This window comes from Meriones unguiculatus, chromosome 7 (genome assembly GCF_030254825.1).
Source record: "Meriones unguiculatus strain TT.TT164.6M chromosome 7, Bangor_MerUng_6.1, whole genome shotgun sequence".
Classification (NCBI taxonomy): Eukaryota; Metazoa; Chordata; class Mammalia; order Rodentia; family Muridae; genus Meriones; species Meriones unguiculatus.
The window spans coordinates 98,340,916-98,485,094 of NC_083355.1; the positions used below are offsets into that span (position 1 = coordinate 98,340,916).

The 144,179-nt window shown below is 38.3% G+C and overlaps 1 pseudogene; it reads right to left on the bottom strand.

Moving 5' to 3' along the window:
- Nucleotides 1-121,508: 121,508 nt before the first annotated feature.
- Nucleotides 121,509-121,593, bottom strand: LOC132655675 (small nucleolar RNA SNORA17; annotated as a pseudogene).
- Nucleotides 121,594-144,179: the final 22,586 nt, after the last annotated feature.

The window sequence follows — 144,179 nt, forward strand, 5'->3', positions numbered from 1 at the left end:
GACAATGTCAAAATGTTGTTTCGTTCAAACCTATAATTATATTGCTACATGAAGAAGAGAGCTGATCATAGCTGCATTAATGAAGCAAGTCAGATCACTTCAAATAGTTTATTTTGGTATTCAATTGCAACCAATGTAATGTCAAATCTTCTTAACAGGTAAAATTGGTGAGGAGGTTGCCAGAGTGTTCTGAAAAGGAAAAGAAAGGAAAGATTTGATCAGCTAAGGCTGGCTTTAAAGTAGAAAGAAATCCAAGTCAAGGAATGAGGTTGGTATAGCAGCTGGACATGGCAGGATAACATATATTTCCTGGAATTTGCAGAAAAACAAAAACAAAAACACCGGCTTTGCCAGCACCTGCATTTTTAATTACATTTTTATTTTTTTAAATATTAGTTACAGTTTATTAACTTTGCATCCCAGCTGTAGCCCACTCACTCAGCTCATTCCCTCCCAATCCCACCCTCACACCCTCATCTCCTCCCTGCCCTTTTCCAAGTCTACTGATAGGGAGGTCGACCTCCCCTTCCATCTGACCTAGCTTATCAGGTCTCATCAGGACTGGCTGAGATTTCCTCCTCTGTGGCCTAGCAAGGCTGCTCCTCCTTTGCGGGGGGTGGGGGAAGTCAAAGAGCCAACCATTAACTTCATGTCAGAGACAGTCCCTGTTCCCCTTACTAGAGTACCCACTTGGATGCTGAGCTACCATGGGCTACATCCAAGCAGGAGTTCTAGGTTGTATCCATACAAGGTCCTTGGTTGGATAAACAGTCTCATAAAGGACCCCAGATATATTTGGTCCTCGTGGAACTCCTGTCCTCTTCAGGTCATACTATCTCCCCTTCTTTCATATGATTACCTGTACTCTGCCCAAGGTTTGGTTATGAGTCTCAGCATCTACTTTGATACAGTGCTAGATAGAATCTTTCAGAGGCCCTCTGTGGTAGGCTCCTGTCCTATTACTTGTTTTCTCCTACTTCCAATATCCATCCTGCTGTCTTTCTAAGTGGAGATTGATCATCTTACCCAGGGACCTCTTTCTTGATTATCTTCTTTAGGTATACAGATTTTAGTATGGCTATCCTATCCTATAGGTCTAGTACCCACTTATAAGTGAGTATATACCGTGTGTGTCTTTCTGCTTCTGGGACAGCTCACTCAAGATGATCTTTTGTAGATACCACCATTTGCCTGCAAATTTCATGATTTTTTTTTTTGTTTTTAATTACTGTGTAGTATTCCATTGTGTAAAGGTAACACAATTAATGTATCCATTCCTCTGTTGGTGAACATCTGCGTTGTTTCCAGGTTCTGGTTATTATGAATAAAGCTGCTACAAGCATGGTTGAGCAAATGTCCTTGTTGTGTACTTGAGCATCTTTTGGATATATACCTAGGAGTGGTATAGCTGGATCTTGTGGAAGCACTAGTCCTAATTGTCTGTGAAAGCACCAGATTGATTTCCAAAGTGGTTGTACAAGTTTACATTCCCACCCGCAATGGAGGAGGGTTCCCCTTTCTCCACAACCTCTCCAGCATGAGTTGTCACTTGAGTTTTTGATCTTAGCCATTCTGATGATGTAATGTGAAATCTCAGGGTCGTTTTGATTTGCATCTCCCTGATGACTAAAGACGTTGAGCATCTCTTTATGTGTGTCTCTGCCATTTTATATTCCTCTACAGAGGACTCTGTTTAACTCTGTGCCCCATTTTTAAATTGGATTGCTTGATTTATTGCTTTTTAACTTCTTTAGTTCTTTATGTATTCTGGATGTCAACCCTCTGTCAGATATAGGGTTTGTGAAGAAATTTTCCCAGTCTGTAGACTATCATTTTGTTCTTATGATAGTGTCCTTTGCTTTACAGAAGCTTTTCAGTTTCATGAGGTCCCATGTATTGATTGTTGCTCTTAGTTGATTGTTGATTTTGGTGTTCTGTTCAGGAAGTCTTCTCTTGTGCCAATGACTTCTAGGCTCTTCCCCACTTTTTCTTCTAACCGATTTAGTGTGTCTGGTTTTATGTTGAGGTTTTTGATCCACTTGACTGTAGTTTTGTGGCACCTGTATTTTTGCTCATGAGATTTGTACACACATATATGCTAAACTATGATATGGGGGATTATATGGTATGATATGATTGCTTATATTTTCATTATGACCATAAGTCTATTTTTCTTTTGGAATGTTATTTATCAAAAGCAAGGCTTGGCATATTCAAGGCAAATGTTCTAGCACTGAGATATACTTCTATTCCTATAAATTATCATAAAAGTATTTTTAGTAATGTTTATTTTCTTTTCTTTTTATAGAGAAGTGGCTGATTCCCAAAGCCTGCCATGGTGAACCTGCCACAGAAATATCCTACACATATTCTTTGTGCTTCCAAGAGAGAGTTGTCCTTAGTCATGGAATGGAATAATTGGAGTGTATTAAATGCTCACTCTCCATTCAAACAGATTTTGACAAATTGCTATGTAAAGTAATGAGTTCAATATATACTTCTTTCAGTTTCTTCATATCTGTTCATAATCTAGATGGCATATACTTTTCTAAGTCAATATTTTAGGGTTCGTATCATGAATCATTACATGATATGTTGATGATATAACTTTAACTTACTTCTGGCATGCAGTAATTGTTCTAAATATTTCACTTACAACTCATAAGTAACCTCATTGGTGTGTCAGATCCTAAAATGGCACAGATAGATGACTTTTTTAAGTCTCATCTCTCTGTATACTCTGCCCATTTGTAGTGCAGTTGTTCTGACTTGTGTTTCTGTGCATATAAATTATCTGTCATTTATCCATCACTTTTCACCTGTTTTATTTGGAGCTCTAAGGCTTATTTTGGAACCATACCTTCTTTTCCAATAAAAGCCATGTAAGACCAATGCATAAAAATATCAACCACTCAACCAACCAATTAATCAATCACCTAACCAACCATACAATCAACCAATCAGCCAACTAGACAGTAAACCAGCAAACCAGTCAACCAACCAACCAACCCTCCAACCAGCCAACTAATCAACCAATCAACCAACCAACCAACCAACCAACCAACCAACCCTCTAACCAACTAACCAGCCAACCTGTCAGCCAGCTCGCCAACCAATCAAGATTTCAATCAACAAACCAACCAATCATCCAATCAACAGACCAACCAACCAGACAGCCAGATAGACTGCCAGACAACCAATCAATATTCCAATCAACAAACACACCAACCATCTAATCAAACAACCAACCCACCCATCCACACACCAACCAACCAAACACCCATCTACCCAGCTACCCAAAATAAATAATGATTATTTTATTCTAATCAATAAAATAACTAACCAATCACCAACCAATCAATCATCCAGCCATCTAGCCAGCCAGCCAGCCAGCCAGCCAGCCAATCAACCATCTAATCAACAAACCAAACAACCAAAGAAACCAGTCAACAAAACAACATCTAACTAACTAACAACCAACCTAACATCTAACTAAACAACCACCCACCCACCCACCCACCCACCCACCAAACAAACAAAAAACATTTAAAAGGAACAGCAGAGCTATCAACACTAACAGAAAGATCCTTTTCTCTTTATTTTGGGGTCTGCTCAATGTTTAGATTGTACTCACAATGCAGCATTATGTTAAAACACTTTCCAAAAAAGTCCAGAATGCACATACATGGCTCAGTAGCTAGTTTAAAAGGAAAATTGTAAGTTCAATTCCTATCCCCTTCTCCCATCAGCTTAGTTTAATTTCTTTACAACAGTAATGTTTAAAAGGTTCCTAAACCTTCAAAAAATCTATGTGCATGTCCATACTTTGGACATGTGTACGCATGTACACATCAATCTTCTCACCACTCATTCATTTCTCAAGGTTGGATTGGAATGTCTCTCAGCAAATGAGACCTCTGGAAAAATCTAAGAGGCTGGTTATGGGAATGTCTGAGGGAAAGGAAAGGAAAAGAAACATTGAGTTTAGAGAACTCAAGGCAGTACAATCACGTCTAAAGTGATACAGAACAGGAAGAAGACTATGGTAGAGTGCAGAAAATAAATTAATAATAGATGATATCAATATGTAAAATGGTCCCAATTTTTATAGTCTGTGTTGCAAAGCATTGTGTTTTATTCTATAATCCAATTGTTCATTTTAGAATAAAATGACATGTACAATCATTTGTGTTCCATGAAAATATTTATTGCATTTATAGGCTTATATGCGTATGTTGTTCTCTGTATTTGATTTTCCTCACTTTTTGTGTGACATTCCGATATTGAGAGGGGATTCATCCTCTTACAACAAATACATTTATAAAAACCGGTCTTTTTCTTTTTAAGGAGTATATCTCTGCTCGGTATTAGATAATACAGTTAACATATTTCCACTTCATGTTTCCTCTCCTCTACTGTTCAATTTCAGTCTTTTAAATTATTACCGCTGCATGGTTACCTGCTCTTACACTGGTTTTATTTGACGTGTCAGTTTAAAGTAATAGACTTTGGTTCTCAGCTATCAGCCATTCAATGCTGTTGCTATGGTTTCTGCAGTCATGTTAAGACTTGGGGCTTTGTCCTCCAGTAATTTTCTCAGAAGGATTGATGAGAAAAACTTTTACTTAGATCTCACACATTCAATACTGTTGTTCTGTAATGTTTGCACTATAAGAATGATCTGATGTCTATAATTTCCTTGGCTTATTTTTCTTTAAATAAAAGTTAGATGTTAGATATTTGAGATTATCCTCGTTTTAACTCTCTTACCTCCTAATATCCATCTTCTTTCAGCTTACTTACTATATATACTGACATCCATGTATATGATTTTCATATGAAGGGTAACATTTTATACTTGTTTTTGTTTTGTTTTTTTTTTTTTTTTTTAGAATCTAATTTATGTCACTGAACACAGTAATCTCCAGACTCACATATTTTTCTGAATATAACATAACTTATTTGTTTTTATTGATGAATAAAGTCATTTGTATGAGAGTTAGAGGGATGGCTAAGTGGTTATGAGCACTGACTGCTCTTCCAGAGGACACTGGTTCAGTCCCTAGCACCCATGTTGCAGCTCTCAACTGTTTGCTACTCCAGTTCCAGGTGATCTGACACCCTCACACAGACATACATACAGGCAAAACACTTATGCACACAAAATAAAAATAATAAATCATTTAAAACAAAAACATCTTTTTGTATATGTATATATAACAAAGCTTCTTTATTTCTATGCTATGTAGTTGGCCCTTTATAAGGCTACTTTGAATATTGCCATAACAAATATAAATTGCACATATGATATAAGACACCGCTTTCATTATTTAATTTTACCTTCCAGATTGATAGGCAATCCATATCTAAAATGAGGATATTTATCAGTAGATTATATGGAATAAGTCTACAGGCATAATTATATGATAATCCAAAGATACTAACTTGGGCATTCGTGTATCCACAATCTCATGTTCAATTACGTTTAATTGTTTCATATATTATCAAGCCCTTTAAATGATTTTAAAATTCACCACAGGCACTTTACATCCTTCAATAACAGTTCATCCTTATTTATAGTTCAGTTAGGTCTTTTAGTAGAAAAACCCCTTATGTATAGTTGGTTATAACTATAATTGGCTATAGAATTGGTTTTATTAGTCACAAGGAAAATTATGTCCTTTACACTGGCTTTTTTTATGTATAAAAAAATTACTCTCCCTTATTCATTCTTCTCAACAATAATTTTTATTCACTAGGTCCTTTCCATTTTCTTTAGTCATACAAACCACTTTATATGAAATAACATGCTGAATCATTGTTGTAATACATATGTAACAGAACATATGGTTCCTGCTTATATGTAGGAAAATCGAGAAGATGAAATATTTTTCATCACTCAGTCTCACTGATAGCATTTGATTGATAGAGTCTCCTGCTAGATTTCCACAGGAAACTATGGTTCCATATGTAGGCTTAGAGTTTTCCTCAATCCTAATTTATTTAGGGTTCCTAAACACTTTTACCCCTTCCTCTTACTGACTAGAGTTAGGAAAGAAAGAAGCTCGGTAAGTAAAGAGGGTTGCAGACCTTTTAAAAAGTAGTTCTTTAGGATGAGTCTGCTCTTCATTGTCCAGATACTAGCACTCCAGTCCAAAGGCCAACACCAAGCATCAACACAAATCAGCAAAATTCCAAAGGGACAAGTCAGAAGAATCAAGACTCAGTTGTATTGCCCCCAGAAGATCCTAGAAGGTTTCTCTCTACAAAGCCAGGTGTCAAAGAACAATGATCAGTGCAGTGATGTTGATCCAAAAATCTATCTCTCACTGTCCATGGGCTCCTTTTTTTTTTTTTTCATTGATGCTCAATTTCTTTTTTTTTTCTTTTTTTAAATTCTTTATTAACTACACTTTATTCACTTTGTATCTCCCTTACTGTTCCCTCTCTCCTCCTGTCCCAATCCCTCTGCACGCATGCCCCTCCCCAAGTCCACTGATAAGGGAGGTCTTCTTTTCCTTCCTTCTGATCCTAATCTATTAGGTCTCATAAGGACTGACTGCATTGTCTTCTTCTGTGGCCTGGTAAGGCTGTTCCCCCTTCAAGGGGAGGTAATTAAAGAGCAGACCAATCAGTTCATGTCAGAGACAGTCCCTGTTGCTATTACTTTGGGACTTAGTTGGACACTGAACTGCCATGGGCTACATCTGTGCAGGCGTCCTAGGTTATCTCCATTCATGGTCCTTGTTTGGAGTATCAGTTTCAGGAAAGACACTTGTGCTCAGATTTTTTTGGTTCTATTGCTGTCCTTGTGGAGTTCCTGTCCTCTCCAGATCTTTCTGTTTCCCACTTCTTTCATAAGATTCCTTGCACTCTGCCCAAGGATTGGCAGTAAGTCTCAGCATCTGCTTTGATAATTTGCAGGGCAGAGCCTTTCAAAGGTCCTCTGTGTCAGGCTCCTGACTTGTTCCCTCTTTTCTCCTTCTTCTGATGTCCAGCCTCTTTGCCTTTCTGGATATGGATTGAGCATTTTAGCAAGAGTCCTCCCTCTTGATTAGTTTCTTTAGATGTACAGATTTTATGTATCCTATATTATATGTCTATATGAGTGAGTATATACCGAGTGTGTCTTTCAGCTTCAGGGATAGCTCACTCAGGATGATCTTTTCCAGTTCACACCATTTACCTGCAAATTTCATAACATCCTTGTTTTTTATTGCTGAGTAATATTCCATTGTGCAGAGGTACCATAATATCTGTATCCATTCCTCTGTTGAGGGATACCTGGGTTGTTTCTAGCTTCTGGATTTTACAAATAAAGCTGCTACAAATGTGGTTGAGCAAATGTCCTTATTGTGTACTTGAGCCTCTTTTGGGTATATGCTTAGGAGTGGTATAGCTGGATTTTGAGGAAGCACTATTCCTAGTTGTCTGAGAAAGTGCCAGATTGATTTCCAGAGTGGTTTCTATATATCTCTTCTCCTCAAAGTCCACCCATGAATGTTCTCACCTGGTCAAAATCATGACTCTTGTATGAGAGAACTCATGGTAAAACATCATATGCCTCATAAGCCAGCTTCCAGTAAAGCATCACATGCCCTCTTACAAGTCATCTTCTAGCAAAATATCATACAACTCAACAGAATCTTCAAAGAAACCTGAAACTTCCACTTCATTTCCCCCTTTTTGTGGTGTTTTTTAAACTGGTCTTTTCTTTAACATGAACAATCTACACACAATGAGAATAATTTTAAGGACCATATAACTGGAACTTTCCATATTTTTAAATGAGTTGCTTATGTACAATATATCAAACAATAGTCAAAACAAAATGACCTTAAATTTCCATCAATATATAGTAGTTACACAATTAACCTTAAATTTTTACAAAAACATGCATAAATTGTGAAGAAAAAGTTAAATTAAATTAAAAAGACAGAAAATTAAATAAAATTAATTAAATTTCTATTGATATGCAATACAAAAGAACTTAAATGTCTATCAATATATAATAATTACATAAAATAAACTTACATTTCTATCAATACATAATACAAAATAACTTAAATTTATGCTAAATAAACTTAAATTTCAATCAATATAAAATACAAAATAAATTAAATTTCTATCAATATACAATAGTTACGCAAAATAACATTAAATTTCTATCAATATACATGAATCCATATCAAAGTAAAATAATACATCAAACAACAGAAAACTTCCTTCCCACCTTTTGGGAATGGGGAAGTCATATAGGCAAAGATATCTTTTGGGTGCCCTATGAAAATTTGGCATATTGGCCAACTCCCGGCAAAGCTAGCTGTATCTTGTACTGTCCATTATCTGTGTTGTTTTTCCAGTCTCTGTGTTTTCTGCCCTTTGGGCTAGGCCCTTTGAAGATGATTTGCATGCAAATTTTGGAAAAATCAGTAATTAAGGCAGTCTGTGTGAGCGAATTACCTGAGCTATTTGCTTTGTGAAGGCATTCATGTCTCAGGTGATAAGAGGTTTTACCTCATCAGATCTAGTTTTTTTTTCTCCCAAATTTGTATTTTTTATATTAATTACAGTTTATTCACTTTGTATCTCAGCTGTAGCCTCCTCCCTCAATCCTTCCCAATCCCCACCCACCCTCCCTCATCTCCTCCCTGCCCTTCTCTAAGTCAACTGATAGGGGAGGTCCTCTTCCCCTTCCATCTGACCCTAGTTTATTAGGTCTGATCAGGTCTGGCTTCACTGTCTTCCTCTGTGGCCTGGCAAGGCTGCTCCTCACTCTGGGGGTGGGGGAGGTCAAAGATACCACCACTGAGTTCATGTCAGAGACAGTCCCTGTTCCCCTTACTAGGGTAACCCACTTGGATACTGAGCTGGCATGGGCTACGTCTGAGCAGGGGTTCTAGGTTATATCCATGCATGCTCCTTGGTTTAAAGGAGATCAAGCAGATCTATTTTTTTTTAACGTTTTGTTGGGAACCGTATTTTGTCATTTCTTGTAGATACAGAGTTATAGACATGACCCCATCTCAAAACTGTTGCAGGTTTCCATTTTAACATCTTAACATCAACATATCTTTATAGAATATTGGTTGAGTTAGTTCTTCAGTTTTTTTTTTTTAACAACCCAGTCTTTCAGCTGCTGTTATTTCTTTTCACCAACATTAAGAAAATACAGAGTTAACAAAGTATTATTTAGTCTGTCTCTGGTGGTTTTTAACTCTTCTTTTTTGTTTAGTAAGCATCAATTTAAAGGTAAAATGGGCTTTTTTCTATAACTGTTTGTCCTGTAGGATTGTGTGGAATACCCATAATGTGCTTTATATTCTAATATGCAAAGAATTGTTTCATCTTGTTGGATACATATGTGGGAGCACCGTCAGTTTTAATTTGTGTGGGTATCCCTATAAATAACATTCTTTCTAGTAAGTGTGTAATTATGCAATCAGCCTTTTCAGAACTTAAAGCAGCTGCACATTGAAACACTGAGTATATGTCAATGTATGCTGTACATACCTTTGTTTTCTAAATTCTTCAAAATGAAAAACATCCATCTGCCAGTGTTTATTTTGTTTGGTGCCCTTAGAGTTACTACCAGCAGGTAACAGAATTTGGTTGTATAGAAAACATGTAAGACATTTTTAAAAAATAATTTTTTGGCTTATTGCCAAGTGATAGAAAAATTTTTCTTTAAACCTTTCCCATTTTCTTGTTTATCTTCTTTAGAAAGAAAAATGGGATGTGCATTGGACGCAGGAGAAAACAAGGAACAGAACATGAAGCTATTTCAGAGAACCTCTGACAGACTTTACCTAGCAGTGTATCAAAGCAGATACTGAGACTCATAACCAAACCTTTGGCAGAGTGTAGGGAATCATGTGAAAGAAGGGGAGTTAGTATGACTTGGAAAGGATAGGAGCTCCACAAGGACCAAATATATCTGGGCACAGGGGTCTTTTGTGAGACTGACATTCAACCAAGGACCATGTATGGATATAACATAGAACCTCTGCTTGGATGTAGCCCATGGTAGCTCAGTAACCAATTGGTTTCCCATAGTAAGGGGAACAAGGACTATTTCTGACAGGAACTCAATGGCAGGCTGTTTGACCTGCCCCCTCCCACCGAGGGAAGAGTAACCTTACTAGGTCACAGAAGAGGACTTTGCACCCAGTCCTGAAGACACCTGATAAACCAGGGTCAGATGAAAGGGGAGGAGGTCCTCCCTAATCAGTGGACTTGGAAAGGGGTGGGGAGGAGATGAGGAATGGAGGGTGGGATTGGGAAGGGATGAGGAAGTGGGATACAGCTGTGATATAGAGTTAATAAAATGTAACTAAAAATAAAAATAAAAATAAAAAAACCTTTCCCATTAACATGATGTTTCTCATGAAATTTAGAGGCTTTTAACATATTCCCTATTAATAATTGGTCAATTTCTCAATTTCCTTGTGCCAATGCACCTGGCAAACCTGTATGAGACTAAATATGAGAAATATATAATGGATAGTTTCTACTTTTGATGCCTTGTTGTAATCACATAAGTAATAAGTTTAATTATGAATTATCAGGAACAATTTCAGCAGTCTATATATGCAAAACACTTTCTGCATATAGAGAATCAGTAATTATATTAAGAGATTTAGGAAAATGTAATAATGGCATACAGATTGCATACAGTTCCAATTTTTGAATTGTGGTATATGGACTTTTGATCACTCTGCTTATTTTATCTGACTTATAACCTGCTAGCTCGATCTTTTTTGCATCAGTATAGAATGTTGGTGACTCCTGCACAAAACTAAAGTCAAAGTGGATCAAGGACCTCAACATAAAACCAGATACCCTAAATCAATTGGAAAAAAAGTGGGGAACAGCCTAGAACTCATTGGCACAGGAGACAACTTCCTGAACAGAACACCAACAGCACAGGCTCTAAGAGCAACAATCAATAAATGGGACCTCATGAAACTGAAAAGTTTCTGTAAAGCAAAGGATACCGTCATCAAAACAAAACGACTGCCTACAGATTGGGAAAGAATCTTCACTAACCCTTTATCTGACAGAGGACTAATATCCAGTATATACAAAGAACTAAAGAAGCTGAAAAGCAGCAATCCAAGTAATCCAATTAAAAAATGGGGAACAGAGCTAAAGAGAGAATTCTCGACAGAGGAATATCGAATGGCAGAAAAACACTTAAAGAAATGCTCATCCTCATTAGCCATCAGGGAAATGCAAATCAAAACGACCCTGAGATATCACCTTACACCCATCAGAATGGCCAAGATGAAAAACTCAAGCGATAACACATGCTGGAGAGGTTGTGGAGAAAGGGGAACCCTGCTCCACTGCTGGTGGGAATGTAAACTGGTACAACCACTCTGGAAAGCTATCTGGCGCTTTCTAAGACAAATAGGAATAGTGCTTCCTCCAGACCCAGCTATACCACTGCTAGGTATATACCCAAAGTTTGTTCAAGTACACAAAAAGGACACTTGCTCAACCATGTTTATAGCAGCTCTATTTGTAATAGCCAGAACCTGGAAACAACCCAGATGTCCATCAACGGTGGAATGGGTACAGAAATTGTGGTATTTTTATACAATGGAATACTACTCAGCAATCAAAAAGGAGGAAATCATGAAATTTGCAGGCAAATGGTGGGATCTAGAAAAGATCATTCTGAGTGAAATATCCCAGAAGGAGAAAGACAAACATGGGATATACTCACTTATATAGACCTATAAGATATGATAAACATAATGAAATCTATACACCTAAAAAAGATAATCAATTGAGCAGACATGGGGTAAGATGATCAATCCTCATTTAGAAAGACAGATGGGATGTGCATTGAACGTATGACAGGAGTCTACTGAGAGCATCTGAAAGACTCTAACTAGCAGTGTTTTCAAAGCAAAGACTCATGACCAAACCTTTGGCAGAGTACAGGGAATCATAAGAAAGAAGGGGAGTTAGTCTGATGGGGAAAGGATAGGAGCTCCACAAGGACCAAATATATCTGGGCACAGGGTCTTTTCTGAGACTGACATTCAACCAAGGACCATGTATGGATATAACCTAGAACCTCCACTCAGATGTAGCCCGTGGTAGCTCAGTAATCAATTGGTTTCCCAAAGTGAGGGGAACAGGGACTATTTCTAACAGGAACTCGATGACTGGCTCTTTGGTCTCCCCACCCCCGAAGGGAGGAGCAGTCCTGTTAGGCCACAGAGGAGGGCTTTGCAGCCAGTCCTGAAGATACCTGATAAAACAGGATCAGATGAATGGGGAGGAGGTCCCCCCCATCAGTGGACTTGGAAAGGGGCACGGTGGAGATGAGGGAGGGAGGGAGGGAGGGACTGGGAGGGAATGAGGGATCGGGACACGGCTGGGATACAGAGTTAATAAAATGTAACTGATAAAAAAAAATAAAATTAAAAAAAAAAAAACTCAAGTGACAACACATGCTGGAAAGGTTGTGGAGAAAGGGGAACCCTTCTCCACTGCTGGTGGGAATGTAAACTTGTTCAACCACTCTGGAAATCAACCTGGCACTTTCTCAGACAATTAGGAATAGTGCTTCTCCAAGATCCAGCCATACCACTCCTAGGCATATATCCAAAAGAGGCTCAAGCACACAAAAAGGACATTTGCTCAACCATGTTTGTAGCAGCTTTATTTGTAATAGCCAGAAGCTGGAAACAACCCAGATGCCCCTCAACTGAAGAATGGATGCAGAAATTGTGGTACATCTACACAATGGAATATTACTCAGCAATGAAAAATAAGGAACTCATGTAATTTGCAGGTAAATGGTGGGACCTGGAAAGGATCATCCTGAGTGAGTTGTCCCAGAAGCAAAAAGACACACATGGTATATACTCACTCATATAGACATACAACATAGGACAAAGCCACTAAAATCTGTGCATCTAAAGAAACTAAGCAAGAGAGAGGACCCTAACTAAAATGTCCAATCCCCATCCGGAAAGGCAAAGAGGATGGACATCAGAAGAAGAAGAAATCAGGAAACAACCTAGGAACCTGCTACAGAGGGCTTCTGAAAGCCAGAAGTAGAAAACAGGAAACAAACTAGGAACCTACCAGAGAGGGCCTCTGAAAGCCTCTGCCCTGTAGACTATCAAAGCAGATGCTGAGCCTGATGGCCAACTGTTGGGCAGAGTGAATGGAATTTTATGTACAAAGTGGGAAATAATAAGAGCTGGAGAGGACAAGGTCTCCACAAGGAGAGCAACATAACAAGAAAATTTGAACACAGGGAACTTCCCAGAGACTCATGTTCCAACCAAGTACCAGGCATGGAGATAACCTAGAACCCCTGCACAGATGTAGCCCAGGGCAGTTCAGTGTCCAAGTGGGTTACATAGTAATGGGAAGAGGGACTGCCTCTGACATAATCTTATTGGCCTGCTCTTTGACCACCTCCCCCTGAGGGGGGAGCAGCCTTACCAGGCCACAGTAGAGGACAATTCAGCCACTTTTGATGAGAACTGATAGACTAATATCAGAAAGGAGAGGAGAACCTCTCCTATCAGTGGACTTGGGGAGGGGCATGCATGCAGAAAGGGGAGGAAGGTTGGGATTGGGAGGGTAGGAGGGAGGGGCTTATGGGGGATACAAAATGAATAAAGTGTAATTAATTAATAAATAAAAACAACACAAAAAAAAAAGAATGTTGGTGACTCTGGAATTGGCGTTCTGTTTATAATACATGGAGAATGCAATTAATTCTTTTTATAAACTGATCATTTGCTTTTAGAATATTTATTATTAATTTCTCCCAAGTAGTTACTATAAACTCTTTGGCAATCCTGCTTGATCATCCAAAATGATACAATCTTAGTATTAGTAAGCAGTACCACAATTTTGGCTGGGTTTCTCCTTGACAACTGACATAGCCTTATTCTATCCGCTACAATAAAAGATCTTCTGGAGGTATCTCTATCCCTGATCTTAAGTTGTACTATAGAGCAACACTTTTAAAAACTGCATGGTACTGGCATAGAAACAGAATGGTGGATCAATGGAACCGAACAGAGGACCCAAAAATAAACCCACACACTTATGGACACCTGATCTTTGACAAAGATACCAAAACCATACAATGGAGAAAAGACAGCATTTTCAACAAATGGTGCTGGTCCAACTGGATGTCTACATGTAGAAAAATGAAAATAGATCCATACTTATCACCCTGCACAAAACTTAAGTCCAAGTGAATCAAAGACCTCAACATAAAACCAGACACATTAAATCGGCTAGAAAAAAAAGTGGGGAATACCCTAGAACTCATTGGAACAGGAGAAAACTTCCTGAACAGAACACCAACAGCACAGGCTCTAAGAGCAACAATCAATAAATGGGAACTCATGAAACTGAAAAGCTTCTGCAAAGCAAAGGACACCGTCATCAAAACAAAACGACTGCCTACAGATTGGGAAAGAATCTTCACCAACCCTTTATCTGACAGAGGACTCATATCCAGTATATATAAAGAAATAAACGAGCTGAAAAGCAGCAAACCAAGTAATCCACTTAAAAAATGGGGAACAGAGCTAAACAGAGAATTCTCAACAGAGCAATATCGAATGGCAGAGAAGCACTTAAAGAAATGCTCAACCTCACTAGCCCTTAGGGAAATGAAAATCAAAACAACCCTGAGATTTCACCTTACACCCATGAGAATGGCCAAGATCAAAAACTCAAGTGATAACACATGCTGGAGAGGTTGTGGAGAAAGGGGAACCCTTCTCCACTGCTGGTGGGAATGTAAACTTGTACAACCACTCTGGAAATCAATCTGGTGCTTTCTCAGACAACTAGGAATAGAGCTTCCTCAAGATCCAGCCATACCACTCCTAGGCATATATCCAAAAGAGGCTCAAGTACACAAAAAGGACATTTGTTCAACCATGTTTGTAGCAGCTATATTTGTAATAGCCAGAAGCTGGAAACAACCCAGATGCCCCTCAACTGAAGAATGAATGCAGAAATTGTGGTATATCTATACAATGGAATACTACTCAGCAATGAAAAACAAGGAAATCATGAAATTTGCAGGTAAATGGTGAGACCTGGAAAGGATCATTCTGAGTGAGTTGTCCCAGAAGCAAAAAGACACACACGGTATATACTCACTCATATAGACATACAACGTAGGACAAACTCACTAAAATCTATGCATCTAAAGAAACCAAGCAAGAGAGAGGACCCTAACTAAAATGTTCAATCCCCACCTGAAAGGCAAAGAGGATGGACATCAGAAGAAGAAGAAAATAGGAAATAACCTAGAAACCTGCTACAGAGGGCCTCTGAAAGCCAGAAAAAGAAATCAGGAAACAAACTAGGAACATACTAGAGAGGACCTCTGAAAGCCTCTGCCCTGCAGACTATCAAAGCAGATGCTGAGCCTGATGACCAACTCTCGGGCAAAGTGAATGGAATTTTATGTAACAAGTGGGAAATAGTAAGAGCTGGAGAGGACAGGGTCTCCACAAGGAGAGCAACAGAACAAGAAAATTTGAACACAGGGAACTTCCCAGAGAGTCATACTCCAACCAAGGACTATTCATAGAGATAACCTAGAACCCCTGCACAGATGTAGCCCATGGCAGGTCAGTGTCCAAGTGGGTTACATAGTAATGGGAAGAGGGACTGCTTCTGACATAATCTGATTGGCCTGCTCTTTGATCACCTCCCCCTGAGGAGAGAGCAGCCCTACCTGGCCACAGAAGAGGACAATGCAGCCACTTTTGAGGAGAACTGATAGACTAAGATCAGAAAGGAGAGGAGAACCTCCCCTATCAGTGGACTTAGGGAGGGGCATGCATGTAGAAATGGGAGGGAGGGTGGAATCAGGAGGGGAGGAGGGAGAGGCTTATGGGGGGATACAAAATTAATTAAGTGTAATTAATAATAATAAAAAGAAAAAGAAAAAAAAAGAACTAAAGACTCTGAAAAGCAGCAAACCAAGTAATCCACTTAAAAAATGGGGAACAGAGCTAAACAGAGAATATCGAATGGCAGAGAAGCACTTAAAGAAATGCTCAATCCTGAGATTTCACCTTACACCCATCAGAATGGCCAAGATCAAAAACTCAAGTGACAACGCATGCTGGAGAGGTTGTCGAGAAAGGGGAACCCTTCTCCACTGCTGGTGGGAATGTAAACTTGTACAACCACTCTGGAAATCAATCTGGTGCTTTCTCAGACAACTAGGAATAGCGCTTCCTCGAGATCCAGCCATACCACTCCTAGGTATATATACAAAAGAGTCTCAAGTACACAAAAAGGACATTTGTTCAACCATGTTTGTAGCAGCTTTATTTGTAATAGCCAGAAGCTGGAAACAGCCCAGATGCCCCTCAACTGAAGCATGGATGCAGAAATTTTGGCACATCTATACAATGGAGTGTTACTCAGCAATGAAAAATAAGGAAATCATGAAATTTGCAGGTAAATGGTGGGACATGGAAAGGATCATCCTGAGTGAGTTGTCCCAGAAGCAAAAAGACACACACGGTATATACTCACTCATATACACATACAACATTGGATAAACCCACTAAAATCGGTACATCTAAACAAACTAAGCAAAAAAGAGAACCCTAACTAAAATGTGCAATCCCCACCCTGAAAGGCAAAGAGGATGGACATCAGAAGATGAAGAAAACAGGAAACAACCTAGGAACCTGCTACAGAGGGCCTCTGAAAGCCAGAAGAAGAAAACAGGAAAAGACCTAGGAACCTGCCACAGCAGGCCTCTGAAAGCCTCTGCTGTGCAGACTGTCAAAGCAGATGCTGAGCCTGATGGCCAACTCTCGGGCAGAGTGAATGGAATTTTATGTAACAAGTGGGAAATAGTAAGAGCTGGACAGGACAGGAACTCCACAAGGAGAGCACCAGAACAAGAAAATTTGAACACAGAGAACTTCCCAGAGACTCATACTCCAACCAAGGACTATTCATGGAGATAACCTAGAACCCTGACAATGCAGCCACTTCTGATGAGAACTGATAGACTAAGATCAGAAAGAAGGAGAGGAGGACCTCCCTTATCAGTGGACTTGGGGAGGGGCATGCATGCAGAAAGGGGGGGTTGGGACCAGGAGGGGAGAAGGGAGGGGCTTATTAGGGGATAAAAAATGAATAAAGTGTAATTAATAAAAGTTAAATAAAAAATTAAAAAAAGAATGAAAAGGAAAAAAAAGAATAAAAAATCTTTTCTTTATATGTGTTCAATTTTTTCCTTTTCATATGTGCTAATAAAATTCATTCTATAATACTATCTTCCCTTTGCATAATGAGCCCAGTCAGAGAATGAATTGAAGGCAAAAATGACCAAAATACAGTCAAGTTTAGGATCAATTAATCCACATATGCATCTTGCATTCTTTTTTCTACAAGAGTTAACTCTTTTTCAGCTTCAGCTTTGAGACATCTTGTACTGTTTAAGTTTGAATTTGTTGTAATGTTTGAAACAAATTACTTAACTCATAAATATTCAATCCAATTGCAGGCCTCAGCCAGTTAAAATCTACTATTTATTTTTGAAAATCATTAAGAGTTTGCAATTGGTCCCTGTAGATCTGTACCTTTTGTGATCAGGTTTTCTGTTAGCTGATTTTATAACCCAAATAACTAAGTGAATATCCTCTTTGTATTTTTTTAGAGCAATATGTAACCCCCAGCATGGCATAATTCTTTGTGTTTCCTTAAACATTTTCTCTAACGTACCTGTGTCTGAGTCAGCCAAACAAAATATCATCCATGTAATGATATATGATAGACTGAGGAAAATTGCCTATGAATTATTTCTAACAGTTGTTGCACAAAATATTGACATAAAGTTGGACTCCTTAACATTCTGTGTAGAAGTGCCTTCCAATTGAATCTTTTTACTGGGCCACTATTGTTCATTTTAGGTACTGAGAAAGAAAGCCTTTCCCTATCCTGTTCATGCAAGGGTTTTGTGGGAAATAGTGATCTTTCAAGTCAATTATTATTATAGGTCATAATCTAGGTAACGAAGAAGGTAAAGGATGTTCAGGTTGTATAGGAACCATTGGCTGGATTAGTCTATTCACTACTCTTAAATTTGTTACCATCCTCCATTTTCCTGATTTCTTTTTTACAACAAACCCAAGGGAATTCCATGGGCTGGTATGCTTTTTTATGTGTTGAGCCTCCAGCTGCTCTCGGACCAGTTGTTCAAGAGCCATCTATTTTTCTTTTGTTTTGGGCCACTTCTCTTGCCACACAGGTGCGTTTAATATCCATTGCAGGGGAAAGGCTTTTGGTATTTTACCAGTTGTCCTTATTATACATTTAGAAACTCAATTCCTGTGATACCCTGTGTTTTGACAATGGGCCCAACCGTGCTTGTTCTTTATCACCCATATCAATACCTTCTCCAAGAACATCTACCATAACTCCCCTAATATCTTCATTTCCTTTCCCTGGGGTTGTAGGAATATTAATTTGAATACCTCAGTGTTGTAAAAGATCCCTTCTCCATAAATCTATGGCTATGTCAGCTACATACGGCCCCATCTCCCCTGTTTGCCCTTCTGGTTCTATAAATTTAATTCAGTGGACATGGCTTATTTGTGATAATTTAACAGTTCTTATAAACTGTGTATAAAACTTCTAAAGTGGCCAATCTGGATTCCAAGACTTTTACAAAGTATACTCACATCAGCTCCTGTACCCACCATATCTTCTGTTTCAACACTGTTCATTTTTACCATTAATTTGGGTCTCTGTTTGTTAACTGCTGATTGCCTGAATACATGTTTTCCGTTTTCCAGTACTCCAAAAAAACCTCCTGTTCTTACTACTAGAATAGCCTTCCCCTTGGTGTAAGGTAGAGCTGAACAAATCTATCTCCTCTATTAATTTGCATCTCCTTTCTCACATATTTTATTTTCTTCCTTGCAATCTTCATCTATGATACCTTGAGAATAAATCCTTGAGAAGTTAATCTACTTCTTCCCAGGATTATTCCTACTGACCAGGAAGGTAAATGATCATAAACAACAGGGCTTATCTTGTAACATTCAACATTTGGGGATAGTGTAATGGTGTATCTGTGGCCAGATCCAAAGTTCCTCTGCCTTCAGCAGCATGCATTATATCATCAATACTTAGTTTTGATTTTTCTGCCTGCCTGCTACCTCCTGGCAGACTGAAAAAAGATGGCTTGAAATGTTTCCTGATGGCTTTGACCTGACAGACTTCTTTATTCATTTACAAGAGGTTACCTGGTACATCCCTTTTGGACTTACAATCCCTAGACCAATGCTTTTCCTTGCCACAATATCTACAAAACTCTGGGAGCTTTTGCATTCCATTGCAGCCAGAAACTGCTGGTTTTCTTCAATGAATACTGTCTTCTCAGAGTCAACACACCTATTACTTTGCTCTCTGAAGCTTCTAGTCTTACAGTTTATTTGGAAATGGCCAAATTTACCTCAATTATAGAACTGAACATTTTGATTTCTGATATTTCTAGCTATAGTTTGTCCAATGATATTGGCATTACGCACCTGAGAGCCATTATCTGTTGTCACTCTTATCCATTCATCTATTGGGCCTTCTCATGCTTTTAATCGTCTAATTGCTCTCTTACATTCAATATTTGAATAATCAAATGCCAAGATCTCTGTCAACAACTTTCTTGTTTCAGGATCTGGTATGTCTCTATTGTGAGGGGAAATCAATCTCTGAAAGAATTCAATGAAGGCTTCTCAGGGCCTTGTATTACTTTAGTAAAGGAGGTGTCCCCATTCAACCCATCTCCTCAACCCTGTCTCATACTCTTAAAGCTGCAGCATGACATTGTTCAAGTATGACATTATAAGAGCAGATTTTTCTCTTGTAAATTAGCATAATGTCCTTCACCAAGCAGTTGGTCTTTAACAACATTTATCCTCCTTGCTCTGTTACATTGTTCCATTTTCATGGCTTCATTCTGCCACTATGATAACCATTGTAATTGTTGACCAGCTTCTAGAGCAGCTGACACCAAACTTTTCTAATCTTGGGGAGTAACTCTATTTTGCATAGCTCAGTAATTTAATGATTATTTAATGAATGAGCATTAAGGCATTCCATACCTTAAAATATAATCTTTAAAATGTTTTAAATCTAGCATGTCTATTGGATGCCACATCATCTCATAATAAGCCTCACCACCATCATTAGCAGGCATATGCTTCACAAATACTGGGAAGGCTGATGATACCTGTACAGCTCTAGTCAACTCTTCTGGTAGTGCACTTGGCTGGACAGTAACCACTTACCCCGTAGAGCCTCCTACTCTTTCAAGCTGGCCCCTTGCCTAATGGAGATGCTCTGGGCAGCTGATAGCAAAAGTGTGTGGAGCATGGTGGGCAGCAGCCTGTCTTCCAGCCAAGCTGGCATGGTGCAGGAAATTTCCTGTGTCAGACATCAAGCCTGAACCCTGTTGTTCTCCCAGTTGCTCCTTTTGCTTTCCAACATCCTCAACTTTATTTCCCAACTCTCTATGTGCATAGCCAACTCGTCAATTCTTTCTAACACCAGAGAATCGACAGAACCTTCTGAGGTTTCAGCTTTCCTCCCAATCTTTTTTCAAAACGGACTATATGATGACTACAAAACAAAACCAGAAAATCCCTTCAGGGAGCAAGACAGGAGACCACCCTCTGGCAACAGCCACTCTTTTGTCAAACTCCTTAAACAGTATTGCCAACCTATCAAAACCTGATGATTCTTACATTAGAAGTGAAGTTACCCTTTGTGCCAAAGCCAGGGTGGTGTGCCACCTGTAGACTTAGATTTTTCACCCAACCTACTTTATTTAGGGTTCCTAAACACTTTTATCTCCCATGCACTAACCAGAGGTACTGGAGATTAGAATAGATTATCACTCCCACTTCCCTTACACTTTTAATAATTTAGGATTCTGGAAAGGATTTCTACTTACTTTTTCTTCTGTCTTCTGAAATAAACTGTTGTTTTTTGTTTTGTTTATTTGTTTGTTTTGTTTTGTTTTTTTTAAGCTTGGAATTGACTTTCAATAAAATTATAGGAATGATGCCACATTTTTTCATTTCTCAAGGGACTATCTGAACTTCCTGTTGATGCCATACTAGGTAAGGATCCAATTTTTGATGAATAGACTCCTCCTGCCCCATCTAAACAAGTTTTCATCTCAAGTGAATTGAAATTTCAAACATATTCTCCAGTACTTATGCCCTTGGGACAGCCTCATGGGAGAGGGAACTTATCTTGGTGAAGAATTTGCTATCCTTCTAATCAATTTTCTTTCAATTCTCCATCTTTTTCTGTGCTAATTTAAGGGGTAAGTCCACACAGCTAATATCAGGTTCAACACCATTTGTAATCTAAGCCAGTCTTCCTTAAAACAAATGGCCCGAGTCATAAATAATAGACAGTCTTAAATTAATCCTATTGGGGCTGGTTCTCTGCTGCAAATTTCTATGCCTCTAGCCTCCTTAACAGTGGCAGGTCTTACTAGCAATGCAGATAACTCCTTGGTGTGTCATTGTCAGATCTGCTTCAAATCAAACATGCAAAGTAGTTGGTCTCATTTAACCCAGCTATTTTCCCCAAAGAGCAACTCAGAAAGTTTTTTTTTTTTTTCCTGTGGAGGAAAAGGTTTTGATTCATCTCTCTGTACTTTGTGATAGCTACAATTCATGGAAATTTACAAGAAGGTAAGGTAATCTTTAAAACAAAATTCAGCTTATTTTTAAGCCTATTAAATTCTTAGACCATCCCCTCTAGCCCACACTTTCTGCCTCTTTTCTTTATGCCATTTTTATATCTGTCAGTTTCTTTAGGGGAATGAATAGTACAGTAACGCTTATAGATAAGATGCTGTGTTCTAGGAGACCTGGCAGATTCTCTGTTGGTATATCACCCAGGAGGGCTCTCCTCTTTAGATAGCCTAAGGCACAAAGAGGATCACATCCCTCAACTTTCTTCTTTGCTGCCAAAGCTTCTTAGCTTTATCTTAAATCTTACAAGAAAAGACAAACACAGATAAGCAGTTCTGGCTATAAAACAATAATAAATATTTAAACACTGGAAACTAAAAGTAGGGAGAAAGATTTTTTAAATATCATGATATACAAAACAAGCCATTGTCAGGGCATATCAGCAGCAGCTTATCAGATATTATATGAGCGTAATTTGTCCACATTTGTAACCTAAAGTTTCTGCTCCTTTGGTTTAGGTATATTCCTCACTTTTGTTACCAAAAACATAATTTAGTGTCTTATTTTCAGAGTCAAATGAGAAATGTTCCTATCCCAGAATCTCTTCCAAGTATCATTCTAGCCAAAATCAAAAGAGCATAGGACAGAGGAGATATCTATTCTTATTGGTAAGTTTTCTATTTTAAAACCATACTCACTCCATTTGGCCCCCATATTTCATATCAGTTTCCAAGGTCTACACAGGACACTTCCAGGTCCTTCAAAGCTATATTAAGTCACCCATTCTCTCCTTCTTGCCTAAGGTGCTATTACACAGATCATTTCAGGATCTCACCATAAACACCTAAGCCTGGTCAAACAGAGCCTTGAGATAGCTCAGTCTATGTCACCATGCTGCAGCGGACACTTTTATAGTATTAAAGAACAGGAAATCTAAAGCCAACTTGCCCATATGCATGATGTTTTATTTGCATGTCAAAGTGTAGAACATGATTTAGTTACCAGCTAGTTAGCTTGATTTATAAACTGTACTTATGCAATACATGGGGCCCCGTTCATACTCTTGCCTTGAGTCTCACAAACATTAGGGCCAAGAATAGCTTTCAATGCTGTTTGTGCCATGAACGTCCTTTTAGTTTTGTAGTGCCAGCATAGGAGAAAGGTCCAAAGGTATGCTCTTTACAACCCCACTCACAGTCTAGCAGAGTTAGGCCTCCTTGAAAGAAATGATCAAGCTCTCCTTTTGCGCACTGCCTTGAATTAAAGCCATTTCAAATGGAATTGACCTAGTCTTACAGAATTGTGAGCTATAAGACTTCTAGTGCTATAAACATCTCTCTGAATCCCACTGCCGCTGTTTATGTTGCTCTGAAACATAACACTCCTGTATGTTGGCTCGTGCCTGGTACCATGACTGTAAGTACTTCATTCCAGCTGGAGTAGGCACACATAAATAACAGAGTTTAAGCTTTGGCATGAAAACAGTTTCACTTTAGATTTCAGTAAAGGTAGTGTCAACAATTGCTCAGTCCAATAGAAAGCATTGCTAGATTTACTCAGCTATGTTATAAAGCTCTCACTTAATGCTCTACAAGAAGAAAAAAAAACGCTCTGGAGAAACAGGGTAGCAGAATTAGGTGAAGGGAAATAATTATTACCCCCAACACTGTGAGGATTTATAAGTGACCTGCACAGGGATTAAGTATGCAAGTGAAAGCACCCCAGTGTCACGGATAATGCTTGAGTCTATCCACTTAGTACAAAGAATGGCTTCATAAGAAGCAGCCTTGAGGACAGGAACCCCACAAGGAGAGCAACAGAACCAGAAAATTTGAACACAGGGGTCTTCCCAGAGACTCATACTCTAAGGAAGTACCAGACATAAAGATAACCTAGAACCCCTGCACAGATATAGCCCATGGAAGTTTAGTGTCCAAGTGGGTTACATAGTAATGGGAAGAGGGACTGCCTCTGACATAATCTGATTGGCCTGCTCTTTGATCACCTCCCCCTGAGGGGGGAGCAGCTTTACCAGGGCACAGAAGATGACAATGCAACCACTCCTGATGTGATCTGATAGACTAAGATCAGAAGGAAAGAGAGGAGGACCTCCCCTATCAGTGGACTTGGGGAGGGGCATGCCTGAAGAAGGGGAGGGAGGGTGAGACTGGGAAGGGAATAGGAAAGGGCTTATGGGGGGATAAAAGGTGAGTAAAGCGTAATTTAAAAAAAAAGAAGAAGAAGCCTTGCCAGGCCACAGAGGAAGACAACACAGCCAGTCCTGATGAGACCTGATACACTAAGGTCAGAGGGAAGGGGAGGAGGACCTCCCCTATCAGTAGACTAGGAAAGGGTGATGGGAGGGAGAATGGGATTGGGAGGGGATGAAGGAGGGGGCTACAGCTGGGATGCAAACTGAATAAACACTAATAAATTAATAAAAGGAAAAAAAAAACTAAAAAAAGAACTGTCTCTGTCTAAACAGGGCAATATTTTAAGGTAGTTTACCTTAAATTAGAAAGGGTCTGGTACATCATAAAAGACTAAACATTGCTGTGTGATTAGCTATGAATGTATTATAAAATATTAATAATTATTATCTATTGTGGTAATATATTTTACTGAAATTATCTCTTGGCATCCAAGACACTGAGCTTTGGTCAGATCTTGAGACCAAGTTACTAATAATATGTCTTGAGATCATTTCTGATCTGATATCTTACTGTGTACTCAATCTGGGTAAGTTTGATATGGCTTTAAGTAAACAGTGTAATCAATTTTCCTATGCCTGTGTCTTAGTTACACTTCTGATGCTGTGAAGAGACACCACAAACAAGGCAACTCTTATAAAAGCCAGTTTTCCCCACCATTTACCTGCAAATTTCATGATTTCCTTGTTTTGTATTGCTGAGTAATATTTCATGTAGATGTACCACAATTTCTGCATCCACTCTTCAGTTGAGGAGCATCGGAGCTGTTTCCAGCTTCTGGCTATTACAAATAAGGCTGCTACAAACATGGTTGAGCAAATGTCCTTATTGTGTATTTGAGACGGGGATGCACATGGTATATACTCACTCATATAGACATATAATATAGGATACACCTACTAAAATCTGTACACCTAAATAAACTAATCAAGAGGGAGGACTCTTGCTAAAATGCTCGATTCCTATCCAGAAAGGCAAAGAGGATGGACATCAGAAGGCAAAAAGAGGGAACAAGTCAGGAGCCTGACACAGAGGATCTCTGAAAGGCTCTGCCCTGCAGACTATCAATGCAGATGCTGAGACTTATGGTCAACCTTTGGGCAGAGGGCAGGGAATCTTAGGAAAGAAGTGTGAAAAAGTAAGATCTGGAGAGACAGGAATTCCACAAGGAGAACAACAGAACCAAAATTTCTGAGCAGAGGAGTCTTTCCTGAGACTGATACTCCAACCAAGGACTATGCATGGAGATAACCTAAGACCCCTGCACAGATGTAGCCCATGGCAGTTCAGTATCCAAGTGGGTTCCATTGTAATAGGAACAGGGACTGTCTCTGACATGAACTGATTGGCCTGTTCTTTAATTACTTCCCCCACACACACTGAGGGGGAGTGAAGCATTACCAGGCCACAGAAGAAGACAATGCAGCCACTCCTGATGAGACCTAATTGACTAGGTTCAGAAGAAAGGAAAAGAAGACCTCCCCTATCAGTGGACTTGGGGAGGGGCATGCATGCAGAGGGTGGAGGAAGGGAGGGATTGGGACTGGAGGAGGGAGGGAACCACAGGGGGGATACAAAGTGAATAAAGTGTAATTAATAAAGAATTTAAAAAAGTAAATAAAAGCCAGTTTTTAATTGCTGGTTTGATTACAGTTTCAGAGGTTTAGTCTAAAATAATCATAATGGAAACAGACAGACATCATATCAAAGTAGTAGCTTCAAACTTTATATCCTGATCCATAGGCAACAGGTAGAGAGAGACTGAGCCTGATGTGGGCTTTAAAAAAGAGAGAGAGAGAAATATATATATATATATATATATATCAACATGTGCATGAACTGAAAGGAGGTAAAGCTTTCCCAATGGAAATCTGCGAGAAGACTAATTGTTAAACACTGTAATTTGAAAACAACAACAACAAACCCAAACACAAAAAACTCAAAGGCCACTACCAAAGACATTTGTACTTCCCAAATAGTTTCAGCAACTTAAGACGAAGGATTTAAATACAGGAGCCTATGGGATGGAAAATTCTCAGTTAAACCACCATACTTTAGATTTCTTATGATATTGTCTCTTCCAACCTAAGCTGAATGCATAGTTCTTATATTAAACCAGTTATCCTTCCACATCCCTGACTCAGAGTAGGGCACAGTGAGTATATGTGTGCATAGGTGTATTCATGCACACATATATCTGTATATGTGAGAGAGAGTTGTGGTAATCATTTGCTGAAATCAGTCAATAAATTAAAAGCCAACCTTAAAAAATTCTAAAAATGGTAGAAGCAAGAATGTAGGTTGATAGGTCCTGTAGACAGTTTTGGTTCCTATTCTGGATCTGTTTGGGTCAGTAAATTATTTTCTCATAAAATTGTGTTAAATATTTCTGTTAGAAAGTATTTCTCATTCCTTTGATATACGATGGTGTTTTTCTGTTTGGTTTTTTTTTTTTTTATACTATTTGATAAACACAGAGCATAGACATTTGTTAGAAACAGGCAACACGGAAACCAGGAGAGACATACACAGTCAACAGGCAACACACAAGTAACCGAAAGCTACAGAGCCTGAAGGCATAGTGAGAGAAGTGCAGAATTCAAATCCGGGCATGCTTTTGCTCTAACTTACTCCAAGGGGTAGTTTCTTTCTCCAGTTCCCATTCTTTAATGGACCATCAAGAGAATTGGACCATTATGAAGGACGTTGTTAAATAAGGTACAATGGACAGTTCTCTAGGCCATCGGTATCTTTAAACAAAGAAGCAGAAGACCAATGTCACTTGTAGAAATCTTCATGGTGTGAAAAACACTACCACAGATATGCATGCCAGTTACAGAAAAGGGAGGCAGGAAGGATGAAGCTCACTATCAAGTCTGCCCTTGATTTGGTATGTCCACTGATGCACGCACTATGTGTTTTCTCTTTGGGACTATCCACTGAATTGTATAGAAGGAACAGATTATGTAACACACCTTTTTTTTTTTTTTTAAACACACATAGAAGTAACCAATTATAGCTTATTTGTTTTCTTGTATAAATCAATCTGGCATTTCCTTCTTAAGGGCAAAAGAACCAATTTGTACTTCTGTTTCTTCCTCTTTATTTTTTGACAGGTAATTTTAACTATGAGTGGATAGTTTTCTAGCCTAAGGAGTCATCCCCTAACATTATAAACCCAATTATGAATTCTATTAACCTTCATAATTATATTTTCTAATTCCAGAATGAGACAGACAGAATTGCAGACAATGAGATAGCTTGTGAATTGCTACATTAACATAGGTAAGATTTTTTTTTTTTGATCAGAGAATGAGCTTTAAAGTAAATTACCAGAAATGTAAAGTGACACATGGAAAATTGTGTATTTTTTTTCTCTGAACATCAGCTTCCTAAAGTTTCTACAGTAAACTGGCGAGAAAGCAGTTTATTAAGAAATGATATGGTGACTGTCATTTGTAAGCTTTTTACATCGATCAGGTAAAATGATTAAACCTGCATCTATCATCAGCATAATTAATCAGAAGTTACAGCAGCTCATGCTTGGATGCTGATTAATCTGTTCCTCAGGTGCACTCATCTCAGGCTTTAAGTCCTTATGACACATGGATCCATCAGTGTTACCATGGATGTAAGTATGCCTTACTATAGAGTAGGTAGGTGTTTTTTTTTATTATTTTTTTTAGAACAGTGTTAAACAGCATTAGAGGTGACTAAGTTGCAAACAAAAATCTAATAAATAAAAACAAGATTCTTATATATTACAGTTTTGTTTATAAAAAATACTTTTGATGTTAAATGACTTAGATTTTCTTAGTCTTTTTAACAAGTACTCACTGAGTACTTAACTTGCTTTTACTGACATAGTGATGATTCTAAAAGGGCTTTGTTCCCAATAATTATACAACTCATGCTGAGAAAAGAGACACATTCAATCTTGAACCATATTGCAAAAGGGCAATAATTTTATAGGAAGACAGATGTCTTTGTCAAGTTGATTACCACATTTTCTTGAGGGTTTAGAAACTTGAAACAACCTTAAATGTTCCTGCATTTAAAATATTTAATTTCCCTTATATAAAACTCAAATGCTCTGATGACTTCCCTGTTCTGGAGCATGACTCAAAACCAATCAGAGTAGCTGGTTACCATCATTACATCCACATCTGGATTATAGCAGTGAGCACCTCTTGTCTGATATGTTGGTATTATAGTTGGTAGGGTTCATACTTAGATAATGCCATTGATGCATTTTCTTGCCAAGAATCATCAGGGGAAACGTTTCCTGCTTACTTCAGCTTGATTTCTCCAAGGTGATTGGAGAACCAAGGTGCTTGATTGGAACCAAGGTGCTTATTGTCTTTAACAATAGTGAATAAGGTAATTAAGATAAATGGCATGAGCCTGTCTTTTTGTGGAGCCTCTATGACCAAAACCTACCAGTTGGGGGCTTAGTAAACCTTGACTTTTTCTTTCTTTCTTTTTAATTGTTTTTCTTCTTTAAGTTTACATCCTTTTTGTAGCCCCATTCCTCCTCCCCTTCCAGTCCCACCTTCCATGCCCCTTCCCCTTTTCCTCAGAAAAGGAAAGCTCCCTTTCCCATCCATCCCAGCTCATCAAGTTGCATCAGGATTGAGCATGTCCTCTTTCTCTGTGGCCTGGCAATGCAATCCCTGCAGAGAAAAGTGATCAAAAAGCTGAGCCCTTCTCAGATGCAGTCCCCACTCCCCTTTCTTGAGGACCCTCACGAAGCCTAAGCTGCCCATCTGCTACATCTTTGTAGGGAGCCAATATCCAGTTCATACATGGATCTTAGTTGCTTCAGTCTCAGCAAACCCCTCTGGGCCCTGCTTAGTTGGCTTTGTTGGTCTTCTTGTGGAGCTCCTGTCACCTACAGGTCTTTTTCTCTTTTCTTCCACTTTTCCACAAGACTCTGTACACATTGCCCCAGGTTAGGCTGTGAGTCTCAGCATCTGTTTTGAGGTGCTGCTGGATAGAGCCTCTCAGAGGACAACTCTGATAGGCTCTTGTCTGCAAGCTTAGCAGAGCATTCTTCATAGTGTCAGGGGTTGGAATTTTCAGATAGGGTATGTCTTTGGTTGGGCCAGACATTGGTTGGGCATTCCATCAGTCTCTGCTTTATCTGCTCTATCTTTATTTCTGCATATCTTGTAGACAGGGTAAATTTAGTGCTGAAGTTTATGAGGGTGGGTTGCTATTCCCCTTCCTTTGATCTGGCTGTTTCTCAGAAATTTGGGAATAGCTCTACCTCAAGAATCAGTTATATCACTCCTGGGTATATACCCAAAATATACTCCACCATACAACAAAGACACTTGCTCAACTGTGTTGACATCATCTTTATTAGTAATAGCAAGAACCTGGAAACAACCTAGTTGTCCCTCAATGGATGAATGGATAAAGGAGCTGTGATACATTTACACAATGGAATACTACTCAGGTATTAAAAATGAAGAAACCACGAAATTTGCAAGCAAATGGATGGAAGTAGAAAATATCATCCTGAGTGAGGTAAACCAGACCCAGAAAGACACACATAGTATGTACTCACTTACAACTGGATTTTAGCAATCTAGTACAGGATTGGCATACCAGGAGTTACAGACCCAAAGAAGATAAGTAACATGGAGGATTCAAGGAAGGATGGAGAGTCTCAGTCAGAAGGGGAAAAAGCATTGACAGAGGTAATGGTTGAGTAGAGGAAACAAGGTAGGAGAGGGGTCACAGAGAGTTAAGAGGGTGAAGATCAGACTTGGGGAGAGTGAGGGTGATAGGATAGAAAGCCTGTACAGAAAGAGAAACTGAGGGTGGAGTTATCTCTGTGGCAAGCTGGAGATCTAAGTCAGGGCAGACAGTTGGGAGAACAGGAGGGGAATTCAAGCAGAGGCTCCCTAGTAGTAAAGGCCATAGAGACTGAAAACGACACCTTCTCACTAAAACAGTCTCCTAGTAAACCATGACTTTTAACAGTAGCATCATTCAGTCATGCAGATACATTTTTCAGAAAAGCTCATCTATTTTTGTTATGTTTTTAAAGTGGCTTACAAAATATTAAGATTCCACATGGTTTCCCATAGACTTTTTGTTTTGTCTAACCCTCTCTTCCTTTTATGTTACCCATTACCCCACTCCTTCATACCATCCCTGCTTAAAATTTGCACCCACCAAATTTCCCACCTCTGTCCTTCTACCACCTAAGTTCTGCAGTCATCCCTTCACTGAGACATCACCAACCCTGAGGTCTCTCTTCAAGGTCCTTGAAATCTGCAGCTACTCCAAATTAGACACAAACCTAAAGGTCTGAAGCTGTAATTCACAGATGGGAGAGAACATGGAATGATTACCTTTCTGAGCCTACCTTTCTTACCTTGCTCACTTTACTTTTCCCATTTTATTCATTTATCTGAAATTTTCATTTTTCTTTATCACTGAATAAAATCCCACAGGGCTTGTGTATCACAGTTTCTTCACCTATTGATAGACTTCTATCCTGATTCTATTTTTTTTTCTTCTGTGACTCTAGCAAATAACCAAGCACATGCTTGAGCTCACTCTGGTCTGTCCATCTCCTGGAAGGGACAGGTAATAGTTTTTCAGAACTTTATTTCTCAGTCCAAACTGTTCTCATCTGTTCATTAACTGCTTTACTTTCTTGTGTTATTGTACTGGTCATAATCACTCACAATGCCGAAGAAAAGCAGAGTAAAGAGAAAATTTTTAACTTACTCTACATCTTCATCCAAATGGGTTTATGTTCAAATATAGTTTTAGTAATGATATTTATAAAGATCATTGCCTCCTGTTTCTAGTGTGCTAAGTGGATTTTGATACCTATTTTTATTTACCTGTGTGTGAGTGAATGTCTGTGCATCTGTGAGTGCTCACTGAGGCCACAGATAGTGTGGATCCTCTGATTCTTGAGGTACAGGTGGTTGTGAGCCACCCAAAGAGAATGCTCGGAACCAATTTTTGGTCCTATGTTAGAGGAGTTCATATTCTCAACCACTCAGCGAAAGGTGCCATTATAAATGAAAAGGCTAAATAGATTTCATGGGTATGAGTCACTTTCACCAACATCTGATTGAATAATATATACTACATGTGCGAAATCTATTCATTGAGTTTTTATGTTCAAAGTTGTAGGTTTTTATAGCTGAGGTAAATTAGAAGCTGAAAATATATCAATGTATTGCACACACTTCAGCTTTGCCATTTGATTTAAAAAAGTGATTTATTTTGTCCCAGGGCACAGAAATATACTTTTTCCTAAGGATATTTTTGTTAAGAAACAAACAAACAAACAAACAAACAAACAACTAACATGTGTAGATGAACAAATTTAAGCCATCCATTCAGTTACATATATCTTTGTATTAGTTTTTACTATCTTCTCTAAATAATTACAAAGCTAAAACATTATAATCCTCATTTCTTTTTTTCATATTCCCAGAATCTAGGAAGATATGACTCACACGAAGAGACATGCATGTATTGGTTTTGTTTTCTGACCTCAACAATAATTATTCTCAAAGGCCAATCAGAGAAAACATAATTGGAAAAGATGAGTAAATAAGAATGTTTTTCACTGTCTGAGAGGAGCCACTTTAATGTATTATCATAGAACAGTTATTAAATTACTGACATATATCTAAAATTTCATGAGGCTGAAAGGAGTGAAAAACATCTATTAGTCTTGAAATAGATGGGAATTATTAGAGGTGAAAAAAATTTTAGAGGGCTGCTTCAATGCTAAGCTGAAAGAATGATCATAGTAATAAATGATTTTACCACAGAGAAATGTACAGGATTGAGGATGTCTCTGGCTGAAAGTGTTCAGCAGAAAGCAATGGGGATCTTAGAAGAAAAATTTTAAGTTCATGCTCATACAATTACCAGGATGCATGCTTTAAGAGAATGAAGTAACTTTGTTTCGTATTTTTGCCCCATTATTATATTCTACATAGTGATTGTGGATGTCTAATGCAATGTTCAGCATTAGACTTGAAATCTGGCTCTAGTTCATTGCTTTTGACCTGCGTAAGTCATGATAAAGCTCTTAAGTAAGCACAAATTGTAGTCCTGAGCAAGCAATTTTCCAAATCAAACTTGTCTCTTAGTGTAAGAACACATTGTTTAGGGAACATTGATTGTTTTTTTTTGTCTTGTTTGTTTATTTTTTGTTATTAATTTTTATTAGGTTATTGTTAGTTATTATGCAAGCCTATTTCAGATTTCTTTCTTTTTTTTTTTTCAATGCAGTTTATTCAGGAACATTGAACAATCCTCGGACCCCGGGGAAAGCCAGCCCACAGCTTAAATAGCCTCTGGGTAGCCAACCCAGGCGTGCCACGGGGGCAATGCAGATAGGTCCACATACATGGAAGCAAGCCAGATCCTCGGCCTTAGCCAAATGTGGAGTTGTTCGTGACAGAGAGCACTCACCATCGGGAAGGTGGAAGGCGGAAACCAGCTCCATCTTTAAGGCATAGCATTCCGCAGCTCTCTACAGTTCCCCCTTTTTGTTTTAGACGCATCAGGCAAGAGTAGAGGTCTGATCTCTTTATAGTTCAATTGCATAACACTTCAGACTGAGAAAAGAATTTTAAAAAGTTGAATGCCATCTTCTTTCTATTGTATGGTTTTGGCTTCTTTGTCAAAAATTAAGTTTCCATAGGTGTGTGGGTTTATTTCTGGGCTTCAATTCAATTCCATTGATTATCAGTCTGTTTCTATGCCAGTACCATGAAGTTTTTATTACTGTTGCTCTATAGTTCAGCTTGGGATCAGGGATGGAGATACCTCCAGAAGATCTTTTATTGTTTTAGCTATCCTGGTTGTTTGTTTGTTTTCCCAAATTGAAATTGAAATTGTACTTTCAATGTCTGTAAAAACTTGAGTTGGTATTTTGATGGTAATTGCATTGAATCTGTAGATTGCTTTTGGTAGGATGGCCATTTTCACTGTTAATCCTCCCAATCCATGAGCATGGGAGATCTTTCCATCTTCTGATAGCTTCTTCAATTTCTTTCTTCAGAGACTTGAAGGTTTGTTTTTTTTTTAACTGGTCTTTCCCTTGCTTGGTTGGAGTCACATCCCCAGAAGGAGGGGCCTACAGCTGAGATACAAAGTGAATAAACTATAATTAATATAAAAAATAAAAATTAAAAATGGGGCAGACATTGAAGAAATGGCAAACCAATGACTGGCCCAGTTTGAGACCCACCCAAGGAGAAAGAGTCAATCTCTGATACTATTAATGATACTCTGCTTTGCTTACAGACAGAAGCCTAGCATTACTGTCTTCTGAGAGGCTTCATCCAGCAGCTCATGGAAGAGATGTGAGACCCACAGCCAAACAATAAGTCGAGCTCAGGGAGTTTTGTGGAAGAGTGGGTAAAAGGACTGAGGAAGCCAGAGGGCTCAAGGACACCACAAGAAGACATACAGAGTAAGTTAACCTGGGCTCATTGGGTCTTACAGAGACTGGACCACCAACCAAAGAGCATTCATTCGCCAGACCTAGATCCCCTACACATATGTAGTAGATGTGTAGCTTGGTCATCATGTTGGTCCCCTAGCAGTGGGAGTAGGAGTTGTCTAAGACTCTGTGGCTTACCTCTGGATCCCTTTTCCCTAGCTGGCCTGCGTGACTCCCGTCAGTGTGAGATGACGCGTTTACTCCTGCTGCAGCTTGAGGTGCCATGGTGGGTTAGTACCCTTCATAGGCCCTCTCCTTCTGAGAAGACAAGGGAAGAAGAAGGAGGGAGGCAGGAGGATAGGACTGGGAGGAGTGGAAGGAGGGGCCTGGGAAGCAAACAATAAACAAATAAACACTGGTTCAACACCTTTGTTCATGTTTGACAGGTTCTGTTGGTGCTGTTGCTATTTTACCTGAGGTTAGGCAGTATAACTCAGTAGCAGTGAGCAGCAGACCACTGTTCAGCTGTTCACCTCGCAGCTAAGGTAAAAGAAAGTAGTCAAGGTCTTGCTCTTCTCTTTGAGGTTGCCGCCACCAGCCTCACCTTTTAGAGATTCTATCATATCCTCTGTGCCAGCCTGGCAACCAAGTCTGCAACATATGGAGATTAGTGGACATTTCAGATTCAACTACAGCAATAAGCAAAAGGTATTTTACTGCCTGTATTAGCTATAAACATTTTGAAAATAGAAATTTGAAACAATGTATTTTGTAATTTTCATCAAATATAATAAGCTACAGAGGATCTCTGAAAGGCTCTACCCCGAAGGGTATCAGAGCAGATGCTGAGACTCATAGCCAAACTTTGGGAGGAGTTCAGGGAATCTTAGGAAAGAAGGGGGAGATAGTAAGAACTGGAGAGGACAGGAGCTACACAAGGAGAGCAACAGAACCAAAACATCTGGTCACAGGGGTCTTCTCTGAGACTGATACTCCAACCAAGAACCATTCATGGAGATAACCTAGAACCTCTGCACAGATGTAGCCCATGACAGCTCAGTGTCCAAGCGGGTCCCATAGAAATGGGAACAGGAACTGTCTCTGACAGGAACTCTCAGGGGCTGGCTCTTTGATTACTTCCCCTTGAGGAGGGAGCAGCCTTACCAGGCCATGGAGGAAGACAATGCAGCCACTCCTGATGAGACCTGATAGACTAGGATCAGAAGGAGGGGGAGGAGGACCTCCTCCATCAGTGAACTTGGGGAGGGACATAGGTGGAGAAGGGGGAGGAGGATGAGATTGGGAGGGGAAGAGGGAGGGAGCTACAGGGGGGATATAAAGTGAATAAACTGTAATTAATAAAAATAATAAAAAAAGAATTTCAAAAAATAGGTTATATGATTAAATCAAACAAAAGTATAAGGCTTTTATTCTAAAAAATAAAATTGTCATTGGAGGCCTTTGAAGTTCATGTCATCGCTGGATTCTCACTCAAACAGGAAGTGCCTCTCATTCCAGCAATTTAGAGAAAACAACTCCATCCCCTAGACTAGCTGGATAGCTAGACTATCTTAGATTAAGGAGCTAGAAGTTCACCAAGAGGCCCTGCGTTAATTAAAAACTAAAATCAAAAATCAGTGGAGAGGGATTGACATGCTATGTCAACCACTGGATTCCACACCCATCCATGTGTTAACATACATATGTGTTTCCATGCCATGTACATACATGCATTCACATTCCATTCTAATATATTAAAATACAACAGCTACTTGAATGGTTCTCAGTCTCTTCATCCCAACCCCTTTTGGGGTCAAATGACACTTCCACAGGGATAACATATCAGCCATCCTGCATATCAGATATTGCATTATAATTCATAGCTATCGAGATTACAGTTATGAAGTAGCAATGAAATGATGGGTGGGGTCACCACAACATGAGGAATGGTATTAAAGTGCTGCAGCATCAGGAGGCTTGAGAACCACTGATCTTTGTGGTGGCATTTTATCCCAAATTGAATTTCCAGATTCAATGTATTCTAAGAGTCCCGAAAATTGATAAGCTGAATCAAAACATTCATGTAGAAACACAAGCAATACAAATTATCTTGGTGAATGACAGGACAATAATTGGTAAAACAATCATATTTCAGAGATGTCATTTCTATCCTGACCCTGTTCCAACCTTTGGCACTTTTAGCATTGAGATTGATTACAATTCAGGAAAGAATAAATGAAAATGGCCATATTTTTCTCCTACCAATATAAACTATGAAAATTGTTCAAGGACAAAAATAAAGCGCCTGTTACAAAACAGAATGGAAATGTTCTAAATGGAGGAACACAGAACACTGCGGTGTTTATAGAACCTCTGCCCCATGAGGTCTTCCTGAGATGAATTGCCATGTCCTTTTCAACATGTAAGAACTGAGGATGGTATTTTCCTTTTTGAAATTTCTCCTTGGCTCCCTGTGCAGCTCTCTCTTTTTATCAGCCCAGTGACAGAAGTGCAGGCTGATAAGTCTGAATTTAACCACCAAAAATGAGTAACGCTTATTCAGAGACAGGACTTGCATTTCATCAGATGCCATGCTCTGCACAAGCTTCTCTCAAAGGGTTAGACAGAGAGTGTTCAGAGCCATCGTTCACCAAGTTAGCAACTGGGAAAGAAATCATGATAAGCTTCATGTTGTCAACCAGTGAGCGTGAAGTCCTGGAGAAGCAAATACTCCAGCAGTCACCAACTGAGTCCTGCTCATCATGGCTCAGATTCTGATGAGGCTCTGCCATTATCCCTGTTCCCTCTGTTAACGTTTGGTATAATTTATTTGAGGGAACAGATACTTTTGTGTCTGAGAAGAGGATAATCTTTGTGAACTGGAAGTCACAAAGTCATCTGGTAAACACCCCCTGGCTTCTTTGGTAGTTCATGATGATTTTCCACTTTATATGATATGTAGTCACCAGGGAGACAAGCAGGAGGGGGTGTATGTGATAATATATATATATATATATATATATATATATATAATGTGGTAGATAGAAAGAGATAGAGATAACAATAGATAAGTAGATAGATGATTGATAGATAGATAGATAGATAGATGATAGATAGATAGATAGATGATAGATAGATAGATAGATAGATAGATAGATAGATAGATAGATAGATAAAGCTGAGCACCAGCAGTCATCTCGTTTTGCTTCATGACAATGAGATCTGATCCATGATTCTGCCCCCATTCTTTCCTCATTGTGATGGAGCATATCCTGAAAATGTGGTCCAAAATGGAACCTTTTCTGAAATTGCTTTTATCATGTTGTTTATCAGACCAGCACAAAACATAGCATAAGGTATAGTTTAGGTTTGTCAACTTTAAAGTGCTCATGCCAGTGTAATTTTCTAATAGATCTGCTGTAAAGATTAAGTTATCTAAAGTATGCAAAGTACTTTCTTTCCATAGATGACATTTCTTAATATTATCCTTTATTAAGTAAGAAGCTGATGTTGGCTTTCTATCTGCATTATAACCAGCCCTTGGAGGGTTTTAAACTCTGGAGCCCAATTCTCTTAATTAGATAAAAGACTGATTTGCCAGAACTATAAAAATTTATCCCCAGAAGTTATCCCAGACTTCAGCTTTGAATAACATTCCAAGATCACTACTTTCACAAAATAATAATGGATGGTAATGCATTTTTATGGAAGGAAATGATAAAAGATGCTCATGGTTGCCAAGTCTGAGGCATAAGTACTCTCTTACCTACAGAGGAACCATAGTGTTTGGAACTGGTGTGGAATATCAGTCCTGTAAAGCCTCAGGCTACTTTCTGTGTGTTGGATTGACTGGGAACTCTCGAACACATTACAAGGAGTTACTCCATAGTGCTAATTTATTTTTACAGATAATGAAGGAAAGGACAAAAAGGTTAAGCTATGTGCTAAACAGAAAATACTTGTGTTTGATAGTATTTAATATGTTTAATTGTCTACCTTGAAGCAAGGTCTACAGATTCTCAAGTTATTGAATTTTACTTGTAGCTCACCGAAGCAAGAAAGGCAGCCCAAAGACTGCTTTCAAGGGGAAGTAGAGATTTAAATATCATTGCAGTAATTGAGGAAGAATCTGCATGTTTTCATCTACCCTACACAAACAAGAATTTTATTTTATTTTATTTTACTTTTGATCTTACTTTGTCAGTCAGTGTTCAATTCACACAGGTAAACAAAGTTATCCCGAAGGAAAAAAAATCCTCTTAACTTGTTCCAATGAAAATCATACATTGAAACATTTCATAGAGAAATGAAGCAATGAAAACTTCCATACTTGGACAGAGGTTATCTTGGTGCAGAATCAAACTTGAGAAATGAGCAATTGGAGAAATGTAGGCAAGGGACAGACCAGGAGCTGGAGCTGGCAGCAGGCTAACAGACAATGGAGAAGGAGGTAAATTTATATTAGTATATTTATTGAAAGAACATTTCTAGAAAAACATCCCAATACAAATCTCAGTATCATATCCCAATACAAATGCCACTATCAGTTAAGCACTCCACTGTTTTGAGCAGATTTAGAGCACCACAATTTTCTCATAATAGGTTTTCTTGGTGTTTGCTCAGTTTATAGCCTTTTATGAACTGTCATTCTAGGAGATTTTAAATATGATGCATTTGTATGTCGTTGTGGCTGTTTAGCAAAGTCACCAATGGGTTACCATAAAACAGCAAGCATAGAGAAAATAAAAGCATTTGAACATGCTTGTTCAAATGGCATCCTGCTAGTTTTTAGTTGGCATTTGTCAAAATATCAAATCATGGCTCTTCTCTATTGTTCACTAATTTATTTTCAGATTTTATTTGAGTAACTCTTTTATTCTGTGGCTTGAACTTTAGATCCTGGAAATACAAAGATACATAAAAAATGCTTTCGGACATCAGTAAGTGTAGTATTAGAAAGTGATTAATAGCTTGTCAAAGAGGAAGGCTGACCTAGACACACACAAGTTCAAATAACATGAGGCAGACAGATGACTATTTTTATTCTACCTGTAGACAGAAGAGAATAGCAAAAAGAAAGTTATCAGAAATAAATGATAATGCATCATTGATAGAAGGATAGAGCGATCAGGGCTCTAAAACTGCCTGACAGTGTGTAAGTCATAAAAAAGGTTTTATAGCTCACTGTTTGTAGAGCATAAAGTTCAAGATAAGGTCATCCAGGTATGAGTCTCATGGCAATGAATTTATGATGGGAAGGCATGAGAGAAGGAATGATCACATTTTGTTGAGATTGAAAGGCAAAGGATTCCAGGGGCCAAAATAGGTCTTTTGTAAACAACTTATTCATGTGAGAGCTTATCAGCATCTTGAGAGAGCTGCCTTGGTGCCTTCTGTAGTTAGCATCTTTGACTACTGAGCCACAGCCCGTAAACCCAGCTGTTTTAGGATTTCTTCTGCTATGATGAAACACTGTGAACGAAAGCAAGTGGGAAAGGAAAGGATTTATTTGGCTTAGACTCCTGCAACATACCATCACTGAAGAAATTCATGGCAGAAACTCAAGCAGGCAGGAGGCAGGAGCTGATGCAGAGACCAGGGAGGGGTGTTGCTTCCTGGCTTTCCTCATCATGGCTTGCTCAGCCTGCTTTCTTATAGTACCTAAGAAGAGCAGTCTAGGATGGTTCCACTCAAAATTGGCTAGTACATCATGCATCAATCACTAATTAAGAAAGCATCCCACAACTGGGTCTTTATTTATTTAGTTAGTTAGTTAGTTGGTTAATCAGTTGTTCTTTTTATATCCCCATCATAGTCTCTTCCCTCCTCTCCTCCAGGTCCCACCCTCTGTCTTCCTCTTTCTCCCTTCCCTTATTATTCAGAAAGGGGAGCCCCCACTACCCATCCAAGCCAGATTCTCATCAAATGGGATCAAGAATGAACACTTCTGCTTCCTCTGTGGCCTGCTGAGGCAGCCTGGTCGCAGCGGGAATGATCCAAAGGCAGGCAACAGAGTCCATATCTAGGAGACCCATATAAAGCCTGAGCTGCCCATCTGCTACATCTGTTTAGGAGACCTAGGTCAGGTCTATGAATGGTCTTTGGTTGGTACTTCAGTCTCCACAAGCCCCCCTGGGACCTGCTTAATTGGCTCTGTTGGTTTTCTTGTGGAGCTCCTGTAATCTCCAGGTCTTTCTATGCATCTCCCTACTTTTCAACAAGACTCTCAACACTTCGCCCAGTGTTGGGCTGTGAGTCTCTGCATCTGTTTCAATCCGCTGCTGGGTGGTAGCCTCTCAGAGAACAGTTATGCTAGGCCCCTGTCTGTGAGCATAGCAGTGTATCTTTTTTTTTTTTTTGAAATTTTAGCATTTTTATTTATTTATTTATTTTATCAGTTACATTTTATTAACTCTGTATCCCAGCCCTGTCCCGATCCCTCATTCCCTCCCAGTCCCTCCCTCCCTCCCTCATCTCCACCGTGCCCCTTTCCAAGTCCACTGATAGGGGGGACCTCCTCCCCATTCATCTGATCCTGTTTTATCAGGTATCTTCAGGACTGGCTGCAAAGCCCTCCTCTGTGGCCTAACAGGACTGCTCCTCCCTTCGGGGGTGGGGAGACCAAAGAGCCAGTCAGATAGCTTTCCAGAGTGGTTGTACCAGTTTACATTCCCACCAGCAGTGGAGCAGGGTTCCCCTTTCTCCACAACCTCTCCAGCATGTGTTATCACTTGAGTTTTGACAGCATCTTCAACAAATGGTGCTGGACCAACTGGATGTCTACATGCAGAAAAATGAAAATAGATCCATATTTATCACCCTGCACAAAACTAAAGTCAAAGTGGATCAAGGACCTCAACATAAAACCAGATACCCTAAATCAATTGGAAAAAAAAGTGGGTAACAGCCTAGAACTCATTGGCACAGGAGACAACTTCCTGAACAGAACACCAACAGCACAGGCTCTAAGAGCAACAATCAATAAATGGGACCTCATGAAACTGAAAAGTTTCTGTAAAGCAAAGGATACCGTCATCAAAACAAAACGACTGCCTACAGATTGGGAAAGAATCTTCACTAACCCTTTATCTGACAGAGGACTAATATCCAGTATATACAAAGAACTAAAGAAGCTGAAAAGCAGCAATCCAAGTAATCCAATTAAAAAATGGGGAACAGAGCTAAAGAGAGAATTCTCGACAGAGGAATATCGAATGGCAGAAAAACACTTAAAGAAATGCTCATCCTCATTAGCCATCAGGGAAATGCAAATCAAAACGACCCTGAGATATCACCTTACACCCATCAGAATGGCCAAGATGAAAAACTCAAGCAGTGTATCTTTAATAGTGTCAGAGGTTAGCTCTCTCCCATGGGGCGGTTCTCAGATTCGGCCAGGTATTGATTGGATGGTCCCTCAGTCTCTGCTCTACTTTATCCTGTACATCTTGTAAGTAGGGTGTATTTTGGGTAGAAATTTTTGTGGATGGGTCAGTGTTCCCTTCCTTCCTATGATGTATCTTGGTATAACTCTAACCAAGTAAGTGAAAGACCTGTATGATCAGAACTTCATGTCTCTGAAGAAATAAATTGAAGAGGATATCAGAAGATGGAAAGATCTTCCATGCTTATGGATCAGTAGTATTAACAGTAAAAATGACTATCTCACCAAAAGCGATCTACAGATTCAATGCAATCACCATGAAAACACCAAAAGAATTAATTACAGACCTTGAAAGAACAATTCTGAACTTTACATGAAACAACAACAACAGCAAACAAACAAATTAGCGAAGACAATCCTACACAATCAAAGAACTTCTGGAGATATCTCCATTCCTGAGTACAACTGGGCCTTGTGGAGGCAGTTTGTTTGTTTGTTTGTTTGTTTGTTTTTGTTTAGATTTCCTCTTCCCAGATAACTCTAGCTTGTGTCAAGTTGATAAACAAAACACGACACAAAACAAAACAAAACAAAACAAAAAGCCAGCCAGTACACCATGCATCCCTTCTTAAAGTTTCTATCACTTTCAACATTGCCACAGGGAGACCAAATTTCCACAAAACAAACTTTTAAAGGATTACACTCAAACCTTATCAAAGCCATTGCACAGGCCTAACTATTAAAAACATGGACCTGTCCCAAGGTAGACAATGCTCCACAACCAGTGTTTGTGAGGTATTAGGGATCTCAACAAAAGTGTGAAGCTACACTGTGCTTGTGGAACCTACAGAATGTATTGAACCCGGCGATTCAGTTGACTGAAATGCGAACTTACAGATAGTATATTTTAATTTATTGACATGGAATGCTTCCCTATTTATTAATTTTTTATTCAGTATGTTTATAAAGGAGAGTCTACCAGTATCCCTTCAATTGTGTGAATTCAGGACATGAAAATTCAAATTTTACTTTGAGGAAATTTCTGGAATTGTTTTTCAAATATTTGTCGGCCCACAGTTAGCTGAAACACCAAATGTGAAATCTCTGCAGAAGGAAGATTAGTTTCAAAGGGTTTCATTGTGGATAATGATAGTTCATTCTTTCTAGTGTTTGCACATACTTTTTCAGTAAACCATATTTAACTGGGAAGAAAACAGCATGATAGGAAAAAGCACCTGAATTTACTACATTTAGAGTTTAAAAGGAGGGACAGTGGAATAGTGGAAGATTTTGTTAATTTTTATGGCCTATATTATTTTCCAGATGCATGGGTTGAAACCAATACCACATTTTTATATCTATTTTCACTTATAACATACAGTCAGCTCTACTTTTTTGTCAGCTCTACTTTATTTTGGTATTATTTAATGTTATTTAGTGTGGCCGTCATTTTTTTTTTTTTTTTAAATATCATAGGCAGTATTTGTCAGCAGATGTCTCCCAGTTCTTCAAATACATTCTGGATTTCAGTTGAATTTTTATTTTCTCAAATCATGAGAACTTATGAAAACCTTTAGCACTAGAGGATACAGAGTATTTAATGGCCTATGAAGGTACCTTTAGGCAATAATGAAAAAGGACAAATGACCTCAATATGCTGTATTTCAAAGAGTCTATTGACTATCCTTTATTGCTGCTTATATGCCATGCTATAAAGTCTTGATTTTTGGTTAGAATTTGAGCATATATATATATAAGCTCAAATAGACTATATATATATATATATATATATATATATATATATATATATATATAGTCTATTGTCCAAAGAAATGCTAAGATTTTGCTTTTATCCATAAACAAAATATTTCATCCTATGGAGATTATTACAAATTCAAATTATGAAAAAGATGAAGGTGGAGTATACCTTGGAGAATCTACTATGCTCTGTGTTCATCCTTTTTTATGTTTAATTTTAATGTTTCTTTAATTGATAAAAAGATAAATTAGACTTAATTTGTGAGTGTGTGTGTGTGTGTGTGTGTGTGTGTGTGATGCACCCATGATTGTGATTACCAGTAGAGTCCAGAAGGAGTCAGTAACCCTGGAGCTCTAGTTACAGGAGGTTGTGATATGCATATTATAATTACTCTTTTGTTTCTGTGAATAAAAACTATGAACAAAGGAAATTTTGGGAAGAAAGGTTGATTTCCTCTTAGACTTCCACATCATTATTTAGCATTGAGGGTTTGTAGGGTATGAATTCAAGGCAGGAATCTAAAGGCAGGAATGTGAAGCAGAAATCCTGGAAGAAAACTAGTTTCTTGCATGCTTCTGTTTAGCTATCTTTCTACTACAGTCCAAGAACTCCTGAATAAAACCACTGGGATCTCCTATATTAATGAGCAATCAAGTAAATGCCTCTAAAATAAGCAAATAGGCCTATTTGTTTAAAGTAATTGTCTGGGTTGAGAGTTCCTTATATAACTCTGGGCTCTGTCAGGTTGACAATGAAGCTAACCAGGAGACCAAATGACTTGGATGCTGGAAATAGAACCAAAATTCCCTGAGAGAGCAGCCAGCACTATTCACTGCTCTAACATCTGTGTAGCCCTGCCATTTTATGTTTTCACAGTAGCCATATGACTGGGATGAGAACGCATCTTACAATAGCTTTCTCATTTCCCAAATAGCCAAAGATGTTGAGTACTTCCTAAAATGTCTATTAAGCCATTTGTATTTTTTTTTTTGAGAACTCTCGCTTCAGAGTTGTATCTCATTGTATTGTTTTCCCTTGATGTTCTATAGGCTTCATACTGTCTTTATTTCATCTAGATATTAATCCTGTATTGGAGGTATAGCTGGCGAACATTTTCTCTGAGTCTGTAGGCTGTCTCTTAACTTGACCTACTTATCTCCTTTTCTATACAGACCCATTTTAGTTTCATGAAGTCCCATTTGTCAATTGATGCTCTAATTTCCTGAGCAATCAGAATTCTATTTAGGAAGTCCTTGAGCATATGCGTATACATTCCTTGCAATGTACTCTATACTCTCCTTTCTATCAGTTTCAGAGTTTGGGCTTTTACTTGGTCTTTCATCCATTTGAAGTTGATTTTTGTGCAAGAAGATATAGGATTTAATTTATTCCTTCTACACATAGACATCCAGCTTTCCTAACACCATTTTTTGAAGATTCTGACTTTCATATAATGTATATTTTGTGTATTTTTTAAAAAAATTCAAGTTGCTGTAATTGCATGGATTTAAGTTGGATTCTTTTATTCTATTTCATTAATTTGCAAGTGTGTTTTTTGTGCTGGAATCATGCTGTTTTTATTATTATTGCTTTAAAGCAGTGGTTTTCAACATTTCTAGGGCTGCGACCCTTTAATACAATTCCTCATGTTGTAATCTCCAACCATTAAATTCTTACATTGCTACTTTGTAACTATAATTTTGCTACTGTTGTGAATTGTAATGTAAGTATTACTGGAGACAGAGGTTTTTCTAAAGGCCCACAACTCATAGGTTGAGGACCACTGCTCTGGAGTATATTTTGAGATACTGTATGGCAGTGCTTCTGGTATTGTTCTTTGAGCTCAGATTTCCTTTCTCTAGTGGGAGCTTTTTGCATATAACATCATTTCATCTCTTACTAGGAATTCTTTAATTTCTTTTTCTACTTAAGTTTCCTTTTGATTTCTCATCTAGTCTTATTGTTCTAACTAAGACTTGGATATACAGCCCTATAAATTACTGATTTTAATGGACTTGCTGTAAGTATTCTGTGCATGTCACAACCATTGTAATCATGATTCCTAACAGCCACAGTTACCTCCACTCCTGCACTCCTGTTAATCAGTTATGGGTTGGAGTGAGGCAGATAATGCTCTACCTCTCTCTGATGAGCTGGCCTCTATTAGATCATGGGACAATCAGTTGTTGTCTTCAGTTGAATATATATGAATGAGCTTACCAGGCTCCAGTAGATAGTTCAAAAGCTATGATCGCACAAATAATCCTGGTTAAATTCACTGTTACATAAATGAAACAAAAAGACATGAATATGAAAATGAGACACATGGAGGAGAGGTGTATTGACCCAGGGTGGGAGAAAGATAGAAAAATATTGAGGAGTGGGAGAGTGAGGGTAGAGAGTAACCAGAAGAGATTGTACATATGTGTGAAATTGTCAAAGAACAGATCTAATGAAATTTATGATAAGAATTACATGCAAAGAAAACAATCATGTTCATTGTATAGTAAAAGTGGCTCTTCTTACATATCTCCTCCTAGTACCTCAGCTACTTTTCTGTGGCATCTTGATCAAAGTCACTTAAATGGTGGATATTCCTGGGTTCACCTGAGACTCAGAGATCATTGTACACAGTCATGCTCTGGTAGTCACTGGACAGACAAAACTACCTACTCACACAGTTGATGGGGGGAATTAAAAGGGAAGATGCAGTTTAAGAATTAATTTTACACAAAAGGGTCATAATGACAAGTGTAGCTAGCAGTAGATGACAAATGGATGGGCCATTTATTTCTGTAGAAAGTATCTAAGTTTGGTGAATTCAGTAGTTAAGAGACCGACTGAACTTTTGGAACAGTGGACAGTGCTCATTTGGGCCTCATATTCAAAGTTCTTATTTTGCTATCTCCCTATATGTTTAAAGTGCAGTGTTAACATTTTATTTCCAAGAATAGGTTTAGGCTTAGGTGAATATAAGTTCTTTTGAGTTTTGAAAATGAATGAGGAGAAAAGGTGAACTTGAAGCACTTTATATCTTAGGTTTCACTGTTAAATAACTCATCTCCTTAGCCTTTGGAAATTCAGGATGTTCTTCCTTTTCTTTATCTGTGCTGAACTTGTGTCTGGATTGATGACCACTCAGAATGTACATCACGATGATATTCATTTCTGAATAATGGAAAAGAAGGTTCCAGATGAAAAGCACTGGTTTGAAGACAGACTATGTGTTTCTTTTTATTTTTTTCTTTCCTTTTCCATTTTACTGGCTTAATGCCCCTAGCCAATTCACTAAGCTGAAGTGGCCTTAGATATTAGAGATAAAATAAGGACAAGAACTTTGTAGAATATCGAGAGAATATTTTTAAATGGGTTTAAATATTTTAAAAATTAAACTTTGAGTCACTAGCATACAACATGAGAATTTTTCCTGTGCTGCAAATCTGTCTAAACAATTGTCTAGCTATATTTTAGGTAATTGGACTGGAGAATTCAATACTAGGATGGAGCAGCTGAGAGTGGCCATTGTCACGGTAAATTCTACCAGAGTGGACGCAGGATTAGCCACAGGACTATCATCATGGATTGCTGCAGCCATGAATCATCTGAAGGAATGGGCAGGCATGGGAGCGTTAGCAGGCCTTCTGGTGTTGGACTCCTTGGTTTGCCTGTGGTATATATGCAAGATTAGAGTCTCACAACAGCGTAATGCAGCCATGACCATTCAGGCCTTTACAGCCATTGAAGCAGGACAGTCTCCCCAAGCATGGTTGGCTACCATAAAAATCTAAAATGTTATGCTCAGGATGCGAGGCTAAGCACTGCACTCAGGGTCAGCCACTTTCGACCCAGAGAAGAGCATGTCTGATTGCATGCGGGTTGATGCCCCAGGTCCCGCCTCTGAGAAAAAGGTATTGGTCGGCTCTGATGCTCTTTGGGTGGATGACACCTAAATGAACATCAGTACAAAGTCCCAATTTATTTCTAATATCAGAGATCAAACCTCTACTCTTGCCTGATGCGTCTAAAACAAAAAGGGGGAACTGCAGAGAGCTGCGTAATGCCGCACCTTAAAGATGGAGCTGGTTTTTGCCTTCCACCTTCCCGATGGTGAGTGCTCTCTGTCACAAACAACTCCATATTTAGCTAAGGCTGAGGATCTGGCTTGCTTCCATGTATGTGGATCTATCTGCATTGCCCACATGGCACGCTGGGGTTGGCTACCCAGAGACTATTTAAGCTCTGGGCTGGCTTTCCCCAGGGTCCGAGGATTGTTCAAGGTTCCTGAATAAACTGCATTGAAAAAAAATTTAAAATAATTTTAAATGTGTTATAATTGAGAAATAAGACATGATACAAACAAATAGAATTAGCACTTTTTAAACCATGATAGCAATTATAATGCCATTAAGAAAATATAGTGGTTCTCCAAGAAATTTAAGGCAGCACATTATAGATTTCTAACATCAGTTTCAGAGTATGTTTTCATTTTCCTTGACGATGACTTACTTTAATAATGTAAAAGATGCTTGAGACATTAAAATGTTTTATAGTATTCTTCGGAGAGGGTTGGTACATGACTGGTTGTCAATACACATTGTGGTGTTTTTGTTGGGGGATGGTTTTGTGCACTGTGTATTCAAATACTGATTTCTGTACCAAGAGATGTGTCTGAAGTCAGATGTCACTGTCACTTCTGTGAAGCATATCCTGAATTGGTGTTATGCAAACTTTGTGCTCCATCATCTCTGATTGGTTAATAAAGAAAGAGCTGAGCAGCCTATAGCTGGGCAGGAGGATAAGGTGGGACTTCTGATCCCAGTGAGTGGGTCCCAGGTTGAGAGCAGAGAGAAAGAAAAGGTCACCATGAGGGAGTAACCATGAGGATACAGATGGAGCAGCCTGGGTGAGACTAACACAGCAGGTAACGGAGCCACATGGCTGGGAAGTTAGGTAGGCCAGCATAGCTGGGTAAGAAAAGATGATAATCTTCCCAGGCATAGTGCTTGATGCTTATTAATAAATATAATAGGTCGCTATGTCATTACTTGGGAGCTAGAGTGGATTAGAAAAAACACTAATTTTACATCTTTTAGTTGTATTCTTCCAGAACAAAATGACCCCTGAGTTTCCCCCTCCCATGCTAAAGTCATAACCTATTCAAATAATGTTCAAAGATTATACATGTGCTATATAAATGAATATTCTATACAAATTCTCTAAGAAGAATTTGTTTTAACTAAGACATGAAAAGAGTGAATTAACAAGTGTTCTGCTCTTGAGCGTGGGGCGCAGAGGTGAGGGAGCAAATATTTTCTTGTTAACCTGGTAGAGTTACAATAAATCACGAGAGGAAGGAGGTAGAAGATGGTTATATCTTTGGTTAGAGAAAACATCTGTCTCAAGGTAAAACATAGATAGCTTGTGCCATAAAAATATAATTACAAACATGTCAAAGAACCTAGTCTGAACTGCTGAGTTTGCAGAACAAAACATAAACTTGGCACTCGGGGGACAGTGAATATCTGTGGACTTGGTCATCACTGTTATAGCATTTCCTCCTGATGACTTCTTGATGATTTACTACAGTTGTCTCCTCATTCACACATATTTTGTCCTACTAAACTGTATATCTCACATGCCCCTACTTGTTTCTTTTTAGGCTATGCATGATAGGCCTCCACCTTTCGGCCACAACCTTTCTTGAGGTAACTCCTGTGAGAATTCTTAAAGGACTTCTGCTGTGCAGTGAGTGACATGTGATTTCTTTATTTTTCAAGCCATTTATTTATTTCTTAAGATACAGCATAGGTAGAGCTACACATTTTCTGACAACTTAATTTTAACCCACCTTTTAAAAAGTTTATTTATTTATTACAATTTAGTCATTTTTCATCCCAGCTGTAGTTCCCAACTTCATCTATTCCCAAACACACCCACCCTTCCTCTTCTCCCCCTCTGCCCCTTCCCTAGCCCACTGCTAGGAGAGGTCCTCCTCCCCTTCTATCTGACACTGGCTTATCAAGGCTGGCTGCATCATCTTCCTCCATGGGCAGACAAGGCTGCACCTTCCAGGGGGAGGTGACCAAAAAGCCAGCTACTGAGTTCATGTCAGAGACAGCCTCTGCTCCACTTACTAGGGAACCCCCTTGGACACTGAGCAGCCACGGGGCTTCCTTTGAACAGGGATTCTAGGTCCTCTGTCTGCATTGCCCTTAGTTGAAGTTATTGGTCTCTACAGAAGCCCTGGACTCAGCTATCTTGGCTCCGTTGTTCTTATGGAGTTCCTGTCCTCTCTAGATCTTTCTATCTTCCTCTTCTTCTATCAATGTCTTTCTTTCTTAAGAAAGATATTATTATAAATATATATTTATAACAAATATTATATGTATATTTTTCCTGTGGACAGTTATTTCTTCTGACTCTTTTCTTTTTTAAAGTGAAGTAAACTTTGGAGTACTGGTCTTTCAAGCAGTCAGGGTCCAGACTAAAAACAGATGCATATAACTCAAATTCTGTCTTTGAGCAAAGTTTACTGAAAGGACCATTTATAAAGGTATGCACAGAATATAGGGAAACAACTCAGGATGAGGTGATTCTTGTGAAAAAGCACAAGTACTTCCTAATAGGGAAGAAAAGCCATTCCGTCTCATTTGTGAGAGGTTTTCACTGGACATCGTTGGTAGTACAGCTAAAGAAATAATCATTTTTCATGTGTATTTTCACATGGACCACTGTCATTAGACTTTTTTTTCCTGTTTCTGTGGCAAAGTACCAGATCAGAGCAACTTAAGGAAGGGGGGGGGTTATTTTGTACACAATTAGGAAGCAGAGAGAGATGAACACTGTGTCTTAGCTTGCCTTGTTTTTTTTGGTACAGCACACCAGACCATGGAATTGTGCCACCCAAACTTAGGTTAGGGAGGGCCTAACCTAGATAATCAGCCTAACCTAGATAATCCCTCACAGACATGCCCAGAGGTGTGTCTTGTTTGTGATTCTAGAATTATCAAGTGGAAAATAAATATTAACTATCTTAACTACCAACAAGTGTGCTAACACTGCCATTGCTATGTCACTGGACTGACATGGTATTTGTGCACAAGAATACAGGGAATTCAAAACATGGTAGCTTGGTTAAACTAATCCTCTGAGTCAAAAGGGATGGAAAGCCCTTTAGTGATAGAGTAGAGAATGTTTTGAGGTAGCGTGATTGTTATTCTTTGATGTCTCATCTCCCCAGATGCATTCTCAATATACCTTTGCCTATCTCAGTGTTCTAAGGGGTTATGCAACAGGATCCATTGGACCACTGGTTTATGGTAAGGGTTTTGTAATAGAAGCATGACCAATCATGTAGAATTTTTCTAACATTATTCACTAATCCAGTAACTAATAATTGGCACTCCTACTTTCCCTGTGCCATTCCTGGTACCAGCAATCACAGGTGCAGTAGGGAAAGATGCAGGCAAGCACTTGCCTTGATGCTACCTGGGGAATGAAATGTGGCGATATATTAAGTTTCAGAACTCAGCAAATATCTGGGGTCCTTGCTTGAGACCATCTGCTTTTGTGGGGTAGTACAAAAAATGTTCAGATTTTGTTATAAAATAGATACCTTATAAGGTTTTGTGAGAATTAAAGGAAATGAGCCAAAAAGGTGACAATGACTATGCTTGGTAGAGAAAAAGAGGTCTGCTTATTAACTTAGTGACTAGTGCACAGAGTGGCCTAGGTGGAAGAGTAAACATGGCTGCACAGTGAATGAGTCCTGTAGACGGTTGCCTACACTAACCTCAGACTCACGGAGTTTTAAGTACTTAATACTTATTTAGAATAGAACTTACACTGATAATTGGGATAGACAAAATTCCCAAATAGAAAACCTCATCACCCCTATCTGAGGAGCTATGGGCATTTGAGGGCTGCTGAGGGAGTGAGTCAGTTTCTTTGGGGGGGATGGAAGCTAGGAAGTTGTCAATAGCCCATTGGATGCCTTCAAACTTATTTGCATATGGTCAGTACTAATAGTAGACAGTGTGCTATTACTAAATACAATATTGTCTTAAAAAGTAAAGTTCAGTTTTGGAATGTGAGGTGATATTGACTATGCCTGGAAATGCATGACTTTTCAGTAATGGCTTCAGTAGTCTAATGATAAATGAAAGGTAATTCTGAGATTAAAATTAATTATAATATTTATGTGAGGCCATAATTCATAGTGCATAGTGGTAATGGATCCTGGCTTTGGGGTAACCTTTTATTTTTATTCTTTTTTAATTAAATTTTTATTTTTTGATATTAATTACAGTTTATTCACTTTTTATCCCAGCTGTAGCCCCCTTCCTCATTCCCTCCCAATCCCGCCCTACCTTTCTTATCTCCTCCGGTTCTCCTCTGCAAGTCCACTGATAAGGAGGTCCTCCTCTCCTTCCGTCAAACCCTAACTTATCAGGTCTCATCAGGACTGGCTGCATCGTCCTCCTCTGTGGCCTGGCAAGGCTGCTCCCACCGCAGAAGGGGGTCAAAGAGCTAGACACAGAATTCATGTCAGAGACAGTCCCTGTTCCCCTTACTAGGGTACCCACTTGGACACTGAGCTGCCATGGGCTACATCTGTTCAGGGGTTCTAGGTTATATCCATGATTGGTTGTTGGTTGGAGTATCAGTCTCAGAAAAGACCCCTGTGCCCAGATGTTTTGGTTTTGTTGCTCTCCTTGCGGAGCTCTGTCCCCTCTGGGTCTTACTATCTGCCTCTTCTTTTATAGGAAACCTTGTACACTGCCCAAAGTCTGGTTAAGAGTCTCAGCATCTGCTTTGATACAATGCTGGCTAGAATCTTTCAGAGGCCCCCTGTGGTAGGCTCCTGTACTGTTTCCTGTTTATTCTATTAGCATTTTTTTCTTACTGTAGGATAACTTGGAGTTAGCATCTATGATTTCAACTTGTTTCATCACTTTTGAAACTTATGTTGCAATTTTGACACTTACTAGGAGATATTAAGGTGGGTACTTTTTAAGTTATTATTAGGAGACCTCTGTCATAAAAGAACCAGTTCATTTAGATAATTAACGAAGTAATGAATTGAAGGAAAATATTAACAGTAGGGATTCTACAACATATTTCCCTATTACTGTGCTAAAATGTTTTTCATTAATGTCATGATTAACCCATTTCTTGGAAAATCCATTGGCATATACTACTTTGTCCATTGTTGTCATCTCCCTGAGCCTATTTGTTCTTCATATTTAAATTTAATTTATCTTACTGTTTTTCTTTCCCATGCATTATAGGTCTTTCTTCTGTCGAAATACATCCTGTGTTAGGTACTGTTGGGAAAATCTGATGTTTCTTTACACCAGCATGTCTAACTCCGTTATTACTGACAGTTCAATATTATATCACCATTCTTCATGTTTTCTCAACCCTGTATATTCATTCACATAGCTATCTTTACCTGACATATTTTCTCTTTTGTGTTAGATGTTCCACAAATATTTGCCATAAAATAAAAACATAAAGCTCTTTGTTTTCTCTATTTTCCAATGTGCTCTGACTTTTGGCTTATTTTTAGTTTATAGTACCATAGATACCTTTGATTCTTTGCTTTATTCCAAAAGAGGTCAAGTTGTTAACTATTGTACATTGTATTTTAAATATGATTTTCACTTTGCTACTGCTTACATTTTAGAAATTCTAATATTCACATTTGGCTTTTCTTAATATTGCTGAAACATCATAGCAATTATATTTAACTACACACATATTCTCTTTCAGAAAACACTATGAAGTCCCCATCACTTTCAAATATATATATATTAACTCTTCATGTAAGAATGTTTAAATTTCCCCAACAAAATGCCAATGCAAATTTTCTCAGCTTCATATGAGAAAACAGAAAATGCAGGATAGCTAAAACACTCCTGAATAATAAAAGAACTGCTGGAGGTCTCACCATTCCTGATTCCAAGTTGTACTACAGAGATATAGTAATAAAAATCACATAGTACTGGCATTAAAACAGGCATGTTGATAAATGGAATTGAATTGAATACAAAGACATAAGTCCACACATATAGACACCTAATTCTTGATAAAAAAAAAATACACAGTAGAAAAAAAGACATCTTCAACAAATAGTGCCGGTAACACTTGATAGCTCTGTATCGAATGCGTATAGATCCATACTTATTACCCTGCACAAAAATCAAGTCCCAGTAGATCAAAGACCACAACATAAAACCAGACATACTGAACCTGAGAGAAGAGCATAGCCTTGAATGCATTAGCACAGGAAATGATTTTCTGAACAGAACACAAATAGTGCAGTCACTAAGATCAACAATTAACAAATGAGACCTCATGAAACTGAAAAGCTTTTGCAAGGAAAAGGACACTGTCAATAGGAATGAAGAGCAGCCTACGTACAGAATGGAAAAAAAGATCTTTTACTAACTCCACATCAGATAAAGGACTAATATTAAAAATATAAAGAACTGAATGAACTAGATAGAAAAAAAATCTCACAAATAATCCCATTAAAAATGTGGAAAATATCTAAACAGAGAATTCTCAACAGAGGAAACTCAGATAGCTGAGAAATACTTAAATGTTCAACATTCTTAGCCAGGGAAATGCAAATCAAAACTACTTTAAGGTTTCGTTTTACAGGTGTCAGATTGGTTAAGATCAATAATCAATTGATCTTTTATGCTGGTAAGGATGTGGAACATGGGACCACTTCTCCATTTCTGGTGGGAGTGCAAACTTGTACAGCCACTATAAAATCAATACGATAGTTCCTCAGAAAGTTGGGAATCAATCTTCTTCAGGATCCAGTTCTACCACTCTTGGGGCTATACCCAGTGGATGCCTTATCCTACCACAAGGACAATTACTTAAGCATGATCACTGTGGCTTTGTTCATAAGCACCAGAAACTGTAAAGAATAGAATGGAATAGATTCTATTCTTCCTCACAGAAGAATAAAGAAAATATAGTATATTTATACAATAGTGTATTACTCAGCCATTAAAAAAGTGACATCAAAAAATTTGCAGGCAAATGGATAGAACTGGGAAAAAAATTCCATCATGAATGAGCTAATCCATACTCGGAAAGATAACTAAGCTGTCAGTATATTATATATGTGTCACTTATAAGTCAATATTAGCTGTTAAGTAAATGATAAACAAGCTCCAATCTACAGATGCAGAGGGGTTAGGTAAATAAGAGGGGTCTGGGAGGATGAATTGATCTCCCTGAGAGAATGAAATAGAACAGATATTACAGGCAAACTGGGGACAGGTGTAGTGGATGGAAATGATGGAGAGACTCATAGCCAGACATTACGTGGACAGAGAGTCTAAATGGGAAGTCTCCTCAACTTCTTCCCTTTATAACACAGGGAATTCCATGGAAAAGAAGGCAGAAAGGTTGTAGGAGCCAGAGAGAATGTAGGACACCAGGAGAACATGGCCTTCTGAGTAAAATATACATAGGGGTCACAGGTGAGGGGAATATTGAGTGGAGGGGGAGTATAGGGAGATATGGATGAAATTAGGATGCTTAGAGGGCAATGTGGAAACCTAGTAGAGTGGAAATTTCCTGGAATGTATGAAGGTAATCCAAATAATGACTTCTAGTGATGGGAGTTGCTGAATCTCAGTTGGTCATCTCACTAGGCAAGGCTTCCAATGGCAATTGAGTTGTTTATCAAGGAGATCAAATGGAAAGTCCCAAACAACCTAGGATGTTGCTAAGAGAATGAGTCACTCTCAAAAAACCGAAAACAGGACTCTGTTGCCAAGGACAGTACCCACAGAACTCATTGAACATGAAGAAGCTGAGCTGGTGCCTAGGTGCCTTCATCATATATGTTCGTCTTTTCGGTGCAGGAAAGTACTCTGCAGGCTACCGCAAGAGTCATGGACACCATCTCAGCCACAAAACCTTTGACCTACAAGCTGTCCTGGCTGCAAAATATGTTAGGGCACTGGTGGCACAGAACTTGTTGCTGTATAGCCAACCAATGTCTAATTTCACTTGAGGCCCACTCCAGGAGTAGGGACCCATATCCATGTTTGGATAACCAAGAATCAGAGATTAGGTAGCCCAGAGACTTAGGGTATAGCTAAGCACTACTAGTCAAACAAACACACAAACAAATAAATAGAAGGATCAATAAAATGACTCTTATTGATTATGTGATGCATTCATAGACCAGTGCCTTATTTAGTCATCATCAGAGAGACTTCCTTTGGCAAAGGAAGGGAAAAGATGGAAAGACTTACAACCAGACTTGTGGAGCTAGACTCTAAATGAGAGGTCTCTATCACATCCTTTCCGACTCTTGGGCTTGTTCTTGGGACTCTTTTCCTTCTGTTGGATTACCATGTCCAGTTTCTATATGACAGTTTATATTTCATCTTATTGTATTTTTTTCATGTTTGGTTTCTATCTCTTAGAAACCTGTTTATTTTTAATGAGAGACTGAAAGGGAGTGGATCAGGGGGAGGGAAGGAAGGTGAAGAGAAACTGGGAGGGGCAGGGGACACTATAATCAATATATGCTATATGATAAAATAATCTATTTTCAATAAAAGTAAAAAAAAAACCCACAACAACAATAACAACAAAATAACCTTCCACCCGACCCCCAAAAGAGTTTTGAGCTTCTGTGGGACTTTTTTCCTTAATCATTGCATCCGTATAACATTTTATATATAATACCATGCTTATTGTCCAACAGATATATCAATTGGCAATTGAGATTTCTTGAAAACTTTATCAACTACCCTGAAGAAGGATTAGACAAATATATTCTGGAAAATTTAAGAGTGATGTTTATTTGCATTATCCCTTCTATCTTTGAGACTTGTGCCATGCCTGCTACAGAAAAGGGGCTTTGAGAGCAATTAAATAAGGAGTGGGTTGAGTGAATTAAACACAGTGAAAATGTTATGCTAATATTTTGTTGCTCCTGTGCTAGTTTATGGAGTAATCAGCTTGGTTGAAAATATCTATAGCTTCAGTTTCTTTTGATAGAAAAAGCTAGATTTAAGGCTTTATAATGAAACAGAACTTTTGTTTGCAGTGTCAAGAGATGAAGAAAGGTGGAAAAAATTATCAGTGTGTCATAGTTCTATAGTAAACTCAGATGACAGCAATAGTGTGCCCAGACAGTCAAAGATGGCTTAGTCATTTACCTCAGAACCAAGGGTCAGCTGTCTGAGATTCTCAGTTCCTTCTGATCAGAGGAATCCCACTCCTCTACATGATGCCTTTGATTTAATTAAATTATCAAAAATATTAATTCATGTAATCCCTTCAAAGACACCTATAAAATAAACTAAGCCCACTGAGGTGAACTATGAATTGTCATCTCTTTTTTATTTTCTAGTTTGATTTCCAAGGAAAATGCACTATAAAAACAAAAGCATTGCTATGTACATACAAGCTCTCTAGCCTCACTGGGTTTTTGTAGATGGCTGACAAATGGTTGTAAATAAGGGTAGTTTCTCCAATTGTAACCTTGACCAACAAAGGACAAGGAATGTATTGTTCATTAAATGAAATTCATTTTGCTGTCATATTAGTTATGCTTGAAAGTTTTATATCCAGCAGAGATTTTCAGGGACATACTGTTCCTGGAACAGTATGCAAGCTAATACAGACAGATATTAGAACTGTAGAACAAATTTCAGCTAACATAGGAAACAGCTATAAGAACAAATGAAGGAATAAAAGAAAGAAGAGAAAGAGGAGGGTGCAGAGATATAGATACATGGGTAGATAGATAGATGATAGATAAATAGATTGATAGATATAGAGAAATAGTAAAGTGATTAGATAGATAGATAGATAGATAGATAGATAGATAGATATTATAGATTGATGATAGATACAGAGATAACCGGTATATAAATGATAGATAGATATAGGTAAATAAATAGTTAGATATATAGAAAGATATATAGAGAAATGTTTCCATATTAACTTTTATTTCATTTTATTTTTGTGGTGCTGGTATTGAACACATGTCCTTACACATGTGAGATAATTACTGCACACCTAAGTGACATAGACAACTCTGATTACTGTAATTTTATTTTTAAAAATAACTTTAGTAAGTCAACTATTTTGACAGTTTATATTGTTTTAACAATTTGGGTCAAATATCTGCTCTTTTGCAACTACATTCTGTCAAGATCTGGGAAGACTCTGAACTGTTTACACAATTTTAAGTTAACATTTTAGTTTGTCAAAGTGTTCAATGATAGAAGAAGATGTAAGATTTGAAGCAGAAAGAGGGTTTGATCAGTCAGGAATCAGGCAATGGAAACTTCATGGGTATATTAACTTTGCTTTCTAGTCTCTCTTAGTATCATAGAAGCAGTGTGAATTTGGATCCTAGGCATTTTTGCTGACACAGATGATTCATATCTTGGCTAAAGTACCTAGAGTTTAGTGAAGCCTGAGTACTACAGTGAGTGTTGGCAGATCATCCCAGACATTTCTCTGAATGGAGTCATTATTTGTATTATCCTCAGCAAATTTGTTGTCCGTTCCAGAAGAAGATTCTGTATTTGTGTTCATGCTCAATTACCACAAAACAATCCTCAAAATAATAAATATTACCTATAGAAGAGTTTTCATAATTGTTCTTTTGTTTGTTTGTTTCAAGACATGGTTTCTTGGTGTAGCCTTGGCTGTCCTGAGCTTGCTTTGTAGACCAGGCTGGCCTCAAACTCACAGCAATTTACCTGCTTCTGCCTCCCATAGTGCTGAGATGACAGGTATGTGGCACGGTGCCCAGCTCATAATTGTTCTTTACAAGTTTAAGCTTTGTAATTGTAAATGTTTGCTCCAGATATGGAAAATATTAATTAAAAATAGTGATACATGTCATGTAATACCTTCCAGCTTACACACTGCTGTTTATGTATTAATGTGCTCGATCATATGTAAGGTCAATGGGAGCGAAGTTAAATTCATTGATTTTGGTCCTTGTGGAGCTCCTATCCTTTCCCCATCAGACTAACTCCCCTTCTTTCTTATGATTCCCTGTACTCTGCCAAAGGTTTGGTCATGAGTCTTTGCTTTGAAAACACTGCTAGTTAGAGTCTTTCAGATGCGCTCAGTAGACTCCTGTCATACGTTCAATGCACATCCCATCTGTCTTTCTAAATGAGGATTGATCATCTTACCCCATGTCCGCTCAATTGATTATCTTTTTTAGGTGTATAGATTTCATTATGTTTATCATATCTTATAGGTCTATATTAGACTGACATTCAACCAAGGACCATGTATGGATATAACCTAGAACCTCCACTCAGATGTAGCCTGTGGTAGCTCAGTAACCAATTGGTTTCCCAAAGTGATGGGAACAAGGACTATTTCTAACAGGAACTCAATGACTGGCTCTTTGGCCTCCCCACCCCCGAAGGGAGGAGCAGTCCTGTTAGGCCACAGAGGAGGGCTTTGCAGCCAGTCCTGAAGATACCTGATAAAACAGGATCAGATGAATGGGGAGGAGGTGTCCCCCCCTATCAGTGGACTTGGAAAGGGGCACGGTGGAGATGAGGGAGGGAGGGAGGGACTGGGAGGGAATGAGGGATGGGGACACGGCTGGGATACAGAGTTAATAAAATGTAACTGATTAAAAAAATTTAAAAAAATCATTGATTTTTGGACAGTAGGCCATGTCAATAGGAAGGATGATGTCTATATTTATGACAACAAGCACATATTAGGAAGCGGAAGTTGTAAGAGTTGTGTGTGTGCATAAGAATACTAGTCACTTTCTACCAGACCCTTGTCATGCATGTACTGTAACTACCCACATCTTAGTTTTATGAGCTGTTCTCTAATACACATTATTGAAATTGTGGTGCAATGGCTGAGGTTGTGAATATGAAGCCGAAATAAAAAAAAAAACAAAACAGAGTTACTTTATTTAGAAATACTACTTTCTAAATAGTTAAAGGATGCGGCGAGAACTTTGGCAGGCTGGAGGGATTTCACACGGGAACTCTGAACCTGGCTAGTTTTCTTCCAGGTTTTGCAATTAATAAAAATCAATCATGAATTAAATGGGTAGAGTGCTCATGCTGTAAGGACCCCAAAGAAACCTGAAGTGCACTGAAGTTCTTAGGTTAGCACATTCCCGTTGAAATCCATTGCAGATCATCAGAACTGGTGTTAATTGATAAGGATATGGCTGTTTTCCTTCAGTACAGTAGGCTAGCTGCAAATCAGTACTAGCAATTTTATATATGAAGAAAAGCATTGCTCATGAAGTCTTTAGTTGTTTTGTACTCCTTCACATTTAGGTTACTACTACTCAAAACCCAAAACTTATTGCTCTAGACCCATGATGGTATCTAGACCCAGGATAGACACAATAATAGATTGAAAAGTTTAACTTAATTATTGTTACTGTTTTGACTTACTATTAAAATTCTAATGGACATCCATCCAGTTTACTACCAATCTATGATGATTAGTGTCACTTTAAAAATATGAAGACCCTTAAGTGAGGAGGGTTTATTTACTAGTTTGATGGACAAGAAAGCTGAACAAAGATAGGTGAATGACCTTCATTTACTTCTCAGGATATTGGTCAAAGTGATCATTGCTTGATTTAAGAAAGACCATCATCATATAGACATGGTTATTATCACTTTATGTAATTTAGATGTCACAATTATTTTGCACTAAGAAGAATATGTCAGGAAATAAATAGAAAAAAAAGGGACAATGAAGAAGAGGAAACTGTACTCCTTAAACACATGGAGGCTGGTGATAGACACATGAGTGCAAACTATGGGTGACTTCTGAGCTATATGGCTTCAGAATGTTTCTTAAAAAGATCCTCTTATTAACAGTTTTTTCCTATCATAAACATGGAGATGATAATATTTTCCTTTGGAATTGTTATCAGGGTAATACAAAGATTAATTATCAATGTTTTGTAGATCACCTGGCAAATAACAATGTCAAATTATGTTTGCTTACCATTAGTTGTATTCTTATCACAACCATTGGCATGAGAATAATTATAATAAACCAGCAGGCAAGGATTTACCAAGCCTAGTGTTAAAGTGTGATTCTATTGGGTAAATAAGACTGGACTATCTTATTGGGAATTATAAATTAATTGAAGATCAGGAAAAGTAGTAGTATTCAGTTGTACAAAAGAATGTGGGGATCAGGAACCAGGGGAAGGGGGTATGAGTGGCAACAGAGCCCAAGAAGAATCCCTGGAATCAGACTCCAGAGACCAGACTCAAGGTGCAGATCTAACTTTATTGTGTAGTGTAAAAGCCTTTGTATGGTTGAGGGGCCAATCAGACCATCCCATGCTAGCCTCAAGCACCACCAACAATCAGTCAGGTTGGTGCAACTTTAGGGAAATGTGGAGGGGTAAGAGACCTCCACAAAGCGGGGAACAGTCACCACCCTAGCCTCGGATTCATTCTGAGGCTCCACTAACATTCTAGGGGTCCCTAGTAGATCAATACTGTGTGCAGTGGGGCAGGATCATTGTAGGAGCCTTAGAAGCCACTGGTGCCTCACTCGCCATTCTCTATTGGCCTCCATAAGGCTTATCTCGACACTCCCCACAAGAAAAGAACATAGGAACAAGTTCAAACTACCTGATACTATGTGCTTGTTGCTGTTAAAATAGAGTACAGGATTTCCATATTTGTCTTGTCATGAGAGAAGTTCACAAATCCATGTATTTCAATATGTTTCTTTTTAGCTGTACACAAATTTGTGTATACAGGCTCTGAAAATCTTCGAATTGGAAATGAGAATGTATTTGTTTGGAATATGATCCCAATTGCTTGCTGTGTGGTATAGATTTTAAGAAAGTGATGTGTCCATAAGAACTTTATTGGTTTGATATTGTGGTGACTTGAATGGTTCCGTATGTCTTTTGCTGTCATTGTGAACCATCCATTTGACAAAGTTCACAAGTTAGGAGGTATCAGAGGAATTGCAGACTGGTTTGCTGGGGTTATAAATAGGTTTTGCATTGTCTGTAAAATTTCATTGGTATTAAAAAAAAACTCTTAACATTTATCTAGTGTATCATGATTATGTGGGGAAAGTCTTTGTAGCTGTGTGGTTAGACACTGTCAGAGGAATTTAGGTCTCAGGGAAAGAAATATCTTCTTGTCATATGAATGTACATCTCTTTCATCTTCTACCAAGACTAATGTAAAGTACTCCGACATTTTGATATATCAAAAATAAACATCTTTCAATAGAGCTTACTAAATATTGTGGACTGTGGTAGGTTCTTTTATAATTATTTTTTCTTTATTTTTATTTTTTTATAATTCATTCGCTTTATAACCCAGTTGTAGCCCCCTCTCTCATCTTTGCTCAGTCCTATCCTCTTCATCCCACCCCATCTCCCTCCCCTGGTCCACTGAAAGGGGGAATCCTCCTTCCTTGCTATGGTAGGTTCTGTGTAACAGTTCTTCACTTAGTCTTTATGAAAATATTTGTGGTGGTTAGTGCTTCTGTGTCTATTCTATAGATATAGAAGTTGAGCTAAAAGCAAGTTATGAAAATGTTCCAAGATTATATACCTAGTAAAAGAACGAGAGTCATGAGGCTGGGGATATGATTGGGTTGGTAGAGCTGAGGATGTGAATTACAATCCTTAGAAAGCATGGAAAAAGCTGGGTGTGGTGGCATGCACGTGTAATCCCTATGCTTTGGCGGTGGAGAGATGATGAATCCTAGTACTCACCAGCAATTCAATCTACCCTAGTTAATGAGTTTCAGACTCAGTGAGGAGCTCTTTGTATAGATGTGTATATCATCTGTCAGTCTGCCTATATCTGTCTGTCTATCTATCTATCTATCTATCATCTACTATCTCTGGTAGAGAAGAATAGAGGAAGACACTAATAATGGCTTCAGTACTCCATATGCATACGAATAACAAATAAGTATAAAAAGATACACACATATTTAAAAAGCAATTTAAATTTGCACACAGGCACTTTTTCCTAGTACACCATGCTATAAACAGTTAACTATGTGTGTAATATTTTCTTCAATATTAACTGCATGCTAGTGCATGCTGATGGCATATAAACATGTTTTTGTTTTGGTCCCAGGTGTGGGATGTGGGACTGATTCACGTGGTCCACAGCAACAGACTATTTGCCTCATGTGGCCTCTGAGAGGAGCTCTTTGCCAGCTGCAGATACTTTGAATCTGAGGACTCTGGAGAGAGAATAAATGCCAGAGCCCCCAGAATGGAGAGGGAAGAAAGAACATGGCTGCTCCTGCTTCCCCCTTGCTGCTCCTGGTTGCTGTTGTGTGCAAAGATGTTGGAGATCTCCTGAAACAAGGAATGGACTGGCTCCAAAGAACCCAAGGACCCTAACCAGCAGGAAACAGGTAAGAGAACTTCTCCCTCTCTCCCACTAACCCTTTCTCTTTCCTATCTGGTGTTGGGGTAATGGAGTGGATTGGAGTGGAGTAGGGAAAAGATATAAGAAACCTAAATAAAAGAGATTTTTAGAAAGAAGTATGCAAACAGCATGGCATCAATAGTTTTATTGCTTCTTTGTTTCATTTGAGAAAATAATTAACTAGTCAAATCACACACACATATACATACACACAGAGAGAGAGAAGGAGAGAGAGGATTGTATTTGTTATAGAAAACTAAACTTTGTTATGATGACACATTTCCAACATTCAGTGATTAAAATAAAATGTGTTTATTTCTCATGTATGGTCAAAAAGCCTTCATTGACTTAATTTCTCAAATTATGTCCCAGAGCCTTTAGATTATCTGTTTTATGCTTCTGTCATGCAGGATTCTATGTAGGTATAAAAACGGCCAGAAGAACACATAGAAGCTCTTAGCTCCTTATCTTATGCATATCCTATTAATGACAATGCAGTCATATGCTATCAAAGAAACTTGGGGAGACATTGGAAATGTAGTTTTGATGGCTAATCTTGGTTGTCAGTTTGACTGGATCTTGAGTCAACTGAAATGCAAGCTGCTGGGCACTCCTGTAAGAGATTTTTTTTTTCTTGCTCAGATTATTTGAAGTGGGTAACCTATGCTAAATGCTTGTGGCATCTAATGGTGGCAGCCAGATTAAAGAACATAGAAGGAAACCACTTTTTGTCTGCTTGTATTCACTCTTGCTGACAAGTTCATCCATCCTGTTTTTGCACCACTCTTTCACCGATATTAGAGCAGCTTTTTCAGGCTTTCAGTTTAAGATCAACAGCTCTCTATTAATCCTCCAGGCCTTCAGTGCTGTATTAGGACTGTGTTGGATTGAGACTTCTGAGACATGTTACCTCATGGACAGAGCACCTATAAGATTGCCAGTCTCTTCCAGTGCTAGAAATCCATTGTTGGGCTACACAAACAATGTTGTATAAGACAAATCAAGCTAATAAATCCCTGTATGTGTTAGTCACTTCCTTTATAAAAATAACTATATGTGTGTATTACATGTATTCATTCATTCACTCGTTCCTTTAATAAATGTGAACAAAACACAATACAGCAGCCTTCCTATATGTGGAGGAAGGACACCCTTGGACTGCAAGACAAAATAACCCTTTTTCTCCTTAAATTGTTTTTGTCTGGTTCATTTTTTACAGCAAACAACCAAACAAACAAACAAAAATAGCAACAACAACAGCAAAATTTTGAGACATATATTTTTTGCTTGTGAACCCAGCATTTGATGGCTGAGCTATCTCTTCCACCCATAAAAGCTTCGAACCAAAAATTATCCTGCCTAAAAGAAGTGCAGAGACCAAGATGGAACAGAGAGTGAGAGAATGACCAACTAATGAATGGCTCAACTTGAGACTCACCCTATGGGAGAGATCCAACCCCTTGCACTATCAATGATACTCTGCTATGTTTGCAGACAGGAGCCTAGCATAACTGTCTCCTGAGCGGCTTCATCCTGAAGCTGATAGAAACAGAGGTAGAGACCCACAGCCAAACAAAAGGTGGAGCTGAGGGAGTCTTTTTGAAGAGTGTGAGGAAAAATTCGGGGATCCAGAGGGGTCAAGGATACCACATAAAGACCTATAGAGGAAACTAACCTGGGCCCATGGAGGCTCATGGAAAGTGAATCACCAACCAAAGAGCATGAATAGGCTGGACCTAGGTCCTCTACACATATGTAGCAGATATGCAGCTGTGATCTTCATGTGGGTCCCCTAATAATTGGAGCAGGGCTGTCTCTGACTCTGTTGCCTGTCTTTGAATGCATTTTCCATGGCTGGGCTGCTTTGTCTGGCCAGAGCGGGAGAGGATGCACTTCATGTATCAGGGTGGGATTTTACCAGAGAGGCGTCCCCTTCATTAAGGAGTACTAGAGAAGTGGGTGACATGTGAGAATGAGACAGGGAGGAGTAGAGGCAGGGGGCTGAGCTCAGGCCGTGAAATGAATAAAAAACTAAAAGAACTGAGACACTTTGAACAAAAAAAAACATGAGATTGATAAAGTTGATATTTGTTGACATTTTAAAAATAGTTTTCTTCATGCTTAAATGGACTAACACTCTTCAATGTCAAGAATTCTAAGTGATATCATACATAACTGTGTATATATATATACATATTTCATATATAAAGATGGAAAACTATCTTCTTTTAAAAACATTTTTCTTTTATATTATTATTATTATTATTTACAATTTATTCACTATGTATCCCAGTTGTAGCCACTCCATCATCTCCTCTAGGTCCCACTCTTCCTCCCTCTTTTTCCCCTTTTCCTATTTCCTAGTCCACTAATAGGAGGAGCCCTCCTCTCCTACTGTCTGACCCTAGCCTATCAGGTCCCATCAGGACTTGTCTGAGTCCCTTTCCTCTGTGGCTAGCTAGGTCGCCCCACCAGGGAGAAGTGATTAAGGAGCAGGCAACTAAGTTCATGTCAGAGATAGTGTCTTCTCCCCTTACTAGGGAACCCACATGGGACTGAGCTGTCTATGGGCTACATCTGAGCAGAGTGTCTAGGTCCTCTCTATGGTCTTTGGTTGATACATCAATCTCTACAGTTCCCTCTGGTCCCAGTTTTTTTTTTTTTTTTCTTTCTTTTGGCTTTGTAAACTTTGGACAGTAAAATTATCTTCTTAACTAAAGGCTGTATTAGGAAAAAAGTGAACTTGGTTTTAATTACATATTACTACTTAAGTTGCCTGTATTTATAACATTGCAAGGTATTCAGTTTGAGCACTGTATATTTTGTAAGTGTGCGTGTGGAGTAGCTTTATGTCACCAGCATGATTACCACGAGTAGACAAACATACTCTATTTATCAAAAACCTTTTTTCACTTTTATTAAAGTAGCAATGGTTTTAAAGTTTAGAATGAGGAGTGATAAGCTGTATATAAGGGAAACTTTTCCTTTTAGCCATCTTTCCACCCCATCTCTACTCTAAGCCATGTAGCATAGATCATTCTAGAAGTATTCTGCATCTAGTACTTAAGTATCCAGTCATAGTACTGGTCTTCTCATATAAAGAGCAATGAACATATTTTCTACAGGAATTGTGTATACATTAAAGGAGATAGGAAGAACCATGTTTTCAAGAACAGAGCCGGTGACCCTGTTTTTAAGTTGAGTAGACATTCCTGAATTCTGAGGCTTAAAAGTCACTAATCCAAGATGAAGTCATTGTGTGAATGAAACTAGTCAGCTGGTATTAACAGATGATTCATACTCAGGACAAAATAAAGTTCCCTGGTCTGCATCTCTACTGGGAATGAAACAATTGAAATTAAGTCATAGAACTGCACAAAAATGATAAATTAAAGGAAGAATAGCATGAATGTTACAAAGCACCAGAAAATTCGAGGCAGCTGCTTAAATCAAAAGGATCCATGTTGAGGAATAGCAGTCATCCTAAATTAGTAAAGATTGTTTTCTTTTTTTCACCCGCAGCAGTACTGAATTATTGAGATAGATTTTATGAATTCTATCTTCTCTGTAAATTTGTCTTCCTTTTAAACAGTAGTTATTGAGATTCTTTCCTTGCCTAAAACTCTTCTCATTGCTTTCCTTTCATTATAACTTTTTTCTTCTGTGTTGTATCAGAAATGTAGACAGTTGAATATATCGCCTCTGCCTAGTAGAGCTAATTTTTCAATTTACATAAATAAATAACCTGCCAAAACTAATTACTTCTCTTCAAATTCTAAATACATTATTTCTCCTCTTTTTCCAGTCTGTCTTAGTTTAATTATTTTCACATCAGTTGTCATTTTATGAGCTGGTTTAGACTAAAAAGGCATAATCGGATGTGTCTTACTGTTTTAATTTGACTAATTAAGATTGCTGCTTTTGTCTGGTTGTCTGGAGATGTCTATTTATAGCCTTTTTATAGTTAGTGGGGTAGGAGGAATCACAAACAGCAAAGAATTAAAAAGAAGCTTATGCATCTTACTTATATTTACAAGTTAAATAACCACTATCTCCATTTTTCTCACCTTTTCAAAATTAGTTTTCATTGGCCTCAAGAATTACTCAGAGGTCTAGAATGGCTGGTCCTATATTCTTCAACCTTATAGTGCATTTTTAAATAGAGAATATCTCAAATATTGCACCTGAGATTTCTGCATCCTCTTCATGGTTTGAGTTGAGAAAATTGTCAACACAGAACATGATTGCTCAGAAAAAACAGATGGTTAGCTGAATAACTACGCAATTTAAAGGGTGTAATTGCCTGGTTTTGAGAAAGATTATACAGCAACACCTGGGAAATATAGAGGAAGACAGAGCAGGTGGGAGAACACAGTCATCTTTACATCAACAATCTAGTTACTGTATATAAAGTGTTTAAACCTGTGCCCTCCTAAATGGCTGCAGCTTGGATTTATTAACATTCTGTCTTCCAAAGTGATCTCAGAAATTAGATACTTTTTCTCATTTATCTTTACGACCTGATTGGCCATCCCAGAGTCTTTATTGGAAATAGGAAACTGAAATTATGTGTCTTCATCATTAATCCCACATAAGTCAGGTTAAGAGCTGTCTGCTCATGACACTAACATATTTATTACTTGTACTTGGTAATCATTCAAGATAGCTGTTGTGTTTTCAAAGGTGAACATACACACACACACACACACACACACAGAGAGAGACACACACTAGTAGAATTCCAATCATTTAGGGAACATCTTTAAAATAATAATTCTTAATGTGGAAGTTCATCAGAATGGTCAGTTGCATAGTTATCTTCATTCATATTTTAACTAATCATATGTATGTGTTTGGCCTACATGCATCATTTCTTGATTTAAATATTTTTAAAATATGTCTCTCTTCTGTTCTTGTGGTACATCAAAGAACTTTTCACTATGTTAATTCTTTCTGAATAAAACACAAGGGATGCCTTTAAAAATATTAAAGTAGAAAAGAACTTTTTCATTACAGTACCAGCAAATAGGAAACAAACCCAGGTATTGATAGATGAGGCTATATGAAAAAAATGTTTAACATTTTTTTAATTTATTAATTACACTTTATTCATTTTGTATCCCCCCATAAGCTCCTCCATCCTCCCCTCCCGATCCCACCCTCCCTCCCCTTTCTGCATGCATGTCACTCCCCAAGTCCACTGATAGGGGAGGTTCTCCTCTCCTTTCTGATCTTAGTCTATCAGTTCTCATCAAAAGTGGCTAAATTGTTCTCTACTGTGGCCTGGTAAGGCTGCTCCCCCCTCAGGGGGAGGTGGTCAAAGAGCAGGCCAATCAGATTATGTCAGAGGCAGTCCCTCTTCCCAATACTATGTAACCCACTTGGACACTGAACTGCCATGGGCTACATCTGTGCAGAGGTTCTAGGTTATCTCCATGAATAGTCCTTGGTTGGAGTATGAGTCTCTGGGAAGTTCCCTGTGTTCAAATTTTCTTGTTCTGTTGCTCTCCTTGTGGAGACCCTGTCCTCTCCAGGTCTTACTATTTCCCACTTCTTACATAAAATTTAATTTACTCTGCCCAACAGTTGACCATTAGGCTCAGCATCTGCTTTGATAGTCTGCAGGGCAGAGGCTTTCAGAGGCCCTCTGTGGTAGGTTCCTAGTTTGTTTCCTGTTTTCTTCTTCTTCTGATGTCCATCCTCTTTGCCTTTCAGAATGGGGATTTGACATTTTAGTTAGGGTCCTCTCTCTTGTTTAGTTTCTTTAGATGCACAGATTTTAGTGGGTTTGTCCTATGTTGTATGTCTATATGAGTGAGTATATACCGTGTCTGTCTTTTTGCTTCTGGGACAACTCACTCAGGATGATCCCTTCCAGGTCCCACTATTTACCTGCAAATTTCATGATTTCCTTATTTTTCAATGCTGAGTAATACTCCATTGTATAGCTGTACCACACTTTCTGCATCCATTCTTCAGTTGAGGGGCATCTGGTCTGTTTCCAGCTTCTGGCTATTACAAATAAAGCTGCTACAAACATGGTTGAGCAAATGTCCTTTTTGTGTACTTGAGCCTCTTTTGGATATATGCCTAGGAGTGGTATGGCTGGATCTTGGGGAAGTGCTCTTCCTAGTTGTCTGAGAAAGCGCCAGATTGATTTCCAGAGTGGTTGTACAAGTTTACATTCCCACCAGCAGTAGAGAAGGGTTCCCCTTTCTCCACAACCTCTCCAGCATGTGTTGTCACTTGAGTTTTTCATCTTGGCCATTCTCATGGGTGTAAGGTGAAATCTCAGGGTTGTTTTGATTTGCATTTCCCTAATGGCTAATGAGGTTGAGCATTTCTTTAAGTGCTTCTCTGCCATTCAATGTTCCTCTACAGAGAATTCTCTGTTTAGATCTGTTGCCCATTTTTTAAGTGGATTACTTGGTTTGCTGCTTTTCAGCTTCTTTAGTTCTTTATATATACTGGATATGAGTCCTCTGTCAGATAAAGGATTGGTGAAGATTCTTTCCCAATCTGTAGGCAGTTGCTTTGTTTTGATGACGGTGTCCTTTGCTTTGCAGAAGCTTTTCAGTTTCATGAGGTCCCATTTATTGATTGTTGCTCTTAGAGCCTGTGCTGTTGATGTTCTGTTCAGGAAGTTTTCTCCTGTACCAATGAGTTCTAGGCTATTCCCCACTTTTTTTTTTTCAATGCAGTTTATTCATGAACCTTGAACAATCCTCGGACCCTGGGGAAAGCCAGCCCACAGCTTAAATAGCCTCTGGGTAGACAACCCAGGCGTGCCACGTGGGCAATGCAGATAGGTCCTCATACATGGAAGCAAGCTAGATCCTCAGCCTTAGCCAAATGTGGAATTGTTTGTGACAGAGAGCACTCACCATCGGGAAGGTGGAATGCTAGTAAATTTAAGTATGCCCTGGTTATTCGCATGCCTCACTGCGTGCCTGTGCCCGTTGATGCCCCTCACGCTATGACTCTCTTCAGACAGAAAAGGGATCTTGGAACTACAGCCACCATTGTTACTGCCATCTCATTGGCGGCTGTTGGAGCTATCACCGGGGTATTAGCCATGAGTCATACTGGGCAGACTGCTCAGACCCTGAACAATCATTTAGCCAATGTAGCTCATGTCTTAGTTGTACATAAAGGAATTAATGCTCAACTAAAAGGAAGCTTGATGGTGTTCAATCAGAGGAGTGACCTCGTGCAGGAGCAAATTGATACACTATGGCAAATCGCTCAACGTGGCTGTCAATGAAAATATGCTGGACTTTGAGTCAATAGCATATAACATGAGAATTTTTCCTGTGCTGCAAATCTGTCTAAACAATTGTCGAGCTATATTTTAGGTAATTGGACTGGAGAATTCGATACTATGATGGAGCAGCTGAGAGTGGCCATTGTCACAGTAAATTCTACCAGAATGGACGCAGGACTAGCCACAGGATTATCATCATGGATTGCTGCAGCCATGAATCATCTGAAGGAATGGGCGGGCATGGGAGCGTTAGCAGGCCTTCTGGTGTTGGTCTCCTTGGTTTGCCTGTGGTATATATGCAAGATTAGAGTCTCACAACAGTGTGATGCAGCCATGATCATTCAGGCCTTTACAGCCATTGAAGCAGGACATTCTCCCCAAGCATGGTTGGATACCATAAAAAGCTAAAATGTTACGCTCAGGATGCGAGGCTAAGCACTGCACTCAGGGTCAGCCGCTTTGGACCCAGAGAAGAGCATGTCTGTTTGCATGCGGGTTGATGCCCCAGGTCCCGCCTCTGAGAAAAAGGAATCGGACGGGTCTGATGCTCTTTGGGTGGATGACACCTAAATGAACATCGGTACAAAGTCCCAATTTATTTCTAATATCAGAGATCAGACCTCTACTCTTGCCTGATGCATCTAAAACAAAAAGGGGGAACTGTAGAGAGCTGCGGAATGCTATGCCTTAAAGATGGAGCTGGTTTCTGCCTTCCACCTTCCCGATGGTGAGTGCTCTCTGTCACGAACAATTCCACATTTGGCTAAGGCTGAGGATCTGGCTTGCTTCCATGTATGTGGACCTATCTGCATTGCCCACGTGGCACGCCTGGGTTGTCTACCCAGAGGCTATTTAAGCTGGGGGCTGGCTTTCCCCAGCGTCTGAGGATTGTTCAAGGTTCATGAATAAAGTGCATTGAAAAAAAAAAAAAAAGTGGGGAATCGCCTAGAACTCATTGGTACAGGAGAAAACTTCCTGAACAGAACATCAACAGCACAGGCTCTAAGAGCAACAATCAATAAATGGGACCTCATGAAACTGAAAAGCTTCTGCAAAGCAAAGGACACCATCATCAAAACAAAGCAACCGCCTACAGATTGGGAAAGAATCTTCACCAATCCTTTATCTGACAGAGGACTCATATCCAGTATATATAAAGAACTAAAGAAGCTGAAAAGCAGCAAACCAAGTAATCTACTTAAAAAATGGGCAACAGATCTAAACAGAGAATTCTCTGTAGAGGAACATCGAATGGCAGAGAAGCACTTAAAGAAATGCTCAACCTCATTAGCCATTAGGGAAATGCAAATCAAAACAACCCTGAGATTTCACCTTACACCCATGAGAATGGCCAAGATGAAAAACTCAAGTGACAACACATGCTGGAGAGGTTGTGGAGAAAGGGGAACCCTTCTCCACTGCTGGTGGGAATGTAAACTTGTACAACCACTCTGGAAATCAATCTGGCGCTTTCTCAGACAACTAGGAAGAACACTTCCCCAAGATCCAGCCATACCACTCCTAGGCATATATCCAAAAGAGGCTCAAGTACACAAAAAGGACATTTGCTCAACCATGTTTGTAGCAGCTTTATTTGTAATAGCCAGAAGCTGGAAACAGACCAGATGCCCCTCAACTGAAGAATGGATGCAGAAAGTGTGGTACATCTATACAATGGAGTATTACTCAGCATTGAAAAATAAGGAAATCATGAAATTTGCAGGTAAATGGTGGGACCTGGAAAGGATCATCCTGAGTGAGTTGTCCCAAAAGTAAAAAGACAGACACGGTATATACTCACTCATATAGACATACAACATAGGACAAACCCACTAAAACCTGTGCATCTAAAGAAACTAATCAAGAGAGAGGACCCTAACTAAAACGGTCAATCCCCATCCTGAACTGCAAAGAGGATGGACATCAGAAGAAGAAGAAAACAGGAAACAACCTAGGAACCTTCTACAGAAGGCTTCTGAAAGCCTCTGCCCTACAGAATATCAAAGCAGATGCTGAGCCTAATGGTCAACTGTTGGGCAGAGTAAATTGAATTTTATGTAAGAAGTGGGAAATAGTAAGACCTGGAGAGGACAGGGTCTCCACAAGGAGAGCAACAGAACAAGAAAATTTGAACACAGGGAACTTCCCAGAGACTCATACTCCAACCAAGGACTATTCATGGAGATAACCTAGAACCTCTGCACAGATGTAGCCCATGGCAGTTCAGTGTCCAAGTGGGTTACATAGTAATGGGAGGAGGGACTGCCTCTGACATAATCTGATTGGCCTGCTCTTTGACCACCTCCCCCTGAGGGGGGAGCAGCCTTACCAGGCCATAGTAGAGGACAATGCAGCCACTTTTGATGTGAACTGATAGACTAAGATCAGAAAGGAGAGGAGAACCTCCCCTATCAGTGGACTTGGGGAGTGACATGCATGCAGAAAGGGGAAGGAGGGTGGGATCAGGACTGGAGAAGGAAGGGGCCTATGGGGGAATACAAAATGAATAAAGTGTAATTAATAAAATAAAATAAAAAAAGAGAGAGAAAGAAAGAAAAGCTAAATATGAGAGGATGAAGAAGAACTGCAGACAATGTGTTTCAATTATACATTGAAAGTACTCATGGCAGTTTATTATATTAAAAAAAACTAATTGTAATGTTTATTGGGCAGCTACTACATGGCAGGCTTTCTTGGAATACTCTCATTAAGACCTCAAAGAAATGTAAAATATAATATTATCAGTCTCATAGTTTCACTCTGAACTTTTTGAAACTCAAGGAGGTATACAGTTTGAGCAGATTCACAGATTAATTAATTGTAGAGGCAGGATTGGCATTGTAGAACCTGAACTGACAGGAGCTCACACTATGTAAGGCTGAAATCCTTTCTCTATTAGCAGTCTTTCTTCTACATGCCATGCAGTCCCTGGGTCAAAACTGTTTTCAGAGGTACTTGAACAAGCAAACATTATAGGCTCTTTGTGAAGATGATGATCTAGTGAAATACCTGCCAACTATGACTTTACAGGCAGGGGACATTATTATCTCTCAGTTTTTCTTCCTTGTTAATTCTTACATGTCAAGGACTGTGAAAAGAAATAAATGCAGAGACAAGATTAAATAATTTAAATTTATTGTCTCTTCTCTTTCAACATTTTTAATTTAATTTACAGCATCTCGAGATATTTTCACTTTGTAAATTTTATACGTGGTATGTAACACTTAAAACAGCACTTCTTGATACAATTTTTAGTAAGTATACTCCTTTCTTCATACTGGGTATCTCTAAGTTATACACAGTCAGTCTAGCTATGACTCCTGGTGTCACAGAGTAGCTAAAATAATAGAAAGGTACAAGCTTCCATCTCATCCCTTCATCAGATTCACAGATGTAAAAGATACTAATTAATTCACATTTAAACAGGAAGCCAGGAAAATGCAGATAGGTCAACCTTTAAAGAAACACACATCTTTGTAAAGTGAAGAAATATTAAAATAAATTTACAGGCAGGAGAAAGGTGTGTTTTCCATAATGAGCAGAGTAAGGGGACATATGTGGAGATTTTACCAGGAAAAATTTATTTACACGTCTAAAATGAAAGATGGCTGAGTCTTGGTTCCAGACTCAGTGAAAGTGTGGTCCTATCTCAAGAGAATGTGGTAGAAAGTTATAGAGCAGGACCTTAGCGTGCTACTTTGGTCTCCATATGCATCACACTGTACACATTTGCGTATAACCACATACTCATATGCAACACATGCATTCATTCACATGTACACCCAAAGGAAAAACTAAAGAAACAAAGGAAATTTTAATATTTAGATGATAATGAGGGATTGCTTTCACAAGACAGCCAAAATCAAAGGCAGTTGGCTGTGACTACAAAGTTCAAGTTCATGTTTCTTGGTGTTTTTAGTTGTTGATTTCCATTTAGTTGACAGACTCTAGAATCACCTGGGAGTTTACAGCTTTGGAGCCAGTGGGTTCTCAACCCTTCCAGTGTGGTGACACTGTAACACAGTCCTTCATATGGGGGTGACCCCAACCATAAAATTATTTTTGTTGCTACTTCCTAACTGTAATTTTGCTAGTGATATGAATTATAATGTAAATAGCTCCTTCTTCCCAATGGTCTTAGATGAGAAACCTTTGCAAGGATTTTTCAACAACCCACCCACCCTGGCAAAGGTGTCAAAACTTACAGGTTGAGAACAGCTCCCACTGTGAGTATTTCTGAGGGAGATTATCATGACTGTGTTGATTTATGTGGGGAATTCCATTTCAACTGTATGTTGGACTAATCCTTAGGTCCTGTATTCTGGACCATATAAAATAGAGAAAAGTGTGCTGAGCACTAGAGTTTCTCCTTATTTTCTCAGCTTCTTTAGTGTGAATGCTGCTATGACTTCACAACTGTGATGGTTTGTCTGTTTCTTGAACTGTGAAGCAAAATAAACTCTTTCTCCCTTCAATTGCTCTGTCAGGGTAACTTGTTACAGCAACAGAAGGGAAATCCAAACACAGGATTATCCAGCAGGTAAGAAAAAGGTCACTATAGACCACCTACTGAATGACAGGGATTCAATGGTAGTTTATAAGGGAGAATGTGCTGTTGATGGGTGCCTGACTTTGTAGATGACTAGGAAAAATGACATTTCATAGATGCCAATTTGCTGTTACACACAAGATAAGCAGAGTATGTACAAAAGAGTGATGCCTTGCTGTTGATAATTTTCCAATTCACACATATGCCTTGTCACAAAATGGTTCTTAGCAAATCCACCTCAAACGGCTGATAGTAAATGCATTAGGTGCACGGATTGATTGGCAGTCCATCATTATCTTCATTATGTGTTTTGCTTTGTGGTTTGAGCCTGACTGAATCAAGTCGCTTTTTATTATGGAAGCATAGCTAATTGACTTCATTTGTGAGATACTGAGCATTAATGACACAGATAGGATTATCAACAGCAAAGAAACTGTTCTGTCTTTGAGGTCCCAGAAAGATTGTTATTATTATTATTATTATTATTATTATTATTATTATTATTATTACAGTTTATTCACTTGGTAACTCCCCTGTACCTCCGCCCCTCCTCCGATCCAAATCTTACCCTCCCTCTTTCCCACCTGTGTGCCTCTCCCAGTCCACTGAAAAGGGAGATCCTCCTCCTCTTCCCTCTGATCTAGTCTATCAGGTCTCATCAGGAGTGGCTGCATTGTCTTCTCCTGTGACCTGATAAAGCTGGTCCCCCCTCAGGGGGAGGTGACCAAACTGCAGGCCAAACAGTTCATGTCAGAGACTGTCCCTGTCCCCATTCCTATGGAGACCACTTGGATACTGAACTGCCATAGGCTACCTCTGTGCAGGGGTTCTAGGCCATCTCCATGAGTGGTCCTTGGCCGGAGTATCAGTTTCAGAAAAGACCCCTGTGCCCAAACTTTTTGGATCTGTCACTGTCCTTGTGGAGCTCCTATCCTCTCCAGGTCTTACTTTCTCCCAATTCTTTCATAAGATTCCCTGCTCTCTGCCCAAAATTTGGCTATGAGTTTCAACATCTGCCTAGATACCCTTCAGCTTAGAGCCTTTCAGAGGCCCTCTGTGGTAGGTTCCTGTCCTGTTCCCTGTTTTCTCCCTCCTCTGATGTCCATCCTCTTTGCCTTTCTGAATGAGTATTGAACATCTTAGCCAGAGTCCTCCTTCCTGATTAGCTTCCTTAGGTGTACAGATTTTAGTATGTTTATCCTACATTATATGTCTACTATCCACTTATGAGTGAGTATATACTCTGTGTGTCTTTCTGCTTCTGGGATACCTCACTAAGGATGATCTTTTTCAGTTCCCACTATTTACCTGCAAATTTCATGATTTCCTTGTTTTTCATTGCTTAGTAATATTCCATTGTGTAGATGTGCCACAATTTTTGTATCCATTCCTCAGCTGAACAGAGAATTCTCAATAGAGGAATATCGAATGGCAGAGAAACACTTAAAGAAATGTTCGCTGTCCTTAGTCATCAGGGAAATGCAAATCAAAATGACCCTGAGATTTCACCTTACCCCCATCAGAATGACTAAGATGAATAACTCAAGTGGCAACACATGCTGGAGAGGATGTGGAGAAAAGGGAACTGTCCTCCACTGCTGGTGGGAATGTAAACTTGTACAACCACTCTGGAAAGCAATATGGTGCTTTCTCAGAGAGTTTGGAATAGTGCTTCCTCAAGATCCAGCTGTACCACTGCTAGGCATATATCCAAAAGACACTCAACTATACAACAAGGACATCTGCTCAACCATGTTTGTAGCAGCTTTATTTGTAATAGCCAGAAGTTGGAAATAGAAAGTTCTTTTTAAAAATGTATTTCAAAGAAGTCCTAAGTTTGACTGCCTCTCTCTACTTCACTCTTTTTCTGAAGGGAAATTCAGAGGGATCTTTCAGAAATCAAATCAGCTGTAGTCATACTCTTGCAGCATATTTTCTTCTCCAGGGACAGTTGCCAAAGGAGAGAATCTTCCACATGCACTTATGGATGTAAATATTTTAACGCTTTTCCAGTTTGCAAGCATCATCTTAGTTAAAAAGTGGAGGTTCTTAGAGAATTTTGTGTCTCTGTGTGTTTTTCGGTGCAGCCCAGAGTGATTTCTCAATTGCTCCCATCTCTTCATCACATTGCTTGCTCCTCATCATTACAATCTTCCACTTCAGAGGGTCCCTTAGCATAAAAATGTCTCATAATCACATCCCAGCCACACCTCTCTGGACTCCACATTTGCGTTTGTTCCACCAGAGAATGGAGTGAACTTTTAAAAGGGGTGAAAGGATTGAAAATTCTCGATAGGACAGGTTTGTAAAATGCAGCAGCTTCTGGTGCAAGTCAAAGCACTTTTCTGTCAGAGTGCTTTGTTGTCAAGGCACTTTCCCTCATGTTTTTGCATCTAATAAGCAATTTTCTCTTTTACAGTCTGCACAAGTTGCCTTTGAATAGTCTGCGGAACGAGTTACTTACCTTCGCTTTTTTAAAAGAAGGATTTTATTGAACCCATCATACTTGAAGATATATTGTTATTGTTCACCTGTTTTGAGACTATGAGCAAGAAGTGTTTGCAAAATGAAGTTGTGGCTGATTTGGAGATAGTCAATCTTTGGAATTTCATGCTGGCTTTTAGAATCTGGCTATTGACTATATTTCTCAGATGAAATACTCATCTTAATTCATAGTCCATGTTTCTCACAACATCAGCAAGGCTGCTGACACTTGGGAACTCCCTTTAAAGTTTCATAAACTCAGGTATCAAATGTTCGCATAGACCTTTCCGTCCTCATTTATATTAGCATCAGCCTTTTTGGCAGCAGTAGTTATAAATACTACCATTATAATTTCACTGCTTTATTTTCTGCACAGTTAACACTAGGTAAAGTGATATTTATTTATAACTAGAAGTTTTTATTTTTTATTTTTAAGTTTTAGTAGAAATTCCAGGATTGAAGGCGTCATGAAGAGAACCTAAGGCCTGGCACCATGTGGAGTCCCTGAATAAAGGCCAGGAGACCATGGGCGACAGTGATGTCTCAGTTGCAGTGGAGACCATGGTAAGTTAAGACTATGAGACAACCACTAAGGACAAGGGTGGGTGAGGGACAGAGCATGCCTGAGATTATCAGACAGGCTACATAAGCTAAGAACGGCATAGCTATTAAAGATTTGCAAAAGCCCTTTGGAAGCCAGAAAATCATGGGTATGTACCAGATGTCAGACACTCCGCTAAAATTGTTTTTTACACTGCTAGATATTTGATTTGCTTTTATTAATGCCTAGGTTATTTCCTTCGGAGTAAAAAAATATTTAACTTGTTAAGGATATTGCAAGAATCCGAGGTTATGAGACTGGATGTCGTAAAAGGACTTGGATTTTAAAGGTGTTTGGATTTTTTAAAGGCCGGGAGGCTTTTAAAGTTTTTCTGTGCTTTGGATTTTGATATTCAAAAGAAATCTTGAAGGTAAACAAGAAAAGAAAGGTTATAATTTCATGGCATTTGTGTATCAAATTGACAATGGATCAGTTGTGATGATTAGTTTTTTCCTATTTGAACCAAGCTAGTGTCACCTAGCAAGAGGGATCCTTAGCTCAAAAGGATCTCTGGGGCACTTTCTTGATTAATGAAGAATGTGGGAGGACCCTGTCCATTATGAGTGGCATTGACTCTGGAAGTTGAGCAACTCATGGAGAGAAAGCCAGTAAGAGCTTCTTCATGGGTCTTCCGTGCTTACTTCAGTGTGTGCCATGACTACCCTTAAATATGGATAATGACTGAGATGTAGTAGACAAATAAAAAGTCTTTCTCGCTCAAATTTTCTTTGGATAGTGTTTATCAGAGTAAGAGAAAATAAATTAGAACAAGTGTATTAGAGAAATGACATAGAATGCAGAACTCAAGTTTTTTCTCTTGGCATCCTTCTAGTGAATAGTAATAACAACAAATTCATGCTTGCATTCAAGAACACCTAGATAAAGACTTGTGGGTTTACAAGCCTTTATTATAAAAATTATTGCATCTTTAACATTAATTTATGATTTTACTATTAGGAGCTAGCTGTTTGACCACCTTCTCCTTATGGAGGAGCAACATTGCCAGGCCGCAGAGGAGGACACTGTAGCCAGTTCTGATGAGACTGGATAAGCTAGGGTCAGATGGAAGCAGAGGAGGACCTCCCCTATCCATGGACTTGGAGAGTGGCATGGGAGGAGATGAGGGAGGGAAGGTGGAATTGGGAGGGAAAGAGGAAGGGGGCTATAGCTGGGATACAAAGTGAGTAAATTGTAATTAATATAAAAAATAAAAATGTAATTGAAAATGTAGTCTCTCATACAGTACACTACAACCACAGTTTCTCCTCCCTCCAAACCTCCCAGGAACTCTTCACACCTCTTGTATCCCAGATCCATTCCCTCTCTGTTGCCTCTTCAGAAAATAGCAGGCCCCTAAGATACAACAGGCAAGCAAGAAAAAAAAAAACAAGATATAAGACAAAGCAAAAGCTTTTATGTTGGGGCTGGACAAGGCAACCCAATAGTAGGAAAAGAGTGTCAACTGTAGGGAAAGGAGGCAAAGATAATACCCACTCATACTTTCAGAAGTCCTACAAAAATAAAGCAGTCATACCATATATGCAGAGGACCTGGTGCAGAGCCATGCAGACCCCATGCTTACCACTTTATTCTCCATGAGCCTTGTTTAGTTGATTCAATGGGCCAACTTTTGTATTTAGCTGCAGAGGATGTGGAGAAAGAGGAACCCTACTCCATTGCTGGTGGGAATGTAAACTTGTACAACTACTTTGGAAAAAATCTGGCCCTTTCTCAAACAATTAGCAATAGTGCTTCCTCAAGATCCAGCTATACCACTCCTAGACATGTATCCAAAATACATTCAAGTACACAAGATCATTTGTTCAACCATGTTTATAGCAGCTTTATTCATAATAGCCAGAATATGGAACCAACCCAGATGTCCCTCAACTGAGAAATGGATGCAAAAATTGTGGTATATTTATACAACAGAATATTACTCAGCAAGTAAAAACAAGTAAATCATGAAATTTACAGGCAAATGGTAGGAACTAGAAAAGATCATCCTGAGTGAGGTATCCCAGAAACAGAAAGACACATATGGTGTATACTCACTTATAAGTGGATATTAAACATATAATATAGGGTAAACATACTAAAATTTGTACACTGAAAGAAACTCAGCAAGAAGGAGGACCCTGGGTAAGATGCTTAATCCTCATTCAAAATAGCAAATAGGATAGACATCAGAAGAGAGTGAAAACAGGGAACAGAACAGGAGCCACCACACAAGGCCTCTGAAAGACTCTACCCAGCAGATACTAAGACTCATAACCAAACTTTGGGCAGAGTACAGGGAATCTTATGAAAGAAGGGGGAGATGGAGGACCTGGAGGGGACAGGAGTTCCACAAGGAGAGCAACAGAACAACAACAACAAAATAATAATCTAGGCACAGTGGTCTTTTGTGAGTCTGATACTCCAACCAAGGACTATGGATGGAGATAACCTAGAACCCCTGCATAGATATAGCCCATGGCAGCTCAGTTTCCAAGTGGGTTCCCTAATAAGGGGTACAGAGGCTGTCTCTAACATGAACTCAGTGGCTGGCTCTTTGATCACCAACTCCTGTGGGGGAAGCAGTCTTATCAGGCCACAGAGGAAGACAATGCAGCTAGTCCTGATGAGGCCTGATAGGCTAGGGTCAGATGGAAGGAGAGGAGGACCTCCCCTATCAGTTTACTTGGGGAAGGGCATGGGAGAAGAGGGAGGAAAGATGGGATTGGAGGGAATGAGGGAAGGGCCTACAGCTGAGATACAAAATGAATAAATTATAATTATTAAAAAATAAAATGTTTAAAAAAGAGTTACTTACTAAAATGTTTTCTTTTTATTTTATTTTGTTTTGTGAGAGATAAAATCAGAACATTCTTAGTTGTCTATTTAGGTTGGAGTAAATGTTACTTTAGTGCATTGAATTAAATTGAATATATTTATTCTTTTTTACTAATTAATTCAACTCATATCTAGGTCATAGGCCCATCCCTCCTCTTCTCCCCATCCCCTTTCCTCTATTATTTAGACTAGGAGACCCTCCACCCATACACCGAAGCTCATCTATTCACAGCAGGACTGAGTTATTTTTCTTCCTCTGTGGCCTTGGAGGGAAGTCTCACCAGGAGGAAGTGATCAAAAAGCAGGCAAGACAGTCTATGTCAGAGATATCCCCACTCCACTAACTAGTGGGCTCACATGAAGCCCAAGATGCCCAAGGACTTATCTTCTGGGGTCTGTGCATTATCGTATGTTTATCCTGTACTATATGACTAAAATCCACTTATACGTGTATCGTTCTGGGACTGTGTTACCTCCCTCAGGATGCTCTTTTTTTAGGTTCATCCATTTGCCTCCAAGTTTCATGATTTCTTTGTTTTTAATGGTTGAGTAGTATTCCATTGCATAAATGCACCACATTTTCTTTATCCATTCTTCATTCTAGGTTATTTTCAGTTTCTGGCTATTAGGAATAAAGCTGCTATGAACATGGTTGAGCAAATGTCCTTGTATGGTAGAGCATCTTTTGGATGTATGCCTAGGAGTGGTGTAGCTGGTTTTGAGGTAGGTCTTTTCCCGGTTTTCTGAGAAAATGCCATATTTATTTCCATAGTGGTTGTACATGCTTTTACTCCCACCAACAATGCTCCATATCCTCACCAGCATGTGTTGTCACTTGAGGTTTTTTTTTTTATCTTGGACATTTTGATAGGTATTAGATGGAATCTCAGAGTCATTTTGATTTGCATTTTCCTAAGTGCCTTCACAAAGAAATTGGAGATATCCCATATTAGCAACTTAATAGATCACCTGAAAGCTTTAGGAAGAAAGAGAAGAGGAAGAAGAAATAGCAACACACCCAAGAGGAGTAGATGGCAGGAAATAATCAAACTCGGGGTTGAAGTCAATAAATTTGAAACAGAGAAATACAAGGAATCAACAAAACCAAAAGTTGCTTCTTTGAAAAAAATGACAAGAAAGATAAACCCCTATCCAAACTAAAAGACAGAGAGACAACACTCAAATTAACAAAATCAGAAATGAAAAGGGGGACACAACAACAGAAACTAAGGAAATCCAAATAATCATACCTTACTTCAAAATGCTTGTATTCCACAACATTGGAATATCTAAAGCAAATTTTCTTGATAGGTTTCACCTACCAAAGTTAAACCAAGAGCAGGTAAACAGTTTAAACAGCCCTATGTCCCCTAACAAGATAGAAGCAGCAATCAAAAGTCTCCCAACCAAAAAAAAAATGTTAAAATAAAATAAAATAAAAATAAGAAAGATCACAGCCAGATAGTTTTAGCATAGAATTCTACCAGACTTTCAATTAAGATCTAACACCAATATTCCTCAAACTATCCCACAAAATAGAAACAGAAGGAACATTACCAAAATCATTCTATGATGCCACAGTCACCCTGATACTTAAACCACACAAAGACTCACCAAAGAAAGAAAATTTATGCTTTGTTCATACATGTGCATAGTACATTCTAAGAACAATAATAGACTCTTTAGGGTCATGAATAAATTATAATATTTTCTGACAAATGCATCATCAGACAATTATGTGAACATCAAAAGTCACCTTTATACAAAGCTTTACTGTTTAGTCTATTGAACACCTAGGTTATATGATATAGCCTACTGCTTCTAGGCTAAAAATATGAACATCAAAATAAAGATTAACAATTAAAATTACGAAAGAGCAATAAATCCTAACAATAAATATGTTTGCATTGAATAATAAAAATATTCCTTTCACTATCAATGTGTTAAATAAGTGAAAAAAAATATTGTCATTCATTCCATTTACTAGGTATTTCAGGTTGGGGTAAGGGTAGAAATGGCTTATGTGCTGGTCAGTTTAGTGTCAACTTGACACAACCTACAGCCATCGGGGGGGGAAGGAACCTTATTAAGACGATGCTGCCATGAGATGAGGGAGGTATAGGCAAGAATATAAGGCATTTCCTTATTTAGTGGTCGATGAAGGAGGACACACAGCCTACGGTGCCACCAATGACTGGTGGTCCTGAGTTCTCTAAGAAAGTAGGCTGAGCATGCCATGGGGAACAAACCAGTAAGCATCACTCCTCCATCGCCTTTGTGTAGGCTCCTGGCTCCAGGCGCCTGCCCAGTTTGTGCTCCTGTCCTGACCTCCTTTGATAATGAACAGTTATGCGGAAGCATAAGCCTAATAAGCTCTTTCTTCCACAAGTTGCTTTTGGTTATTGCGTTTCATCTCAGCAACAGTAAACCTAATAAAGAAAGTTGTCAAAGAACTGACATCTGATGAATATTGTGTTATTTTAATGTACATAAAGAGTTATTGTAATTTTCACTCCTTTTAATCATTATACATACACATTACTCTTTATTTTATCAATCTATCTTGACAGTTGTGAATATTTATAACATTTCAGCTTCTCTTTTTGTTGCTTGCATGGGATGCCATTTTTACTATTTTTGTTTTTATTATTTTTGGGTACTTATATATTAAATATACACCTTATGTAGGCAACACTTAGTTGGGTTTTCTATATAAAATTCTGCACATTTTGACTTTCACTTGGAGCATCATTTCACTTAAATTTAACATAACTAATTGTATTTTCATTTAAATCTACCATCTTTCTAGTTTTTAATCTACTTCTCGTCACCTATTTCGTCTTCTATAGTTATTGTATAGCTTTAATAATCCATATCACCTGATAGTTCATATAATTTTTCTTTGATATTTTTGGCTATATTTCTAATTTCATTAGACAAGGGCAACATTATCAATGAGTATTAAAGATTGTATGAATGCTCCTACATTACAACTGACTTTGCTTTCTCTCCTCTTACTGACAATTAGCAGTGCGTGGGAGGAAGCATTTTTCAAAATTTCAAATAGATAGAAGGAGGCAGTTGCTGGCATCTACTGAGTTGAGACCTTGAAGGATGCTAAGAATCCTCTAAAGTATTGGAGAGCCCCCTCCTTGTAACACACCATTATTTTTGCTCAAAAAGGAAGTTATGCCAACATTGAGACAATTACAATGTGCATGTTAAAGCCATAAACATTTACATAGAGTCAACATTATAGCCTTTTCATGTATATGTTTCCACTTAATATTTCTCACATTGAAAGTAAAGTAAGGGGCTAAAGAGATGGCTCAGCGGTTAAGAGCACTGTCTTCGCTTCTGGAGGTTCTGAGTTCAATTTCCAGCATAGTGGCTTACAATCATCTATACTGCGATCTGATTCCCTCCTCTGGCATGTAGGTGTACATGCAGATAGAACACTAAATAAATAAAGATAGATATATAAATAAATCATGAAAAAGAAGGTAAAATAACATATCAGAATATAAATAATATGATAAGAGAAATATATAAAAGGTTATGGGGGCTCTAGAGGAAGGGAAGGGAGGTGGATAAAATAATAAAAAGAAAGTATGAAAAGGCAATGAGGAAACATCATATTAACTATTGACCTGTAAAAACCTGCAATGCTTCTAATTCCAAATAGAAACATACAGATATAGTTTTAATAAACTTTTCTTATTGAAGCTTATGGTGCCTACTCCAAGAACATAACATAAACCCCAATCCAGACATGAGAAGCCCTCTTTTGAGTGTGAGTGTTGGTCAGGGCTGTTCAAGAGATTCCCAAATATTCAGCCTGTTGTTCTTCCTCTTGGCTATACCCAGAGGAGGAAGATAACTTCCAGTTGCTGAAGGTGTCTATGAATTCCTCTATGCACTTCAGGGCTCGGAAACTCCTGAGCTAGAATTAATCTTAATGCCCCTTCCTGAGGTGTAGCTTTTATGGTACTTGAAGGTACCATTTTTTCATTCTTTTTCTTTTTTTTTTGTCATTGAGAACATTAACATGATTTATTGTGATAAAGGGAGGCAACCAAAAGTCCCACTCAGCAAGTGCACCTACAAACCACAATAATGACAAGGACAGCACAATAACCCTAAATATACAGCAGTGGCATGAATACCTTGGCAGTAACTAACAGCTCCTTAATCCACTTAAAAAAACCTCCTCAAAAGTGTAACTAATAAAAGTTTAAAAAAAAAAGTAAAAAGTAAAATAAACAAAAACAAAAACAAACAAAACAAAACAAAACAAAAAACCCTCCTCAATAAGAGAGGTACCATGCCTGGTACTGGAAATCTAGCAAACAACTTAGTGTTAGTGTAATCATGGTTACTGGAAGAGATTCTGCAATCACTAATCTGCTAAAGTAGCATAATTCCTAACAACAATCTATGTAATCATTTGTCCTTACATCCACAGATAAATGTCGTCTTCACCCCTCACAATGGAACTTCTCCTTTCAATAGATGGTGTCCACTAGAGAAAACTAGGACTAACCAAATGCAAAGTTGGAGAGCCCAGTTCCAATAAATACATCTACAAAATACTCCTGTGTCTAAAGATCAGGGTACAATTGTGAAAAGGTGCTGTTGGTGGTGCAAAGATTGTAAGAGAGAGGAACAGGGAGTTTGCTAAGATACTATGTATCCTAGTAATACTAGAAGCTACACCCACAAACTCATTCCAACCATACCTGCCCAAATGTGAGCTGAACAGGGATTATACCAATGAGCATTCAAATTGGATAGCCTCAACCCTACAGAAAGAACTATAAGCAACATAATATAGAATCAAGATAGAAGTGGTCTGTCCAAGAGAAGAGAATACAAATTGGTTGTCCTATGCCAAATGGTAAAAATATTCATGTAATATTTTATGTACTGAACATATATAGATATTGTGAATATATGTCACAATTAATGAAAAAAATAAAAAGAGGCCATGAATCTGAAGGATATCAGAGAGGAGTAAGTGCAGGGTTTAGATGGAGGAAAGAAAAGAAATAAACGTTTTTCAAGAGTAATTTTAAAAAATAAGCACAAAAAGAAAATTAAATAACATTAGAAATGTGGGACTTAATTTGCTATGTTTTATCCTGTATGTGACTGTTGTACCTTTGGTCTTCAGGTAATTTAAATGTCTTATTATGCTTTAGTTAGTTGGCATTATTGAGACTTTCACAATAATTATGCTATTTTTCAGTTGTTTACAGCTTCTTATATGCATTTTTTTTCTTTCGTGTAGACCCCGGGGTTTTCAGTGGGTATTGTATCTTTGTAAACAGAAAAGCATCCTTAACCTTTTTGATACTGCAGCTCTACTACTGACAAACTCCTTCTGCTTTTTACATCACTAATTTGACCTTTTGTATTTGAAGGTTATTTTCTCTGACTGCATTTTGGATTGATAGGTTTTTGTAGTTATTATGTTTGATTGCTCACATTTGACTGTTATTTTTTTTAACATTTCAACATTTTGCTCCATTGTCTGTCCTCTTGCTTGTGATGAAACTCTGCAGTAATTTCCCAGTATTTTCTGTACACAATGTTACTTTCTGGTTTGGTTCCTTTTACATTTTATTTTCTTTTCAGCAGTTTGATGAAGCTGGCTTGAAGTTATATTAGTCACTATCAATGTATTTTTCTTTAAAAAAGATGGCATACATAAACATAGATAAGTATGAAGTGTGTGTGTGTATCATACAATAATTTTGTTTCTGTGGAGAGCTGAATTCACTTAAAATGATCATCTCCAGGGACATCCTTCATTTTCCCATTAAATAGCATGGCTTTGTTCTTCATGTTTGCGAAAAATTCTAGTAATAACAATACATTTTATTTGTCCATCTGTCTGTTGTTGTATGCCTGCTTTTAATTTAACTATTATGAAGAGTGTCACAAAAAATTGATATGATAGTATCTCTGTGATATGTTGGCTTAGAATCCTTTGGGTAGACTACCATCACCTTTATTTCTTAAGTAGCAACCTCATAGGCACTTACTTTAAAGCTGTCCAGAATGACATTGTAGAAATATATCTGAGGGAATCAAGGTTAAGATAAAATAAGAATAAATAGGAAGGAAAAAAAGGTACATTTGAAATGGTATGTTCCTTAATTTGCTGCTAGTCAAAAAGGGAAGGCAAATCAGCTAACTTGTGTAGCAGTTTTCTCCTAGAATAAACATGCCATCTACAAGGGAAGTTATCTAAGACAAAAGGCCAGCAACTCAGAATAGCTTCAGGAAGTCCCTGAAACTGATCAGATCCTCCATCCAAGAGTAAATAAGAAATTCTGAGTTACTCTCAGAAGAACCAGGCTGCAAAGAAAACTCTCAGACAAGCCAACCTGAAAGGGAAACTCTAAAACGAAACCAGCTAGCTGAAAGAGGTTTAGACCTCTTTCACTTGGAAAGGACACACTGGTTCCACCAACTGAGGTTTCTACAGATTGTTCAGGATGATCTAGGTTCCCAGCTTTTGTGTGCAGTCATCTGGGCTGTGGCAGACATTGGTGATGCAGCTCTCTTTGAGTCACTTCTGCTCCTGTATGTAACCTCTCATCCATAATCCTGTATCACCAATAAGAATCATTGATTCACCAAGCTGGACTTTGATAGTATCTATAATTTTGTCTCTTGTGGGTTCCACATCTGGAGCAAGAGACATGTATCTAGTGTCTCCCCAGGACAAATTTTGTCAAACATCAACTAATCAACTAACCAACCAGCCAACCATCCAAAGAAACTAACAAAACAATGCCATCTTACAATATTGTTAGTTTATTGAGAATTGTCCTATACTGACTTTGATACTAATGTGCCCAAACATACCCTTCATGAGAAAGGATAATGTATATGTTGTTCTGGTTTACCATACCTCATTTTTCATTAATTTTCCAACACCCTTAGGGTTCCAAGCCTTGTTTCTAAGCAGTGCTTGTGGTTTTCAAAGTGTTTTTTAGCCTAGTAAGAGCAGACCAGGTCCTGGATCTGCAGAACCTTCCCATGGTGAGAGAAAGGGAGGCTTCATAGCCACACAGTTCTTGCTTATGGAGGAGCAGAACAATGGATACTTTCACAAGATGAGATAACTGGAAAAAGGGCCTGATTTATTACCTTGGATTATTTTGACCAGTTATTAGAATCTTAAACTGTTCTTCTATAGTCTGCTGAATACCTAGCTGTGATACTGTGATTACTTAAGAAGAAAATTATAAAAATATTGTACAAAGTATAAGAAATATAAACCTATTATCAAAGTAAGATTACCATGTATCATTATGATTTCTTTAATTCTGTGTATTTATGGACATTTTTTTCCTACCTGTACTCTGAGCTTTATGCCCTCATCCTTGAATCAAAACACATAATGGTAGAAGAGCCAATGGTTGCTATGATAAATATAGTATGAGAAGGTGACCTTGTTTGGCCTGCACAACTAAGCCATAAAAAGCCAAGCAGCTTCCTTTATTTCTTATTGGGATATTTGATCTATGAGGAGTCAATTATTACTTAAGGAATATCAAGAACCTAGAGACTATTTTAATGGAAAGACAAAACCTGGGACCAGATCCCAGTTCAATTGATCTTGCTGTGCCCCTGAAGCCTAACGTTTTGAAGAACACTTTACCAGTCTCATAAAAGGACCATGTGTGGATATAACCTAGAACCCCTGTTCAGATGTAGCCCACGGTTGCTCGGTATCCAAGTTGGTACCCTAGTAAGGGGAACAGGGACTATTTCTGACATGGACTCAATGGCTGGCTCTTTGACCCCCACCCCCGAGGGAGTAGCAGCCACAGAGGAGGACACTGCAGCCAGTCCTGAAGATACCCTCGATAAGCTAGGGTCAGATGGAAAGGGAAGAGGACCTCCCCTATCAGTGGACTTGGAAAGGGGCAGGGAGGAGATCAGGGAGGGAGGGTGGTATTGGGAGGGAATGAGGGAGGGGACTATGGCTGGGATACAAAGTAAATAACCTGTGATTAATATAAAAAATAAAAATTATAAAAAAGTAAAAAATGAAATGTTAAAAAAGAGTGGGATATTGTATTGTGATGTGTGTACCTTTTATATTGCAAAATGTTATGAACGTACAAACCATAGGTTATAAATAAATAAGATTTCATGTACGTTCAGTAAAAAAACAAAACAAACAAACAAAAAAAAACAAAACCCACAACAACAACAACAAAAAGAACGCTCGCTTTACCAGATAACTTTCAGTTGAGATTTAAAAAGTGCTGTCAGTGTGGTTACAAAGAACAAAAACACTACCTAACCAAGTCTTTCCTAGATCAGCAGCCCATCAAAAATATATAAAATGATTGAATGCCCCCATCATTCAACAACAATTGAAATGGTTATTGATTTAATAACTCAAAACAATATTAATTTAATAGTAAAAGGCTAACTAATAAACTTCCATATAATTAACTATGTGGAAACTGAATATTTCATAAGATGTAATAATGTACAATTTTCCTTAAAAGAATTAGCTAAGCGTAAAAACAAATGTCTTTACAGAGTTGATAAATTAACATAAGAGTAGTAACAAATAGGTGAAATTTGATAAGGACAGAATACTATTTAATACAATTAAAAAATGTTGCACAGTGATATGCATGCATAAGATCATGAAGATCCTCAGTATGTGTACATAAATGTCATATCCATAAAAAGACAGGATAGCTAAACTAATGTTTAAGGCAGGCATTCTAAACTAATGTTTACCTTTAGGGAGGATGGTGGGGTTGGAAGGGTTAAAGGTACACGGAATGATATTATATAACCACCTACATTACACTTATTTTTGTTTAAATGAGCATATATGTTTTAATTAATTTTGTGTGGTTTAAAATTAAGCAAAACAAACAAACCAAAAGAAACAAACAAACAGATTGGAACAATGAATCCGTGTTTGATTCAGCCTAAACACAGGAATTACTGGGTACAGTGAAGCTTGTGGCACAAACCTCTCCTCCAGCTTCTCCTTACTCTCTCACAGTTAAAAACTCTAATTGGCAACAAATGCATTATCTTCTCACCTAACTTTTAGGGGTTGAAATGTGAGTACCTTCTTAATATGCTAACATACAGTTTTAGACAAAGGAATGTAGAAATCCTTTCAGTGTTGTGGAGAACAAAACCATGTCCTTTTGTTATTATTTCACATTCCCCTGCTGCTCACAGGCTTTTAAATGAGACCATTTGTTGTTGTTTTATGTCACTTAATGTTTCTGTTATCTCACATTTTGTTCTGCCTTTGTTCTCCCTCTTCCAGCCTAGTCTGATTCTGCAGAGTAATCTACAATGAGTGTTTTAACTGAACATACTTCAAAACCAGAGCCCTCCATGTGAGATCTAAGCCCCTCAGTATCAGGTGATCCTTTGGGCTTTGACTTCCCAGCTTTGAATTTCTTTTACGATATCATTAACCACTACATACTTTTCATGTTGTAATTTTGTTTCTTTTGTGCTGTTTCTGTTCTTGGAGGTCCTAGATTAGTAAAATGGATGTTGCCTTTGTTGCTGGATTTCTTTTTCCTCTTATACTCAATTTCCTTTCATTGTGTACCTTTCTTTTATTAGCACATCTCAGCTCTCTCATTAGTCTGCTAGATACACTATGCGAGTCTAAAGCTTGGATATTTCCACTGACCCAAGGATTTGTCATCACTGAGTATGACATGTATCAATTTAACAAGGGCAGAAGGTATAGGACTATACTTTGTATTCCATTGGCCCATAATTTCCCCTCCCGAGTTTCAAATGTTCCCATTTTCTTCCCGTCACTAGTGTGCTTACTCTCTTTCTTGTTGGGACATATGCTGTAGATTATACCCCCTGCCAAGTCTAATTACTATGTTGAGATGATCTCCCCATGTTTACAACGTGTCAATTGAACTCACAGATTTTTATCTCCTTTCAGTAATGCAAATCATTATCTTGTCTCTCTTTCTCTTGGAGTTCTGGATCTATGAGCTTTGCCCTCTTTATTGCATAGAGATAGATGACAGAGGGAAAAAATAGGGAAGGTAAAATGTTACTCTTTGTAAGACATACCTTCTTGTACATCTTTATGATGAAATATATGTCATGGAAACGATATGGTCTTAATCTTGCCGACATTTCATTAGCCATGAGATCTATAAAGGAACTGAAATGGTTTCTCTCCTGCCCTTTAAGTATGTAAAAATATCACTATGGAAATGGTGATGGTCACCTTTATTATTGCTGATGCAACACAAAGCAGAAAGAGCACAGAGACACTTTAAAATGATCATTAAACCTACAAGGTTTCACAATGCTGATTTCCTTTTGCCTCTGTTTATGTGAAGTGAAAACATTCCAATTAGAATCTATGGAGTATCTTACTTCTCTGTGATAGGTATGATAATGATTCTACAGATGCCCAGGTCTTTATTCACAGAAGCTGTGAAACAATCTATTGTATGGACTAGGAGAATTTGTAGATGTGATTCAGCTCATGATTTTGAGATGTACCTGTCATTGTGTACTAGTTAGGTATCACAGAGTAGCCTTAGAGGTCTTCCGTGAGATGAGGAGGGAACTAATCAATCATGTAAGGAAGACTGTCCTTCATTGATTAGGCAGGAAGTCACCTGCCACTTTAGAAGGCACAGGTGTGGATTCCTGAACAAAACTCTTAGAAGAAAATCAGAGAAGACAATACCTTGTTTGGGGATTAGAGAAAAATTCATATTATATTCTAACAATCAGTGCTATAATCTACTTGTGTTGTTTAAGGCAGCAAAAGGCTTGATGATTTGTCTCTGTAGCAATAGGAAACTAATGCATTGTCCAAAGAGGCAGATTCAACAAGTTACTTATTTGTTCAGTAGAAATACCCTGCTTACATCCTAAAGAGTGAAATAGGTTCAAATTTCTTGCTTATGCCTCCTCAAATGATGTCCATTTTTTATTTCAGCAATCTAACTATCTGTAACCTACTTTTCCCCTAGGCCAAACTTACTGTAATATCCTCAGCTCTTCACTACCTATGTCTACTTTCGCTAAAATGACCTCGCCACATAATACAGAAAAATCCTTAGATGTTCCTTTCTCAGAAGGGACTTAGTGAACCTTGTGAAACCTTCCTTTTATTGGAGCAATAAATCCTTCCATTGGGATGAACACTTGTTTTTACAACCAATTCTCTCTGTAATGATACTACAAACGATCACAAGGCCAGTGGAGGCTGAGTTGCTGGAAGAATAACATCTGCATTTTCAAGTGTAAAAGTGTCCCACGAAACACGCTGATCACTGGAAGATATGTCTCCATTGCCCATTAAACCAAGAGTCTGCTCTTGGTTTAATAAAGCACTGCATGCACTTCCTGTGGCACCATTTTATTTTCCCGGTTGACCGCCTTATAATATCCCCATGTGCTTTCTAGGCTTGATGTCTAATTCTAATATTCTTTCTTATTGATTGTTAAACTACTTGAGTTTATTTCTGCAATACCAGATAGAAGGTATGCCATTATATCATAGAAAACACCTTGATATAATATCTCTATCTCAAGCCCAGGTATACTAACAGATGCTGTGGATTAGGCTCATTTTCATTCCAAACTACATATTTATACAACAGACAACTTCCTTTCTCATCTCATTTCAAACTATTAATTTAGTCAGTCATTCTCCTTAGGAGGGATAATTGAAAATTACTTGGGTGGCTCTTGTGTATATATTGATATACTAGGAATATGGTTACCACATTTTAAAGGAGCTCCTGTCTACAGTCCCTGCCTTTACAAGGATTATCAGCACCATGTGTAAACACAGACATACACACACACAAAAAATAGCAATTAGTATTTTATAATACAATGTTCACACATTTAAAAAAACTTGATGTTTAATTAAGAAGCATATCTTTCTTATGCATTACTGTGATCCTCTGTATTCTCTCACAAAAAAAACACATATCCCTAAAATTTTAAGCTTTGAGTAACTTTTCTTTTGACACATGCTTGTTTAAATATTTAATTTACACAAATATTTATATTTTCCTTTTACAGTGTGTGACAACTTTATCTGAATTTCCCAGGACTACTTAATCATAAGTGTTGTACAATAACACAAAATTCTACAAACTCATCTATTTCTAGTAACCTTCTTACTTGTATTAATTGATGGTATCATTTTCCCCAAGAATTTAAACTTAAAAACTCTGTTTTACCAGAATGAAATACAAGATGCTCAGCAATATATAAATTTCAAATAGGCAGAAAATTATGATTAATATTAAATATACTTCATTGGACTCACTATAGTTTTATTTGCTCAGTAAGGCAATGCAAGGTCAGTGTGCCTCAAACTTCAGGACATCAGAATCTTTAGGAAGGCTGGCTAAGAAACAGCTGAGTGAGCCCCACCTTTTAACTCACTATGTCTGGATAGGATTTAGTTCAAACAAATTAGAAATTAGTTTGTAATTGTGGCAAATTCTCTGTTCAGGCTTAAGGGACTCAGCACATTGAAAATGACCAATCCAATTTATTCCCCTGATTGATAGCTATAGCTCTCAACTTCATCTTCACATGAGAACAAACTGGGAAACTTCTAAAACTATCATGCCCTTATTCCGCTGGGGTATTTTTCAGGCTTGGAGTTGTTAAATAGCTTCCAAGGTGAAACTGAATTGCAAGCAGAGATCATTTTGTTTAATTGTATGTACAGGACATTTCTGAGTCTTTCTTAGTGGAAAGTATGAGTGTTATATATAAGTCAAAGCTTGAGTTATTGTAGTTGTTTCCAAACACTTACACTGATTATAATAGCTTTGTTATCTAAGTTATCTCTCACACAAACATTTACTAAGTTGTCTAAAACATGATTTGAGTTTTAAAAATAACTTCAATATTAACTTTTGACCATTGAATAAAAGTGAAGTTCTTTCTCGATATTTAAAGTATTGTACACCTGTTTTCCCTCACATTTAACAATGTTTAGGTACATTTATTCATACACACATGATGCCCTAATGAAGCTAAGGAACACCCATCTTCCAATGCCTTTTGCTCTTGGCTTCAAACTATTTGCTGCTGATTTTATTAAGTGATCTTGTATTTGCCCCTTCGCTTCCTTGGTGGTAAATGTCACTCTGCAGTTCTGTTCCCTGCTTTTCTTTTTCATTGCAAATCTAGAAATACCCTCTTTCTTCAGGTGAAAAGCAAAGCTTTTCTCTTCATAATAAGAGCTGTGGAGACTCAGAGTTGTGAAAGCAAGAAATCAAGGCAATTTCTCTTACGGCTTTGGAGGCGCTGACTGAGTGCAGAGAACAGCTTTTAAAGCTCCACATGAGTAATTCGGTTCTTCCATTTCTGCTTTGGCTGAGTGATCAACATAACATGTGTCTAGGTTGCATCTTCCCCTGGCACTTATGGTTGTCTTCTAAACACATTCCTTGAGAACCTTCATACCTACCTTTACATCCTGCTTATTTTAAAGCTTATCAGGCACATGTGCTTACAGGCAAGCTTGGTTGTTAGTAATTTTCTTCCTTAAACTTCTAGTTTGGGACAAGGAAGCAAGAATATTTGGGTGAAGAAAATAGCTAGACTAGTGGGTGTTAGTAGAGGCCTAGAGTTGTTTGTTCATTTGTAGCTGGGCTTACACTGGATTGAGGTGCCTTTGCAAATACACCACCAGATTTTATTTCCTACATTCAGAGACTTTCTGTTTAATAACCTTAAAAGATCTCAATTCAAGTCTTTATTCATTCACTCAGTTGGTTCTTGTTCAACCAATTTTACAAAGTTCCCTTTATGTTCACTAGGCTATAGTAATGAACAAGGAGTCCTTATTCCCTTGTACTTTAAAAGAGACAGGTGTACTAGCAAAGGAAAAGTTACAGGAGGTGGTTAGGAAGAGAAAGGGAGTAGGCTTTCTTTCTTTCTTTCTTTCTTTCTTTCTTTCTTTCTTTCTTTCTTTCTTTCCTTCCTTCCTTCCTTCCTTCCTTCCTTCCTTCTTTCTTTTTTTCTTTCTTTCTTTCTTTCTTCCTTTCTTTCTTCTGTAAGGAATGGTTTGGAAGGGTACTGCTATGGTCCTCTCATAAGTAAGGGAAGTAATAGCCAGCACAAGTTTCTGGGAACTTCTTGTGATGACAAATTTTCAGGACAGTCAGTTTGCATGCTAACTGAAAAGCGTAGCTGCTGGAAGCCTGGGGAACAAGTGCCACAGTGTGACCATTCAAGAAGATAGTCTGCAGGGCAGAGCCTTTCAGAGGCCCTCCCTGGCGGGTTTCTAGCTTGTTTCCTGTTTTCTTATTCTTCTGATGTCCTTCTTCTTTGCCTTTTGGGATGGGGATTGAGTATTTTAGTCAGGGTCCTCTCTCTTGATTAGTTTCTTTAGATATACAGATTTTGGTAGGTTCCTCCTATATTACATGTCTATATAAGTGAGTATATACCGTGTGTGTCTTTGTGCTTCTGGGACAGCTCACTCAGGATGATTCTTTCCAGGTCCCACCATTTACCTGCAAATTTCATGATTGCCTTATTTTTCACTGCAGACTATCAAAGCAGATGCTAAGACTTATGGCCAACTGTAGGGCAATGTGCATGGAATCTTATGTAAGAAGTGGGAAATACTAATGATTTGGAGAGGACAACAACTCCACAAAGAGAGCAACAGAACCAGAAATTTGAACACAGGGGTCTTCCCAGAGACTCATACTTCAACCAACCAAGTACCAGGCATGAAGATAACCTAGAACCCCTGCACAGATGTAGCCCATGGCAGCTCAGTGTCCAAGTGAGTTACATAGTAATGGGACGAGGGACTGCCTCTGACATAATCTGATTGGACTGCTCTTTGATCACCTCCCCATGAGGGGAAGCAGCCTTACCAGGCCACAGAAGATGACAATGCAGCTACTCCTGATGAGATCTGATAGACTAAGATCAGAAGGAAGGAGAGGAGGACCTCCCCTATCAGTGGACTTGGGGAGGGGCATTCGTGAAGAAGGGGGAGGGAGGGTGGGATCGGGAGAGGAGGAGGGAGGGGCTTATGGGGAGATACAAAGTGAATAAAGTGTGATTAATAAATAAAATAATAAAAAAGAAGATAGCCTGGCCTGGTATGCTCAGTATGGAACAGCAGTTGGATGCAAGCAGAAAGCATGTTTGGGAAAGAGGATTATAACTCATGCAATCTGACTAGAGTAATTTTCACAGTGGAGACAATCAGCAGAAGGATTCAGCTTTGTTGGAAAGACTTAATAGGGGCAAAACTGCTGCTTCTGAGGTGTCAGGTCTGTAATGAGGAAAAACTGCGATCCAGGCTACTTTATGATTGTGTTAATGTTGAAGAATGAAAACAGTAGGTCCCATTAATTTCTACTTTTATATCATATACAGATAAAGTGATGGGCTTTAGTTCTTGAAGACTTCTTGAAGGGAATGAAACAAAGCATGAGTCCTATTTTCTTCAGACTTAAAGAATTTTAAGAGAACATACATAGGGAAAGTTAATTAGCTACTATTTTTTATTGCTTTGACAAAATACTTAACAAGAAACATTTTTAGGATGAAGGGTAAATTATGGCTAACAGCTTGAGGGGTTACAGCCCCTAGGGGCAGGATGACGAGGCGGCTGGGCACAATTGGGATACAGGGGTGAATGCTGGTGCTCAACACACTGTCCCCTTCTTATTTAGCCCAGAACCCCTCATCTGGGAGAAGGTCATATTCAACATGGCCTCTCTTCTTTATATATGACTTTCTAGAAACACCTTCATAGATATAACCAGAGCTGTATTTCAGTGATGATTCTAAATCCATTTTAAACCAAAATTGGAAATGGAGATTAACCATTGCCTCTGCATTTCTGTTAGGTAGCTTATAGAAAACTAAGAGAGAGAAAGAGAGAGAAAAAAAAAGCAATTACTTTGGATTTTTAAATCTAAATTTCAATTAATTTCTATACACAAGTTTTCAGTTTTCACTTGTAGATTTGTATCTATGTCTGTAAAAATGAACACACTGAATAACAAAAATTTTTCTATTTAATACACAAATGTATGCATTTAAAGTTTACAGAACTCAAGTTAGCTTTCTGAATGTTTCAGTAATTGATACCATGTTTACCGTATCAATATGAATGTGCAATCACTTTTACATATTTAACTGTTATGTAATAAATAATTCACTATACTGTGGCTGGAAAATAGGTATTGGAGAAAATGACGTCAAGATAAACATGAAAGAAGCTGGTTTGGATGAAGACTGGAGGTCCCCCTTACTTTGGCATTATCTAACAAAACAGAGCATGCTTGCAAAAAAAAAAAAAAAAAAAAAAAAAAAAAACCTATGTAGCCTGAGCAGGATATGAAACTGTTAAAAAATAAATAAAAATGTACTGAGCTTGTCCATCAGCTGACTAGCCAGTTTCCATTCCTGTGAGAACTTTTCCTTCCTTAATGAGTGCTCTCTCTGTTTCTGCTTGATGCCTAACTTAAAAGCCATGGGCATGCTTCCATCTTTCCTCCTGACAGCTGCAGGGATTTTCACCCAACATACACTATGTTTTTATTTTAAACCTTGGTAACATTGTCCCTTAGCTTACCTATGAGTCTATTTCCCAACTCTTTCATTAAGGAGACCTAGAACCCCCAGAGGAAACCTCAATTTTCCCAGGAACAAAATGAAGATTTATCTTTTCCCTTCTTGTTGGAAAATTATCTTCTAAGTCTGTTGTGTGTTTTTTTTTTAAATCCCCTGCTTAAGTTTCTCTAAGACTCCTTTCTGTAAAGCTGGCTGGTCCAATCTTCACATTGACCAAACGTAATTCCTTTCAAGCTAGTTCTACTAGGTTTTACCTTGTGCAAAGAGAACTTTAGCTATTAATTCTTCCATATTATATTAATTCAACCTCACCTTGGAGGTAGAAGTGACAATTTAATTTAGGATTAAGGGACTAGTGGGTGAAGGTACCTACTCTGGCTGCAATCTTGACTGTGTGCTGCTGCGTGGACAATTGTGTTACCTTTCTGAACCTCCTTCTTTGCTTTTTTTTGTTTGTTTTGTTTTTGTTTACAATTGTAATCATATTTCCATACTTCAAAAAATTATATAAAAGCTAAACATATGTTTGCTAAATTATTGCCACTGGGTAGGTCATTAGGGATTTCTTTCAAATTTTTTTTCTCGAAAGAGGTAAGAGTTCCTCATTTTTAGATTACTAAAATTAACTGACAATGCTCTTCATATATAGGATATGCAATAACTTTTGATTAATGACCACAGCATGGAAACAAAATATGAAGCATTCCTAAATAAAGATGTAAAGACACACAAAAATGATAATGATTACTCTGAGTTTCTGTGGCATTCTCCCTGATGCTAGCACTTTGTTGGTAGAAAATCTATTTTAAGACTATTTGAGTGTGAGCAGTGTGATCCATGTTTGTTTGTGCCAGCTAACTAATTTATACCTTAGGGTAAATTGCATGTACAGTACTTTCTTTCAGGAACTAACACTTCTAGGGTGGGCAAGGGGCACACCATAGGAAGCACCTTCATCAGGAATCAACACCTTTAGAGGTGGCAATTTAGCACTCTTAAATGGAAATTTTACACAAGTAGGGTTGTTTATTATTAGCGGAAGAAGTGTTAGAAATAGTTTTCCATTGAAGAAATAAATGTGTTAATCATGGCTTGTCACTTACAAAGTGTGGTATCCCCTATGGGTTTAAGCAAATTGTAAAATTCAGCCAGCTTGACAGTGGGAAAACATCAGAGCGGGTTTTTGGTACTGTGATTTTCTGCTTCATGGAGGGTAGTTCTCTAACTTGGCTGTCCTGCAAGGTGACTGGTAGGCCACTAGACACTCATGAACTTTCCTTCTGAGAGCGTCTCAGCGACCTGCTTGTAGCTTGGCTACTGACTGAATATGTGGAACAATTTGCCTCTGTATTTTCTTGCTGAATAAGTGTTCATGTTATTTTGGTTTAGCACATGAATGAATAGCAAATTTGCAAAGGAAAAAGATAGCAGTTTGTTCTTATTCATGTAAGAGGTTCTCAATATCTATTTGAGAAAACCTTCTCATGCTTAAAGCTATTTTAAGTGATAAAATAATGATTAATTGCTTTAAAATAAATAGATGTCAAGCATTTTGTCAAAGTCACTGAAAAGGGAATAAATGTTTTAAAGAAACACATCCAAACAATGGACACACTTCTGAATACTTAATATTGGAAAGAATATGTAAGACTATTCTTAGCCTTAATGATTTCTACATCTCACAAAATTTAAAATTAGTATTTTCATGGTGGTAGATTATCATGGCAAAAACATGTAAACTAAAGACAGTGCAGATGAAAAAAAAACATTTCTTACAAAGAGTTCAGGGTGCACTCTGCCCAAAGTTTGGTTATGAGTCTCAGCATCTGCTTTGATACACTGCTGGGTAGAGTCTTTCAGAGGCCCTCTGTGGTAGGCTCCTGTCCTGCTTCTTCTTTTCTTCCTCCAATGTCCACCCCTTTTGTCTTTTTGAGTGAGGATTGATCCTTTCTTAGGGAAAAAGGGGTAGATAGTAAGACCTGGAGAGGTCAGGAGCTCCACAGGGAGAGCAACAGAACCAAAAAATCTGGACACACGGGTCTTTTCTGAAACTTATACTCCAACCAAGGACTATTCATGGATATTACCTAGAACACCTGCTCAGATGTAGCCCATGGCAGCTCAGTATCCAAGTGGGTTCCTTAGTAATGGGAACAGGGACTGTCTCTGACATGAACTCAGTAGCTGATTCTTTGATCACCTCCCAGTGAGAGGAGAGCAGCCTTGTCAGGCCACAGAGGAAGACAATACAGCCAGACCTGATGAGACCTGATAAGCTAGGGTCAAATGGAAGGAGAGGAGGACCTCCCTTATTTGAGAACTAGGGAAGGGGCATGGGAGGAGATGAGGGAGAGAGGGTGGGATTGGGAGGAAATGAGAGAGGGGGCTACAGCTGGGATACAAAATGAATAAACTGTAATTAATATATATATTTTAAAAAGTTCAGGCATGCTTTCAAGTATCTGCTCACTGTAGAGCTGAACAGCTTGTAAGTATCAAACGATGATGTCTGACCTATAAATGAAGGAAAGCTCAGGGCTGGAGAGATGCCTCAGCAGTTAATACCTGACAAGTACCCAAGAGAGAAGGCTGACAGCTTTCTGTAACTCTAGTTCCTGGGAATCTGACCCCCTTCTAGCCTCTGAAGACTTTTGCACCCATGTGCCCTTACCTGCACCCATCTGTACACAAAATTAAAATATAAAATAAATATTGAAAAAAAAAACAAAAAAAATATTGAAAGGAAGCTCAACCATAGGAAGGTATCCATAGGTAATACTGGAGATGATTCACACAGATCTGGAATTCTTATATAAATGATCTCTGCCACTTCGCCAGGGATTGAACTGCTAGGTCAAATTTATCTGCTAAACTAGTTTAGAGAGGTCTGTGTATTAAAGGACATTTAAAACATTCTTTTTGGATAGAATATGTTAAGACCTCAGAGATTATCTCTCTGAATTTGGCCCTGGGGTCAGTCCAGAGAAAGCCTTTGACATATGCAGAGATTAGATTTGAACAACTCAAGCCTGTTTCATTAATACTTTTCTTATCTCTAAAATCTTTACTATGCAATGTAGAGGGAGAAGCTGTCCTTTCACCAGAAGGAACTACTTTTTAATAAGTATTTTGCTCTGATATCAGTTACCTGTAATTCATAAGCTGATAGAAAAATACTTAGATAATAACAAAAGGTGAAATACAGATTTTGTATAATTGTGTATTGAAATTCAAAACTCTTTCTAAAACTGACTGGAATCTTGTTTCATTTAAGACAGCGGTTGTTAATGTCTTTTGCATAAATCTGTGTGCACAGCTGTATATTAGCCCATGCCTGTCCACTCAGTATTACTACTATCATTGTGAATACAGCAGAAACCAGGGTCTGAGGAAGGCCATGGCTCCAGTTACATCACAAACGGAAACCAGGAGTCACAAACCTGTACCTGTCATACATGACTAACCTTCTATCAACCTGTTAGGGTGAGTTTGGGAAATAGAAATGTTTTCAAAAGCAAAAATAACTTGGAAGAGTTTAGTAGTAGTCTAAACCCAAGTTTCAATAGGCTTGAATCTCATTTTTCTTTACTAAGGCAAAGCACTAAAGTAAACTCAAAGTGTGAGCCACTGTGACATCTGCCTTCCTAGTGCCTGAACATATAGGCAGCTATGGTTTATAATTCAGGCCATGGAAGAAAAACCTCTATTCTCATTGGGCTCACTGGCCAGCTAAAGATTTCCTAGCTGCAGTGCTCACCATGCACATTTATGAGCTTGATTACAATTCAGATATTTACAGACTTCAAGACTTTTCTTTTAGAAGCATTTATGTAATAATAGCAAATCATAACTCTAAATTCATGTTTCTTTAAGTGGGAAAACTTTCTTTTTAACTGTCTTTGTTTTTTTTTTTTAAACTGGTTTCAATTTATTCTTCAAGATGGGTAGTTCTTACTGCATTGGAGGTTTGCCTAATGTATTTTTATGTTATTTCTTCCATTGTATATTCCCATTGTAGGCCCCTCCCTCAACTCCTCCCAGACTCTTATGTATTTTTAAGGCAGGTCTTTTTACAACTTACAGTGGGAAACAAATGTTCAAAATCAAGTTGTTTTTAATCTGAAAATGTAATGTATGGTTAACCTTGATTGGGAACTTGATTCTATGGAGATATACCTAGGAGGTACTAAAGAACAACCCTGGACATGCTAGTGAAGGCATTACAATAGATAACAGACTCTGAAGGCCCAGGCTTAACATACTGCTTGATTCTAAATCCCAAAAGATCTTTGGGATGTGGTGGGATTCTGGAGTATAGTAAGAGGAAGTGGGTTGTTTTATCTGAGGGGTCTATCTTGTCCTTGGTCTCATCCTAACTCGTGTTTGCTTCCTGGCAGCCACAAGGTAAACCGGTCTCCTCTCTCATACTTTTTTCCCATGATATTTCTGCCCTGTCATAGGCTTAACAGGACCAGAGCTGGCCATGATCAACTGAAGCTTCAGAAAGTATAAGCTTTCTGATCTTTTCTCTCTTATGTTGTTTTTCTTATGAATTCATAACAATGAAGCAATGTCTAATAAAATATGCACTATGATCATTATCGGTATATGTTTGGAGAGTAATAAGAGAGAGACTGTGTAGTTTCTAAGGCAATGGGTGATGCTATAAACAATGTAACAACAGTGTTTGATGATAAAAATTCCACGTTTTTTTTTAATGGATTTTGGACACCCTGAAAGCTGAGTTTGAACCTGTGTATAACTCTGGCACTTGGCACCATAAGAACACATTTTCCCCTTTAAGACAGAGGCTTGGGTTTTTGAAAGATAAATGGATAATTAGTGGTACATAAGGGTAGTACTTCCAAATAGAGAAAAAATTATACTGGTTATAAAACGGTAGAATATGGCATTAATTATATACTTATCTAATATGTGTGCACAGAAATGTCCCGGGATGCATACAGATTGAAGAATTAATAGTTTTTAAGGGTCTGTTGGGATTATGAATGATTATAATTTTCTTCTCTTTGCTCAATAGTAATGATTTTTAAACATTCTATGATGAGCATCCTTTATTTTTAATAAGAAAATGAATGGAATATATCTTGATGTCATAACACAATGCAGAGAGAATAATTGAATGCATGTTCTACCATCTCCCATGGTGGCAAATGTCTTTAACTATAAACAACAACAACAACAACAAAAAAAAACAATTAGTGAGTACAGATGGATTTCTCTAGCATTACATTGATTGCTGTAAAACTACATTTTCTGATTGCCCCACATTCTGTTAGTAACTTCTTCCCGTGGTCAGACAATGCTAGGAAATTTGTAAGTCTTTAAAATTTATTTATTTTTTTATTAATTAGAGTTTATTCATTTTGTATCCCAGCTGTAGCCCCCTCCATCATTCCCTCCCAATCCCACCCTCCCTCATCTCCTCCCATGCCCCTTCCCCAGTCCACTGTTAGGGGAGGTCCTCTTCCCCTTCCATCTGACCCTAGCCTATCAGGCTTCATCAGGACTGGCTACATTATCTTCATCTGTGGCCTGGTAAGGCCGTTCCACCTTCAGGAGGAGGTGATCAAAGAGCAGGCCAATCAGTTCATGTCAGAGACAGTCCCTGTTCCTATTACAATGGAACCCACTTGGTTACTGAGTTGCCATGGACTACATCTGCACAAGGGTTCTAGGTTATCTCCATGCATGATCCTTGGTTGGAGTATCAGTCTCAGAAAAGACCCCTGTGCCCAGATTTTTTGGTTCTGTCGCTCTCCTTGTAGAGCTGATGTCAACTGGTAAAGGCTAGGCGCACAACTATAATGTGTAGGTGTTATTCCTATATCTCTGTTAAACTAAAGGAGAAAAAGAGAGGGATTCAACTGATACCTCTAAAACAAAAGCAATGAACACACAAAGTGTGTTTATTCCAAAAATCACTTAAGATGGGTCAATACGTAGGAGAGTACTCAAAAACAATGTAGGAGTTCTCAATTTGAGCACTAGCAGCATTTTTGGCAAAATAAACTCTTTGTCTTATGGTTTAATCTCTCCAGTGTAGTGGCTTGCTTAGTCTTATCTTTTCTCTTTACTGATCAGACAGAACTACCAAATAAAAACTGTGCTCAAGTATTCAAACATCCCTTGGAATAACACTACAGCAGGTCAGAATCACTACTGAACTAAACACTTGTTGCAGTTTGGGTATATGGGATTTTAATGTCGGGTTTGTTTTTAAATGCAAATGCTATACGAATCCTACGTTACATTTATCTGATGTTATAATAAGCTGTTTCTGCCCTTTATTACATTAATCTAGAAGTGTGTAGCTCACAGCTTGGATAGCTATTGTATGTCACGAAGATCCCAGTGTTGTCCCTGCATCTGCTTGACTATTCCTCAGGCATCCAATCTGAGAGCTGTCTCATTGTTCAAACTGTTGCTGGACATCTAATAATCAAAACTGTTTTCCAAGGACTTTGAGTGAGTGAATTTTCTTCAACTTAAGAGAAGTTCTGGAGGTCATTCATACCTTTGGTTAGAACTTAGCCGTTTAGCTGCATAAAAGGCCAAAAAATAATTGTGTATTCTGGAGCTAGAGAGATGGCTTAATGGTTAAAGGTTTGGGATGCTCTTTCAGAGGACCTGGATTCCATTCCAGCACTCAAAAGGGCGCATAAAGTGAAGCTTCATGTTATTGTATTGGAAATACTTCAGCTTCTATTAAACACTTTCACAAGTGTTCTAGCGCAAAACATACATTCTGTGGTTGCTTAGCCTTTGATGGAAGCCTCTGGCTTTTGAGAAGTAAAAAGTTTGATTTGGACTAAAGGAGAGAGCAGACACAGGAACGTAGCTCAGATATATTAAAGAGCAGAGGAGAGATCCCCATTCTGAGAATCACCATGGCAAAGAAATGAAGTAGCTGGGAAGATTTGCTGAAAACAGTTGAGCACCAATAACCAAGCCCTTTACTTTCAGTTCAAGCGCTGAGTGTATAAACCTGAAGATTTAGTTTCTGTTTATTGAATCACAACTGGGAATTTTACCTACACTGTGACAGTAATTGCTATCCAGCCTTCTGAAGTTTCTTCATTAGTGTTTGTGACAAAAATCTATGAAGTGGCAATAAGGAATGTTAATCTAATCTAGGATGCTGTGCTTTCTCTCCAGGCTAGGAATGAGGATGAGTGGTTAATTCTGCCAGTATCACCATCAAGGTTACATCAGTTAGAGCTAAGGTCCTAGGGTATCTGCTTTGGTTACTGGAGGAAAGGAAAAACAGGACAACATTTTCTTTCATAATCAACTTAAGAGTTTCTTTTACTTCCATGACGTGTAAGTTTTTCCATCACTCTAGTGTTTCTGCAGGATGAAACTTGACACTTTTTTTCTTTGTTACTAATTGTTTATATTCTTTTTTTATTGTTGTTGTTGTTATTATTATCATTATTATTTACAATTTATTCATTTTGTATCCCAGTTGTAGTCCCCTCCCTCATCTCCCAGTCCTACCATCCCTCCCACTCACTGCTCTATCCCTCTTCCCTAGTCCACTGATTGATACGGAAAGTTCTCCTGTTCCCTCCGGATCCTTTTATATCCCCCTTCTTCCATAAGATTCCCTATTCTCTGTCCAAAGTTTGGCTGTGAGTGTCTTCACCTGCTTTGATCCCCTGCTGTTTGGAGTCTTATAGAGGATATCTGAGGTATGCTTCAGTCCTGTTTCCTCTCTTCTACTGCTTCCAGTAGAAGTTTACCCTGTTTTCCCCTCTGAACGAGAATTAAGCATCTTCCCTAGGATCCTACTTGTCGTTTAGCTTCTTTAGGTCTGTAGGTTTTAGTATTTTTATCCTAAATAATATGGCTAAGGTTCACTTATAAGTAAGTATATACCATGCATGTCTCTCTGCTTCTGGGATAACTCACTCCTGATGAGCTTTTCTAGTTCCTGCCATTTGCCTGCAAATTTCAAAATTTCCTTGTTTTTAATAGCTGAGTAGTATTCCATTGTGAAAATGTACCTCAATTTCTGTATCCATTCTTCAGTCGAGGAACATCTAGGTTGTTTCCAGATTCTGGCTTTTGTGAATAAAGCTGCTATGAACATAGTTGAGCAAATGTCCTTGTTGTATGGTTGAGCATCTTTCTGATATATGCACAGGAGTGGTATAGCTTGGTCTTGAGGTAGCACTATTATCAGTTTTCTGAAAAAGCACCATATTGATTTCTAAAGTTGTACAAGTGACATTCCTACTAGTAACGGAGGAGGGTTCTTCTTGCTCCACATCCTCACCAACATGTGCTGTCTCTTGATTTTTCTAATCTTAGCCATTCTGAGTTGTGTAAGATGGAATCTCAAAGTTGTTTTGATTTTCATTTCGGTGATGACTAAGGATGTTGAACATTTCTTTATGGGCTTCTCAACCATTAGCTTTTCCTCTGTTGATAATTCTGTTTAACTCTATACCCCATTTTTTAATATTTTTAAAAATTATTTATTTATTTGTTACAATTTATTCACTTTGTATCTTCCTGCAGCCCCCAGTCTCTTCTCTTCCCAGTACCCCACACCCTCCCATTTCTCTCCCTATGTCCCTTCCCTAGTTCCCTGTCAGGGGAGGCCCTTCTTCCCCTCTATCTGACCCTAGCCTATTAAGTCTCATCTGGGCTGACTTTATCATCTTCCTGTGTGGCCTGGCAAGGCTGCAACCTGCCCCCTGGGGGAAGTGATCAAAGAGCCGGCCACTGAATTCATGTCAGAGACAGTCCCTGTACCCCTTACTGGGGAACCCACTTGGAAACTGAGTAGCCTATGGGCTTCCTTTGAACAGGGGGTCTCCACGCAAGGTCTTTGGTTGGAGTATTGGTCTCTGCAGGCACCCATGGACCCAGGTTTTTTTTATTCTGTTGTTCTCCTTGTGAATTTTCTGTACCCTCCAGGTCTTTCTATCTCCTTCTTCTTCCATAAGTTTTCCGGGACTCTGTTCAAAGATTGGCTACAAGTCTCAGTATCTTCTTTGATAGCCTGGTTGGTAGAGGCTTTCAGAGATTTTCTGTGAAAGGCTCTTGTCCTGTTCCATGTCTTCTCCTACTTCCAATGTCTATCCTGTTTGCCCTACAGATTCAATGCAATTCTCATCAAAATACCAACACAATGTTTTATAGACCTTGAAAGAACAATTCTAAATTTCATAGGGAAAAACAAAAAACCCAGAATAGCTAAAACAATCCTGTACAATAAAAGATCTTCTGGAGAATCTCTATCTCAGATCTCAAGCTATACTATAGAGCAACAGTAATAAAAATGGCATGGTACTGACATAGAAACATACTGGTTAATCAATGAAATCAAATCAAAGACACAGAAAGAAACCCACACACCTATGGAAACTTAATTTTTGACAAACAAGTCAAAACCATACAATGGAGAAGAGACCGCATCATCAACAAATGTACCCCATTTTTAACTGTGTTATTTGTTTTGTTGTTGTCTAATTTCTTGAGTTCTTTATATATTTTTTATATTAGCCCTATGTCAGATGTAAGGCAGGTGAAGATATTATCCCAATTGTTCTATGCATGGACAGATCTACACAATGGATACATGTTATTTGGATCAAAACAACATACTACTGTACCAGGTACATGGCACTGTTGAATATTCATGAGAGAGATCCACTTGCCACTCCTTCCTTGCTGGCACAAAATATTTGCATAAATATTAAGTCTGTGGATAGTTATACAAAAGCAGATATTTCCTAGAGGTAAATGTGCTAACATAAGTAAGGTCTTGCCCTCCTGTAGATTTCACTAACTGAATTTCAATCATAGAATGGTTGTAAACATCAAAGAAGAACATAATACTTCAGAGTGGCCCAAAGGAATATAACTAGACATATTCAGAGTATGCAAGAACAGACAAGTTACTTGGTATGATTTTTAAATATGCTTTGCTCTCTAACAAAGTGTTTAGAAGTTATTTCAACCTAAAATTCACAGTCTAATGAGATCTATAACAAAGAAAGGGACTTTCTATGGATGTGATGAATGTAGTATACAAAAAAGTTTCAATCTAAAAAACAGACCAGACACAGGAAAACAATAAGAGCTAACCAACCAAGCAAAACCAAAATAAAACTAAACACCACACCTATAATTGTTGTGTTTACTTTATCAGTCTCTGAATCTTGAGATGTAAGTTCAATTGTTCATAATCTTTTATTTTTACTTTACTACTCACATTGTATATCATGGTTGTAAATATTATGTTTCTTTTGCTTTTCGAAGAAGCATGTTCGCTCATCTGAGGAAAGAATAATAATTCCTTTTTCTTTTTTTGATTCTTGGCCTTATATGTTCATACAGCCATAGATGTACAGTTAGTCTTACTTGCATGAAATGGCCACCATGTTAAAGGGAGGAAGCAAAGTGTTAGCTTGTACCTCTTTGTTTGGTTCTTTGACAGTATCAGTTTGACCAAACACAGGCTTACCTGCCTGAGCAGAATTCATATGCTGCTGTTTGTGCCAACCGGTTAGCTGAGTACATTTATATTCAGTGAACTGAAGGGAGAAACACACGTTCTGATGAGGAACACTCTGGTTAGAAGAATTGCATTTTATTTGGACACTTACTCCTATGAAGGATTGCGATATACTCTGATGACATTGATTCTGAGTTATCCCGTAAAATTAACAAACAAACTCATGGAATGCAGATTGGTAATGTGTAACGTACATGGTTCCTCAAGTACTTGTTTAGGCAGAAAGTGATAAGCGAATAATCATTTGCTACATGCGTTCCTCCCAAGTGTCCCCAGAATAAGAAGGTGTCAAGGCTTCTCTGGTATTCACAACTTCTGGCCAAAATCACACTTTTTAAGGGACAAGTAAGGCTTTTCCACCAGTTTGCTGGACACACAATCACTTCATATAAAGGTTTGTCTTCTCATAGTTCAAGCTCTTAGTTTAACTTAGTTTGGTTCTAACTCCTACCTTTTAAATTCTAAAATTAAGATTACAGTTTGTGTATCCTTTGACTTTCTTAATATAATCACTTAAATCTATTAATTTCTCATTTAATTACAAATACTTGATGGATTGTAACAATAAATCATAATTCAGTTTTTTTATACGCTAGACAGAAACAGTCAATAGTCCATGTAATTTTTTCTGTAAAATTTATTGTGACTTATTTTTAGAACTCATCACTTGGTTTGATGTGAAGACATGAAAAGTGTGTATAACATAAATTTGTTTCAATATAAATCTCTGTAAACTCTGGTAGATCAATAATGTAGATAGTGCTGCTCTAATTTCTTTAGATCAATATGCAATTATGGATTTGTATTATATGTTTTCATAACTCTTAAAACCGTTAATATTTTTAGTTATCTCTAACTCTATAATTTATCATTGTTTAATAACCCTTCTGACATTTGGTAAGGACCTTTGCTCTATAATCTTCTTTTTAAGGTATTAACATAGTCACAATGGCTTAATTATGTTTATTAATGCAACAATTTTTCATTTTTTTAATTTCAATTCATGTCTTTAATTTTAAAGTTCATCTCTTGTACATGATATGCTGCTGACTCTTCATGGTAACTTAGTATCATTTCTCATATTGTCTTTTTAAGTAAAATGTGGACAGTCAGTATAGCTTGTTCTATGTGTTTAAATATGACTGTTGCTATTTGCTATCACTGGTGGCGTTTCATTGTTTTTTTGTTGCTTCATCTTTAATCATTTCTAGGCAGTCACTCTGTTTCTTACCCTTCCATTTTGTTTTCTCTGTTGAATACAAGCTTTGCTTTTTGTAACATTATTTAATGGATATTCCAGGAATAACAATATACACCCTTAATTATCAGGCCTATTTAGAATTAAATAGACTATGTAATAGCTCTAAGTAAGGATCTGCTGAGGTTATTGGGCTCAGGGTAAAACAATCAGTCTGTGCCATTTTATATCTTTTTGAAGATTTTTTATATGTTTTAGAAATGTTTTTATCTATTGGCACTAAAATAAAATTATATTATTTTTCCATTTTCCTCCCTCTAAGTCTTCCTATGCATCCCCTCTACAGACACATATTCATACATTTGCTCTTTCTCAAGTTCATGTTCCCATTTCTCTAGACAAAGCACTAGAGGCAACTATTGAATGCTGAGATCTAGAAAAATAGTCATCCCAGGGAAGAGCCTCAATTGGTCACCCAAAACCGAGTGGTCAGCTCAGAAGTAATAAACATATGAATAACTTTATATGAATTGAGAAGTCTGTATTTTTGTATTTATGAATCTATACACACAGTGACACACAGGCACAGCATATATAGACACACACACACACACATATATATATGTATGTATATATATGTATGTATGTATATAAACATACATACATATATATGTCTGGAGATTTATACTTTTTTCTCTTTTTATTTTTTACAATTTATTCACAGATGTATACTTTTTAATTATGGAAATCTGTATCTTCAGTTGAGGAGTCTGGCCAAACCTGGGGATCCTAATAAAAAACAGGCCTGACAGAGTACTGTATTCCTTTGACATCTTTTTGACATACTCAAGTAGGAATGGAGGAAGGAACCTCACATTAATAAACTTTAGTAAACATTAATATGCTTGTGGATGGAACATCTTTCTTATGTCTCACTCACAGGCATATTAATAAAGAAACATATTAATAAACATTTATAAATTCTTTTTATTTATATGTATAAATATAAAGATAATATATTATATTTTATAGTATAAATTTATAAATATATATTTTTATATAAATTATTTATTTTATACTATAAATTATTAATAAATAATTGATTATAATGAGTAAATATGCTTGTGGGTGGAAGCCTAGCATAGCTGTCCTCTGAGAGGCTCCATCCAGCAATGGATTGAGACAGATGCTGAGATTCACAGTCAAATATTGGGGGGGATGGAGCCCAGGGAGCCTTGTGGAAGAGTTGCGGGGGAGGACAGAAGAACCTGGAGGGGGACAGGAACTACACAACAACAACAAAAAAAAAAACAGAACCAACTAACCTGAGCCCAGTGGGTTTTCAGAGACCGAAGAACCTACCAAGGACCATTCATATACTGGACACAGACCTCCTACACACATGTATTTGATGGGCAGCCTAGTATCTATCCATGTGGGTTCCCCAGTAAGGGGAGCAGTGGATGTCCCTGAGAAGGTCGTTGTTGCATGCTTTTTGACCACTTCCCCTTGGGGCAGCTGCCTTGCCAGGCCACCGTGGGAGAGGTTGCACTCAGTCCTGAGGTGACTTGAAGTGGAGGGGTGGGTTGGTGAGGGGGAGTTTCTCTTTTCTGAGGGGTAGATGTGGGAGGATAAGGGAAGAGGGAGGGAGGGTTGGACCAGGAGGAGGTGAGGAGGGAGGGGGCTAATCCAGTCAGGGAACTCCTTAGGAGGTGATTGTGAGCTATTCTGGAGATACACCCTGGAGATTCTCTTCTGATAACTTGGTTTCTATCTTCTTGACCTAAGGATAGAATCATCAAGCCTGGCCTCTTTTGCCGCCTTCCTCCTACTCTAATGTCAGAGCCTGAAAAGATCTAATACAAAGGTGCTACTAAGAAACTATGATTCAAGCCCTCAAGTCATCTCATTACTGCATTATTTCCCTTTAGCTACTTCCATTTCTGCCCTGGCTTCCCCTGAAAGTGGAATTTAATCTGCTCCTTTTATATAACTGCCTTGTAAGTTAAAATAACTTACATTAAGTCATCTCAAGTCTCCTTAATTTCCTGTGAGAATAAGTATGACTTTTTCAATTTTGATGAGTAATATGAGACACAGCTTACAGCCAGTAAATTCTAGAGCAATATTCGAACCTCCTCTGATTTATATTTTAGTTTTTTAATAATACACTCTAGCAAGCTATATGACACTTTCATTACTGTCGACATGCTTGGGGTTAAAGATGAAGCTTGAATGCCATAAAATGTCTTTGAAAAAAACAAAGGCAATGCATGTACTTTGATTTTCAATTTTATGTTTTCTCCAAAACATTATGAATGGATTTCAGGGGGTTTGAACAATACATTTTTCTTCTCCTGACAAGTAGAGTATACATGTAAACTTTACAGCAATTTTTTGTAATGTACTTTTTAATAGCACGTAGAAACCAGAAATATTTAAATGCTTTTGAAGAAATTTTATTAACTCAACATTTCTTTCAATAGAACTATTTTCATAATATCTCTATGCTGAGGTGGTATGTATATGTATGAACAATTATATAAGTTCTTACACCCTTCAAATTATGAAATGTATCTTCTGTTTGAGAACAGAGAAATCATATTGTTTTGTGATTTTTTTTTCTGTATCTCAAGGTAGTTAGAATTGTGATATTAATAGCTCGTTCATTCTTAGTGAAGGGGTATGCATTTTGTTTCTGGTCTCTGAATTCTATTTCCAATCCCTATTTCATAGGACTGTGATTTTCCAAAGAAAAGCTTAGCTTTAGTGTCAATCAGTGCAATGCATTGCTCATCTTCAATGTTTGAACCATTTTTGGAAAGAGAACAATAAGAATGAGATATACCTGACAGAATAGACTATATTGTAAAGTAGGTAATTACATACTGGCTAGTTAAGGTAATAGCAGTGGAAACTTAAACACAGAGAAGAAATGTCATTAGTAGTGATTATAATAAGCTATGGTAAAATTGGTGAAAACTGAATTTTTAGGTAGTGACTCAACTGATCCCTTTTATATTTCATCCATACATTTGCTCATATTGATGTCATTTTAACATGTTTGTACATCTTAGGATTCAGCATCAGCACCTTCGGGTGGCATCCATTTATATAAAGGGGGGAGTGCTATGACTGCTGCAATTTTGAGGGTTCTTGACTGATGTGAAGACCAGCGTATTTCTGCTTCCCAAACGTTGCACCTCCCAGTTTGGACTTGATGTTGATGTCGGAACTTTTTCATGCACAGACTGCATTGTCCCCTCTGTGTTGTGGTAAATTAAAGTTATTGGGCTAAATAATGGTTATTATTAGCCCTATAGTTATTAGTGTGGTGTTATTTAACCCGCTATCACAATCAGTAAGACCCAGACACCTGTTAGATTTCATAATCGCCTTATTTCACCATGGGCTGGGCAGATATTCCACTTTTGCTATCTCATGTCTCCCATCCCGTATTCCTTTCCATCTGCTTTAATCATTCCTAACTGGGCGGCCTCCCATCCATAATTCCATAAATACTTGCTTATATTTCATCTGGATTGCTCCTTTCCATGCCACTCTCAGAACTCTTCCTCCTGGCCCATGTGGTTGCTTTTGCACACTAACCCCTTGTGACTTTCTCCTCTTTTACTGTCAATCTTTCCCAAGATCCTCTCTGTCCCCCAGAGCTTTAGAATTTTGACCACATCTTCCCATCCACCTTGCCCAGGCATGTGGGCATTTTATTGGTTAAACATTTTGGGGTATATGAGTGTCTGCTCATTACAAGCAGGCCTCAGGAGAAACGATTCACATAGAATTAGATAATAGCATCAGACAAAACCCAACAACTCTGATATATATATATATGTATACATATATATATATATATATATATATATATATATATATGCATGTGTGTGTGTGTGTGTGTGTGTGTGTGTGTTACTTATCATGGCAGTTATCAGACATTGTGAAAAGAGAATTAGGGGCTTCAGTGTGAATTATAAAGTGTTCTTAAAAAGACCAGAAGACTTATGGCCAACTGTGTGACAGAGTGCATGGAATCTTATGTAAGAAGTGGGAAATAGTAAGATCTGGAGAGGACAGGAACCCCACAAGGAGAGCAACAGAACCAGAAAATTTGAACACAGGGGTCTTCCCAGAGACTCATACTCCAACCAAGTGCCAGGCATGGAGATAGCCTAGAACCCCTGCTATCTACCCCTACCCCTAGATGTAGTCCATGGCAGTTTAGTGTCGAAGTGGGTTACATAGTAATGGGAAGAGGGACTGCCTCCGACACAATCTGATAGGCCTGCTCTTTGATCACCTCCCCCTGAGGAGAGAGCAGTCTTACCAGGCCACAGAGGATGACAATGCAGCCACTCTGGATGTAATCTGATAGACTAAGATCAGAGGGAAAGAGAGGAGGACCTCCCCTATCAGTGGACTTGGGAGAAGGGGGAGGGAGAGTGGGACCGGGAGGGTAGGAGGGAGGGGCTTATGGGGAGATACAAAATGAATAAAGTGTAATTAATAAAAAAAAAAAATAAAGACCAGACGGTAAAAAGAGGACTTGCTGGAAGAAGGGTTTCAGAGTAGTAAGAAGGAAGACATGACAGGGTGAAAGGGGATGGCAATGACAATGTAAAATCCACTACACATATGTGAATTTGTCAACATTAAACAATTAATTATTAGATGACTTAGCCAAAGAAAACGCCATAAGGTTTTTTGGGAATAGATGAAAATTTGCCATGTGTTTGCAAGTTTCTCCCTCTTCTATCTCTTGTGACTAGAAAGTTTGGTGTGTGTGTGTGTGTGTGTGTGTGTGTGTGTGTTGATTTTAAATGGTGAACACATTTTCTTAACATAGACAATATTTATAACCTTTTCCTTGGATTTTAGAACCCCAATGAAACAGATGATTAGCCCATAGATTTCGCATTAGGAATTAGACCTCAGAACCCTCTAGTACGCCTTACATTATATGAATGTTTAATCCTTTTAATTAAGTTATAGAAACACAAGCTTTTATAGGTTCATAATATTAGCAAGTATCATTTTAAAATTTATTTTCTTTTGAAGAACTAAGGTGGTTAGACAAATTTAACAATTATTTTGAAAGCAACTACAAATATAATGATTAAATATTCTCTTACATGACTACTTCAAGACCCTAGATTTGATTTTAACACTTTGGTCTTTAGACTGTATATAAATCACTAATATTGTAAACTCATTTGTTGTTGGTGGGACACATGGCATCATCAAAACACACACACACACACATACACACGAAACAGTCAAATCCTAGAGGCCCATTAATTTAGCACTTTAACTCAACTTGTTCATTTACTAGACATCTCTAAGTCTGCCTGCATAGGGACAGTGCATTGGCAACCGTCTGTACCAGGTTACTGAACAAATGCAGTTACCCTCTCCACTGTGTGGCTGACATCCAACTGGATGCTTCAAAAGCACTTGAGTTAATCAAAGTTTTAAAAAATAGAATCAACCCATTCTGGCTGTTAACTTGAGCCATTCTTTAGTGTTCAGAACTTGACTAAGAATGACAACTTGAAAACAGCACAAGATTTTAAGGACTTCAGCTCTGGGAGCCCACAATGTAGAAAACCTCACCTTCTAAGATAGTAAGAACCAAGTTCTCATAATAAGTGGGTTAGGACTGAGAAACTCAACAACTTCTTAGCAGTGTTAGACATGTTAAAGTAGTGCATGTGCAAAGCTTTAGTTTTAGTGTGTGCTTTGGTTACTATCAAAATTGTGGAATACTTTTTACGGTCATATAAGGAAATGTATGTACTATATCTGATAAGAGGTAATTCATTATACTGGTATCCAGAAGGTCACTGTTATTATTACTATGCATATATTCATGGGGATAAAATGACAGAGAACTAGCTGCAAGGTTAAATGTTTGGCCTGGTAAGACTGAAATGGTTTTACTTCATTTTATTTTTTTTTAATTCAGTCATGAGAACCATGCTTGTTTTAGATACTGATTGTATCTTGATTCTGACCCTTTTATATTCCTAAGGGAGAAGGAGGGAAAGCCAAGACAACCCATGCACTTTTATATTTTTGGACCCAACTTTCATACATGTTTGGTGTTATGGGGTATTTGATAACCCTGGTGCTTTTACTTTTGGAACAGAACCATTTATTTGCTCAGAACAGGAGAGTTACTTTAAAACTGGTGTTGCTTGTTCATGTGATGTATACACAAGATCTTCATGGTATCCTATGCTTTCTAGAAATCACCCTTCAAGAATTCCCTGCTAGAAATTGCTTGCTTATATTCCAGAAAATGTTCTCCTCTGTTTCTCTCTTTTCTTTATCTAATATTCTCTCCAACCCAGGCACTTAGTTTACATCATCTTTAATAAGACCAAAGGACTTTAGCTAATTCAGTGTCCCAACTTATAAAATTCCAGAGGAACTTTGGATACCTTGTGTTGTGGCTTATTTAGAATAGAACAAATACAGGCTGAGCAGATTTAAATATCTTACTATATTATCATGTTATGACATAGTAAAATAATTTTTTTAGTTATTATATGACAACCCTGTTGAGCCCCAAGAGAGACGCTGATTTCAAGTAAAATCTGCATTTGAATCTTGTCAGTATTTAATACAGGTCTGAAGTAATTAACTTTCTCATCCTTAATATAAACACCATTATTAACTTTGGTAATTGATTAGAGATTACAATTACTTAATGAGTAAGGCCTGGCAATGTTTGGACTTTAATTATGAAAAGAAGAGATAGATTTGGACTTTAGTGTTCTAAGGAGAGAGAGAAGTCATTTTCCTGAACAAAAATTATGTGAAAGCAATATTTATAAGCCAATAAACAGTAGGTATAAAGAAATTTACAACAGCGATAAGATTTTACCCAACGAGAGCACTGAGGAAAGCAGGAATGCCTAAGCAACTGCCCTGAGCTTTGCCCATTAACTAATAAGTTGAGTCACTATGACTTCACAAACCAAACAAAGGAAGCAGCAGCAACAGCCGTGTTCTGTAGACCTTCTATTGCAGGTGCATCTCTCATTTACTGGAATACTTTTGGATCAAGGTTTATTTATTTATTTATTTTAAACACAGTGCTCTTCTATTCATGGAGATACAACTCTATTGTTTCCAAACAGCTGTACAAGGACTGCCATTGTTATGCAAGGACTGTAGTACAGGAGGAAAAAAAAAGAAAACTACTTGGTCATAGTAAAAGTTATCCACTGAATATTTTGATCCCAGCTTCCCCTCACTCTTCTCCTTCCAGTACCTCCCTCTCACCTCATCTACCGCTCCTCCCTTTTTCCTCAGAAAAGCAGAGGTCTCCCATGGATATCAATCAGCCTTGGCATTACAAGTTGCAGTAACACTAGCTGCATCTTGTCCTGTTGAGGCTACCAGAGACAGCCCAGTTAAGAGAAAGGGATCCAAAGAGAGGCAGCAGAGTCAGAGACAGCCTCTGCTCCCACTATTAGAAGTCCCACATTAAGATCCAGATATACATTTGTTACATATGTGCAGAGAGCCTTGAGGTCTGTCCCGTGCATGTTATCTGGTTGGTGGTTCAAGCTCAATGAGCCCATAGGGGCCCAGGTTAGATGAGTCTGTAGGGTTTTTGTTTGTTTGTTTGTTTTAGAGGTGTCCTTGACTCCTCTGGTTCCTCAATTCTTCCTCCCTTCTTCTGCAGGATTCCCCAAGCTCCATCTTTTTCCTGGCTATGGGTTTCTGCATCTGTTTCTATCAGTTGCTGTGTGAAGCCTATCTTATGATCATTATGCTAGAGACATGTCTGGTTCGCAATTATAGCAGAATATCATTAATAATATCAGGAGAGAGTGCTCTCTCACAGCATGGGTCTCAAGCTGGGCCAGTCACTCGCTGGTTGGCCAGTCCCTCAATTTCTGCTTTATTTTTACCCCTCCACATTTGTGGGTAGAAGGTTTTGGGCCTGGGTTGGTGTCCCATTCCCTCCATTGCAATTTTTGCTGGGTTACAGTGATGTCTGTTTCAGATTCTTTATGCCCCATTGCTAGGAGTCTTAGCTAGAGTCATCCCCATAGATTCTTGGGAGTTTCCATTGTACTAGGTTTTTAGCTGGTCCCAGAGTTATCTCCACCCCCCCATTCCAGTTGTCTTTCCCAATACTCTCTCCATCTCTACCCCCCACCAGTTCCTTTTATTCCTATATCTATCACCTCCCCTACCCTGTCCCCTCCCTCCATCCACCCTCATGTCTATTCTATTTCCCTAAATGAATTTCGTTACAGTCAATTTGACTTTTTCTTTAGTATCCAAGGCATCAATTTTAATGCATGCTTACTCCAACAACAACAAAAATATTGTTGTCAATAAAATTAAATAAAATTGGCAATTATCTAAAGTTATTAGTTAGACATTATGATAACTGTTGGTTAAAGGCTTTCAGAGTACCTGTTGTATGCATTTTGGCTTCTTTGGGAAATTGTATTTCTTTAATATACATTTTTACTATATTTTTTTTTATCCCTGAGGAAGTTATGGTGGATTGTGGCTTAGAGAAAGTGGAGAGGTAATTGTGGGGTAAATGTATCATTAAGGTGAACAGATGTTATTTCTACATATCTTTGAGATGCAATTTAGATCTGGGTCCCATACTCCTTACTAAAAATTCAAATTTTGGATCTAGAGTTTTTGTTCCAAAGGCATTCCTAATTTGGTTCCTTTCTGAAATCTAGGAAATTTCTAGTTCCTTCTTTGTTTTCTCTGAAAAATAATGTGCATAGGAATGATCTAGACTGACTGTGGTAATAGACAAAAATAAAAATTCCGATAAAAAAAAATAGACTCCTAGAACTTTCTATTCACCAGGAATTTTTCTAAGTATTTTACACAGAGTAATTTGTTTAAGTTCTTCTACCATGTTGCAGAATTTCAATGGTCTATATTTTGGAGGTTAATTCATTTTCTTGAGGTCACAACTGTAGCTGTTTGTTTGAATCCATAAAACTCTGGCTCCAGAATCTAATCCTTTATCATTGACATTGCTTCCTCTGAGTAATAGCAAGGGTCCTAAAGTATTAATTATCCTCATATTTTCTGTTCTGAAGAACACTCTCTGACTCTCTGCCAAAGACTAAACAGATTGCCAAATGTTTACAGTTCAATGGTGTAAGTGTGTGTTTTGTTTGGTTTTACAAGATATCAAAAATCTACCATCCATCACTCAGGTGCTGCCTCCGAAGCCCCTTTTTATCCATCAGCTGTAATAATTCAACAGGGGTTTGAGCTTGGTTCATTTTTTGTCAGTGTACAGCTTGTGGTTATGATCCACGTTAATTTTTATGGCTTTAGACAAGTTAAAAATTGTCACAGTTTCACTGAGGTAAAAGCAACCTAATTTCTTCTATTCCACATTGATTAGTCTAAGTCATTGGAGCTTTCTACAGCCTTATAATCAAATCCATTGAAATGTAGCAAAAATGGTTTGACAACTAACTGGTAATGGATACACTACATTGGAAAGTGTTTTTTTTTTTTTTTTTCATAGTTATCTATGTTCAAGTCACTATACTCTTTCAGATAAAAGATACAATTCCACATTTGGCTAAGGCTGAGGATCTGGCTTGCTTCCATGTATGTGGACCTATCTGCATTGCCCCCGTGGCACGCCTGGGTTGGCTACCCAGAGGCTATTTAAGCTGTGGGCTGGCTTTCCCTGGGGTCCGAGGATTGTTCAATGTTCCTGAATAAACTGCATTGAAAAAAAAAAAAGATACTAAGTTATTTATTTTTAAATATTCTAAGAGCTTGTCTTTGATTTCCCATTTAAAAGTATAAAAGGTATAACATCTTCATAAATTGCCTCCTAGAATTATTTGAATTAAGTAATAACGTATCAAACTTTAATGCCTCCTTCCACAGATTAGGTTCCATATATGTGCTTATTTTATAATGATAGTACAGTTTCTTGAGTTAGAAAACTTATTTTACTTGATTATATGTATATATATATATATATGTATATGCACATATGTTTTTATATAGAACATTAAGTGTGGTTACAACTATAGTTATAATTCTTATAAATAAAATGTCATTATTCTTTAAAGAATATAGCCAGAGAACTAGCCACGAAGTAGGGGAGAGATTGTCAAGAGCATGATAAACTCAAACAGTAATTGGATGAGAGATGTCACTCAGTGGGAAATCTTTTCCTAACATGCTTTAGGGCCTGCATTCAATCCCCATCCACAAAATTGTGGTTGATAAGTAAAAAACTAACATTCAGGAAAAAAATGGATGGCACTTGCAAAGATTCATGGAAGAAGGAATACCCATTTAGAGAATGAAAAGGAGTGTGATTTTAATTTAAAGAGGAACAAAGAAAAGGTAAAAGATAAAGATAACATTAGGTCATGTAGACCATACTAAAAATTTGATCTTTAGTGTAATAAAGAGAAATACTTACGAAGTAGGCCACTTAATTAATCAGTCATATCCATCATGAAGAAATTTTCTGGCCACTAGGTGTTCATTTTACCAATTTTAAGTTTTCAGTTCACATAAATATGATTAGTGCATTCTTGGTGGAAGCTTCAGTTCTCTATACGTTCTTCCTTTTCACATATAGAACTATGCCACTACACACCCAGTCTACTATATGTGACCTCATATGTAGTCCTTCTGTAATTGAAGCTACTATTTCCAGTACAACAAAATGTGACCATAATGAAATTATGATTTTCAGGTAGTAATCAACATAAAATAAATTAAATTACAATAGACCTTAATCCAACCTGACTATTGTGGTTTCAACGTGAAATGTTCTCCATTAGACCCAGGCATTTGGACTCATGGTTGTGAGTTTGTGGCACTGTTTGGGAAAGTGGTTAAACATTGCTGGAGGAAGTACATTACCGAGAGTGGCCACTGAGAGTCATAACCACATTCTGCTTCTAGTTTATTCTCTCTGCTTTCTATATGAGATATGAACCGCTAGCTTCTTGTTCCATCTGCTTGCTGCCATCCCTCTACTGCCATTAGGGATGCTCCCTCCGGAAGACCATAAGCCCAAATAAACTCTTCCTTTTGTAAGATGTCTTGGTAATGATATTTTATCACAGCCTCTGGTGCTTAATGCAACCAGCAATTTCATAAGAGGAGAATATAAAATCATACAGAGAGGATTTGGGATGTGCACATAACAGAGAAATGTTCACTGTGAGAATCCAGTGAGATGGTGTATACCAGAACGCTGAAGAGAGAAAAAAAAAAAAAAAAATATATATATATATATATATATATATATATATATATATATATATATATATATACCAAGTCTAGATTTTTGGTTTTTGGCTTAAAAAAGGGGAAACATAAGTTTTGGTTATTTAAACAAACGTAAGTTTAGCAGTATTTTCATAATGATGATCTAAGAATGTATGTTACCCCGTCTCCTCCTTTTTTCTTTTTGTTTGTTTGTTAATTTGTGTGTTTCTCTGTATATTCTTGGCTTTGTAGACCAGGCTGGACTTGAATTCTGAGATCCTCCTGCCTCTGTCTCCCTGAGTGCTGGGATTATAGGTGTGCCATCTACTTCTTTCTTTCCCAACTTTCAGTTTTAAATCTGCAATTCTGCAACAGGGGACATTCATAGGAGAAAATATTTGATTCTAGAAAATTGTGAATCATTATTATGTTAGAGGCTGTGCCGGCTAGTTTTATTTCAATGTGACACAAGCTAGAGTTATTTTGGAAAAGGAAACCTCAACTGAGAAGATGCCTTTCTTTCTTTTTCTTCCTTTCTTCTTTCCTTCCTTCCTTCCTTCCTTCCTTCCTTCCTTCCTTCCTTCCTTCCTTCCTTCCTTTCTTTCCCTTATATTGGTTCTTTGTGAACTTCACATCCATGCACCCCAATCCCATTCATCTTCCCCTCCCCTTATACTTACCCTCCACCTTTGCAACACCCCTCCACACTGAGAAAAAGAACCTTGTTGTAGAAGCTGTAGTGTGTCACAGTGTATCCCACAGTATAACCTTTCCTCCACACTTCTTTTCTTGCAAATGTTCATTGCAATGAACCTTGTTGGTCTGGTACAAGACCTCTGACTTCTGCTACTCTATCAATACTGGAACCTCACTGGGACTCTTCTCCAATGTCCTGTTGCTGCCCTGTATCATGGAAATACTGTCTTTTGCAATCTCTAGGACTGGCCATGCATTACAGCACTTCAGGGATAGGGTAGATACTGGGATGGGACAATTCAAAGCCCTGGAAGGTATCTGAGTTGGTCAGGCCCCCCAGCTCTCTCACTCTCATGCCCCCGGGCAGGACTGGCTCAACCACAATCCTTGCAAACTAGACCAGCTCTACTGTGCTGCCTAGGCAAAACACAGGGCCCACTCCTCCAAGTGCTGCGGCCGGTGGGGGCCAGCTCTTCTACCTGCCACAGGTGACAAGGGGAGAGGACAGGAAAGAAAACTTCTCTCTCATCTGTGTCACCACATGGGACACAGTTCTGCCATCCTGAAGCTCCCACAATGTTGGGGGGGTGCTCTCCCCAAGACTGCCACTTGGTGGCAGAAGGGCGGGGTCAGCTCTCCTCCCACTCACTCCAAAGACATCTCTCCGATGATGATGTCCAGATGAGGAGTGGGGCCCGTTCTGGCAGCCCTCAGACATGAACATGTCCAGCACAGACCAGCACAGGGAAGTCTGCCTGGCCTTTGGTGTTAGCATACTCCAGCTGCTTGCTGCAGGGACGTGGACCCAGATGTGACCCTGGTGACAGCACAGGCAAGAATCCCACCATGATCTCAGGTAGCACCACTGGATACTCACAGCAGGTTGGTCTTCACTGTCCCGGAGAGACCAGTTCTGCCTCTCTTCACTGTGTCCACATCCTTATGTTTCTCTTTCTCTACAACTTAGTTGTTCCTTTTAGTGACACCCACGGTATCTTGAGTATCTGGGATTAGTGCATAATGCCCGAGCAAAGCAGTGCTGTGCTTTGCTCGGGCATTATGGGGCCAAGCAGAGATCATCTCAAATATTGTCTGACGCCCCAACTCCCCCAAAGCCCCTGCGCATACACTCCAGGCTTTCACAGTACAGGACTGGTGTTCATCTCAAGCTAACTCCTTGTTCCAGCCCCAACGTGCCAGTCTGGTGGTCTTCTGGGCTCACTACTTGCACAGCCTGTCTGAATACTCCTTTGCAAGGGTCCTCTGTCTCAGGCCTACTCACATCTGGGGCCCAGAGCAGAGTTCTAGTCTCTGGCTTGTTTCCCGTTCTAGTAGCCGGTCAAGGCTTGCCAGGTGCTGGAATGGTGGTGGGCCCAAGCTACCTCCCTGGCACCTGACTGGTGCTTGTCTCAAGATCACTTTTTTTTTTCCACGAATGTTAGACATAGTCTCTCTCCTTTCTGCCACCTACTGATGCACGTGACACAACAGCCACATCCGCAATGCCTCTAGAGGCAGGTAGTGCCTTTTCTTTCTTTCTTTTTTTTAATGTTTTATTTTTTATATTAATTAGTTTTTTCACTTTGAATCCCAGCTGTATCTCCCTCCTTCATTCCCTCCCAATCCTACTCTCCCTCCCTCATTTCCTCCTATGCCCTTCTCCAAGTCCACTGATATGGGAAATACTCCTCCCTTTCCATCTGACCCTAGCTTATCAGGTCTCATCAGGACTGGTTGCATTGTCCTTCTCTGTGGCCTGGTAAGGATGCTTCCCCCTTCAAGGGGAGGTAATCAAAGAGTAAGCCACTGAGTTCATGTAAGAAAGAGTCCCTGTTCCCCTTACTAGGGTACCCACTTGGAGACTGAGCGGCCATGGGCTACATCTGAGCATGGGTTCTAGGTAATATGCATGCATGGTCCTTGGTTGCAGTATCAGTATCAGTGTCCCAGAAAAGGACACTGGGCCCAGATATTTTGGTTCTGTTGCTCTCCTTGTGGAGCTACTGTCCTCTCCAGTTCTTACTATCTCCCCTTCTTTCATAAGATTTCCTGCACTCAGCCCAAAGTTTGGTTATGAGTCTCAGTATCTGCTTTGATACACTGCAGGGTAGAGTCTTTCAGAGGCCCTCTGTGGTAGGCTCCTATCCTGCTACCTGTTTTCTACTTCTTCCAACGTCCATCCCACTTCTCTTTGTGAGTGAGGATTGGTCATCTTATCCAGGGTCCTCCTCCTTGCTTACCTTCTTTAGGTGTACAGGTTTTAGTACGATTATCCTATATTATATGTCTAATATCTACTTAAAAGTGAGTATATACCATGTGTGTCTTTCTGCTACTGGGATACCTCACTCAGGATGATCTTTTCTAGATCCCACCATTTGCCAGCAAAGTTCATGATTCCCTTGTTTTTAATTGCTGAGTAGTATTCCATTGTGTAAATGTACCAAAATTTCTGTATCCACTCCCCAGTTGAGGGACATTTGGGTTGTTTCCAGGTTCTGGATATTTTTAATAAAGCTGCTATGACTGATGGTTGATCTGGAAGGGACCAGACTACTGTGGGCAGAGCCAGTACTGTGCTAGCTGTCCTGGTATTGTTAGAAAGCAGGATAAACAAGCTACAGTGAGCAAACACTCTTCCATGACCCCTACTTCAGTTTCTGGCCCCTGGTTCCTGCCTTGAGTTTCTACACTGACTTCCTTCTATGTTTAACAGTGAAGTAGATTTTATTAACTCTGTACTGATAAAAAAAATAATAATAAAATAAAAAAACAAACAAAAAAAGAAAATATTCAATAAAGTTAAAGCTTTTTTAATGAAAAAAAAAACAACAACAGTGAAGTAGAAGTGTAAGCAAAGTAAATATTTTCCTCCCCAAGCTGTGTTTGGTCATGTTGTTTTATCACAGCAATAGAAATCCTCACTAAGAAAAGGTCACTTTAGCATTATACTTCCTGGGGGGGTGTTGTTTACTGTTAAAATAAAATTATTTTCAGGAATAAACACTCATGTGTGATAATGTTTGCGTGTCTCACTTCAGAAAATTCCTAGTGAAGCCCTCAAAGTGATATATCCCTGACTGACACTTCAATCTCTGTGGCCCTGAATTTGGCACACTAGGATAGTTTTAATAATTTTTAGCCTGCTTCCATCACTAATTAATGGTTTGTTTGTCGCAAATGTTTTAATACAAAAAACAAAATCCCTCATATTCAGTGTCAGATCTCAAACTTATAACACAAAATAGATGTTTTGAATTAATTTGCAAATAACTAATTCCATCTCAGGGTTCTGATAAGACTTAAAAGACATTTAAAGGTAGAACTTTGATAGTTTATATGCCTCTAGATTTCCTCTGCAGAACCATTTACTTGTAAATCTTTGTAGTCAATTTATATTCCATGTACACTTAGTCTCTTGGTGGCTCTGATGGTTCTTAATTGCATTTTTTATGGTGCCAGGTTTGTTTCAACTAAGGACTATGCCATATGTAATCATAGGCAAAAACTTTTAGTTTCAAGTTAATTATTAATAATAGAAATTTATTTTAGTTCCTTCTTTTAAGAAGAAATGGAAACACATAAAACAGTCTAATTCAGCAAATGGAGCAAGAGTTATTTGACTGAGATTTTAAAAATATCTTATATGTGAATTTATCTCTAACCCTGGGTTTCTGGCTTTAAGTTCATAATTTTTTGTTGTTATTGTTTACTAACTTTTAGAACTGATTAGCTAAAGGATTTCTGATTAGTTTAGATTATTGAATTGCCATTTTCAGTTTCTTGTCTTTAGGAAAACATTTAAGTATGATTTTGAAAACTCCATGTTTCCATTTTGGTTATCATGAAATATATGCATCCAGTTTGCATGACTGGTATGTCATCTATGTAATCTGTGTGTTCTATTTTCTTCTTTTTTTCCCCCACTTTACTTTCCTTAGGCTTACCTTTGTTTCAAAATTTGAAAAGGAATAAAGTCTTGGGGGATGACTCAGTTAATAACTACTTGTTCTGAAACCAAGAGGACCTTGTGTTTGACTATCCAGTACCTACAGAAGACCAAAATAAATATAAATAAATAAATGAATAAATAAAGTAGTAGTTCATGGTTACTTATAGTTGTAGTCCCAGCTACAACTAGAGTTTTGTAAATCTAACAGGACGAGGATGGAGACAGGCACATCTTAGTAGATGACTAGACAGCTAGCCTGGGAAACATTTTAAGAAATCAACTGAAAGACTCTGTCTTGGGGCAATATGACAGTACAATTGAGGAAGATGTCTGCTTCTGGCCACAAGCGTAGATGTCTGCATATATATATATATATATATATATATATATATATATATATATATGCATATGCACATTCACAGAGGATAAAATGCTGCCTTTCACCTGGAGGAAACGTGAAAACTGTATAGGTTCTATGCTGTGACCAACTCATGTCTCTCAAGTTCCTACCTCTAGTTAGACACATAATACACATACAAGTGAGGAGTAGGGAAATTTGACAGGACTGTAGCTAAAGCACTTCATTAACACAGAACAGGTAATGATGGAGTTTCTTGAAGGATGAAGTGGAATGAGGACAAATGGATTTCTGACTGAGACTGTGATGTGGGTGAAAGAAGTAAATGGTGCTACTTACTAGCCAAGAATTATGGTGATTTACCTCAACTTTAAAGACAGTAACTGAACATGTGTGATACAGAATGATCTTCTGTGCATCTGCTCTAACTAGCAGTCGAGTAGTTAAGTAGCAGTTGAGAATCCATTTATAGTTTCAACAGAAAACAATATGTAGCAATAAAGCTGTCCAAATAATTTTCTGGAAGACTCTGATCTGTGGAATATGGGCTCTTCTGTGTCCATGCGCTGTGGAGGGGTCTGTGTCTGTGGGTTGTGGGAGTTCCTGTGTCCACTGACTGTAAGGTTCCATGTCTGTGGAGAATATAGGGAGTTATACATCCTTTGTCAGTGAATGTAGTGTACTTTATCAGTGGTATGTAGAAGGTAGCATATCACTGTATATGGAAGATTTTGTTTCTATAGGATGAATCAACATGGGTTTCAGGCTAAGTACAGCTCTGCTTTTAATATTCAGAGAATACTGGAAAGCAATACATCTTCAGTCTTTGCCTTCTCATCATGTGAAAGAAAACGGTAGCCAATGGGTTTGTATGAGTCTGTGTCTATGACTTATTTCACCTCTGTACATTAATACTACCCATAAGTTCTATACATTTACTTAAAATCTGTCCACTAATTATTATAGGGGTGCTATATATATATATATATATATATATATATATATATATATGTCTTAAAATTATTAATGTGTTTTAATGTTTCAGATAGTTCAGAAGGAGCTAGGAGGCAAATAAAAAAGAGACAAACCCTGTGTAATTTTTCACTAAGTAGATAGATGTCCAAGGAAAATTAATTAACGTGTGCTCAAGTGTTTGATGCACTTTGAAGGATGATATTTTCTCTCTCTCTCTCTCTCTCTCTCTCTCTCTCTCTGTGTGTGTGTGTGTGTGTGTGTGTTCTCCTCTCTCTCTCTCTCTCTCTCTCTCTCTCTCTCTCTCTGGTACAGCTGGGTTCAGCAAACTATGTCATACATGTTAAAAATTTGGTTTGCTGTTTCATTTTTTTAAATTGGTTTCATGGAAATGCTGAATTACAGGTTTGCTTAGACATACTCTATGGCAATTTTTTAATAAAGTTGCAAAGTTGGGTAGTTTTGGTAGACACTATTGGATACCCAAAGCCTAAAATATTTATTAACTGGCTTTTGCATGCTTGATACATTTTTGACTAGATAATTTCAAGACAAGTTTCAGATGTGAATGTAAATGAGTACTACGATGGCTGGAGAGAAGAGAAAAAATGTTTGATCCTAAGTTTAGTTACTAGTATCTTATTGAGGGTTACTGCATCATAGTCAGAGAAGATAAAATCTGATAATTGTCTTAATTACAAGCATGAATATCAAAATCATATATATGTATGGATAGATATGTGTGCTGGCTAGTTTTGTGTGAACTCACTACAGGTTTGAATCATATGAAAAGAAGGATGTCCAATTGAGAAAATGCCTCCATAACATCTAACCATTAGGTATTTTTTAAATTAATGATTTACGGGGGAGGGGGGTGAGCCAATCCATTGTGGGTGGTTTTGTCCCTGTGCTTGTGATCTAGTTTCTGTAAGAAAACAGGATGAGCAACTGTAATGAGCAAAACAATAAGAAGTACACCTCCATGGCCTCTGCATCAGCTCCTAACCCCACTTTCCTGCCTTCCTGTCCTGACTTCCTTGGATGATGAACAGTGATATGGAAGAAAGAGCCAATTAAATCATTTCCTCCCCAAGTTGCTTTGGTTATCATGTTTCATTACATTGACAGTAACCCTAAATTGGACAGTATGTGCCTATTATATGTCTGAATGCAAAGTAAGAATTGAAATGCTAGTAACAAGGCAAAAAGTCAATGCAAGATTAGTTCTCTGGCTGAAGAAAAAGCAAAAGTATATTTGCTTCCATTTCACATTGCATTTAACACTAGTGGATACTGTGTGCTCTCTTCAGTGATTTTTTTTAAGTGAAAGCAACAATTTCTTCTTTAGATGAAAGGAGGCATAGCTACCTTGGAGAAAGAGTTTGTTCTGAGAACACTGTAGAAGAATTTTAATCCACCAACATGGCTGTCCTGATCATATCCCAAAACCTAGGTCCAATCTGTGTACTCAGACTGGAATGCAGACATACCACTCATCTTTAATCTCTCTGGCTGGAAGAGAGACACACCCATAGTATACACCTTTTGTAATTAAATTATTATTTTTATATTAATTACAATTTATTCACTTTGTATCCCAGCTGTAGCCCCTCCCTCATTGCCTCCCAACCCCACACTCTCTCCCTCATCTCTTCCCATGTCCCTCTCCAAGTCCATTGATGGGGGAGGTCCTCCTCCCCTTCCATCTGACCCTAACCTATCAGGTCTCAAAAGGACTATCTGCATTGTCTTCCTCTGTGGCCTGTCAAGGCTGCTCTTCCCTCAAGGGAAGGTGATCAAAGAGCCAGCCACTGAGTTCATGTCAGAGACAGTGCCTGTTCCCCTTACTAGGGTAACCAACTTGGAGACTAAGCTGCCATGGGCTATATCTAAGCAGGGGTTCTAGGTTATATCCATGAATGATCCTTGGTTGGAGTATCAGTCTCAGAAAAGACTCCTGGGCCCAGAGTTTTTGGTTCTGTTGTTCTTGTGGAGCTACTGTCCCTTCTAGGTCTTACTATCTCTCCCTTCTTTCATATGATTCCCTGCACTCCGCCCAAAATTTGGTTATGAGTCTCAGCATCTGCTTTGATACACTGCTGGGAAGACTCTTTCAGAGGCCCTCTGTGGTAGGCTCCTGACTTGTTACCTGTTTTCTCTTCTTCCAATATCCATCCCATTTGTCTTTTTGAATGAGGATTGATCATTTTACTGAGAGTCCTCCTCCTTGCTTACCTTCTTTAGGTGTACAGATTTTAGTATGTTTATCCTATATTATAGGTCTAGTATACACTTTTAAGTGAGTATATACCATGTGTGTCTTTCTGCTTCTGGGATACCTCACTTAGGATGATCTTTTCTAGATCCTACCATTTGTCTGCAAAGTTCGTGATTTCCCTGTTTTTAATCCTGAGTAGTATGACATTGTGTAAATATGCCAAAATTTCTGTATCCGTTCCTCAGTTGAGGGACATCTGGATTGTTTGCAGTACACATCTTTAATCTCGAACAATTAATGGTAAAACTTCTAAAAATAATCCAATTGGAGTAAAATTGACCTACTTTTAATTAGATATCAAAATTAAATCTGAAGCTTTTGTGTTCAGTTGTACAATGGCATTTTAAAGGGGAGATGAATGAAATGGAATATTTCAAGAAAAAGGGATCTAACTGAATATTCAAGGAGTTCAAATGTTTACCTGGGCTAACTTTAGTAAGTGGTTCAAATACAAAAGGTAAAAAGTCAAACAAATTTATTGGAAATGCTTAATTTATCGTTAGAGCTGTCCTTGACAGATTCCAACAGACAAGTTTGCCATTAAGCAAATTCTCCTCACTCTTGTGGACATTCTGCTGGAAGGTTTGCAATCAAAATTATATGTGATTATCAGGAGAAATTTCTGGTAGACACACAATGGCAAATACCTATGAGAAATGGAGACTAATAAAGGTGGTAAGGCATATAAGGAACAAATACCTTATAGGATGCCTTTTCTACCCATTATCTATTCATATAGGAAAGCATGACTGCTTGTAGCCAGAGCCATGCATGGTGTTGGAGAAGTAGCTGAGAATACCACTTCTGGATCCAGAGGCGGCAGGAAGAGAGAAGGCCTTATAAACCTCAAAGCCCATTCCAAGTGACACTTTCTCCAACAAGGCTGTACCTCCTAATCTTCTCAAACAGTGTCACTCACTTTTGACAAAACATTCTTATCTGTGAGCCTATGGGACCATTGTCATTAAAATCACTATGTCTTTTCAGCTTTCTGACTGTGTCTGTGAGTCCAGCAGAAGCATACCCACATTCCAGGAGCACAGGTGAAATGGAAATCACTGGGGAGCTTGAGTCAATTGTAAACTCAAGCCTGAATCCCTTGACTCATGTCACCTCTCTCTGCTGCACCTATTGCAGGCCCTTGACGTCTAGATTTTCCTTCCTGTTGCTATTTTGTGAACTGCAAGAGCGAGGCAATACCTTCTCCCAGATTCAGTGACACTTAATTCCCAGAAAAGACTTTCAAGGCCACTTTAGTTTAGTGTTTTAGCTAAAGAACTGGTCTGGTTTTCTGTAAGATGTCAGAAGATGAGGGAGGTTGCTTTCCAGCAGGGCTATTCTTATAAAACAGGTGTTGTTCCCTCTTATTCCATATTAATCTGATTTCTAGACATTCCTCTGATGAACAGGAATGTTCAAATTTATTTCTATATAGCCACTCCCTTGGTCCTCATTTTGTGTGTGTGTGTGTGTGTGTGTGTGTGTGAAATCATGTAGGACAAATCCCATTTTTTTTTCCTTTGGAAGATGAAAAATACATTATTGAAAAACACTTCTTCATTCTACATGCAAATGTATTTTGCATTGTTGGCATGATGTTCCAACTCATTATGTTCTTAGTGCTTGTTTGCTTGGGAACTAAATGCGGCTTTGGGTCCTCTGTCACTCATTTATTTCTTTTGGATCTCACCCAATATTGTAATATTGTGTCTTTGAGGACCACAGTGAGGATAAGCATTATACTCCAGATGTTTTTCTGTGCTATCATTTTGTCTAAGAGTAGTATGAGCCTGTTCTAACTTAATGGTTAGAAATGTTCTAAAATTTATTATACCTATAGATGTATTTCTCTATTGATATATAAATTTGATTTATAATTAGTTCCTTTTCCACCACACTATGGTGCTGTACAAAAAACACAACCTGAAAATGGTTTAATTTACTTATTGCTATTTAAGTCTTAGGGTGCTTTTCTGCACAGAGAATTAATTTAGCATCAGAAATGAAAGGACTCCATTGCTAGAAATACCATCTTTGAGTTAAAGAGCATTTACCTTAATTGGTCTTCTGTTAACAGGAACTTATGGTCAGTGGAGATGTATGGTCCATGTTGCAATTTGTTCTATTTAATTCTTGCATGGTCTTACCACACCTGCTGTGTTACAGGGTAGTGACTTAGAGAAAGCTACTCCATTAAGCAACCCTGTTGTGATGTTTCCAATGTTTAGATGTTTAATGCGTTCCCGCAATATATATTTGCAGGAATCTGGTGAATATTCATTGATCTCTAGTAAACTGCTATTCAAGAGAAATAGATTTCTACCAATGTACTATCAACTTAATTTTTTTTTTAATTACAACTTCCATGATTAGAACTGTAACCTGCCACAGGAGTCTTCTTAGTTAATGTCACGATTTTATTGGCTTAAGAAAACAGTTTCACTTACATGCTTGTTTATTGCCCCCATAACATTACATGGGCTAATAATAAGTTTAAAGCATGGTGGAAAGAACAAATAAAAACATGCACACTGAGATCTAGCTTTGAACAGTGGAAGACCTGATTGCAGAATCTAGCACACATAGGAGACAGAGTATGTGACATTTTGATGGAGTGAAATTTTATTATGAAATGTTCAACAGCACACATGTTCATACATGTACACACATATGCTCTCACACAAACACACAGAGACTGTTTCTCAGTATTCTCTTTATCTTTTTAATTCAATGGAGCAATGTAGCACCTATGTGTGCTGAGACCTACATATTTGAGTCAAGGCTTTGTGTGAAATTATCCATTTAAGAGTAAAAAAAGAATATGCTTTAAACTTATCATTAGCCCATGCAATGTTACATGAAGCAATAAACAAACATGTGGGTGGAATCGATTTTTTTAAGCCCATAGAAATTATGCCATTAACTAAGGAGCTCTCCTACGGCAGGTTACAGCTCTAAGGATGGAAACTGTAATTTTAAAAAATAGTAAAAAATATTAGCAGAGTTATTTAAGACAAATTAGTCTCTCCAATTCATATTCAAGATGAAAAATAGATGAGTGGCATATATGGTTCAGTGAATTATATTCAAAATATATGAAATGTGTTTCACTCAGTGGAGAATCCCTGAACTATTCTTTGTAGGTAGAATGATCCTATTCCCTTACTGACTTCTACACTGGACACATTGTCTAATAAAGTGGAAGCAAAAAAGGATGTGCTACTTGTGTCATTTCTAAGAAACAGTTAAGTCAGGTGCAGCATGATTCCTAGCCCTTCGATAGTGAGGGCTGGAAGATCACAAAGTGGAAGCCAGTCTAAACTATAAACTATAAAGAGAGACTCTGTCTTAAAACAATATATAATTGACTAAATACATATATATATATATATATATATATATATATATATATATATATATAATCAGGTATCACATTTTCGAGCTGTTCTACACGTCTGTCTCTTTCTTCTTTGTCTTCCACATAATCAATACATTTGTATTAGAGTTGATCCTCTGGCTCTAGATCTTGATAAATTATATGTAGATGGAACCATTGTTAAACTTTATAGAATTACACTGTAACAAAGAAATTAGTCATTACTGCTATAAACCTCTGTTTGATGTAAATCCTTCACCTTTCTAAATGATCAGCTTTCAGGGTTCAGAGGTCTGTGCCAGAAAGCATACAGAGTATAATGCATACTAATTTCATGATAGCCAATGGCAGACCATATATAATATGGACACTTTCAGAATAAGCATTTGTTATTGTATTAACAGAAAACAGTGATTGCTTATGAGATCAAATGTCTACTTGGTTAAAGAAGTGAAACTGGAAAATTGCGGTATAAGTGATATTAACACAAATAATACAACTGTGATCAAATGAAAATAGTTTAATTGTTGTATTTCTAATTTATAGGAACACATGTTTAAGTTTTTTCAGAGATTAGGTCTATATTATTTTCTTTGATTTTAATGAGAATTGGTTCTTTTCTCATTCAGTATATTCTGATATAGTTTTCCCTCCCTATACTTCTTGCAGTTTCTCCCCACATGCCTCCCATCCAGATCCAGTCCCTTCCTATCTCTCATTAGAAAAGATCAGGCTTCTAAGAATGACAGCACATCAACAAAATAAAACATAATAACATAAAACTAAAACTATCACACTAAATTTAGATAAGGCAAACCAACAGTGCTATAAGGTCATTAATGCTGCAGGTACTGATGCTTATAAAACAGATTCATGGCTTCCCTTCCTGTCTTCTCATTGTTAAATTCTTTCTGTCCCTTCTGTGAAGTTCTGTAAGCCTTGGAAACACTGGAATAGATGTTCTGTTTACCCAGCCTTGTGTCTCTATTTTCACTGCTGTTGACTGCAAAGAAATTTGCTTCTGTGAGTAAAGGTTGAACATTGTATTAGTTTATGGTAGAAACATAATCTTTTTTATCTCTTCATATTTTTTATTATTTTTTATTTTTTAATATTAGTTACAGTTTATTAACTTTGTATCTCAACTGTATCTCACACACTCATTTCCTCCTAATTCCACCCTTCCTCCCTCATCTCCTCTCTGCCCCTTTCCAAATCCACTGATAGGGGAGGACCTCCCCTTTCATTTGACCCTAGCTTATCAGGTATCTTTAGGATTGGCTGCAAAGTCCTCCTCTGTGGCCTAGCAGGGCTGCTCCTCCCTAGGTGTGGTGGAGGATGTGAAAAAGCCTGCCATTGAGTTTATGTCAGAAATAGTCCCTGTTCCCCTTACTAGGGAACCAATTGGATACTGAGCTACCATGGGCTACATCCGAGCAGAGGTTCTAGGTTATATCCATACTTGATGCTGGAGAGGTTGTGGAGAAAGGGGAACCCTCCTTCATTGCTGGTGGAAATGTAAACTGGTACAACCACTTTGGAAATCAATCTGGCACTTTCACAGACAATTAAGAATAATGCTTCCTCAAGATCTAGCTATACCACTCCTAGGCATATATCCAAAGATGCTCAAGTACACAACAAGGACATTTGCTCAACCATGTTTGTAGCAGCTTTATTTGTAATAGCCAGAACCTGAAAACAACCCAGATGTCCATCAATGGATGAACGGATATAGAAATTGTGGTGTTTTACAGAATGGAATACTACTCAGTAATTAAGAACAAGAATATCATGAAATTTGCAGGCAAATGGTGCGATCTAGAAAAGATCATTTTGAGTGAGGTACCCCAGAAGGAGAAAGACGCACATGGTATATACTCACTTATATAGACCTATAAGATATGATAAACGAAATGAAATCTATATACCTAAAGAAGATAAACAGGAACGAGGACCCAGGGTAAGATGATCAATTCTCACTCAGAAAGACAAATGGGATGGGCATTGGATGTAGGAGAAAACAAGTAACAGGACAGGAACCTACCATAGAAGGCCTCTGAAAGACTCTACCTATCAGTGCATCAAGCAGATGCTGAGACTCATAACCAAACCTTCGACAGAGTGCGGGGAATCATATGAAAGAAGGGGGAGTTAATATGACCTGGAGAGGACAGGAGCTCCACAAGATTCAAATATTTCTGGCCACAGGGGTCTTTTATGAGACTGTTTCTCCAACCTAGAAACGTAATCTTTAAGACACAATTTGACAGCATGCCCATTTAGGAAAACAAAAGAGTTAGACTTACCCTGATGCCTACGACCTCCTAGCCATAGGTCTTGACCTAGTTTATGTAGCACTGTGGATCTTTTCCTGGACCATCTACTTATGAGAGATAGAGAAACAATGAAAGTACAGTAATATAACAATGCCACCAAAGTCCAAGTTGGGGAACCACTGAGTTTACTCATGTTACTTACAAGAAATGAGGAGTCACTTATAGAAACACAAAAGATTCAAAAACAAATCACCTAAATGCCCAACCCAACCGAGGTGACGACTCCCTTGCAGAAGCTGCGCCTGTGGTCTGCCCAGAATGATGTTATAGATCCTCCCAGGCTGGAGAGTCCCTGCTCTCCAGCAACTGCTGCTGCTTATATAATCTTAGGGAGGGGCTTTGTTAATCTCACAAATCCCAGCCTTTCCAGGTTTGTAGGATTTGTTTACTTCTTGCTCATGAGCTTCTTTCTTCCTGGAAGGAATCTTTTCATTGAAAGAAAATTGCTATACAGAATTCAGGTAGGGATTATAGAAATTGCATCATATAAACAGTGCTAGTCAGGACACTGATTCGTGATTCAGCTCTCATGGGAATTCTGCCTTCACATGCAATCCATCACACTTAGCAAGATCAGGGCTAATGTCATCATTCTCTAACGTGGCTTTCTCTTCTCAGTTGCACTCACCCTCAGAAAATAGGCATCCAAATCCAAACTATTCTGTTTTCTCTCCTTTGTAGAGCTCCTTGTCTTCTGGTGCAGCTACAATCCAAGTCCTTTTTGGTTGTTAGAGTTTAGCTTTTGGCTTCTTCTTGAAAGAAGAAGCCGCTTTGCCCTCATTCTCTACTCAAACCACATGGGCTTGCTTTTTCTTTCTCTATCATTATAGAAGTTTTACATATTTTCTCTCCATGTTTGAAGAGGAGTGGGTTAATCATGGAATTTTAAGTCAATATTGAGTTCTACATAATGACATTTATAGTTATGTGTGTCAGAAATATGTGTGTGTGTATATATCTACATATGTAGAAAACGGTGAAGCCTAAAAGAGATTTGATTGTTGTTGCAATAATTTCTCTTTTGCTTGTAGATTCTCAAAATGTCATTTATAGATTTGTTCAAGACAAATTATTCACTTAAAAAATAAACTTATAAAGGGGTCTCTGAAAACTACATTGAGATTTTTCAAGATAACATTGGTTGGTGTGCTTTATTTTTCCATTCTGCTGCCTCATTCCCATTAACATAATCTTCAAAGTCCAAAATTTCACCTAAATTCATTCTGTGCAATCATCAGGCTGAGATGAAAAGGTGTGTCCACAACTCTGGTGCTCATACAAAAGATGTATTAGACCTCTACTGCTAAACTCATTGAAAGCCCATAAATTTGCATATATTTTACTGATATGACTTAATTAAGAAATGAGTTGAATTTTAATAAATTCTATGTTACAGTGCTACATTAAAATGAAATATTTTTAGCCAACAGCCTATATGTCTCACTGGAATGATTCTTTACAAATATTAATGTATTGCACATCTAACTCCAATATTCTGAGTGACTTCAGTCCCATCTGTAAAGATTTTTTTCTGGTGAATAGAATACTTCACCATGATAGACTGGTTCTCCACCTCAAACAAGCACACCAAGCTTCCCATTTGGTACCATCAGTGGTGCCAATAGAAGTGTTGGTATCTTTTTGATAGAATCTCTTTTCTATTTCTTTTTATTGGAGAAGTGAGATCACTATACTCATAGTTATTTATAAATTATGTATATATAAATTCCTTTTGAAATCAGAGTGGAGGTTTCTCAAGAACTTGAAATAGATTTGCTGTATAACCCAGATGTACCACTTCTGACCCTAGAGAATTTTATACCCTACCACAGAGCCACTTGCACATACAAATTCCTTTCCACTCTTTTCATGCCTATGGAATTGAATCAATTGGTTGTCTATCAATAGATAAATAAAAAAGAAAAAAATGTGGCACACATATACAGTGCAATATTATTCATCTGTAAAGAAAAATGAAGTCATGGAGGTTGCAAGTAAACGGATTGAAGTGGCAAAAGTAAATTGCATGAAGTAAGTCAAGCCCTGAAAGACAAAGGCAGCACATTCTCTTTTCCTACCGCTTCTCCAGCCAGACAGCTTTGGCTGTCCTGGATTCACTTTGTAGACCAGGTTGCCCTCTGACTTCCTGTGTGCTGTGGGATTAAAGCTATTTTCCACCATGCCCAGCTGCATTCCCTTTTAATGCACAAATCATACTTTCACAATTTCTCTTTGTGCATTTGACTTGGAGCCCAACCAGAAACAAGAAATTAGGGGAAAGCTCAGGGGATAGGTGGCAGGTTCATAGAAAGAAGGTGACAAGTACAGATAAAATGATAGTAGATGGGGATATTTGGGGTGGAAATGCTTGCATGGGAGTACTGAGGGAAATGTGAGTGAGTGTGAATGGGATGGTTAACTCAAAGGAAGAGCTTATGGATAGCCATATGGAAGTCTACTACCTTACAACCTAGTTAAAACGTAATTGAACTTGAAGTTCTTGTCACACAGGTCTTGCAGCACTGCCTCAAACCAAATGCTGAGATTCACAGCCAAACAGTGAGTGATGCTTAGGGAGTCTTTTAGAAAAGTGGAAGGAAGGAGAAAAGGATCTGGAGGTGACAGGAGCTCCACAGGAACAGGAGAGCCACCTAACCAGGACCCAGAGGGGCTTGCTGAGTTTGAAGCATCATCCAAGGACCATGCATGAACTGGACCTAAGCCCCCTACAAAGATATAGCAGCTGGGCAGCTTAGACTTCATGTGGATCCTCTAGCAAGGGAAGAGAGGACTTTGTTGGACACAATCTCACTTGCCAGCTTTTGATCACTTCCCACAGGGGAAGAGGACAGGCTCAGTCTTGATGCAACCTGATATGCTGGGGGTGGATGGGGAAGGGAACTCTCCTTTTCTGAGGAAGAGGCAAAGGGGGAAAGGGGAGAGAGAAGGTAAGTCTGGAAGGGGAGGAGTGATGGAGCTACAATCAGGATGTAAAGTGAATAAAAAGTAAATTAATTAATTAAAATAAAATATAATGAGAGGAGGAGTGTGATGCATGTAATGTGAAAGAAGAGGGGGTGGTACCTAGAATTAAAGAATTAAGCAGGAATGAGGGATGTGGCAGGAGGGAGAAGAAGGTTACTAAGCAAATAAAGCTAGGGATATATTAAAAACTTCTTGGAAAGTCATTAGTTAAAAAGCTAATTTAAAAAATAATAGCAGCAGCAACAGCAAAAGATTTATAATGGGATTAACCTGCATGATGGATACAAAGATATGACTTATTAAATTTAGTTGTAGTGCAAGACAGAAAGACATGGGATACCTCCTTAAGGGTTATTAGTCAGAGGAGCCCAAAAGATCTCTAAAGCAACAGAACTACTATAGTCACACCTGGTTGTTCACCCAAAGCTAAATGATGACTGGATTGCCGAATACACCTCATGTTTGCCTGTAGGCGAGTGAGAACTCAATCTCCAACACAATTGGGAATTTTCACCCAGTCACTAACTGACATAGTTCAGCAGACTCTGTTCAGGCTTCTGGGAAAAGAAAAGACATCAGTCATCTGATCCAGCACTGAACCCTACATATTACAAAATCAACTTGCCAATGCCCAGTGGTACAATCGTGGTATGGCTGTTCTAAGTAACAATTTCTGATGGGAATTGAGGCCTATTCTAGAGGGGAAATTTCATGTCTTGTTCTGTAATTCTGGTCAAAAACCCATGACAAGGGCGTGATAGGCCCTAGTGTTTGAACCTGCTTTTCTGACTTTGCTAAATGACCTTGCTGTCAAATTGCTTCTCATAAATTGTGTTTATGACCTTAAACCTTCAGCCATGGTCACAGAAGCTTTTGTTTAGTAGGTAGTTGTAAATGCAAATACACATAATTGTTACTGAGAATAAGAGGTTAAGTTCTCAGTTGTAAATGAGACACCTTTTTCATCACACCTAGTCTATCAAGGGAGTATCACTGAAGAGGTGACAGAAAACCTAGCAGCTAAAGGAGATGGAGGGATGATATGCCTAATGGGCATAAATGACATGACTATTGCATCTATGAACTCAAGCTATTGTGGTCACCTGCACTCTATTAAGGCATCCAGAATTCTAACATATTCGAAAAACTTCTCTCAAGGCCCATGTGTTACTATGGAGCTTTGGCAATTGATAGCTGCTGGAGAAACTAGAACTATTTTTCTTTGAGGCTGTGGCCATTTCTAGATTTTTCCATGCTTCAGTGGTTGCAAATAAGCAAACTGTCCCACAGAAGACAAGCGAATAAGCCATATCTATGGTTTCAGAGAAATTGTAGCATTTCTTTTATATTGCAAGTGCATTATTACAATATGAAGACATAGATACTGAAAGTAAACAGACCATCTGAAAAAAATGTTCTTCAAATTGTAAAACCACAGAGCATGAATTTGTGATATACAACCTAACAACTATATGCAATATTTTTATGTATATGTTTGCTATGTAGTTTTTCAGATGTATGTAATGATATAAGAACATGATGTGTTGCAACTTAGCTATTCATCTTAGCCATTCTGATGGGTGTAAGGTGGAATCTCAGGGATGTTTTGATTTGCATCTCCCTGATAACTAAGGATATTGAACATTTCTTTGTTTCTCTGCCTTTTGATATTCCTCTATTGAGAATTCTCTGTTTAGCTCTGTTTAGCCCATTTTTTTAAATTGGATTACTTGATTTGTTGCTGTTTGTCTTCTTCTTTGTTTGTTTACTTGTTTTTTTTATTTCTTTTTTTCTTATTTTTTATTTTATTTTTTTTTATTAATTACACTTTACTCACTTTGTATCCCCCCTGCCTCGTGGTTCCCTTCCTCCTCCCGTCCCAATCCCTCCCTTCCTCCACCCTCTGCATGCATGCCCCTCTTCAAGTCCACTGATAGGGGAGGACTTCTTTTCCTTCCTTCTGATCCTAGTCAATTAGGTCTCATCAGGAGTGGCTGCCTTGTCCTCTTCGGTGGTCTGGTAATGGTGCTTCCCCCTCAGGGGGAGGTAATTAAACAGCAGGCCAATCAGTTCATGTCAGAGACAGTCCCTGTTCTTATCACAATGGAACCCACTTGGATACTGAACTGCCATGGTGTACATCTGTGCAGGGGTCTTAGGTTGTGGTGGCTGTTTGTCTTCTTGAGTACTTTATATATACTGGATATTAGTTCTCTGTCTTCAAGGCACATGCTGAGACTTGTAGCCAAATTTTATGCAGAGTACAGGAAATCTTATGAAAGAAGTGGGAAATAGTAAGACCTGGAGAAGACAGGAGCTCCCCAAGGACAGCAACAGATCCTAAAAGTCTGAGCACAGAGGTCTTTTCTGAAACTGATATCCAGTCAAGGACCACTCATGGAGATGGCCTGGAACCCCTGCACAGAGGTAGCCCTGGCAGTTCAGTATCCAAGTGGCCTCCATAGTAATGGGGACAGGGATTGTCTCTGACAGGAACTGATTGTCCTGCTCTTTGATCACCTCCCCCTGAAGGGAGAACAACCTTGCTAGGCCACAGAGGAAGAAAATGCAGCCAATCCTGATGAGACCTGATAGACTAGGGTCAGAGGGAAGGAGAGGAGGACCTTCATTTTCTGTGGACTAGGAGAAGGACACAGGTAGGGAAGAGGGAGGATTGAACTGGGAGGGAGGGAGGGAGGTACAGGGGAGATACAAAGTGAACAAACTATAATTAATAAAAAAGAACATGATGAAATCAAATATCTTTCTTTTTCAGTTTTTTTTTTTGTCTTATGCACTGTTATGATACATCTGGTTTTTGAGTGTGGATGTGGGTTGAGTGTTCTAGATAGAAGGTAGTTTTATGACCAGAAAAGGAGAGGTGTATTTGAAGCAAGATGAATGTGTGTGTGTGTGTGTGTGTGTGTGTGTGTGTGTGTGTGTGTGATCGGTTTTCTTTTATCAAATATGTTCTTATTATGGTTTTCTCTTCCCCATCTCCTCACAGATCCTCTCTACCTCTCCACCCACCCAAATCTATACTCTTTTTTTTTTCTCTGTCTCATTAGGAAACAAATTGTCATTTAAAATAAGATAAAAGAAATAAAAACAACTAAAACCCAGTATAGTACAAGACAAACAGCAAAAAGTAAAAGAACCAATAAATATTTTAAGGTGTTTGTTTTGTAGTATGTTTCCAAATGACCCCTCAAATACCCCTTAGTTTTAGCCGTACCTATCATATTCCCTCTCTTATCCTCCTCTTCTTCCCCTCCCATTTGATATCCCCCAACCATCCATAGCTGTCCTATTTCTATTTCTTTTTTTAAAATTTTTTATTTAACTTTTATTAATTACACTTTATTTTATTCATCTTGTATCCCCCCCATAAACCCCTCCCTCCTCCCCTCCCGGTCTCACCCTCCCCCCCTTTCTGCATGCATGCCTTTCCCCCAGTCCACTGATAAGGGAGGTCCTCCTCTCCTTCTTTCTGATCTATTTCTTTCTATCCCTCTAAGTCCCTTATCTAAAACAAACCTCTGGTTATACAGATTGTATCCTGCTTATTGAAAACTTACTGGATAACATCCACATTAAAGGAAAACATACCATATTATCCTTGATGGTGGCTTTGACTACAATTTAAATAAAGAAGATTGAGGCAAGAAGTCCAAAGAGCAAGAGCAAGACTTAGTTAACAAAAAAAATCAGCATAAACAATACCTTATTAGGTAAGAAGAGAGGTGATAGGGAAGAACCTTGGGAGCCTAGAAGCTGAGTCTCTCTGTATCTCTGTTTCTCTCTCTGTCTCTTTCTCTCTCTGTGTGTTTATCTGTCTGTCTGTCTCTCTGTGTGTGTTTGTCTGTCTTTCTTTCCTTTTCCTACATAAAAGGACAAGATTCATGTATCTTAACTGTCTTGTAGCATGAGAAAACAGTAGATCATGCAAAGAAAAGAGAAACAGTCTCGGGATGGAAGATTGACAATCAGATATGAGAAAAATGAAAAAATGAAATCTATACACCTAAAAAAGATAATCAATTGAGCGGACATGGGGTAAGATGATCAATCCTCATTTAGAAAGACAGATGGGATGTGCATTGAAGGTATGACAGGAGTCTACTGAGAGCATCTGAAAGACTCTAACTAGCAGTGTTTTCAAAGAAAAGACAGATGACCAAACGTTTGGCAGAGTACAGGGAATCATAAGAAAGAAGGGGAGTTAGTCTGATGGGGAAAGGATAGGAGCTCCACAAGGACCAAATATATCTGGGCACAGGGTCTTTTCTGAGACTGACATTCAACCAAGGACCATGTATGGATATAACCTAGAACCTCCACTCAGATGTAGCCTGTGGTAGCTCAGTAACCAATTGGTTTCCCAAAGTGAGGGGAACAGGGACTATTTCTAACAGGAACTCGATGACTGGCTCTTTGGTCTCCCCACCCCCGAAGGGAGGAGCAGTCCTGTTAGGCCACAGAGGAGGGCTTTGCAGCCAGTCCTGAAGATACCTGATAAAACAGGATCAGATGAATGGGGAGGAGGTCCCCCCCATCAGTGGACTTGGAAAGGGGCACGGTGGAGATGAGGGAGGGAGGGAGGGAGGGACTGGGAGGGAATGAGGGATCGGGACACGGCTGGGATACAGAGTTAATAAAATGTAACTGATAAAAAAAATAAAATTAAAAAAAAAAAAAAGAAAAAACAAATAAAAAAAAAAATTCTCTATCAAAAAAAAAAAAACAAAAACACTGGTCTATAGCGAATGAGGACTCTTGAATTTCTGTGATCCGAATCAGCATTATTCCCACTTTGATCAAGCATGAAAGGAAAGAGAATTTTTTTAAAAACCTATCTCAAACCTTATTTTTAACTTTCTAGGAATTATTTGGCATGTAAATTTGGGTTCTCATAAGCATTTAGAAATTGTTTTCAGAATTTTAAGAGCTTTTCTGCTGTCCCTTATTCACATAATTATTTGAAACTTGAAGGACATACTAGAAGCATAGTGCTAAGACACTCCAGGACTAAAGTGGCTTCACTGCACAAGCTGCCAAATGATCCATTTGGTACACAAAATAAAATTAAAAAAAAAAACTATTTAAAAAGGAAAAAAACATGCTATAAATGTAGCATAGACAACAAAATTTCACATCATCCATCAGCAGCTAATTACAGTATCCTTTGCTTGTTCTATGTTGTATTAATCTGCTGGTGGTAAATTTGAACATGATTTGGGGCAGGATTTGAGTTAAGAGGTGAAGCAGCTGCTAGCTTGTTCCTTTAGTAACATTTGCAAATGCTTTTTACATAGTGACCTCTATTTTAAATTTATGTGGCCTACTTAAATGTCAAACAAGCTAAGTGGTGCATTTCATTAATGAAAAATTAATGAAAGCCTTGGGTTGGCGTGTTGTACTTGTTTATAATACATATAATTCATTAGGAAGACACCAGTCAAACAAGGGCTCTGGCATGGATCTCGTGGCATTGTAAGTGGGTTTTATTCTCTTCCTTCCAGTTAATGAAAGTGCTAGGCTGGGAAAAATACACATAAAAGAGATTTAATGAGTCTTTGGGGAAGTCTTACAAAATAGAGTACATGAGTCATAAATATCACATGCAAAATCTATTTAGTCCAAATTATTTAGGATTGGAAATGGCTATAGTTTTATTTTATGATCAAAAAGTATCCAGTGTTTATATCAAGTTAATTTCAGGAAAAAGTCCCACATTGTTCTTTGTATCTTGTAATCAATTGTGTTCAGTCTTGAACAAATCAGTTATGGCTACTGATTTGTATCCATAACTGCAGAGGTGAAACTGGGCAACACCTCCCTTAAAATAGGGTGGGTTATTTATTTTCTACAATTCTGCCAACAGTTTATGCTGTTTGTGTATTTATTTTTATAAAGATATTTTCATTAACTCTGGCAATTATAAAATATGCTAGAAAATTAAAAACCCCTTAATTGCAAAATCATGCTTTTTTTTAGAAGAAAATGTTACTAAATATAAAAATACCTGACATATCACTGTTTTTCTGATTCTATCTCACTTGTTTTGACTTTTGAGGTTTTCTATTATTTGTGATTCATGATCATAGCTATTAGAGAGAAAAGTCATTATTGATCATGTTGACTACATGAGGAAAGGTATATTATAGCAAGGCAATTTCTCAGCATAACAAAAGGGACTCATATAGATGGTTCCAAATTTGTCATGATGTAGCCGGTAGGCAGCTCAGTCTCCATGTGGGTAGCCTAGTAAGTGGAGCAGAGGCTGCTTCTGTCACCAACTCGGTTGCTTGCTCTTTGATCACTCACGCCTGGTGAAGTGGCCTTACCAGGCCACAGAGAAAGAGGATGTAGGTAGTCCTGATGAGACTTGATAAGCTGTGGGCAGATGGCAGAGGAGGAGAACTCCCCCTTTCAGTGGACTAGGAGAAAGGGTCATCGGATGGATGGAAGAGGGAGGAAGGGTGGGACTGAGGGAGTTGAGGGAGAGGATATAAAATGACTAAATCGTAATAAATAAATAATACCCATAAAAGTTTTGAAAAAGCTGGCAAATGCCTTTAATCCTAACATCCAGGGAGTCAGAGGCAGGCAGATCTCTGTGAGTTCAAGGCCTGTCTGGTCTATAAAGCAAGTCTAGGACAGCCAGAGCTGTTACACAGAGAAACCCTGTATTGAAAAAAACTACCAACCAACCAAACAAACAAAATCAGGTTGTTTTTTTTTGCAATTATTTTTTAAATTTTTATATTAATTACAGTTTATTTACTTTGAATCCCAGGTGTAGCTCTTTCCTCATTCCCTAACAATCCCACCATCCCCCTCTCATCACCTCCATGCCTCTCTCTAAGAATGGCTAAGATCAAATACTCAAGTGACTACATATGCTGGAGAGGTTGTGGAGAAAAGGAAACTCTCCTCCATTGCTGATGGGAATGTGAACTTGCACAACCACTTTGGAAATCAATCTGGTGATTTCTCAGACAAGTAGGAATAGTGCTTCCTCAAGATCCAGCTATACCACTCCTAGGCATATATCCAAACTATGCTCAAGTACACAACAAGGACCTTTGTTCAACCATGTTTGTAGCAGCTTTATTTGTAATAGCCAGAACCTGGAAACAACACAGATGTCCATCAATGGAGGAATGGATACAGAAATTGTGGTACATTTACACAATGGAATACTACTCAACAATTAAAAAAACAAAAAAGGAAATCATGAACTTTGCAGGCAAATGGTAGGATCTAGAAAAGATCATCCTGAGTGAGGTATCCCAGAAGGAGAAAGACACACATGGTATATACTCACTTATAAGTGGGTACTAGACCTATAAAATAGGGTAAACTAAAATCTGTACACCTAAAGAAGATAAACTAGAAGGAGGACCTGGGATAAGATAATCAATCCTCACTTAGAAAGACAAATGGGATGGACATTGGAATTAGGAGAAAACAAGAAACAGAACAGGAGCCTAACACAGAGGGTCCCCAAAAGACTCTACGTAGCAGCGTATCAAAGCAGATGCTGAGATTCATAACCAAACGGACAGAGTGCAGGGAATCATATGAAAGAAGGGGGAGTTATTAAGATCTGGCGAGGACAGAAGCTCTACAAGGACCAAATATATCTGGACACAGGGGTCTTTTCTGAGACTGTTTCTCCAGCCAAGGACCATGCATGAATATAAACTACAACTCCTGCTCAGATGTAGCCCATGGCAGTTCAGTACACAAGGGGGTTCCCTAGTAAGGGGAAGAGGGACTGTCTCTGACATTTACTCAGTGGCTGGCTTTTTGACTTCCCTACCCCCTGTGGGAGGAGCT